The 141196-nt window shown below is 44.2% G+C and overlaps 6 protein-coding genes across 10 annotated transcripts in view; 2 read left to right on the plus strand and 4 right to left on the minus strand.

Annotated features, from left to right (window-relative positions):
- Positions 1 to 249: 249 nt before the first annotated feature.
- On the minus strand, positions 250 to 7660 carry LOC124998483. Its single transcript, XM_047572926.1, has 6 exons — positions 7320 to 7660; positions 4663 to 6659; positions 4344 to 4437; positions 4199 to 4248; positions 3539 to 3601; positions 250 to 3085 (listed from the first exon to the last, which is right to left on the minus strand). The coding sequence occupies exons 2-5, from the start codon at positions 6655 to 6657 to the stop codon at positions 3566 to 3568; spliced, it is 2175 nt and encodes a 724-aa protein (XP_047428882.1). The 5' UTR covers positions 6658 to 6659; positions 7320 to 7660; the 3' UTR covers positions 250 to 3085; positions 3539 to 3565.
- A 211-nt stretch (positions 7661 to 7871) lies between these two features.
- LOC124998241 (myosin phosphatase Rho-interacting protein-like) lies at positions 7872 to 28958 on the minus strand. Its single transcript, XM_047572495.1, has 22 exons — positions 28699 to 28958; positions 26135 to 26212; positions 25983 to 26048; positions 25478 to 25629; positions 25295 to 25379; positions 24921 to 25062; positions 23329 to 23515; positions 21666 to 21777; positions 16940 to 17038; positions 15490 to 15546; positions 15292 to 15360; positions 15076 to 15165; positions 14873 to 14982; positions 14134 to 14656; positions 13486 to 13578; positions 11228 to 13381; positions 10776 to 10923; positions 10573 to 10672; positions 10202 to 10361; positions 9476 to 9577; positions 8919 to 9005; positions 7872 to 8792 (listed from the first exon to the last, which is right to left on the minus strand). Exons 1-22 carry the CDS (start codon positions 28822 to 28824, stop codon positions 8652 to 8654), a joined length of 4881 nt encoding a protein of 1626 aa, XP_047428451.1. The 5' UTR covers positions 28825 to 28958; the 3' UTR covers positions 7872 to 8651.
- A 1194-nt stretch (positions 28959 to 30152) lies between these two features.
- Positions 30153 to 33697, plus strand: zmp:0000001048 (retinol dehydrogenase 8). Its single transcript, XM_047572496.1, has 7 exons — positions 30153 to 30368; positions 31626 to 31764; positions 31867 to 32028; positions 32112 to 32291; positions 32397 to 32490; positions 32647 to 32830; positions 32937 to 33697. The coding sequence occupies exons 2-7, from the start codon at positions 31668 to 31670 to the stop codon at positions 33144 to 33146; spliced, it is 927 nt and encodes a 308-aa protein (XP_047428452.1). The 5' UTR covers positions 30153 to 30368; positions 31626 to 31667; the 3' UTR covers positions 33147 to 33697.
- A 966-nt stretch (positions 33698 to 34663) lies between these two features.
- notch3 (notch receptor 3) lies at positions 34664 to 61037 on the minus strand. Its single transcript, XM_047572494.1, has 33 exons — positions 60765 to 61037; positions 59870 to 59942; positions 50335 to 50477; positions 49895 to 50230; positions 49141 to 49263; positions 48790 to 49023; positions 48546 to 48701; positions 48257 to 48442; positions 46991 to 47104; positions 45796 to 45909; positions 44672 to 44905; positions 44448 to 44558; positions 44147 to 44339; positions 43839 to 43984; positions 43409 to 43642; positions 43149 to 43301; positions 42801 to 43029; positions 42502 to 42703; positions 42225 to 42381; positions 41938 to 42122; positions 41710 to 41842; positions 41359 to 41616; positions 41135 to 41247; positions 40506 to 41035; positions 40088 to 40414; positions 39853 to 39995; positions 39547 to 39763; positions 39359 to 39449; positions 39104 to 39272; positions 38700 to 39004; positions 38464 to 38611; positions 38257 to 38354; positions 34664 to 38152 (listed from the first exon to the last, which is right to left on the minus strand). Exons 1-33 carry the CDS (start codon positions 60823 to 60825, stop codon positions 36647 to 36649), a joined length of 7422 nt encoding a protein of 2473 aa, XP_047428450.1. The 5' UTR covers positions 60826 to 61037; the 3' UTR covers positions 34664 to 36646.
- Positions 61038 to 90435: 29398 nt separating this feature from the next.
- On the minus strand, positions 90436 to 95625 carry rdh8a (retinol dehydrogenase 8a). 2 transcript variants are annotated; one of them, XM_047572833.1, is made up of 6 exons: positions 95313 to 95623; positions 92950 to 93111; positions 91939 to 92118; positions 91737 to 91830; positions 91454 to 91637; positions 90436 to 91375 (listed from the first exon to the last, which is right to left on the minus strand). In XM_047572833.1, exons 1-6 carry the CDS (start codon positions 95416 to 95418, stop codon positions 91148 to 91150), a joined length of 954 nt encoding a protein of 317 aa, XP_047428789.1. In that variant the 5' UTR covers positions 95419 to 95623; the 3' UTR covers positions 90436 to 91147. The 2 variants fall into 2 exon arrangements, with proteins under 2 accessions (XP_047428789.1, XP_047428791.1); XM_047572835.1 differs by lacking the exon at positions 92950 to 93111 and having other exon boundaries at positions 95313 to 95625.
- Positions 95626 to 103220: 7595 nt separating this feature from the next.
- col5a3a (collagen, type V, alpha 3a) overlaps positions 103221 to 141196 on the plus strand; it is a 43065-nt gene continuing 5089 nt past the window's right edge. Inside the window, exons 1-59 of one of the 4 annotated variants that reach the window (XM_047572501.1) lie at positions 103221 to 103471; positions 111272 to 111436; positions 111600 to 111813; positions 112284 to 112446; positions 116989 to 117111; positions 118652 to 119053; positions 119802 to 119924; positions 120029 to 120145; positions 120249 to 120302; positions 120419 to 120460; positions 121469 to 121531; positions 122519 to 122593; positions 122766 to 122849; positions 123012 to 123068; positions 123350 to 123403; positions 123546 to 123599; positions 123702 to 123755; positions 124363 to 124416; positions 124655 to 124708; positions 125219 to 125263; positions 126405 to 126458; positions 126663 to 126707; positions 126823 to 126876; positions 127372 to 127416; positions 127782 to 127835; positions 128531 to 128575; positions 128898 to 128951; positions 129576 to 129620; positions 129746 to 129799; positions 129892 to 129999; positions 130907 to 130960; positions 131302 to 131355; positions 131521 to 131565; positions 131744 to 131797; positions 132079 to 132123; positions 132234 to 132287; positions 132411 to 132464; positions 132739 to 132792; positions 132916 to 133023; positions 133337 to 133426; positions 133605 to 133658; positions 133839 to 133946; positions 134230 to 134337; positions 134431 to 134484; positions 134675 to 134728; positions 134818 to 134925; positions 135037 to 135090; positions 137833 to 137886; positions 139332 to 139385; positions 139553 to 139606; positions 139732 to 139839; positions 139935 to 139988; positions 140120 to 140173; positions 140327 to 140380; positions 140472 to 140525; positions 140623 to 140730; positions 140829 to 140882; positions 141019 to 141072; positions 141161 to 141196. The exon at positions 141161 to 141196 is cut by the window's right edge and continues 72 nt beyond it. In XM_047572501.1, the coding sequence (XP_047428457.1) occupies positions 103387 to 103471; positions 111272 to 111436; positions 111600 to 111813; positions 112284 to 112446; positions 116989 to 117111; positions 118652 to 119053; positions 119802 to 119924; positions 120029 to 120145; positions 120249 to 120302; positions 120419 to 120460; positions 121469 to 121531; positions 122519 to 122593; positions 122766 to 122849; positions 123012 to 123068; positions 123350 to 123403; positions 123546 to 123599; positions 123702 to 123755; positions 124363 to 124416; positions 124655 to 124708; positions 125219 to 125263; positions 126405 to 126458; positions 126663 to 126707; positions 126823 to 126876; positions 127372 to 127416; positions 127782 to 127835; positions 128531 to 128575; positions 128898 to 128951; positions 129576 to 129620; positions 129746 to 129799; positions 129892 to 129999; positions 130907 to 130960; positions 131302 to 131355; positions 131521 to 131565; positions 131744 to 131797; positions 132079 to 132123; positions 132234 to 132287; positions 132411 to 132464; positions 132739 to 132792; positions 132916 to 133023; positions 133337 to 133426; positions 133605 to 133658; positions 133839 to 133946; positions 134230 to 134337; positions 134431 to 134484; positions 134675 to 134728; positions 134818 to 134925; positions 135037 to 135090; positions 137833 to 137886; positions 139332 to 139385; positions 139553 to 139606; positions 139732 to 139839; positions 139935 to 139988; positions 140120 to 140173; positions 140327 to 140380; positions 140472 to 140525; positions 140623 to 140730; positions 140829 to 140882; positions 141019 to 141072; positions 141161 to 141196 (4530 nt within the window). In that variant the 5' untranslated portion in view covers positions 103221 to 103386. The remainder of the gene's footprint in view (positions 103472 to 111271; positions 111437 to 111599; positions 111814 to 112283; positions 112447 to 116988; positions 117112 to 118651; positions 119054 to 119801; positions 119925 to 120028; positions 120146 to 120248; positions 120303 to 120418; positions 120461 to 121468; positions 121532 to 122518; positions 122594 to 122765; positions 122850 to 123011; positions 123069 to 123349; positions 123404 to 123545; positions 123600 to 123701; positions 123756 to 124362; positions 124417 to 124654; positions 124709 to 125218; positions 125264 to 126404; positions 126459 to 126662; positions 126708 to 126822; positions 126877 to 127371; positions 127417 to 127781; positions 127836 to 128530; positions 128576 to 128897; positions 128952 to 129575; positions 129621 to 129745; positions 129800 to 129891; positions 130000 to 130906; positions 130961 to 131301; positions 131356 to 131520; positions 131566 to 131743; positions 131798 to 132078; positions 132124 to 132233; positions 132288 to 132410; positions 132465 to 132738; positions 132793 to 132915; positions 133024 to 133336; positions 133427 to 133604; positions 133659 to 133838; positions 133947 to 134229; positions 134338 to 134430; positions 134485 to 134674; positions 134729 to 134817; positions 134926 to 135036; positions 135091 to 137832; positions 137887 to 139331; positions 139386 to 139552; positions 139607 to 139731; positions 139840 to 139934; positions 139989 to 140119; positions 140174 to 140326; positions 140381 to 140471; positions 140526 to 140622; positions 140731 to 140828; positions 140883 to 141018; positions 141073 to 141160) is intronic. The other 3 variants (XM_047572502.1, XM_047572503.1, XM_047572504.1) reach the window with 3 other exon arrangements.

Consider the following 141196-nt stretch of genomic DNA (forward strand, 5'->3'; position numbering starts at 1 on the left):
CTAGTTTGGGTACAGTGAAAACCAGTCGGCTATGTTCTTTCATTTGGCTGGTGATTTGACAAACACGCTGCCTTCCTTGCAGCAATGATAATAATAATAAAAAAAAAAAGATTGTGTTCCTGTGTAGGAGCTGTGATGATTGTAGCACCCAATTTCTGTAACAAATAACACTTATGAGAGCGAGATAGAGAACAAGCGCTGAGAAAGGCACTCAAAATTCATGTACCCATTTTAAGAAAAGGACCAGGGTTCAGTTTTATTGACTTTTATTAAATAACATCAATCATCTTTTATATTTTTTTTAATTATTCCTCAAATAACAGAAAGTGCAGGCATGAAACCAAACTCCGAAATAGACCATTTACTCAAAACATTCTCTTCTTAAACAATTAAGTCCGGCGACAACTCATGTGAACTGAAACACAAGCGACAGACAGACGGTTAAAAAGCTGCACTAGGCGACTTCAGCTCCACACGACAGCCAGAGGGAACTTAAGATGAGCTGAAGGGCCGATTCACCCAAATCACAAAAGCACATTTTAAAAAACAAAAAAAACGTATCTGGGGCTCCTCATCTCGAGCTGCGTGTTTATTCCGCCGAGCATCATTAATGTCGGGGTTTCATTTAAATTTGGTACGGCGTAATCTTCGGTGAGATTCAGAGCAGCGAGGAGAGCGGAAGGGATCTGACGGCCTCAGAAACAAAAGGATGCTAATTGCTCTGTATTGGCTGCTTACGAACAGCTTGTTCTCACGGAGGCAGTAAAAGCAGCACTCGGCTTTCATCTCTGTATTTATGGAGACAAGTGGTTACAGCCAAGGCTGCAACAAACCATTTGTTTTTCAGTCGATCGATTCATTTTTTTTCTAATTAGTCGATAAAGCTGTTGATTTTTTTTTTCTTTTTTAAGCCCACTCTTTTTTATGACCTCCCCTGCACATCTTGTCTAATGTTCCTTTTTTTAATTTATTTTTTTAAATAAGTGCTAACACTAAACAAACAAACAATAATGACAACATATTATAATATGATATCTATTTCAAACTTTTACTTCAACTAATGACACTATTCAACTTTAAGGTTCAGATTTATTCAGTGTAAACCTATTTTGGAATTAAGTGAAGAGAGATGAAACAGCTGGTCCAGTCTCCAGGCTCTGAGGTCGACCACTGCACCTGTGACTGCATTACTGATCTACAAAAAGTAGCCTAAACCCACTACCTGCTCAGCGTAAATGCTTGTGCATATCGTTCAGTTTTAGAAGTCTATCTGCATAGCGACCGTGTTACAGTGGTGGGCGGTTTCGGTTTTAGTAGGCGTGCAACTTCCTTGGTCTCCAACATTTGACACGTTGCTTTTGTCTTTTTCGGTTATTTTGTTCGTTCCTGGCCGCAGGAACCCCCACAATTTGGGACGACGGTGCTTAACGTATTTAATGCAACTTTTAATATGAATGCAGAATATATTATGATACATAAAATGTTGGCCGACTTGGACAGACATCTAGGGCAGGAGTCTCCCACGGTTTTTACAGGCCAAGGACCCCACAATGCTTAAGTAGGGACCCCCTACCTACTATGTGTGTTCTATATTAAAATAAGCCCAGTGGCATTTATAAATATAAATATATTGAATTCATGTTAATGTGTATTTAAAAAAATTTAAATTTGTAGGAAAAATAAATAAATAAAAATAATCAATCAAAAATCCCCTTGCAGTACCCCTGCGGGCCCCCTAGGGGTCGTAGACCTCCTGTTGAAGACCTATGATTCAGGGTATTTATTTTATGCAGCAGAGAGCGATGCGGCAGTCAGTCAGTCTTGAATTGCTCTCTAACAGAAACCGCTGGTCTTTCTGCTGCCATGAATGTCAGTGTGGGCAGTTTTTAAACATATAACATGTAAACAAATTTAAGCTAAAAGTTGTAACAGTTGTGCAAATGTTTATATCAATTTAATGAATTCATTAAAAAGTAAGAAGAGTGTAAACCGAGGTAATAAACCATGTTTTTTTTTTGTTTTTTTTTATTTATCAAGAAAGATATTCCATCTAAAAAGAGAAACGAGCAAATTCCCACGTTTGAGAAGCTGCAGTCTGTAGTTTCTATGAGCATTTTACCTGGAAATTGATCCATCGCTGCAGCTCTAAAAACAAAAACCTAAAGGATTTAGATGCTTTGTGATTCGGCTGAACTGACTCTTTTGACTTTCCGTTTCCTGAAATCCTTCCCCGGATTCAACTCTTTAAAGTTTCCGCATCCTGTAAGCAGAGAAGCCTCTAAACCCGACACCAGCAATGAAAACCAACACGCCCCCAAAATGGCCGATCGGTGGTCTCGCTTAGAAAGGATGCGATGTCGTTTTGAGACGTCGACAGACATTTTTTTTTTACATGTAACTCTTGGCGTAGTGCAGCTTTATATTAAAATTTAAATAATTTTAGTAGAAAAGGAAGAATACATAAATAGTAGCGGATATAATAAAATTAGACAATAAAGTGCGTCGCAGCAAACATCGACCCTACATGCAACTTATCGATTAAATTAACTGATGTGATGACTGAAGCACTACAGGGAATAAAAAAGTAGTACAAAAACTGTAGAAAAAAGTGGCCTCATATAAAGATATCATATTCTATACAACTGATCAATAAAGCTCATTTAAATATAATAACTATGTTGAAATGATAAACTGTCTTTGTGACATGGCTAGTCAAAGAGTGGATCTTCATGAAGAAGAATAAATACACACACGCATACACACACTCACTCTCACACACACACACACACACACACACACACACTCACACACACACACACGCTCAGCTTAGTCCAATTGGTGTAACTGTCTGTTATAGACCTACAAAAGAAAAGAAACAAACCAAAAAAAAAAAAAAAAAAGACACTTCTCGTATTAAAAAAACCTACAGTGGCCCATGGTTCGATCGGTCTGCCGAGACGAGTGAAATCTTACCAGAAGGTTTTTCCTTCTGCTCCAACGCATACACACATTAATTAGTGTTGCAAAGCAGCTGAGGTGAAGTCGGGCAGCGCTCGTTGCACCCTGAGGAGATCTGAGGATCGTTCTAGACCAAAACACACACAGAGACAGAGGAGGAGCTCGTCAGCGTGGAGACTGAGGTATGAGGTTTGTCCACTAGGGGGCGGGGATTACTATAGAGCCGTCAATATTGACTGGAGCGGGTTCCAGTTTTAATAACGTACGTGAATTTTATGATTTCTTGAATGTTTAGCTACAAAAACAGAGATTCTCAACCAGATGACCAGAAATAGATATATTATATACTGTTTACTCAGCGCATTAACAATAAGGACTGAAGCAAAATTGATATTAACAATCTGAGAATGTGCTCATTGATCAGTGCTGCCTGAAGTAAAATCCGGTTCATGCTGATGTTACAGCCTAATACTGGAGGACCTTATTCTCAGTTTGGAAAAGCTGTATTCAAGGGGCTATGATCACCTGTGTGCTGTAGAGAGGAGCCATGTGTTCATTAGTCGGTGTCAACAGTACATACCTTCAGTTCCTCCACGCGTCGTCGGGGTCATCTCTTCTGTTGTTTGCTCGTGAACGTCTTGTTCTGTTGGACACAAACGCACTTTGTTGTTAACACTGGCACGCTTTGGTTAGTAGCTGCTGTAACGAAAAGTAATTTCCCCCCGGGACCAATAAAGTCATTCTGATTCCATTTCTGATCAGCCATCAGGAGACATCAAATAAGACAATTTACAGGCGGCTTAATGAGTGAGAGTCCTGACCCCCTATGGCACAAGATCTGGGCTCAGCAGTGTAGTTAGAGAGGCACCCCACAGGAAACAAATTTAAATAAAAGATTAAATGACAGACTAAAAGTTTATTTTGCACCTTGCAGAAATCAGGTGCACCTCAATTAAATCGTGAATAAATAAACACTTTTAGTATAAATAGACATAGCACCCATCTAAATAGGTAGATAGGTGCTAAATATACGACCATTTACAGGTTTGATAGTGTGCACAGGAACATTTTGATATTTCACCTTCTATTATGTAAAATGGAAATATGTATTTTATATTTTGTGCCTCACACTATCACACTGTGTCGATGCCTGTAACTAGATTCAGAAGCTGAATGCTACTCTAGTGACCCCTACAGGCCGCAAAGCACCTCCAAGTTCATGAAAAACAAGAGACCTCACCTTGTGCTCTGGACACCTCATTGAGAAGTTCTCTTCATTTAGAAGACAGTCTAAAAAAAAAAAAAAAAAGAGAGAGAACACAAGTAATGAGCTTTTGCGATTTTAATATTTTCCCTTTGAGGCTGATGTGCAATCAAGGATTTACCTGACTGAACGGCGCATTTGTAGTGATAATTTCTGGGGCATCCCTTCTGGAAACAACCCATCACTGCTCCCGTTTGATGGCAGGCTGAACAAATCTGAAAGAGAATCAATATCGTCATCAGTATCGATGTTCATCTCTTCACACGCACTCAGTGTCCACGTTATCAGGGAAACCGGTGAAGCTGAACCTCTGATCTCCCATAAAGTCGACTTTTATGGCGGCTGTAACGCGGACGTAAAAGTCTGATTTGTTATTCTTGGCTCTGAAACGTCAATTTAATCGGCATTCTGCCGCGATCCTGAACGAGGTCCCCGCTCACCGTTTCCTGAGCGAGCCGCGCCGCCTCCTCCAGCCCGTACAGCTTTCCCCTGACCAGGAAGACGCCGGCCGACCAGACGCCGCAGTCCTCGTGGATCCAGCACTCGTCCAGGCGAGGGGGCACCTTCGGAGGAGAGTGGCTGTCGCTTTTCAGATCATCGGCGCCGCGGTCGTCGTCGTCGTCCGAGGCATTTATCGAGCACCTGTTAGAGAGTCCGTTCAACCCCTCCCTCTGCTCGGGCTTGCCTTTCTGCTGGTCCGCTGACGGGCTGATGGGACGGTACGGTCCGTGGAGGTCCCCCAGGCCCATGGCGTTGGCCGACTGGCCGCACAGGCAGCACAGAAGCGAGGCCTGACACCTGCTGTCCGAGCTGAGCCGACCCAGCTGGAAACAGGACGTGTTGGGAACAAACCCGGGTAGAGACCTGGTGGCCGCCTGTTGCTGCTGCTGCTGCTGCTGCTGCTGTTGCTGCTGCTGCTGATGCTGATGCTGCTGCCATCCTGCTCTGCTGCTCCGGACCGTCGTCTCCTCCTCCTGGTAGTTGACCACGGTGCACGTCCTCCGCTCCATGTGAACGAAGGGGAAGAAGCTGTCCGACTTCTTGTCCTTCTTCCCCTCCTTAGCGTTTAAATATTTCAGCTTTATCTCTGGCTCTCTGGGGGAAAACAGAGCAGAAGGACCTGAGGTCTGGGGACGCCTTTTTCTCTTTCGCCTTGCAACGGCTCTCTTATTCGCCGCCGAGCTCCTGCAGGCCGAGGCCTTCTGGGTCTGCTGCGGTTGGATCCGGTGGTTTTGTTTCTGCTTCGTTCGCGTCAACTTTTTAGTTTTAGGAGCGGAGAGAGGCTTCTTTCGTTTAGAGCCGATGCTTTTCTCAAACGAAGCTTTGCAGCGAGGCTCCTGCTGCTGCTGCTGCTGCTGCTCCCTCTGTGGAGACCTCCCGTCCGTCCGGGCGTCCACTTCAGATTCCTCCGAATTGCTGGTCAACCTCCGCCGCGAGGCCGACTCGTCCGAGCTGGACAACCTCGCCACGTACTCCATCACGTCGTCGGAGTCGCCGCTTTCGTTGTAAATGCCCACCGCGTCGTTTTTGGCCCGTCTCCTCAAACTGTGGCGGGACCCGGTGCAGGCGAACTGAGGCAGCTCGGACGCAGACTTCCTGATTCTCGTGCTGCGCCGCACCCCCCTGGGCGGAGGTTTTTTACTTTCGCCCCGAGGAGGGCTTTTCTTGCAGCAGAGTCCTTTCTCGCCGTCGTTGGTGACCGAGACTTCGATGACATCGCTGTCGTCGCTCGAAATGTCCACAGCGGACTCGGCGAGGTTGCCGTAAACGGCGCTGAGGTCCGACAGGAGAACGACGGGCCTGGTGTGGTGCACGGGGATGTCCACCGAGCTGTCCGAGGATTCCTCCGAGTACGAGCTGTCGGGGCTGGGCGAGCTCAGGGGCTGAGGTAGGTGATAGCAACTTCTGGTTTCGTCCAGAGAGGACACGGCAGGAGACAGGGGCTCCACGATGTGCCTCACGCTGTCCTGGATGAAAGAGCCGCATATGAGCGGCTCCTTCGCCGAGGAGACGAGGAAAATGACGTCGGAGCCGCTGTCGCTCTCGTCGCCGCCACTGCTTTCGGGGACGGGGCCGCCGCTTTGGTCGGGCCCGTAGAAGCCCGGGTGCCACAGGTTGCCGTGGACGCCGTCGTGGTACAGATCCAGACCCGGAGCGAGAGGTGAGTTGACGTAGGTCCCCAAAGGCTCGGGGCCCTGCTCCATGTCCCTGCAGTGGACGGGCGCAGCCGGCTGCGCGGAGTGAGAGTTGTACGAGGACGAGGCCCTGGACCTGTAGGGGGAAGCGATGTCCGTGCCGCAGCTCTGCGGGCGTCTGTGGTACCACTCTGGCTTCTTGGCCAGGTCCATGGCTTCAGAGTGGCTGCGGGTCAGAGGGTTGTAGCTCTTCGACAGGTCCATAGCCATGAGGGTTGGATCCTGAGAGGACACTTCCATCACTGCAGACAAACGGGAGCAGTGTTAGTTAATACACGGGGTACCGTTCATATTTCAGAGTCAAAACAGTTACATTAAGGGTATTCATCCACGAGCATGATGGGATGCGTTGGACATTTTGTAAACCAAAAGTTCAGATCAGATGTCTATTTATGTCTGTACAAATCTAGTAAGCTTATATGTTTTAAAAAACACAGATACATCATTATAAATATTTATTAACTTCCTAACATCATCAGCAATACTCCTGGGATTTAATTGATTTATTGAGCTGTAGAAAATAACACAGAAAAATAACAATAACAAACAAACGCTGGATAAATGTGACTGGAAAATAACATTAAAACTTAAAAAAATAAATAAATTAATTAAAAAATCTTAAAAAGCAAAAAAAAATTTTTTTTTGCTCTACTACTCAACTAACAGGTTGGTTTTAATTAATTCGAACAGTAGGTACAATTTACAATTAAATAAGGAAGTTAAAAGAAGACGATTTTCAAACATTTTCAGTGATTAATTATCAAAAACAAATTTTCCATCCATTAACTAATGATAAGTTGTGTCAGCTCCTCTTCTAACAGGTAGGCCCGCTCAGTAACACAACCACGAGTGATGTGCAAAGTGTCAATTATTGATCGCTCATTAAAAGTTGGTGGTCTTACCCCTCAGCTGGCGGCGGTGTGGACGGACCTCCCCGGTCCCGAAGGTGCGGGCAGGCGGATGACACCCTCCCCGGAGCAGCTGTTGTAGCGGGGTTAGCTAACACACCTCTCCAGGCCCATCATCAGGACTGGATGTAAACAAAAGCAGCGGCGGCTCCACTTCATGCTAGCTGGCTAGTCAGCTACCGTTAGCCCGCTAAGCTTCAGCTAATCGCGCAAGACACTCGACGCGTTTTTTGAACATTTTTTCTTTTTTACTGAAGTCAATCTAGCAGGTTATCTCGACCTGGCTACTGCTGGTATTTTAAACTTGTCATCATGGACACCTTCTTCCTGCAGAGTCAATTTGGACCGAATAAATATGAACGGCGCCGGAAAAGAACTAGGCACCTCCAAAGTAAAAGCTGGAAAAAAACAACCAGAAACAAAGGCCTCAAGTTTTCAGGTTTTCTCCTAATGTAGGTTAAATATATTTTAAATGACTAAAAGTTTACCAATTCCCATCTTTGAATTTCTAACCCGGTGCCAAAATATACCACCAAAAACAACATATTTATTCTGAAATATGACATTTAATGAGAACTTTGTACACATGCAGCCTTACACAGTCCATTCATATTTACTGCTCATTTTATTCTTACTCTTTACATAAAACATCTGTATAATAATACATCTAAAACGATGCAAATTTAAAACAAAATTCATTATTGTCATCATGACATTTAAGAGCTTTTATTTCTAAATGGTCACTCGGGAGTTACCTTTATGTTTCAGGTACCTTTATCAAGGTTGAACGTTGCTCATCAGTCTAAACGTTGTTGCTGCCTCTGGACAAAATATAACAATAACACCTGTTTAAAAAAAAAAAAAAAAAAAAAAAGCCCTGTGTATTTTTATCCCTTGTGACTAAAACATAAATAAATAAACATATCGCTCTGTAGCACGATGAAAGCCAACAACACAGGTGGTATAACGAGTCATTTGGTAGAAATTATCAATTTCTATTAATAACACTGCAGTGTTAATGTACACATAAAGATATATTACAGTGTTGCATTTTCTGACAGGTAATTATTTAATTTAAAACATTTAAAACCAATACACACTTATTTAGAAAACAACAATACACACGGTGGCAGGTTAACAATAACAAACCATCTGTAAAATATATTACGCCACACAAAGTAGATTTTATGGAAATATTTGGTGACTACAAACACAAACTCAGTGATGGACAAGTTAGTAATACCAGAACAATATAAATAACTTTCTCCCCCCATCAGTTCAAACACGGTGTCCTGATTAATACTGATGGATGTTACAGCTGAAGCCTCACGGTGAAGTTTCTCTCAGAGCCTGATGAGCCAGCCGCAGGTTCTCGCTCAACTCGTCCGCATCTCGCTCTGCTTTCGCCCTCACGATGCTCAGCTCTGTGTACACGTCCTTGTATTTCTTTGTTGCGTTCCTCTTGTCCTGTGACAGAAATCAGGTATCAGGTTTCATTCCACATCCTCTCTTCAGTGTTTATTATTCTGCAGCTGGTTCCCCTGCTCACTGACACTTTATTATTACTGTACTGGCTGTTTGTGAGAATCTCACCCTTTGTGCCGACTGCAGTTCATCCTTCAGAGACGTGAGCTCCTGCTTCAGACTCTGGACCTCAGACTCCTTCACCCGCAGAGTAATCTGGAATAAAACCATCACATAATCATGTTCATATGAACATCCAGTGGTCCACACTAGTTGCTTTAGCCTATTGCTACCACATCTCTACTTCTGATGAGCAGACAAAAATAGCCAGATAGTTAAATGATAGATGGATGTTTTATTTTTACTTCTTCTCTCTCTCTCAACACAGCTAAACATAAAATGGCTCTGGCTTCACCTTAAAATCCATTTTCAGTGTTTGAAAGTTTTGAATAATAGAGGATATTAAAAAAAGTAGAAATGATTAAATAAAAACATTAACATGGAGGTAAAGAAATACATATTAAAGTATAACCGTGGCATTATTGTAAACTCTTGATGTGAAAAGTCACTCACTCAGATAAATGTAGTGGATAAGAAAGTATAAAAATTCCCTCTGAAATGTTGTTCAGCAGAACTCTGAAGCCACATTAATCCACTCTGTTACTTTATGCAGAGGAGAGACTCACCTCCAGTTCGTACATGTCCATCCCCTGACTGAGCGGCAGAGCGTCTTGTTTGGCCAGTGAGCACAGTCGGGTGATCTCAGCAGCCAGGTGACTACTCAGCTCCTGGACACAATCACACAAAAAATCTCAAGTCTGGCTTCAGCAATGCATCTCTGCAGGTTCAAGTCAAGCCTTTCTAAACTTTGTGTAGACACAGACCTGCTAAAGTTGTCCTCATGCTTTCTGAATGTCTAAGTATGAAGGTATTTTAAAGCCCTGGGCTCATAATGGCTTCACTTTTCATCAAAATTAATTTCCCTTCTCGAAGCTGCAACTGATATCTGCCGTCACTCAAAATGTGCATCAATAAATTAATACATAGCTACTAGCTAATTCAATAATTTGGATGGTTCTTTGTCTCAATGGCAAAATTACTACTACTTGTTATTTCCTGTTTCCAGGCAGAAATTAGTTCAAAATGCATTATTATAATTATCCCCAAATACCCAAGATGTAAAACAAACCTATTCATATAGAGGATGACTTGTGCTTTAGATGCAATAATAAAAACCAGAAAACTTAAATGCACCCGTATCCACTGGGATTGTCTCATTTTCATATAAAATATGAAAATGAAGCAAACTCAAAAAAAAATTTATATTGTGATGAAACTCGTCAAATTCAAATAAAACTAACCCGTGTACACATGGACCACACAGAGGATGGGTTAAGATGTGTGTGTCTCACCTGGTTTCGGGTCCTCAGGTCCTGGTTTTCCTGCTGGCACTGACACAAGGCCTTCCTCTCAGCGTCCAGAGCCTGAACAAGATGTCCATTCTCCAGACACTTCAGAGAGAACTGCTGGGACAAAGCCTCGAGCTCCCGCTGGAAGGAGGCCAGCTCCTCACTTGATAAACACACAGACAATAAACAAACATTTTTAGCTACTAAATTCTTCATATGCATACTGGACTTCTTCCAGACTTTTTAATGCAGATAATAAAAATATAGTGATGAACCAAACATATACGACAACTTCTGCTTAAAACCGCTCTAACAACGCCTGGACTCTTCCGACTACTGGAGGTGTTACAGAATCTGACAGTGATGAGTTGTACCTGTGTTGCCTGTGAATGTCTTCCTGGTGTGCGTTTCCCTGTCTCCTCTGGATCTCCCTCTGCAGCTCCAGATGGTGAGCATTCTGGATGGCTTTGATTGCTGTGAGACAGGGATGTATAAATCTTAAGAACTGCAGCTGAACTGGCTCGTAATAATGTTGTGATAAATCACACGTGGACCCCTCCACCCTCTGCCTCCTCACCAGTCGCAGTAGCAGCGCTCTCCTCCTCCAGCAGCCTGTCTCTCTCCACTAGGAGGCGCTCCACTTCCTGTTGCTGTCGTCGCTGTAGTTCCTCCACCACTTTCAGGTGAGACTCCTCCATGGAGGCGAACCCTCGCTCACATGTGGCCTGAACACCAGTCACAAAAGATGCTCACACGTATTCACCACAACTTTAACTTTACATTGATGCTAAAAATATCTTATTGTAAGAGAGTGAGTTTTAAACTGCCTGTTTAATCTCTCCCAAACCTTGCAAATCAATAATCAAATAAAAAATTGATTAATTATTATTAATTTAACTGTTTAATTACATGATTTTATATAAAAGAGAGTTGGAAGGCTGTACATATTAATTACAAAACAAGAGCAGCACTTCTAAACTTCTAATTTCATCCATTTCTACCTTAATGGATCAAAACATGATGACCTACCTTCAGTTTTTCCATTTCCTTCTCATGCAGCTTCTGCACACAACTCATTTTTCCATCAAACTCTTCTTTCATCTCCTCTGCTAGGACGGACAGCTGCTCCTCCAGCTCCTTCACTCTTTCCCTCAGTGCTGACATCTCCATGACCATCTCCGTGTTCAGATCCACTTCATCACTTTCCTTTTCATCTCCAGTCTTCTGGGTTCCCAAAAGTGGGATCTCCATCTCGTTGAGCGAAGGCTCGTTCTCACCCATCTCCTCTTCTAATTCACTTTGCTCCCCTCTTTCTTCTTCACTACTTTCATCTTCACTCTCTAGCTCAGTATCGTGTGGGTAAACCTCATCTGTCTGGCAGTACATGTCCATCTTAGCGCCCAGTGGGGACGCTTGTTGTTCTTCTAAGTTTGATAGTCTGGTTTTCAGCTCAGTGTTTTCCTTCGTGAGGTCAACACAGTTGCAGCAGAATGCACTCTCGTGTTTTGACTGAAGCCTGCGTAAATAACAGCAGTACAGTGCTTCAGTGGCTGCAGAGTGAATACATGAAACAAACCAGGGATGCTCTGAAAAGTGGAAGTTGTACAGTTTGTCTGCAGTCTGCTGGAGTTTGTCGTGGACAGATGTGCTGAGTGAGGAGGAAGCAGCCTGGTTCAGCAAAGAAATTTTTATCTGTGTCATGGCTTTACAATGCTCCAGCTGGTTAGTGCAATCTAACACGCTGCGATCCTCTGTATTTTCCGATGCTGTAACACTTGTACTATACCAGATATTATCCAAATCCTTTAACGTCTGGCTCTCACATGTTCCCTCCGTCTCAAGAACTAGATCATGACCTCCAAGAAGCATTTGTTTCTCTAATATCATACATTCTGTTGCCTCATGTAGAAGCTCTTCCAATGGCTCATTCAGATTTGACCGATCGTCCTTCAGTTTGTTGTGCACTGAACTCCAAAACTCTTCCTCCCATTTCAGCTGACTCGTCACTGAAGGACTCCGCTCACTTTCATTAATGAAGTCTAACCTGTCGATCACCTCTAACAGTTTCTCTAAAGCTCTCAGTCTCGTGACCATACCTTCTACCACTTGCTGGATCTTTTCTTCACCAGAAACAGTTGTGTTTCTGTCTCCTTCTTTCAGCCTCTCCTTCTCTAACTCTTCACTCAGCCTCCTGATGTCAGTCTCTGCCTCCGCCGCTCTTTGACAGTAAAGTTTCTCTGCTTCCTTCAGCTCTTTGTTCTGCTGCTGGAGCTCTCTGTGGGTTCGCTCTGATTGGTCGAGCTGCCTCTCCAGCTCCGTCAGCTTGGCCTCCGTAGCTTCGAAGCACCGAAGAAGGTATCCCTCTGCTTTCTCTGCGCTTTTCTTTTTTTCAATATCCTCTTGTTTTGTTTCTTCAGTTTCTGCCGTAGAATTCTGCTGCAGCAGGGCCTCAGCCTCCCTCACCTTTTCTTCCAAAGAGGTGACCAGCATCTGGGCGTCCAGCAGCTCCTGGTTCCTCAAGCTTAGCTCCCTCTCCAATTCTTTTAACCTCGTCTTGTCCTGTTGCTCCACCTCAGGGAGATGATGGGGCTCGGTGTACCTGCCACTGAGCTCTGCTTTCAGACGTTCTATCTCACGGTCTGCCTCCGTCAGTTGGTTAAGCATCTCCTGGTTGCGCTGATTTAGAGCCTCGTTCTGGGTGGTAAGCAACTCCACCTCTTTGGAAAGCTTCCTTACCATCGTCTGGTCTGGAGCTCTGTAGTTGAACAAGGCATCGTCTCCTCCTCCAGGCTTGTCCAGAATCAGTGAACTAAAGTCATTGTTATTTATTTGTGTTTCAGACGTGGGAAAAGGCTGATGGTCTTCTCTGTCCCGCAGAGCGTGATGGCTGGTTGTTGTGCCGATTAAGTTTAAAATTTGTCCATCAGTCTGACAGAGTCCGTCCAGGCTGTCTGATGCAGGCGATAGTAAAGGTGTGGACCCCGTCTCAGGGAGTAAATCCTCCAGTTCTTGTAAATGTCCCTCTGTGTCATGCAGCCAGATTCTGGGCAGCTGTGGTGCTGATAAAGGCAGCTCAGTGCTAAGCTGCTCCTGCATGTCCCGTGTGATAATACCGTGCTGCCTTTCATTCGTGTCTAGTGGGTAGAAATCTGCTTCAGAACAAAGTGGACCAGAGAGGCCCAGCTGAGGTAAAACAAAAAAGGTGAAAAAGAAAGATTAGCTGCTTTATGTTAAAGTACAAAGACTGTCCGGGATAATTAGAACCAGTCATGTCACATTCTGCAGACCTGTTGCTGATGAAATCCGGTTGTACTGATCTGGGCCTCTAGATCGAGTCTGCAACGCTCCGACTCTGCCAGCTGGACCTTCAGATCTTCAACCTCAAATAACAGAGAAAAGTAGTTAACATGCAGCAGAAAGGCGTCACATCCTGGACAAGACTCCAGCTGGTTATGTTCTTATTTCCACTTATCCAACGTGATTGTAAACAGATTGGGCACGTTATATACATCTTCAGTTACAAATGTAAATTTGTCAGGCAGCTTGGGTAGTTAAATGCTGCAGCTAGTGATGTTTGTGTGGGGCAAGAACAAACTGACATATAAATAAAGTTTTATTAGCATTCATTCAGAGTCATGTTTCCGTCCAATAAGTCCAACAGTCACTATTTAATGAGTTTCTAAGAGAAAAAATGTAACCGCTAATTGTTCTGTTTTCTTTATCACTAATTGTGTTTGCAGCCGAACAAAAACACAGTACCATAAGAGTAAAATAAAATGGCAGAATGAAGTTCAACTGACATTTTTTTCCATATACCACTGCGATTTCAACCCTTTAATTCCACATTTGATGTATATCTAACACCAACAGTAAGATCTAAGAATATGTAATTCAAATAATATTGTTATATATGATAATGCCGTCTCTTCACTTACTGCCTGCCTATAGCTGTGCAGCTGCTTCTCAATCTCCACAGCATCTTTGGCTTCAGTTAACAACGGGGATTTCCTCTCCACGCTGAACACAGTCGTCTCCACTTTCCTCCAGCACTCTTCTATCTGCTCCTCCATCCTTTGCTGTGATTCTGGACTCAGGGCTCGGACACCACCGTCCGCCGTCCCATCTCCCATGTCTTTCAAACCAAGAGAGAAGCCCAGCATACTTTCATACCTCCTCCTCCTCTCCTCCCGCCTCTTCCTTCTCTCTAGGTCCCCCAGTTCCAGGAAGCAGGGAGATTTTGTCCTCGGAGGCTCAGTACTCACTGCAGACTTACTCTGAGATCTAAACTCAGCCCAGTCAAAGGTTTTGTAGCGGCCTTCTCGCCGTCTTTCCATCACACTCCTGGGTTTGGAGTTAGAGTCTCTGTCTGTGGAGACATCGATGGATGGAGAGTCCTGAGTCACGTCCGGTTTGGGAAGGACTTCATGAGGACTGCAGGGAACGTGGTGGCCAAGTAAACTGAAATCAGCAAAGATTTAAGATTAAAGATGATGATTAAATAAAATAATCATCAACAATTATCAGTATTGTTTAAGACTTGTTTTTAGGAAAAAATAGCTAAACAATAGTAGTTCAGTTTTACAATTGTGAGCAGTTACTGCTGTTCTCTATTGTACTGTATTGTAAACTAAATAGCTCTGACTTCTTGAAGCTGGTTGGACAGAAGCTGATTACCTAGCCACATCAGGGGCATTGGCTGGATGAACATTCTTCATTAGTGCCTGGATCCAGTTTTTGCGTATCCCTGCAGTCATGGCGGACAGCGTGAAGATGCCTTCCTGGGTCTGCAACAAATAAATATTTAATTAAACTCCCTGTTTAATGTAGCAGATGGCACATTGACTGTTTGGTGTTGAAACTGATGGATCTGATCTTACATGGATCTGAAAGCCATAGTTTCTTTGAACCTGATACTCAGACACATTGAAACACTTGGTTAAGTCGATTTCTCCTTCAAGAGCTGAAGCCTGAGAGCAGAAAATAGAAAATATATGAATGACACACAAAGACTATTTATTACACCTAAAAAATGTAAATATGTATATATTTAAAATATAAAAATATATATATTTATATTATATATTTAAAAATACCTCCTCAGCTATTGAGTCCTTGTAGTATCTCAGGCTGTCGGCTGACAGCACAAACCAATATTTCTTCCACTAGATGGAAGCAAAGGACAATCGACAGAGATTGTTAAAAAAACAAATGCGTGGAAATACTTCAAACTGCCAAGAGACATTTTAATGGACCAGTTTTCTGGTTAATTAAAGACACTACAAAATGTTTACCTGATCGTTTACATCCAGTTTGACCATCCAGCCTTTTTTGAAGTTCAATAAATCTGGCTGTAAAGACACAAATGGGGTATTTTTATAATAATAAAGACAGTTCAATGAAACGAACAGAGGAAGATTACACTTGAGCAAATAACACTGAGGTGTATTATTGCCTTTGAAATGGATAAATAAGGAGCGTGGACAAATTTAACTGGAGGAATGCATCACAAACATTTCTAACCAATAACATGTTTTGAACGCAAAAGATGCTTTGAGTTGTGTTGACAGTAGCCAACATTTTGTTGCCGATCAGGATTCTTTGCTAGGACTAAGTTGATCTAAACATCTCATGTTGAGTGACTTTATCATGAGAGCAGTGGTGACTGACTACAGTGGATTCCTTTGGTATTTTTTTTTTTGTGTGTGTGTGTGTTAGCCACTTTCATATGAGCATTTTTAAGAAAACATTTAAGACATAAGAACCTTAAAAGACATCATATCATAAAATAATATGTGATTGTAAAATGGCTATAGTCTGTCTCTGTAATGCTGCCTTAAAAGAAGCCAAAGGTTTAGTATGCTTATGGCCATGTAACTTAATGAAGGTAATGCAAAGACTAAATGAAAGTTACATGATTGTAAATAAAACTGTATATGAGTAAATTACAACTATTTGTGAAAACATCAGCAAACACATCATGAACTCATGAACTCTGAGTTTAAAAATTTACACTGTTATGGTTGTAAATAGCACAAGAGGGCGCCCTTCATGTGACCATTTCTCATGAACAGGGTAAACATGACAACATTTGATGACAGGGTCAGTAACATGGGGGGAGGGCTCTATGGCCTCTAGCCTTTTTATCTAAAGTGTAGATAAAAAAAGCTTCTGCACCTGCTAGCTAGAGCACAAGTATGAGGATGTGTGATTAGTAGAGGGAGATTGGTATTTTGTTTCTCATAGGAACCAGACTGTATGTAAATATGGACACGCATGACCAATTCTTCTGACTAAAACTGAAACCAAAATGCGGCAGAAATGGGTTTCTGGGTGGAGTTTGCATGCTCTCCCGGTGTCTGTGTGGATTTTGGATTTGGGCTAATTGGTGATTCTAAATTGAAAAAGTGTCAGTATGTAGAGTGCGAACGATTGTTTGTCTCTGTGTTAGCCCTGCGATAGTTTGACAACCTGTCTGGCATGAAGTCCAGCACCCCCTGCGACCCTAATGAGGAAAAGTGGTAGTAGAATCTCGTAGATTGGTCATTTTATTTCCTTGATAGCCACACATGGTAGGACCACAATATCACAACTCCACCTCTATTTATAACTACACATACACTAATAGTAAGTGATGCCATTATTATATAATAGGCAATGCCCATTCTGTCCAAGGGAGCGGTCGTGTTGCCCATCATTATATACAGTCTAGTCTTTAATGAGTGAATGTGATTAATGGCTCACCGTCATGACTGTGTCTGACGTCCTGCGGTCCAGTGACTTGGATCTTCTCTGGGGAGGAGCTGCAGTGAGTCGGGCTATGTCTCCACATGACTGCAGTTTCTGCAAAGGAAACAAATTAAATAAAAAAAATATAACATTTCTATCTGGAAGCTTTGTCGAGACGTGACACGTTTTCTGAATTGGACAGTTTGTGTGTGCAGACTGCATTCCACCAGCCAGAGTAACCGATAGTCCTGCTGCTTGGCAGAGATGTCAGCTGTAAGGATTAGGCCTGCTGTAGAGCACCGCAGGGAGCCCGACAGGCTTTTCTGCAGTACCTGTTAAAGTCTTACTCACATCACCACTGAACTGCACATGGATGGCTGGATTTGGCTGTGGAATGCATGAAAAGGTTTTTAGAGACTACATAATCCCTGACACTCTGTGGCTTTTGTCTTACATTTCAAAATAATGCTCTAAAACTGAAAGTGAGATTCCTACATGCTTCTTATGATCAGGTTTCATGCCAGCGTCAACAGCATGTATCAGTCTACGTAGCATAAAATGAAACAAGGGTATGTCTTCTGTTTATTTGAGCCTCTGCTCTTCAAAAGATTCATTCTTCTCTCTTATATAACCACTTTAATGGGAAAAAGTGACCACTTTAATCGCTACAGAACTTTCTTTGTGCTTTTTTTTCTGGCATTTACATTGAAAACGATCCAAGGCCACGACACACAGAGGAACACAGCTTCAGACTGCAGAGTGAACTGATCTTTTTCTCCTTGCCAAACAATCGCTGACCGCTGCAGACAGAGCTCGTCCTCTGTTTCGTGAAGAAGCCTCCCAAAGCTGAGGGGTGGGAGGAGGAGGCCGTCTTGGGAATCCCAGCTCTGAGACCTGAATGGACTCTGCAGAGACTCTTTTGACCTTATGCTGTGTACCAAAACAAACGCGCCCAAAGACACATGAATCATCACATGGGCTCAAACGTGCCACTGGTGTATTTAAAAGGTAAATCCTCTGGAATGAGTGAGAGTGTTTAATCAAAGATTACCAGCTGCCACTGTGGCGACCATATGGGCTGTACTGCTGTGATTTTACAGTTTTCTACATCAGAAGGGTGCTTCATCACAATGGCTCTAAAAACCCGGGAGTCTGGTTTTTTAAACAGACAGAAACATTCAAGGCTCATTGAGGCAATTTAGGCTAGACTTATTTAAACCTCTTTCAAGAAAGATATGCCTCATTGAGCCTGACTGAACACCAAATCTTCCTTTATGTAACAGTCTGTGACAGTCTGTGTTTTGCTGATAATGTCACACACAGACACTTAGTAGGGTTTACTCACCTTGTTAATCACAAGGTTCTAGTCTGACAGCACACGGCGTCTATCATTCACAAACAGATGTGCACTGTAAATAAGAGGCACTCCTTGTCTCAGTAAAAAAATCATGTGACTCTGCTCATCAGAAGAGTTTTGAGTGTTGTACGGAGTCTATGACTGTCTATGACTATTATGTTGTACGGAGTCCTCGAGAGTCTCATTCCTGATATCTTGTTTGGGTTCGAGGACTCCCTGACGACGAAGTGAGTGAGAGGAATGTGGCCTGATCACCTTCCGGGCATTAAAACCAGTTCTGTTCACAAACTAAATACTGTCTTAACTCACCGCCTCTCTCCCACCTGCCAACACATGCAGCCACTCACACTTGAAGACACACATGCCTCAACACGGCCGGGTGGACTTGCCCACACGTTTCATGCCAAACTCTCATCACCTGCTTTTCCACTTGGACTGAATGACGGCTATGAAGACGCAACAGACTTAAAGAATGAATCAGTATCTTGTTTACACACTGACTCACTGATGCATTCAGAAGATTTGTCTCATTAGTTGGGAGATCCAATGTTAAGGTGACGTCTTTCATGAAGAACACCTGGCTGCGTGAGTCAAACAAGTTCAGCCCAAAACAGACTGAATACAGCTGGATACAGTGACTGATCTTAATCACTGCAAACCCACGTAAGGATTAATCAGCCTTGCTTATTCAGGATTATTACTATCATATGGTAGCACGCAAGCACAATTAGGAAGAGGGTTTTTGTGTGTTGGATGCTAGGTTTAGAACACATAAAAGCCTATCATCTTGTTCTCACATCCTGCAAGAAAATTACAATAAAAGTATTTTCGCATTTCAGCTCTGCGCTTTTATTTTGAAATGACAAAGCATCACTAATCAGATAATCACTAAAAAGATACGCCTCATGTACTGAACTAAGCCTGGCTTAACAACAATTCTTTCTTTATGTAACAGTCCTGTTTGTGTTTTGTTCCTCCTTGAACCGTCGTTATCGTGGTCGAGGAGTTTGAGTCCCCTAATGACGCTAGGGGCGAAGCTGTCTGGGGCATTTTGACCCTGGTGGGGTCTCCCAACGCAGACTGGTCCTCGGCAAAGGGTCAGACAAAGAACGGTTCAGAAGACCCTGAATGGAGACCGTATACCCCGCCCAGAGGGATCCCCGGTGCCCCACCCTGGAGCCAGGCCTGGGCTGGGGCTGGGGCTCGTGGGCGAGCACCTGGCCCAGCCCAAACCGGATACATGGGCTTGCCTCCCTGTGGGTCCACCACCTGCAGGAGGAGCAGGAAGGGTGTGGTGCAATGTGGATTGGGCAGCAGACCAAGGCGCGTGCCTTGGCGCTCTGATCCTCAGTTATGGCTCTTGGACCATGGCAGGGAAGAAGCCAGAGCTTGTGGAAGAGGTCGAGCGTTATCAACTAGATATACTCAGCCTCACCTCAAAACATAACACCGGCTCTGGAACCCAAATCCTTGAGAGGGGTTGGACCCTGTTCTTTGCTGGAGTTGCTCCAGGTGAGAGGCGGAGGGCCGAGGTGGACTTTTTGCTTGCCCCAAGACTCCCTGCCTGCATGTTGGGGTTCTCCTGGGTGGACGAAAGGGTTGGGGAATGGGTCCTGACTGTTGTTTGTGCTTATGCGGTGAACAGCTGAGTAAACTCCCTTTTTGGAGGTCATAGGACAAATGCTGGACAGTACAATGACTGGGCACTCCATTGTCCTGGTGGGGGACTTCAACGCTCACGTGGGCAATGTGACAGCGTGAAATGGAGGGGGTTGATTGGGAAGAACGGACTGCCTGATCTGAACCCGAACGGTGTCCAGCTATTGGATGCGGGTGCTTAACCGGTCTGTCATGGTGAAGATAGAGTCGAAAGCCGAAGCTCTCAGTTTATCAGTCAATCTATGTTCCAACCCTCACCTATGGTCATGAACTTTGGGTAATGACTAAAAGGCTCAAAATTGGTTTCCTTCAGGCTCAGCCTTCAAAATAGGGTAAGGAGCTCTGACACATGGGGGGAGGTCAGCATAGGACCGCTGCTCCACGTTGGGTGGGTCAGGCATCTAATAAGGATGCCTCCCGCAACCTGGATAAGATCGAAAGAACTCGGTGCTTTTGTTTTTGGTTTGAAATGACATAGCATCACCACTGATTAATACCTCTTCCTTTAAGGAAATGACAGGTTTCAGGGCTGATTTACTAGCTAAAAGAGTTAATGAATGAAAATATGATTAAAAAAATAACCAAATATAAAAATATTCTGTACATAAAATTAAATAATTTCCAGTCTTCATGCTACACTGAGCTGAGCTGGCCATAGCTTCATTAATAGTGTGCAAACACATAGAAGCGGTACTGAGCTTCTCATGTTGACAAAAGAGCAAGTGGAATTTACTCACTCTTTAATATCATTAATTTCGTTGAGTGTTTTTACAGAACACACACTTTTCACCTGTCTGCAGTCAGTTTGGAGGATTGAAGCTTGTCTGAGCACTTAAAAAATATGGGAGGGTTAAAGGCCATATTAAGGGTTTTGGCCCTGTTATCTGCAGGTTTCTGAAGCTTTCGCCTTAATGGATGGAGGTACCCAGGAAGGCCTTGAGACATGACAGAAATCTTTAGAAACCCCAAACAATACTCAGCCTTTATAGAAATGTTACTGTCTTGTTATTGTATTCTCCCCCACTATTCACCGAAGTGTAGCACTGCCCTCCCTGCCACACAATGTCACTCCACTTAATAAAGATCAACAAGGTAACTCCCAGCCACAACAATATAACTGCATCAGTCTCATATAAGGTTGACACCCTGTGGTGTTAAACTAGACAAATATTGGTAACTATCGGTAAACAAATGCAGACAAAAAAAAATAGAAATGTTATTGTCAAACGACGTTATATAAAGTCCACCAATACTACAGTATGTCCCCAAGGTGTGAGTGTTTTAACTATGGCACTCCTCTTGCCTATTTAGACTATTTTCCCTTCAAACAGGACCAGGTTAGACAATTATTCACTGTAGAGGATGTTGACAGTATCCTCCATGGCCTTGAAAAGCTTTAAATTACAAAAAAAAAATACTTTTTAAGTGTCAGTTTAAGTTTAAATAGAACTTGTACAGACATCGAATGGGTCTATAGTTGAACTGAACCACGACACTAGAAGGTGGAATGAAAAACTGGCCAAGCCTAAAAATGGAAACACTGGCTCACATTTTCAGACAGTGTTTCTGGCAAGAAAGATTCAGAGTGTACAGCGTGCATTCATTCATATGAAAGACAGATTAAAAGACAGTTGGCCACTCACAATGTGAAGTGGTTGTGAGGCAATTCAACCATGAGACAAACAGGTCAGACGTTACACACTTTAAAAAAGAAAATGTTTTTACCTCTCGTTTGTTGGTGCGAGCCTCTCTCCTGCCTTCTCTGGAGATGGCTGTGTCCCCTCCCTCTTTCCTGGTGGCCTCTACTCCCAGCGTCCTCTCTGCTGACCTGTCATGTCTGGAAAACATGAACAACTGATTAACGCTCCTATTATCTACAAATTTACACTTTTTGTCCTTGGGATCAATTTGACCCCAGCATTTTAAACTTCCAAAAAATGTGCATCAAGTTATCTGTCAGGTACTTTATATTTGTTTGTTGACTACCTAAACAGCTCTTTAAAGCACCCCCGTCCCACCCCCCGCCCTTGTGCAACAGACAGACTTGTCGAGTTACTAAAGACACATTTCGTACCCACCAGTTTCTAAGAACTGAAGAAGCTGTTTGATTACATGGTGAAACGTACGAAAGTCAACAAGTTCAGTTGCCGTTGTTTCAGCTTTTTTGATTTAAGTAAACACAATATTCATTTGCAGCGGTGCATCAGTGTGGCAGCCACACCTTCCCCCAACCCCACCCAATGCACATTTGTATGTCAGAAGCAAGGAAAATTTGTGTCTTGCTTGTTCTAGCTACCTTCTTATATAACAGTATTAATAAAAACTAAAAACAAGAATTTTAGTTTTTGTTGGAGGTTTGTTATATTTTCCAGCACATTACGAAACTTTTTAATGAAGCAGGTTTATGTTTTCTTCTAATGGATCTTGAGTGTTCATGGCCACATCATGGGAATCATGTACACAAAATACTTGGGTTTCAAGTGGTAACATCCACTGTAAGTGGTGAGACCACTGCAGCTAGGCAACTGTTGGTGTAACAGTTTCAAAAGCAATGACCGTGTAACTTAATGGAATGGGAATAAAAGGGGGAGGCCATGTGTTTCTCAGACGTATTGTAAAATTATGAAGAAAACTATAAGGCTAAATTACAACATATTTACTTACACGCAACCTCCAACGCACTACACCACTTGTGAACTTGGGCCTTATCGAACATTCCCACTTAAGAGGTTGTGAATACCGCAAGAGAGGCCACTTTTCTCATAAACACAAAAAACAAGACTCCATCTGACGGCTGCATGAGTAATCAGTAACTTCTGTGATGTTTTGCTGCCCTTTCTTCCTCTGACGGCTGCAGCCTGAGCTCCAGCTGAATTCTACTTTCTGACAGGCAGGCAGACTGTCAGCATTGAGGTCATGAGAAACAATGCTACAGATATCTAATTACAGCAGGCTTTTGGAATTTCTGGCCTTATTTGGATGGGGATAAGTATTTTGTGTTTTTGTTTCCCAAAAAGGCAACAAAAGTGAAGAGCTGACATGTATTCTCTTCACGTAACCAGTGAACATGCTGCTGGGGCACAAACTGGGAGGGTTTCTTTAAGCTAAATTTAAAAATGCTGCAGTCTGATCTCTAATGGAGGGGTAGAGCCTTTGATCTGGTGTTTAGCGGTGTGTGATGGCTGTTCGACTTTATACTGGGGGGAAGCAGGGAGTCATTGGATGTCCTTTGTGCTAATTGCTTGCACATTTACCCATTTTCCTTTGCCAATGCACTTTAAATGTTAGCCACAGACTACATGGAAACATACACAAGAAAATAAAAGCCAGAGAGCCCCCAAACAGTGGACAGAAGGGATATTTACATTTTTCAAAACTCTTGTCTTACCTTCTGTTCTGTCTCTGGTTGTTTGCTGATGTTTGGATGTTGTGTGACTCAGCCGGTTGGTTGTTAGTGCCAGTGTTGGTGCCTTCACCGACGGGCAAGTCCAAGGAGCCAACTGGGCTCCCAAAACCAGTGCCATCCAAGGTCAGCGAGTCCCTGGAGACCGGGCACAGGTAGGAGGACGTGTTGCCTGGAGATAGAAATCAACATAAAGAGGTTTCATAGCAGGAAAACTGTTTGTACTCACTGCCTCTTTAATACAAGCCCCTAGAGACGCTCTGTAAACGTCCAGCAGCCTGAATGAAATGATTAGTTTTTAAATCACACAAGACTTTCATACAAAACCATCCATCCCAACTACCGCCGCTTCCTTTCAATAACATTTAAATATTAGTATGTTATGCGTTTGTTGCTTTATACTTTTATTGCAATGTTATCTTGTCTTCAAAAAATCTTATCTTAAACCACTATTCAGTATGATATAAAAGACAGAAGTAGGGTCGAAACTTCACTTTGGGAAACACTAGTTCTTAGTATCACATACACTATTAAATCCCAGAAGTAGCTATGGTAGCATCCATAGCATAGTGACACCCTCTGTGAAATTGTATGGAGACAAATTAAACATTTTGTTTAGGCAACAGTCTGACACCAACACACAGGATGTATAATTTTGAGCCAGCAACTTGGAATCATTTCGCTGAGGAACCATTAAAGGGCATTTCTGGGTTATTTTAATCCAAAGTTGTTAAAAAAGTTAGTTAAATGTTTATATTAAACTTAAACGTTTGATTATATTCATATGTGACAAAGACAATCTTTTGGTATTTGTTTGGTAAAATGATTACCAAGACAGGTCCAGTTACTTTTCTGTCCACTGATGCTTTAGCTGTAGTTACTATATGACTGTACAATATATGTTTATTAAAGAGTAAACAACATCAATGAATCTAGTGCATGTTTGAAACATGAAAATATTTCTTCATAGAATTCCACAGCTTTCTGAGAAGAAGCACGAGTATCCTGACAGAGCATCATTCATTGGACAGAGGGACCTTTGTGTTTACCCCTGGTCTCTAATGAAGACGCCTATAGTCACAGTCAGCAGGAGTTAATCCAGGCCTTTATTACAGGACCCTTCCAGACCTCGCAATAAGTCTGATGCCAGATGGGAGCTGGTGTCCACTCTGCCGCAGCATAAAGCTCCAGTAGGGAGGAATACCCGTCATGTCCTGTGTTAATCATCCGGCCGTCCATTAGGACTTGTTTAAGAGCTCTTTTATGAATCATGTCTGCTGTTTGGTGTTTATGATGCCTGAAGGTCAGAAAGACCCTTTCCTACAAATCCCTCAGTGTGTTAATGCATCTCTTCCTGTAGGAAAAGAAACTACAGCCCATTCCCACAACTACAAGCAAGAGCTCGGTCAACGTGCCTGGCTAGAGAAGGGTTAAATTAAATGCACAAATAAAAAGCTGTCAGTGTGAGAACATCTGCAGCATGTTAGGACAGTTTGAGTGGACAGGAAATGGCGGTGAAGCTGGTGGACATGAAAGCCTGGGTCTGTATGTATGCAAGTGTTTTGCCTCTGCTGCACCTGCAGGGGTCCGCTCAGGGCCCGGGGGACGTGTGTCGGTGACGCTCCAGACAGAGGCCACATCTGGTCCAGACTCTGTACTCTCCCCTGCCGAGGATGGAAAACTGGGATCTGTTGCTGCCATCTTTGCTGGACTTGGTTCCTGAAGTTTGTTCGAGAAACAAAATACACTTTAGTCTAAATACACGTTTTGATTTGCACCTTTAAGCATATTAAAATTTAATAAAGGACACAAAAATGGCAACTTCTTTAATTCAGTCCAATATCAAAGGCTTTTCAATAAGGAGCTGAAATGATACATCAATCTGCAGCTAATCTAATAATCAACTGATTGTTTCAGTTAATCTGAAGGTAGTCTTTTTTAGGATGGTTACCTGATTTGCTACAGGTTCAACTTTGCGTTTTTTATTCTGATTCTGCTTGTTAATCCGTAGAAAGACTGTGAGCTGGTCACTCCACCTGTAGAAAACATACAGATAAAAAAAAAAAAACATTACATAGTGAAGAGGCACAATTTTCTCAATGCTCTTGTAAATCTTTTAGGGTTTTACACTGACCCATTAATGATTTCTTTATTGTCGCCACGGATGAATATTTCCTGCTCCGGGGTGATGATGCAGAGGGCGTTCTTTTGGCCCGTCCTGGGCTCGGCATCAGTGATGTCTGTGCATAGATTCATGTTCACTGTGCCCTGAGGCAAAGTGCTCGGCTGAATGGGAATCAGAACATCTAAATTACTCTTGGGCTGGTTAAAAAATTGTGTTTACTGAAACTGAATGGCAGCTGAGCAGAAAGCAGTTTGCGGTGTTAAGTGTGGAATGAAAGGATGAGAGAATGAGATTCAAGGGGATCACAGAGACGGGGAGTGGGGGTGGGGGTTTGGGGTGGATGTGTGCATTAAAGGACAGACTAAGCCCAAATCATCTGCTGTGGTTGTGTATACAACATCTGGCCTAAAGATGCCTGCTTGATCCCAACATGTGGATGGAGATGCATACACAGAACAAGGCGTACTGTGCAAATTGTGTTACATTATTCACTTATAGTTTCGCTATTCCTCACCAGTTCATCCAGAGCAAAGGTCAGACTGCCGTGTTCGTACAGGATGAAGAAGCGCCGCTGCCATTTCTGAAAGACACGAAGCAAAATCACTACAGGACCAAAGCAGAAATGAAATATCTGAAAGCTTTCTGCTCCGTTTCAACATGTCCTACCCTCGACCTCTGCATCGAGTTGTCAAAATCCGTGCCCTCAGGTGCCAAACATAGCCAGCCGCCATAGATGGGTTTTGCCTGGAAGGTAACAAAACAGTTAGTGTTTATGGAACTAATGTTTAGAACATGTATATCCTGAATCAGACAAGTAATTACTTCATTACTTAATTACTTAAAATATGATTTTCATCCAGAAAAAAATGCTTCATGCTCTACTCAAATTTGATGATGACAGTAAATACAACTTCTCAGGAATTGTCGATTGGATAAAACAATTACAGCAAGACTGGTAAATCATCTGCAGATAATAACTTCCAGCAGATGCATCAGTAGGGGCCAAAAACTAACAAGAAGCACAGGAAGGCCAAAGGCCAAAAGAGATCTGACAAGCAGATTTTGCATCTGCAAAGCGTCTTCATATCTTGGTCGGTATTTTCCTACCTATCAGTCTCAAAAACTCAGCGTTAATCAGACAATGAAAACAACACGTGTGAGGACATCATTTAACAGAGCTGCAGATTTCATTAAAAAAAAGAAAATAATCATACTCTTGCAACTTTGCTTTGCTGATGTGTTTCATCTGCTCCTATGGGCAATGTTACGTCCTGAAAATATGAATACTCAGGCAGGAGAAACCTTCATCAAAACTAATGATTTAGTAACTGATAGAGCAACGGCGGGAAGGGAAGTTAATTACAAGCAAAGTCCGCAACATCTTGCCAAGGCCCCTCAAATTAAAATACAAGCCTAGTGATTGAGTGACTTGTCTCAAAGAAGGACAAGGGAGATCTCCCGATGGTCTCTCTGTAGTTAAATCATTAACTGGCTTCGCCATATACACATGCTCCTCTCAGTTGTCTTATATTTGGCGCACTTACTGCATCATACAGCATCCAGCGCTATTCATTAAGTTCCCTAGTTGAGATGAAGTTTTTTTTTTTTTTATTAACCAATTTCCTACACACTTTTAAAGCTTCTATAACAGAACTACAAAAATATATATAAAAAAAAGCTAACTTTCCTCTTTGAGGAAGACTGTGAAAAGTAATGTAAGGTTATCTGTGATCACATTAGGGCTGAAACTGAGGATGATTTTGTCTATCAAATTTCAGTTTCTTGTAAGATTTTGTGTTAGTACAAAACATAACAGTGTTTATTTTATCATACAAGAGCAAGAAAGCCAACAGATTTGAGCAACTGGAATGAAGCAATGCTTGGTAATACTTGCCTTCAGGCAATATTCAGTCAACAAAACATTTCCACTAACTATTAGTTATTGCCTTGAAGGGAATGCAAAGCTAAACAAAACAAAACATAACAAAAAAGACACTTTGTGCTTCCCGATGTTCCCGTACAAACCAAGAAAACCATGCGACTTCTTCTATTCTGATCATTTTTAACAAATTAATATGCACACAGAGGCTTTTAAAAGATGCGCCACATATCTTTCCGGCAAAAAAAAAAAATGCTTTTCTCCACGGGCCTGGTGTCAATGTAATATAATGAGCAGCTTTCGCATGTTGAGCAACAACACGGAAATTACAGGGCACGGTGAAACCAGACAGGGGGGCGCACAGGGCGATAACATATTTTAACAATGTGAGGCATGTAGGAACTAGGAAGCTGTCAGGATCGTCCCCTTACATCACCTCCACATGACAGGAGCTGCAGCAACAAGGTCAGACTCATTTTACAGGACTGACTCAAGTCACATGTATCTGGTAAAAAGCTACGCTTTCATAATCCTAGGCTTATTCAAATAAAACGTGCATTTTTTTTTTGGATATAAACCACATGTTTGGGCTCGTTGGATAGCCGAAAACATTTATCTTGATTTTAGACATTTTGAACACAAAATTAATCACTAATAGACAAACTGGCAATGAAAAAGAATAAATACAAAAACAAAACGAAGGGTTTCAGGATTCATGTGCTGCATTTAGCCTCAAATTTGAGGCATTTTATTTTATTCTACTCTACATTTAGTTGACATTTAAAGGATTCTTCTCAGATTAAGACAGAGAGCAGAGCTAGTACTTCAATTTAAAGTATATTCCTTTCTTTTGGTGACTACTATTACTTAACAATTAAATGTGTTAAATATTAAGGGTCTGTGTAAATAATGACATTTATTAATATTGAGTCTAGAGTATAATTGACCGTTTTTGACTACTTTTTGTTGTACCTTTACATTTTACCTTAAAACAAACAAACAAACAAAAAAACCCTCACCATCAATGTCATTAGCAACACCTGTGTTTACAAGCTATTTTCTACCAAAATGGCTGCTGTAAACAAATATCTATCACCGTGTCTATCAGTTCACAGGTAAACACAAATTACACCTTAACCCCGACATTATTAGATTTCATTTCCGTGCACTGTAATTTACAAATAAACTCTTCAACCGGACAAAACTAGCAAACAGTCAGTTAATCTAAAATTATATACTAACGTCGAAAACGTGCGAAAACGTTTTCCGAGTCTAAAACACGATTAATTAAGTTTATTTTCCACGGTTTAACGGTAACTTAAGGATGAGGATGAAGTTGAACCTGCCCTACCTGCTCCATGTCGTGGTCGTTCAGCAGATGAAGCTCCCGGGACTTGAAGCAGTTTTGACATTTACTTTTATTAAAAATGTTGGCTTGGAATTTGTTGCAGGGACTCGTAGCCTTTTCTCCGGACATGTTTCAATCGGTCAGTGTACCTCTCCTCCCCGGTGGAAAAAAAAAAAGTAGTCCGAACACAGCTCGCCGTCCTTCTCCCGTAGTCAGCATTGAATGGAGAGGTCGACCCCGAACGAACATCTGTCAAACACTGATCTGTTGACGCCGTCGTCATGGTCAAGTCATTCGACGTGATGTCACCGCTGCACATCCGGTCGCCACCTACAAAATAAAACACCTTGGCGCTGCACTGGATGTCAGCGCAGGACCAAGATGTTAAACGTGCTATAGTGCCACCTCCTGGCAGATACAGTGCACTGTCTCTAGTGGTTAAAATAGTTATATAAATATCATTTAAAACTATTCGAAGATACCTCACTGTAACGAAATACCCCAACGAATCAGTCATCACTGCAAACTGTTACTTATTCAAAGTACACCAATCCAATCAGACATAACATTATTGCCACTGACAGGAGAAACAAATATCATTGACCATTTTGTAACAATACAATGTTTTGCTGAGAAACCTTTGGACCTGGCATTCATGTGGATGTTACTTAGACATGTACCACCCACCTAGACCAGACTAGATCAGGCACCCCCACCCCATGACACTCCTTGATGGCAGCAGCCATTCCTAGCAGGGAAAAACATGAACTACTACTACTTTCTACTTTGTATATACAGGATATATTTTATTTTATTTTTTATATTTTTATATATTCTCAATGTTTGCACATTTCTTGTTTACATTTGCACCATGAGGATGGTAATTTCAGTCCTGCATTGTGTTGCACACGTCAGAATTGACAAAAAGTTGACTTGACTTGACTTGACTTGACTTGAAAAACAGCACAAGACGTTTACCTGGCCCCCAAATTCACTAGATCCCAAACTGATTAAGTGCCTGTGGGATGCACTGGAACACGATTGATTCACAGAGGTTGGGCCCTCCCCTCAACCCGTAGGACCCAAAGACCTCCACTACAAACATCTGTTGACAGGCACCTGAGGAGAGGACACCCTCAGAAGGCCCATGTCTGTTCTCTGATGAGTCCCAACTCTTTTGGGTGACAGGGAGACACAATATTAGAATGGCGATCATAATGTTATGCTTGATTGTTGTGTGTATAGTGAATAAAAAAATATACTAAACAAATATATCTGTCTACACTTCAGTGTGTTTTACGTGGTCCACAAGCGAGGAAAAAACACGCGGTCCAACCATAGACTGTACGAGGTTGGCTATATCGACATTTCCGTTTTCAACTAGTCAGGCTGGCTAGCGTGGCTAGGCTAACAACAACAGTAGTGTTGTTAGGGTGTGTGTGTGTGTGTGTGTGTGTGTGTGTGTGTGTGTGAATAATATGCCGGACAGCCTCAGTATGTGCCCGGTGCAGCCTCAGTGTGGCGCACCACATATGGCTCGACAATCGATTAGCCGCTTTTCGACCTCCGCTCCTGTTTTTTTTGCATAATGTAATGTCCCGTTGCGACTCGGTCGTGTCTCTTCTCAGTGAATTCTCCAGACAGCATCGAAGAACACCCTGCCCGATCATCAGGTTGGTAGACCTCGACACGAACAAACTCATTAACTAGTCCTGTAAAGATTTACAACCTCCGTAGTAGATCTACTCACAAGTCTACTGACCTCATAGTTTATCCTGTCGCGTGACTTTAAATTATGTTTAAAGCCCCGTGCTCGACTAAAGTTTATTTAAAGCTTTTTAAAATGGTCATCATCGTTATTATGGTCAACACTACCCTATTTAAGGGGTAAATATACACATATATATTTGTTCGCTGCTTTATCTGGGATAGGTTGTCACCTCTGTGGGATCAAGCAGTCGTAAAACATTTGCTTTTGAACATGTCTAATTCAGTTTCATCTTTTCCTTAATGCCTTAGAATTTATTGCCCAGAAATATTTTACGCTGAACACTAACTTGAATTAAATATTTAACGGCTTTTGCGGAGGCAATAATAATAAAAACAATATGCTTAAATATTATCTAGCCCCCATTGTAAAACTAAGGTCGGTATGTATGATGAGTACTTTTACCTTTGATTTTGGCAACATTACTTATTACTTAAGTAAAATTTCGATCTATTTTTTTCTTTTGGATTGTTAGATCACTGGTTTAATCCCCTCTGTCGACTATAGGCTTAGGTTCTTTGATCAGACCTTGCTCACTTGGATGACTTAAATGCAGAGAACAAATTCCTTGTATGTGTGTTCATTTTTGCACGTCAAATAAACCTATAAACTTATTATGAGATTATGGCAGTGTGCTTTCTATGTATTTTATTATTCATTATCAATTAAATTATTCGTTATCACTGTTGTATAACTGCACATAAAGAACCTTAACTAAAATCCTGCTTCTCTTTACAATACCCACACTTGACCCACTGATCAGTGTGGGACTAGATTTCCAGACCTGTTACTGTGTTATTTTTATGTTATTGCTTGAAATATCTTCACTCGTGATGAGTGAGCATGTTGGTTCAAGCCTGAATAAAGGGGCACTGGGCCGTTGCAGGCAGTTTAGCATTCCGGCACGCATAAAGCCGATTAGAGAACACGTAGCGAACTGACTTTGGCCTCAGTGGTGCCTAACAGGGTCAGAGATGGCTTATCTCAGCGGGAGATTTAAACTGTCTTAAGTTTTAATTTAGTGTGTATGTTAGATCGTGCCTCCTTAGAGGTCTCACAGCAATCTTCAGAGATCATATCGGTTCAAAAAATACTGATAAATACATATTTATGGTCCACAATGGTCATCATGGTGACTTCATTTGCTTTTTTGACTAAGCAGTCAGGATCCCTTCAAGCCTCTTCGAGTCAGAGGTGGAAGAACATGGGGACCAGGAGGGTGCTGGTGACCGGGTGCTCCTCAGGAATCGGCTTGGCTGTGGCCACACGGCTGGCCAAGGATGAGCTTAGACGGTTTAAAGGTCAGCCATCCGCTCCCTTCAACCGGACCATGACGTCCGGTAGAAAACTGAAGTAAGCACAGCTCATGATAGCCAATGTTTTTCGTTGTTTATGTGAGGCAGTGGTTGCCACAATGAGGGACCTTGGAAAACGGGGGCCCTTGGAGAAGGCAGCAGGTGACTCCTTGGATAAAACTCTGGAAATCAAAGAGCTGGACGCTTGTTGTGAAGACTCCATCAAAGAGTGCATCGACAGCCTGCCGAACAGACGCGTGGATGTTCTGGGTTTGTCTCTCCTTCACGTCATCAAGTGGACCTGAGATTTTTCTGCAAGTGTACAATACCATAACACAGGTCTTCTGTTGTAGTGAACAACGCTGGCGTCGGCATGATTGGGCCGCTTGAGTGCCAGAGTATCACTGCCATGAAGGAGCTCTTTGATACAAACTTCTTTGGTCTGGCACGGCTGGTAAAAGAGGTGCTGCCTGACATGAAGAAGCGGCAGAGTGGCCATATCGTGGTGATGAGCAGCGTCATGGGAATACAGGGTGCGTTTTGTTTAGTTTTTGCCATGAAGTCTCAGAAGAAACTGTAAAAAAAAAAAAAAAAAAAAGTTTCCTAATACATTTCCTTTCCTAATATTCCCCACGCAGGACTCCTCTTCAATGACGTCTACGCTGCCTCCAAATTCGCCGTGGAGGGATTCTGCGAGAGTCTGGCAGTGCAAGCAATGAAGTTTAACATCAAGTGATTACATGAAAAATACATCAGCTTTAGAAATGCAGACAGCCTACAACTAAAATCATGAGTTATCAGTAAGCCTGCATTGGTAAGATTCTTGCAGCTTGACGCCCGTAATGGAACGCAGGTCAAAGATTTATGTTTTTCTGTCTCTGTCGCTAGGACGACTCTTGTTGAGCCCGGCCCTGTGGTGACAGAGTTTGAAAGGAAGGTGTACGAAGAGGCTGAGAAGATGGATCTGTCGGGGGCCGATGAAGAGACTGCCAAGATCTTCCGAGAGCTCTACCTGCCATACTCCAAGAAGATCTTCAACTCGTTAGGCCAGACACCAGAGGAAGTGGCTGAGGCACGTTTCTTTTACAGTTTAAATGATGTATAATGAAGGAACCTTCTCGAGTGTTAAATAACATGTTTGTTTTTTTTTTTGTTTGTTTTTTTTATTATATATATAGCAAACATTTAAAGTCATCACCGCCAAGGAGCCTCCTTTGCGCCACCAGACCAACCGCCTGTACATGCCCATGACTGCCCTGAAACATGCCGATCCGACTGGCCGGCTGCCCCTCGACGCTTTTTATAAGATGATCTTTAAACACGACAGGGTGTTCAACGCTACTCTTGGGGTCCTAAACATGCTCCAGAGGAGGGCAGGGAAGAAATGACCACATGAAATGTTTTTCCCGATGGGATGTAGTGCCTACCCTCCAGGTGAAGCTTCCTTGTGTATAGAATTGTACGGGACAGTAGTAATTTTATTCATGGAATAGTAACTCCAAAAGCAATGCTTATTCTTGATTTACTGTGAATGGACTTTCTTGCTTGTCGTACATTCATTTCTCATTTAAGTTTGCGTGATTTGCTCTTAAGAAAACAGGAACAAGATCATTAAAAAACATAAAACTAGTGATTTATACTTTTGGTAAGCAGAAGGGGAATCAATTGAAGTGGTAATACACTTTATCTCAAAACACATTCTCAATATAAGTATTTATTGTTTGAGTTTTATCTGTGCTGCAGTGGACACCCAGATGACAACACGTGGCGTCTTGTACCTCTCCTCTCGTCTTGCTGTAGCTAATTCAACGCTACCTGTCTTCCATTTCTGTCTGTCTCTCAGTTTATAGCTCTTCCTGAGTGAAAAGTTGAACATTCTCCTGACCTTGTAAAGTATATAGGATTTAATAAAGGCACTTTGTGTTCTATAACAAGATTATTCAGCGGCTTTCCCTTTTGTAGTAGTGGAGGCCAAGCAACCACAGTGGTTGTACAACATGCTACGCCATGCCAACAGTCTCGGCTCTTACCCAACCGGTGTTCTCCAGATGTGTGTCCACATCCAGTTCTTTACTGGATCTCGTTTATAAAGTGAGGATGAATCTGTTCTTTGGAACACACTTAAACATGAGAGTCATGCAACTGATCAAAAAATCTCTTTTTCTCTATTTCACCAAAACATGTAACAGTAATAGTCCAATGACACATCCTACAGTGGAAATTGAGTCTAAATAAACTCCTTAAGCTTTCAGATGTGAACTGTTATTTTAATTATAAATGAGATTCTGTTCTGACTCATCAGTGAACGGACGTGGGCCTTCTGAGGGTGTCCTGTTGGTGGGGGCTTTTGGGAGAGAGGAGGGGCCTCTGTGGTCAGGCTTGTTCCAGTGCATCCCACGTACAGCGGATCAGGGAATTTGGAGGCCAGGTCAGCAGCCTGTGCTTCCCGGTCACTGGAATAACAAGGAGTGAAATCATACAAATACAAAACACAAAAACTTTTCCCATTACCTGAAATTGTTCATTTCTATAATAGTATAAAACTAGCGTTATCTGCAAGCAAATGGTCAGAAAAGAAGTCAGGAGTTTGGTCTGGGATTGTGTAGTGACTACTATCTGTTGGGAGCTAAACCGAGTTGGATGATATTTTAACCCTCTTTTCTGTGTCATTTGTAATCTTATCGTTGAAGGTATGAATCAAATCATTAAGCACTTCTACTGAACACGATGACACAAAAGTGTAGTCCCCTACAGTTTTATTATATGCAATTTATCTTAGAAAAAGGCTGTAGAAAGGTAGTATGCACAAATATTTTGAGCTACTTTTAAACAAGTTCTGAAATGAATAATGATATATGATATCGAAGACTGTAATACGCAATAAAATATCAGTCAGAGCTTCAAATAATGCTAAATGAAGTACATTTTATTTTTGACCTTTTTAGTACACGACATCATTTTAGAAACTTCTCAAGCAATGATCTACCCAGAACAAATATATTTACAAACAGAAATCGGGAGGTTGAAATGTACAAAACACTTAGTGCGACCTGGTAGGGAAGAAAAAAATGCATGGCCAGTTATATATAAAAAAATTATAAAAAAACAAACAAACTTTTCCTTGTAAGTAAGATGTGAAACGAACGGTGAACAAAAATATGTTTCCCAGGTCTGACAGAACAATAGCTGATTCTATAGTGAACAGGATAAAACAATGAATTAAAGATAAACACTATGACACGACTAGGACAGTGTTTAAGTCACCACAAAAGTAGTAGCTAGGGGCGGCTGCCTACTCATTTCTTTTGATGCTGTCATAAGATGAAATGCAAAGTTTACTTTTTCAAATTTCTACTATTATATATTGACTTTATTTCGTAATGCCCACAAATGTTAAGGAGAGGTTAACCTCTATCATACACAATCAGGTCAGGAGGAAATAAGAGTTGGTCAGACATTACGCAGACAGCGTCATCTCAGAATTTTGTAAAAAGTCAAAGGGCGCAGCACTACATGGTAGTGTTTTTGTTCCTTCAGTCTCTTTTAACAGTCATCTCGAGATGCAACTCCGTGGCCCCCGGACTGGAAGCTACTGTAGATGCAGAGGAACTGTCCCACTGCATGCCATAAAACACCTCCCTGAGGAGTGACAGGGCACAAGCAGTCGCAGTCCAGCAGTCACATCCTCACACTGACCACGACTCCCGCCGCGGATCCTCGCGGAGGCAAGGTAAGAGCGCCCCCGAGGTCCCAGCTGCTACAGATAGTCCATTAAGTCTCAATGACAAGATATGGGTTTAGCACGTCCTGCCAGTCATTTCTGTGAAGGATCCCGCTGAAAGAGCGCAGCATCCAGACTCGACAGGACAAGCAACACGGAGGAATGTTTACAGGGAAGAGTGATACAAAATAGCAGCTGATATAAGCATAGCTTAGTACATCTGAAGTGATGTTTAAAAAGGTATTCATGGGTTTCCACAAATATACAGGGTATAAAACAAAAGAAACAAAACATAAGGGCAGTGAATTGCTGATTTTATAGGCACAAGATTTAAGATTTATCTTAAAGTGAATTAAAACAAAACGAAAACTGAAGGTATTCGAAGGTGGGGAAGCAAAACAGGCAGTCGGAATTATTGCGAGACAAATGGAGGCATGGGACCTGTTGATTAATTTTGAAAGGCTATGAAGAAAATGAACATGTGTTGCCACCCATATTATAAATATCTATTCAAATGCTCTGTTTGATCCACACTGGCCCTTATGAGGCTGGTCACTTGAAGTGCTTCTGAGACACTTATCTACATTCTTGTTCATAATACTCATACGGAAGGTAAATATTTGCCACAATTTTATCAGATACATCACTACTGCAGAGCAACTCATGAAATGTATTTGCTAGAACCGGCTCATCATCTTGGGGTGGCACTTAAGAAGCTAGGACAGGGAAAGAAACACCTAAGAAGCAGTTCAAATATAAACAATAAATAAAAAATAAATGAATTCCCTTCAACATTTCACTTTTACTTTTTACTACTTTTAAAATGTTTGTTAGTTTTCAGGAGAGCGTCCCTAAGTCTTTGAAATGAAAGACTTGGTTTTCTTCATATACTTTTTTTTTTTTTTATAATAAAAAACAAGTCCATCTGTGACAGAATTACTTCATTAAATTGTCTGCTGTTTTTCTCCAGACAACACATTTCCCTTTACTGTTTTTTTTTCTCTCTGCAGCAATCACTAGCAGACGGTCCTCGTGATAAACACAGTCAATCCAAATCCAATGAAAATCTTGGAAACAGGCTGACACATAAAAACTCTGACGGGCAGAAGAGCCAGTCCACAATTTCTTTTACCCCAGGTCCCTTTTCAAGCAGAGGCCACAGGATCTTCACGCAAACACCTGCATCTTCCCATTGGCCTCTGGCATTTGAGTAATTTGGGTCTGGGCGGGGACTGCGACTGCTGGACTGGGTGTGGAATCTGACCAGTCGGAGACGCAGTGAGGCGAGGGACTGGACCAGTGCTCGGGAGACTCTGGCGAGGGGGTCAGGTAGGGATGCTCACTGGGCAGACGGAGGTAATGCTTGGGCGTGGCATCTAGTGCGGATGAGTAGCTGTGCTGGGATGGAGGGGTTGGGTAATCTTCCTTTCCAGCAGTGCTGCCACTGGGCTGGGCGGGCAGAGCTTGAGTGGGTTGGCTCGCTGGTGTTACTGCCTGTGGGGGCTGAGCCGGAGTTTGGGGCTGAGAGGGTTGCTGAGGCATCTGCTGCTGCTGTTGCTGCTGCTGCTGCTGCTGCTGGAAGAAGGATGGGGCAGGCTGTGAAGTCTGAGGCGTTGGTGGGGTCGAAGTGCCCATGCGAGCCATGTTCTGCTGGCTGGTGATGCTGTGATTCATGAGCTGCTGCTGCTGTTGGTGCTCGGCAATGGAAGGCAACTTTACTGGGCTGATGGTGGGTGTGGAGGTAACAGGTGTGGGCTGCAGCATGGTATTGCGGTAGATCTGCTGTTGGTGCATCAGCATGCTCTGCTGCATGGCTGGACCCTGGGGGTGCATGCCCGCCTGGCTGTTGTGCGCAATATTCACGACCTGCTGACCACACTGGGAGGAGGGGGGCATCCGGCTGTGCCAGTCGAAGGGCACGCTGACAGGACTGACCATACCCATGTTGATCCCCATCTGACCTGAACTCAGCACATAGCCATGGTTGACATCTGAAGCCATAGAGACATGGCCCTGTAAGGACATTCCTCCAGCTCCCAGGTCATTCAGTTGAGCTAGAGACACAGCAAACGGGCCGCCTCCCTCCAACATGCTACTGTGTACCATTGGGGTGTTTGGGACAGACATGGAGGAGTGGAAAAGCCCTGGCGACTGCATGGCCACAGGGGAAGTGGGATTGGTGATGTAGCCAGCATTGCTAGCTCCCCCGTGCGGTGAGTCCAGCGAGTCAACTGGGGACAGAGTAACTGAGCTCTCCAGTAAAGCACTCTGCATGTCCAGAGTCAGCTTCTTATTGCGGGCCTTCACCGACTCCTTCAGACTGTTGGCGTGCTGGCTTCCCAGGTTAGAGCCCTTGGCCCCAGGCCGGCGGTTCTTCTTTCCCTGCGGGGTGGTCTTCAGGCTAGGAAGGAAGGCGCTGGGAGGACACATGAGAGGAGACAGAGTGTGTCCCCCCGTGAGGTGGTGTCCAGCCCCTCCGTGGCCCTGTGGACTCCTTACTGTGTTGTATTCATCAAGAAGCTGCACAATGTCGTGGTGCATACGCTCCTGCGCAATGTCTCTTGGCAACCTGTCCATGTGGTCTGTGATTTCTCTGTTTGCAAAGTGAGCCAGCAGCACCTTCACAGCCTCACAGCTGCCCTCACGAGCTGCAAGGAACAGAGGGGTCTCCTCCTGAAAAAAAAAAGAGGATGTGTGTTAGATACGAACGTATGGGATGCCATCAAAGCCATGCTTTTGAAAGTATGTGGATAAAACTGCATAACTGAATGAGATACCTTGAGATCCTGCATGTCTTTGTTTGCTCCATTCTTCAGCAGGGCAACGGTGGCGTCCACATTGTTAACAGCAGCAGCCCAGTGCAAGGCAGATTTGCCTAAAAACGAAACAATTGCTCAGAATGCACATCCATTGTTCTGAAAGCTGTATTATCTGTATATAAAGCTGTATATTATAAAATGGGGTACTCAATTGCACACACTTACCCAGTTCGTCAACCGCATTGACGTCGGCATGACAAGTGATTAGCTCTTCTACCATGCCCTCTACTGCCAGCCGTGCAGCGAGGATCAGCGCAGTGGAGCCATCATACATACGGGAGTCGAGATCTGTGGCTCGATTTCGGATAAGAATCTAGAATGGTGGAAAAGATTTATGATTTATACTTAATATTTATATATTTTTCTAACTGGTGTAGTCATTAAACTGATTGTTTGGTTACCTGGAAGACGCCCTGTGCATCTGCAGCCACCGCGGCATGTAGCGGTGTGCGTCCTGTGTTGTCTTGAGCATTGGCGTCAGCCCCGGCATCCAGCAGCCTCTTAGCGGCATCGGCACGGGCGTAGCGCGCGGCCAGGTGGAGCGCTGTCTCGCCGGTGCGGTCTGTTTGGGCAGCAAGGGATGCGCCCTGGTAGATAAGGTCAGAGATGATGTTGGCAGAGCACTCCTCGTTCTCCTCCTCCTCGGGTAACTCAGGCTCTAAGCCGCCTCCACAGAAAGATGCCAGCATCAGAGGTGTAAAACCATCTGGTAGGAGAGGAAAACAAAATATGAAGAAGGTTCAAAATGCACTTCATGCCTAAATCACAGCTGATCAGACCTTTCAACATTTATTCCACTACCAACCTGGGCCTCGGACATTAACATCCATGCAGTCGCTTTCAAACTCTCCTTGAGGTGGTGTGAGGGCCATGGTGGGTGGCACGCGGATGTCTGCAGCTGCAAGGTGATGCTGTGTCCACTGCCTGCAGTCCACTGTGTCTTCATTGTCTGAGAGTATACTAGGCTCTTCAACCTGAATTCAGAGAAATTAATTAGATTCTAAACGTACACTGAAACACTGGTGAAAAATGGGCATACACTCGATGTCGTGCAACTGACCTTAAGCCTTTTCGCTTCGGGGCAGTCTGAGTCCATCCACTGGTCACTGTGATCGCCGAGTAGAGATTCCTCCACGGTCTTTGGCATGTGCCTGTTTGCAGATGAATATTTGTAAGTAAATGTATATTCCCATTCAGTTTCATGAGCAATAAGCATCCCCAAAACATTTTTAAACACAAACGACTTACTTCATTCCCAGAGCATCCTGGCCCACAGGCTCCCTGCGATTCTTGTTACTGCTGGGTTCTTTCTTGAGGAAGAAGCCCTCGGGGAACCAGAGGGTGCTATGCTCTCTCTTTCTACGAGCAATTAACATGCCTATGACCAGTATGACCAACAGGAAAAGAGAAGCTGCCCCCACCACCATCAGCTTGTCCCACGGTATGGGGTCTTCAAACTTTTCACCTGATTTGAGAAAAAGAAGAATTAATGTCATATTCGTGTCACGTCAGTCTCATGGTTCCTTTTTGTGTACTGCAGGTATCCCTACTCACCGCGGACTTCTTTGAGGGGATAAGGGAAGCGGAGCATTTCTACAGCTGACAGAGCTCCCAAGTACTCTGCAGCACTGTCAGCGGTCGGGAAGCAATCCTCCTGATAGCACAAACGGTTGTCTATTTCCACGTACACCACGGATCTACGGAAAATCACAGTAGCAGGCGTTTAAAGAAATGTACAATTTATAATAAAATAGGTTTAACGGTTATGTTGTCCGAATGGTTAACTGACCCGATGACCTCCTGTTGAGGCTCCAGCTCCCGCTTCATGCGCGCTTCTTGGCGAGTGTAGCGGAGGATCATGGGTTCCCCATTACTGTCCAGCCTGAAGCGCACCGAAGTATGAAGAATGGCACTTAATTTCTGCAGAAAGGCCGTGCGGGTGCGGAGAAGCTCCTCTGGAGGCAGTAAGACCACCAGAACCAAAACACCATCGGCAAGGTCCTCCGGAACCTTCTTTGCGCAGTCCAAGCCATCCCACCCACACTCTTCTGTGTTGCAGCCTTGGTCACACAGTCCATCTGCATAGTGGTCGATGCAGTAGGTTTCATATATTGGACTGGAGAGAAGAAAAACACAAAGATGAGATCAGGTTATCCCAGGTCAGTACAAACTAAAAGGGATCTTTTTAACAGTAAAAGCAAACTCACTTGCAAACTTTCTCCTTCGTTTTGCAGTCAAAGTTGTCGTACAGACATTCAGCATTGTTACAGGACTTGTCACACTGGCTGTTGTTGAAGACACGCCAGCAACGAGGGTCTGTGCAATGAGCCCAGGGGTTCACTGCTAAAGAGCAGTCGCCACCATCCCAGCGACAAAGGAACGTGTTGCATTCCTTGTCACAAACACCATCGTTGGCCTTGCTGTGACAGTCTGCCAGAGGGCATGAAGGTGTCGCGAGCTCCGGGGGCCTGCTGCCCTGTTCACACCGTTTACCCATCCACCCACTAGGACACTGGCAGTGGAAGAACGGAAAGCTGGTCTCTTCAGTGCATAATCCTCCATTGTGGCAGGGTTGGGAGGAGCAGCCCTCGTTGCTGCGATGCTGACACTGGGGGCCACCATAGCCTGGCAGGCAGGTGCAGCGAGCCCCCCTTGTGGTAAGTGCACAGCTACCTCCGTTGTAGCAGGACAGCTCCCGACAGGACATGCTTCTTTCACAGTTTTGCCCAGTATAACCCTAGAGAGAGACACCATTGATGCATCAGAAAAGCTGTAACTCACAACACATATAAAACCAAATGTGGCGTTTAAGCCGCAGATAAGAATGCACGCTTACAAGTTGACATGTGCAGATGTATCCTTGGGCCGAGGTGCTGGTTACTGAACAGGCTCCTCCGTTCTGACAGGGCTGAGACTCACACACGCTGAACCTGCTCTGACACCTCCGACCTAAAAACAACATATTGATGTTACACCTCCATAGCTGTAGGAAAGTATTCACACAAACTGAATGCACACTGAGAGACCGGGGGCGAGGTAAACAGTTTGTAGCTGTCTAACCTGTGAAGCCGGGCTTGCAGACGCATTGGTAGTCATTCGGCAGCTGGATGCAGTCAAGACTGTTGGAATGGCTGCACGGGTTGGAGAGACATTCATTTATGTCTCCCTCGCATCTTTCTCCGGTGAAACCAGGGGGACAGTTGCAGCGATATCCGCCCACTCTGTCCACACAGGTGCCATTGTTCAGGCACTTGGGAGGAGCACTGCGTACCCTCAAGGGTGGAGCACAGTCATCTTCATTGATCTCACAGAGAACACCTTTAAAAGAAAGGAATAATATTAAGTACTGTATGTTTACGTCACATAGGGCGAAGTAATAATTAGCAATTTGCTTTATATGTGCATCCTTACCCAATGTGCCAGGGGGACAGGAGCAGATATAATGTCCCACGAGATCGATGCAAGTACCTCCGTTCTGACATGGATGAGACTGACACTCGTTGATTTCTATCTCACAGTTCTGTCCAGTATATCCTGGCATACACTGTAATGACACGCAGGTGACACATTTACAATCTGAACATCAAATTTGATGAAATCCACAAAAAAGCACGACAAAACACAAAGTATTGGACTCACGTCACACTGGTAGCCTCCCACATATCCCCTGCAGGTGGCGCCATTGCGGCAAGGTTTGTCTTCGCAGTGGTCCACTTGACTTTCGCAATAGCTTCCAGTGTAGTCGCCGGGACATTTACAGTAGTGGGCATTCCCAGTGTTGACACAGTGCCCACCATGGTGGCATAGTTCATCTGTCTGGAGTCCTAATTGAGGATGATGAGAAAGTTCAATCACTCAATCACGAAAAAAAAAAAAAAAAAAGACTGAAAGGGTCAAATATCCTTATGTGCAAAACATAAAAATACCTCTCTGGCGAGCAGCTGTCTCACAGGAAACTCTGGGGATGTCACAGTAACGCCCGGACCAGCCATTAGTACAATCACAGATGAAGGAAGCATCCTTTTGGCGACAACGTCCTCCATTTTGGCAAGGGGATGAGCGCCTGCACCAATCAACCGGTGTCTGGGTAGGTAAGAGAAAGACGAAAACTCAATTTATTTTGCCTAAATGCATACAGGTGTGATAAGTCAAGCCCGTGAAATATTATCATTATGACTAAAGAGCGACTGTGAACGTGTGTACCTGGCAGCGATTTCCGGTGTATCCCTTGGGACAAGAGCACCTGAAGGACTCCAGGGCATCTTGACAGATACCTCCATTGAGGCAGGGCTGGGAGTCACACTCATTGACTTCATATTGGCAGTGAGAGCCAGTAAAGCCAGAACGGCACTTACAGGAGTAGCCATTGATTTTATCTGTGCATGTCCCTCCATTGAAGCAAGAACTGTGTAGAAAAGCACAAAATTGGATTTAAAACTTCGAGTACTTTATTGCAGTTTTGTATGACCATGTCAAAGTACAACATGACACGCAGCACACACCTTTCAGTGCAATCGGGGATGTTGGTTTCGCAGTGGATGCCGGTAAAGCCAGGCCTGCAGGTGCAGGTGTAGGAGTTAACATAGTCTGTGCATGTGCCTCCGTTTTTGCATGGGGAACTCTGGCATTCATTGATTTCTGAAGCACAGCGTGGCCCCGTGAATCCTGGCAGGCAGTTACAGTGGAAGGAGTTCACATCATCTGTGCAGGAGCCTCCGCTGAGGCAGGGATCTGATAGCACAGCAGGAGAAGATGGCCTCGGTTAAAATAAAGTATCGGATCTGGCATTGTGTTTGACAGCAACAGACCATTTTAATAAGTCAGCACACGAAAGTTATGTGGCCACTCACTAGGAGCACAGTCGTTGATGTCCGTTTCGCAGGTCAGACCGGTGTATCCTCCTCTGCAGGCGCACACGAAGCCTCCGAGTGTGTTAGTGCAGGTCCCACGGTTTTTGCAGGGGTTTGAGACACATTCATTTACATCTATGTTGCACAGCTGGCCTGAAGAATGCAAAAGAAGGGTACGGTGAGACATGATTTATAATCAGAGTAGATTATCAACAACACACGTGTAGGCACTGAGGCGATTAAGTACAAGATGTGCTCACCTTGCCACCCTGACTGACAGTTACACTGATAGCCCAAGTAGTCGGGTGTATGAGTACAGATAGCATGATTGGCGCATGGGTTAGGGGAGCAAGGGGTGAGGACCTCAGCACAAGTGGGTCCACTGTATGGAAGCTCACAGACACAGGTGAAACTTGCCACACCGTCCACACAGGTGCCCTTGTTCAGACAGGGACTGGATGAGCACTCATTGATGTTCACTTGGCAGAGGTTACCTGAAACACCAAAGGAGACATTAGCATATGGCAGAAAACAACTCCGAGTAAGTAAGTAAGTAGGGAGCAAAATGTGACTGGTGAATGAGGCTGCATATTTTATTTCGGCACTAGGGGGAGACAGACGCTCAGTCAGGAGGACGACAACGTCGAGGGATCATTAAGATGAGCATTTCCAACTACGCCACCCTCTCACCTCTGAAGCCTTGACGACACTTGCAGGTGAAACCATTGAGCTGGTCGATACACGTGCCTGCGTTCTGGCAGGGGCTTGGCAAACAGTCGTTCCTGTCCAAATCACAGTTCTTCCCCACCCATCCGGGCTCACAGTCACAGCGGTAACTGGAAATACACGAATATAGTCAATGACACAAAAGAAACCAGTTTGTAACAAACAGGTTAAAACTTGTAGAAGTGTGCACGGTGGCCATGTCAAGTTTCTCCTTGTCTTATATGGCAGTTTGCTTCACTTGAAACTGTGACAAAGGCTGCAACTGTTCATACCCGTTGATGTCATCCCTGCATGTGCCATGGATACACGGGCTGCTGCCGCATTCATCCACCTGAGAGTAACAGTAAGGTGGCTTGAAGCCCTCTGGACACTGGCAGTGAAATCCGTTCTCTTTATCCACACACGTTCCTCCATTCCTACAGGGGCTCGATGCACACTCGTCTATTTCAACATTGCATTTGGGACCTGGCGGGAAGGAGACGCAGACATTGTCAGAAGGGTGTTTGGCAACATTTCCGGTGAGGATTCATTTGTTTGCTCAACATTGTGCTTCACACTTCTAAAGGGTCTTACCAGTGAAGCCGGGTTTGCAAACACAGTCATATCGGTTGATGCCATCTTTACAGACACCATAGTCACATGGGTTACTGGCACAGTCGTCGAAGTTTATCTCACAGTTTGTGCCTGGGTTAAAAAAAAAAAAAAAAAAGAGTGGTTAAATCAGCCTCGTAGAAATATTTGAAACAATGTGGAAAAGAAACACAGAGAGAATGTGTGCATTGAGTTCTTCCTCTTACCTGAGGTTCCATGTTGGCACTGGCAAATGTACTTATTGACCAGGTCCACGCACTTGCCACCGTTCTGGCAGGGGTTGCTGTGGCACTCGTTGAGCTGATTCTCACAGCGATAACCGGTGTAGCCGGCATCACAGTTACATGTGTAGCTGGCAATGCCATCCATGCAAGTACCATGGTGGCATGGGTCAGGCTGACAGTTGTTGATATTACTCTCGCAGAGTGTCCCTTCGTAGCCTAAACAGGAAAAAGCAGAAACAGTGATTAGTGATAAGGTCCCCTAGACACAAGACTTTTATTCTAGTAAATCTAGTATACCCCCTTCCCATGTGTTGATTAAATTTATTTCCCCCCTTTCTTTATAGATGCTTCTACAAATGTGGATTCTGACCACTGTGGTTTCCATGCCAACGGTGTCTGTGTGTCAGGCAAGCAACTGTTGGTTTGTGTGGTATGTGTGTGTAGCGCAATGCTGAGTTGGGCAAAGCAGTAAAGAAGGGCCCTACACAGGCCTCCCAGTCTTGCTTTTGTTCTCAGTGGTGGAAGGAACAATAGATTGCACCACGTCAAACAGGGCCACTTCACTCAACAGAAGGGGCCCACAAACACAGGGGATACCAAGCAGCTGGCCACTGAAACAATGAAGCAGGCTCCTCTGAAGGCATTGGTCGAAATAAACATGTTAAATATCTATGTACACAAGTAGCCAGTATATGCACACAGCCCTTGTGACAATCTTTATGAGTCACCGTGCGCAGTTTCGTCTTCAAAAGTGGAGATGACCGAATGTGAAGGAATGAAAGTAAAGATGCAGCATAAGGTGTTCTATGGGGGTTTAAGATGAACAGATGTCGGGGTGATGACCAAGGGTCCATTCTTAGCAACTGCTGGTCCTCAGTGACCCCGTGATCCTGAGAGCCAGTGAGGGAAATAGGGGGATTAGGGGCCTCAAGTCAGTCTGCTTGGCCAGCAGACTGAGAGAGCAACAGCTCACCCCCCAAAATACTGAGTGCTTAACAAAGACCAAAAACAAGTGATAAAGGCTCATCTGGTTTTCTGTCTGGGGAGGCAGCTTGGGATGTCCGACAACTAACCACTGACAACTATTAAAATACAGAAGCACTTACCTTCAGCACAGCGGCACTCAAACCCATTGGGCCGGTCGTAGCACTTTGCTCCGTTCTGGCAGGGCGTGCTGGCGCACTCATCGATGTCGATTTGACACATGGTGCCAGTAAACCCTGGGACATGCAAACACAGAGGTTAAGGGTCAGAAAGAAGGTCCAGTGGTAGGGTCCATGTTGAGGTCAGGGGGCAGTTCTGCTCTTCTTAGAAGGGCAGGGGCCTTTGGTTAGGTTAGTGACGTCTGGCTAAGGTAGCATTTGCAATTGTCTTGGCTGGTTAAGGACACGGTCATCTGTGCACTTGGGCCGGTGGTGACCACTACAAAATCAAATGGGAAGCCTGTGGCCTTTATGGTATTTTAGAGGAAGGGTTTAAAATCAGGACACATTGAATGTTGCTATCAGGAGGTAGTGAATATCTAGGCAGGACCATCAGGGTGTGGTCATTTTTGCATGTATCCTTTTCTACACTAGAAGTCCACTGAAGTACACAGAATGTAATTATTTCTAATGAGTGGAGAAAAGCTAATTTTTTTTTTTTAAAAAAACAAGCTGGAAAGGTTTGTGAAACTGAGCAGGCTTGAAATCATGGGCACTGTGCCTAGACAGGGGTGAATTGGTGCATTGGTAGCACACTGCTCAGTTGATTAACAGTGTCAGGACGGTCTGTGTGTTGGTGCTTGGGCTGCTAAAGGGGGTGGGGGGTGGGTGGGGGGGCCTTGAGGAGACTGTGGGATTGTTTTCTCTTTTGGGGACCCCCTCCTCCTCCGCAGCCTGCATCAGCTCCACCGACTCAATAGCTAGATGGGGGGTGGAGGGAGGACGTCTGTCCCAGATGTAAATTGCGGACCTGGAAAAGAATCTCATTAGCAGACTGCTGTACCCTCCACACCCTCCACCGCCACCGCCAGGGCAGGATGAGGGAGACTGCTGTCCCTTCCACATTCCACAGAGGAGGGAAGCGGGGGTCACAATAGTGCCTTTGTTCAGGCGAGAGGATAGGCAGCCTTTAGGGCCTGCCTTTTTATACGAATGGTGGCTCTAAACACCAGCAGGCAGAAGAAGCGGAGAGGCTGACCCTCCCTCCTCTGTTACTGGGGACATTTAAACTTTGGCTTTCGTTATTTACAACTCCTCTGACTGTTGTTTGTTAACGAGCCACACAGATGTTAACGCGGGGGACAAAGGTAAGACTTACCTGGCTGACAGGTGCATGTGAAGCCATTGACCATGTCCCGACAGATGCCGTCGTTCACGCACGGGTTGCTCTCACAGTCATCCACATCAATTTCGCAATAGGTCCCCATGTAGCCTGAAAGACAGGATTTCAAACTGAACTCCCACAACTAATGATTCTGATGATTCACTGGGCTCATTTCAGATAAATGGATATGTCAGCATGGTGTGCGTGTGTAGTCGCTGCTACGGGAAGAGGATCTGTGGGAAACTTTTAACATTTTGTCACTCGCCATTGCTGAACCGCAAAAGACCCCTAGCGTATTACCAGTGCTCCCACTCTACAGATCTAAAATCACCACAGCCTACTGCCATTTCCCCTCCATGGGTCAGTATCCCATTCACCAGATGCATGTTATACATTCTGCATTAGCAAACTACGGAATGCTCCTTCATTGAGGTGAAACCGAATGTGCATCAGAGCGTTGCCCCAAGGGAGAGGCTAGCGTGGAATCAGTAATAATCAGCAGCTCCACATGAGCTTTGCCAGGCTGACTGATGATGAGGAGGGTGAAGAGGAAGGGCCTGTCTCTGGAAATGAAGGGGGAAGGGGAGGAGGAGAGGCTCTGGGAAAAAGCCTCTTTCCCCCTCTGTGTGTATGAGGGGTGCAAAGTGGAGCACAGAGGGGCCCTATTGTTCTGCTCCATTCCCACCACTCTATCACTCATTAGTATTCACAGCACACTCCTCCCGCTAACTGCTCGCCCTCTCTCACATCCAGCCCTATAGACCCAACTCCCAGCTCTAATTTGTATAGCTCCCAAAACCCCAGGATGCATGTAGAACTGTGTGTGAGAGTTTCACTGTGGTTTTGTCAGTGAGTGTCCAAACTATCACTTTGTTCAAACTAATTCCCCCGTCTGGCTGTATAGTTCACCGAGAGTAGAGAGGTGCCTCCATACCCCCAATGTTACTGGGAATTCATTACATAAGAATCTACACTGGCAGTCAGTGTGGCAGCACTGTAGATAATGTTTCTTTAGAAGGCAAAGTTTTCATAATTCTTCCACTCTCTACTGGTTTATATTTGATGGACACTGTCCAGAAATATGTTCAGATTGTTTAAGATTTGTATCTGCGTGATTTGTAATAACTAGCTTGGAAGCCAACAGCAGTAGCAGACAAATTACACAATAAATATGATTCACTTCATGCACATATATCAAGAATAATGTTGCAATAGAATTTTTCTCATAACCATTCTGTGTTTTTCCACAGGCCTCCATACCTGGCATGCAGATGCAGGTGAACTCTCCAATGCGGTCCAGACAAGTGGCGTCATTCTGGCAGGGCATTGAGAGGCATTCGTTGATGTCAATCTCACATCTTGGGCCTGCATAACCTCGACCGCACTGACACTGGAAGGAGCCCTCTGTGTTCACACACTTTCCAAAATGCTCACATGGATTTGCACCTGTCGGCAGAAGACTGGGGATCAGTATTGGGACCATGCGGAAGGAAATGGGAACGTATGTGACCACAGAGTCGAAGAACATTTAAAATAATGGTAGTCTTACCAATAGAGCATTCATCCATGTCTTGGTTGCATGCGCCTCCTACAAAGCCGGCAGGGCAGGTGCAAATGGCGCGGCCATTTAGAGGGTTGGTATCGCAGACTGCGCCCTCGTTGCAGGGGTTACTCACACATGCATCTTCAAGGTGGCACAGCAAACCTGCAGGAAGAAAGGAGACGCCACTTGTTAACAGTTTAACAGCCAGGGTTAAGAGAGACACCGAAAGAGTGTGACACAACCCACTCACCAGTCTTTCCAACTGGACACTCGCAGAAGAAGGAAGCCACACGGTCATGACAGGTGGCGCCATTGAAGCAGACGGCTATTGCACAATCGTCAATGTTCTCACTGCAGTCATCCCCGGTCCAGCCGTTAACACAGACACAGGTGTGGCCACCGATGGTGTTGAAGCATGTTCCGCCATTGTGACAGGCGTTGGGTTGCATGAGACACTCATTGACATCCTCAGCACAGTATTGCCCTGGGGTGGTTACACAGAGGGATTACACAGGGTTTCATGCATAATCATACCATCATATGCACATACATAAATATTGTGTTGAATATTCAGTATATATGTTTATTTGGAGAACTGTACCTGTCCATTCTGGTGGACACTGGCAATTATAGGTATTGACTCCGTCAACACATATTCCTCCATTCATGCACTTGTGACCCGGACAGTCATCCACATTATTCTCACAGTTGTGACCCTCAAAACCTGAGACAAAGAAAAAGGAATGAGTTACGATACACACAGACATGGTAGTAGACGTGAAGGATTTTACTATATATTTAGTTCTCCTTATCCCAGACCCTTAACATGTCTACTCATCACCGTGTCATGCTTCCCACACTAAGTCGGTGTGGGGGGGCAGTAAAAGGGTTCAGAAGGTGTCTGACTGTTTACATCTTCATATGAGCGCTCCCACACGGTGCCAGCAACAGCCGTGACTCCTGCCTGCTTCAGAGGTCAGAACTCCCCTCAATGTTTGCTTGTTTTATAATCTCTCACAGTTTCAATGACTTCCTCTCTGGCAAGGGACATTTCCTGTCAGCTCCCCAGTGGGAAGCCAGAAGGCTCATAAAGTAAATTCCTTCTGTTGTGAGAAGAGCAGAGTGGAGAAGAGTGCAGGCTGAGTGCCTCGTCAACTCTCCCACCATCCCGTCTCCCATCAGTAGCTATTAATAGAAGACAGGAAGCTGACCTAAGACACGGGACAAGATCCCAGCGAAAGCACCAACAGCTATGTCATCATGCTGAGGATATCTATTAGCCCGTAACACTGCATTGAGGGCCTGGGAAAATAGTACTGTGTGTGTTCTACCATGCAAATGGAAAGAAATTCTACCTGGGAGGCAGGCACACTCGTAGGAATGGTCACTGGTCTGTCTGCAGGTTCCTCCATTAAGGCACTGAGATGGGGCACAGGGCAGGGTGGACACCTCGCACGTTCGCCCGCTGTATCCAGGCTGGCACTGACAGCGGAAGGACCCAAGGGTGTTAATGCAGAGGCCAGCATTGAGGCACACGCCAGGCTTGCGGCACTCGTCAATGTCGTTGCGGCAGTTCTTTCCTTGGAAGCCAGGTGGGCAGGAACAGTTGTAGTGGTTATTCCAATTGACACAACGGGCCCCATTGGCACATGGACTTGTAGCACAGGCATCGATTAGGGAGCAGTCTTGGCCTGGGGATTAAAATGAGAATTTCATTAATTTAAAACGCTTAAGGAATCAATCTGACATTTCAGATCTGACCACTGGAATTCTTTTTTTTTTCCTCTACACATACCTCGGAACCCTCTCTGGCACACACAGCTGAATTGCGGGATATTGTTGATCACATGGCTCTTGCAAGCAGCTCCATTGAGACACGGTGATCGATGACATGGATCCAGGTGCTGACAGAGAGGTCCAATGAATCCAGGACGGCATCTGGAAAAAATAAATAAATAAAATATCACACATACAATCGGATGTAGACAACAGGTCAAGTGGTCACAAGCTGACAGAGGCTAAGGTATTTAAGACAGAGTTGCAAAATGTTGGCAATTGAAGCCCAGTTTCCATCATGCATTGGGTTTGGCTATCAGGACCATGTGAAACCTTGCCAAGGCTGGCTGCCTGACTCATAGTACCTTGAGTAATGCTTGGGCCTGGAATGAATTAGCATTAAGATATTTTACTTTCTAAGTACGGAGATGCGGTGCATTTTTTCAGTGAATTGCATACATACATCCACAAACATAAAGAAACAGAAATTAAAACGTGAAGATGGAGGAAAGCCATCTATTCGAGTCTCATAGGCTTCATCGGGAACGCACTATTATTTCCAGCTCCACAGCCACACTTTCCCTTCGCCGTTTAACATTCCCCCACAGTGTTTCAGCACTTTAATTCTTGTTTCGGTTCCAGTATATATGAGAACGAACACACCCAGAGACAGCCGCCTGGAAACTTAACAATTGCAAAGAGAACCATGTTATATGGAGAAACGAGATCTACGCACAGCATTCATAAGCTGAATAGAAGCAGCTGTGGTGTTAAAATGAAAAACACACATCATCCTCCCAGTGACGGTATTCTGATGCAACCGTGCATGAAGTGCTCGGCCAAGTTTTTCAGTTGTTCATATGATAAATTAAATATGTTTTCATTTAAGTTGAACACACAATTTAACTGCTCCCTTATCACTCCCAGTGTGTACTTTTATGATCGAAGTGCATTTCCTTCTGTTTTATATGCTCAACTACACAGAGTATGTGTTTAAGCGTAAACTACTACATTCTGTGTAGATAGAGGAGGGCCGACGATATCCCTTCTCAGATAGAGCTCTGCGTTTACTACGCAGGGTGAGTAGACACTGTGTAAACCTGACCTGAACTGTGCACAAAGCTGAGATATAGATATATCTTCAAGGTTTACTATAGCTCTCTGCACCGGTCCTGTGGGAGTTCAGACGAAGTTTGGAAATCTGGTAACTCTACACCCACAGCGGAGTCCTTGGTTGGCGACTAGCCCCTCTACAAACAGACTTTGATGCTGATGGCAGGGCAGTGACAGCTGGGTTCTGGCCCGCCCTTGGGCTCTGTCTTTTCTTTCACTGGAGAGGAACCCCCGGGCAGGATTGAGAATGGGTTTTCATTTGTGAATTTTCTACAGGAGCATCACCACTATGTTGGCGTTTGCTCATCTTTTATCTTTTATTTTTTGATGTACACCCTTCCCTTTAAAAGTTCTATTTTTACTGAAATACGCTGTTATTTTCCGAACTGTTGCGCTCTGTCTGTAGATTAATCAATACATATAAATACAACAGTGAACAACAAACTATTCACACTCAGACTTAAGGCACTGATTTCCCTGGATAGGAAGTTAAAGGGGAAGCGGGTTGCTCGTTTTGAGCGGCAGAGTCAGTACAACAGTTATTCTTGAAGCCCCCCCCGAACGGCAGCTTTCCCAGCTTGGCTTTCCCCTAACAACTCCCTCCTCTCACGCGCTGAGAGGTCAGATGTCAGAGGTCCCCCTGTCTGATTGTGATGATAATGTCACTCAGGCTGCAGTGTGTGGGGTGGGGTTGGTCTGCAGGAGGGAATGTCTTTAGAAGGTGCAATTGGCGGAGAGGGGGGAAAAAAAAAAGAGGAGAAGAGAGGGGTCTGGTCCAGCAAGAATGTCATGTCATATTTCCTGTAATCCCCCGGTCCCTTGCTTTGAAAACATAGCACTCACTCCTATTGCACAATTCCTGTTGCCATAGCAACTTTACAGACGAACAAGCAGGCCTGACACCCAAGCAATCAGCCCCAACCCCACCCTTGGTCCCCATGGCTATTTGTCATGGCTTGGCTGGGTTTATTTAGAGGCAAATTAACTATGTCTGGAATCTAGGGTGTCACTAAAAATGAAACAAAAATGCGGCACGAAGAGGTTTTTGAACGAACACACGAACAAAGCTGCCTGGAGAGTTGAAAAATCCAACTGAATGACAGTAACATTCATCTGGAGCTACTTGAGACAAAAACCAAAAGCGGTCTGTTGTGTTCCAAAAGGCCATTATCTCTCTCTGTGGACAGAAAATAAGTTAACAGCTCATTCCAGGGAGTTCATGCGGATTTAGAGACTGAAAAATAAGGTATTTGAGATAAAGGTGTGGTCATCTATGTGTTTATATGTGTGTGCATTAGCCTACATGCGCGGCTAGGTCTGCGACAATAGCGTTAGTAGTAACGCCTGATAAATTAATTGTCCTCCCTTGTAAATGCGCAGTGGACTGAGCAACCAAAACACACATTCTTTTGTCTAGACCTGACTCATTGTCAACGTGCTGCTCCCATAACACACAAATCAGGGTGCAGAGTCTGTGAGAGACATCCACATTTGTACCGGTTCTCCTTAATGTGTCCTTATCAGTTGCTGCTTTATAACCCTGCGCATTTTACTGCCTATCTATATGGGAACGGTGGGGCAGGATCTGTGCCTTTGCCTGAGCTCAACTTCGTTCGTGGCGGATGTGAAAAGCAGGTGCAGGGCACTATTGTGCAACGGGCCCCTGAGTCATACTTAGTGAGTGTCGACTTCTGACCTTTGAGGAAGAGAGTACAGCAGATGAGTATGAGGTCTTGGAGTGCAAGTCGAAGGACAGCCAGACTGGGTAATCTCTCCGTGTCAACACGTATGAGGGATTTTGCCAGCTGCGGCCCTGACGCGGCGCATCTGTCCGCGTCCGTCAGTGCACCTCTGGGTGGCTGGCATTCACCCCTCCTGCCAGACTTTAAGCCAAAACAACTGCGCTGTTTTGCCCACGGGACTCGGCCGGTAAACGACGTACACACTCCCACACATGGACAATTTCACATAACACAAGGGATGCGGTCATCCTTCTCAAACACATGCATTAACTGCTCCTCTTCACACACACACTCGCGCTTTTAAGACCGTTACACAAAGGCGCCACAGCAACAAAGCAAACACATGCAACAATCACTACACGCCCAAACACAAAGAAAAGAAACTTACAACCGGCATCATCCTCTGATGAACCATATGCTTAAAAGAGAGGGTCCACTGAGAAGATTGTAGAAGAAAGAGAAAGGGAGATGGCAATGTTTGTCAAACATTTTACGAAAGCAATAATAGGTAGTAGTAGAAATGAGTAGTGATTTAAATGATTAGAATACATTTCGTAATTTAAAGCAGAAGCTCCGCCCATGTGCTGTCATTTTTTAAGTGTGACCCATTTGATTTATGTAAGTGAGTTCTGTCATCTATACTTGTGTAACACAATGCCAGTTTTCCTGCTTTCTGGGTCATTGAAGCAGGGTAACCTGAGCTCATCCTCTTCAGCACAATAGCAGCTACTCTGCCAGAGGTCAGAGGGCGGCTCACCTGTGAACAAAGAGGCTGTAATCTCTGACACGGTTCATACACACAGTCATGCTCCACAAAGCAACAAGTATAAAGGGGTCTTCCTATCTCATATGGCATTTCCTAGGACAAACAGAGATGAAAGGCTGCAACAAAACTACTGTATTTCACTCGGGGCAAGATTTTGACTTCTTGGAAACGGCAAATGAAAAGGTTTTATGTCCATAGTTGCTCAAAAACTGCATTGGAAAACAGTGTGTCATTTTCTCATCAGAGCCGTCCTTCCCTCCCCCCCTCTTTCCACAAGTAAGCAGGAACCAGCTCTTCTCCTACTGACACCACACTGCCAACAGGAGCCTATCCACACACACCCCCCCCCCCCTCCCTCCAGCAGCCTCTTCTGCTCTGCTCTCCTCAGCTCGGCTCTCTTTTTCAGCAAAGAGGCAGATTGGGGGTTGGGGAATGTTTTGTGGCCCAAATAAAAGAGCTAAAGTAGTCAGAACTCCTTTGTATGAAAGTGTTCGGGGGGGAGCAGTGACCCAAACAGCTAGTCTTTCAGGCATGGGCTGTAGCCTGGCAACAGTAACCTAGGGTGAGACGGAGCCAGAGTGAGAAAAAGGGGGTGATGAGAGACAGGGTTTCATAAGGACAGTTGGAGCGCTCCAGAGGACTGATCCCCCAACATATGCAGGTAGCTGTGACCGCTGGGCTGGGCCAATTCAGCCTGGTAATTAAGTACAACCACGTCCAAAATGATGCGTGTTTCGCAGATTAATTATACATTGGTTGAAACAAAAAGTACTGAAAGCTTTGCAGAGCGCCTACTGAACACGAATATTAGACATTTGATGAAATGCACATTTAACTTATAACAAAGATGAGTTATAAATCTGACAAACTTGGATATGGGCAAGAGCAATGCTGCAATGCTTCTCGATTCTAATAGCTCTCAATGCTTAACGTATAAGAATGTAAATCCTGAAGGAAATACCTGACATTTCCTTGGCAGTAGGGCCCGTGCAGATCTACTGCCAATGTACTCTTGTTACTTAGTTCTCAGTAAGGCTGCAATAAAAAGAGCCAGGCACATGCTCACAGTTTTTATTTATTTATTTATTTATTTATTTTTTATTTTTTTACCATTTTCTTTGCAGTTCGCACACTATCTGAATAAATTTGCTTCCTGTGTCAATCTGGAAGAATACACCCTCGCATTTTTCGAATAGCATTACATTTGCCCATAACCACATTGCATGAATCCCAGAGACGAGGTCTTTCAAAGCAGCCTCTACTGAAGTCGACCACAAAACCCCACCCAATCACCTAAACTGAACCAGATTTTTGTAAAACTTTGAAAGACCCCATCCCCAACCGAGCATGGAAGATCCAGAGTTTTGTCTCAAGTTAACAAGAAAAAAAAAGAAACAACCCACAACATGATAAAATAATCAGAGCATAATTATGTTAAACCTACTAATGGGCTGTATTGCAATTCATTCCTTGGCAAACCATCTTGCAAAATGAATGTTAATTAAACCGCCTACGTCATCTGATAAACTACTCCCCACGCTTTAAATTGTTGAAACAAACTGTCCCCTCTCACATGTGTACAATCCTGAAAGAATAAGATTTCAGGATAGTGGCAAATATTTGCAGCGAAAAGCTAAGGAGAACGATAGGAAACAGGCTGTGTTTATTATCTCAACTTCTGCCAACTGCAAATGGTATGAGCCAGCGATGCCTAATGAGACATTTCATAAAACAGAAACAAATTATGATACAGAAGCAAGTCTGATTCCTTTCCTTGGGAAAGTGTTAAGGATCCAAAACCTGTTGGGAATAGGTAAACATTGCCAAAATGCTTGCTTTCCTTGGTGGAAAAGTGAATGCCTTTTCCTGAATCATTTAATGGTGGACCCATCCCTTCCTCTTCTGAAAGGGGAGGGAGAGACTAGGGACATTTGGCTGGCGGGCTGACTTCAGCTATTCCAATCAGATGTGCATGATGGTCTCCTCAGAAGTTATTGTCTACTGGGTAGGAACAAACAGCCAGGGGATGAGACTTCAGAGGCAGGCTTATCCCCATATAAGCATGGGGTTCAGACATACATCGACTCCTAAAAAGGAAAATACACAAATTCCAAAAGGATCATCCCGTGGCAGCTCATACCAATGGCAAAACTGATTTTCTTTGTATATTCATGACACACAAGGACGTGCACTTGCCGATTTTAGGACGTTTGCACGGTTCACCGTGTAGCCATACGGTAAGAAATAAAATGAAATAAAAGAGGTGCACGGTTTCCAACATGGAGGCCTGGGTGCACCGAGCAAGCTGATAAGACAGGATGTGCGTAGAGGGGAGGTCAGAAGGCACCACTTCCTTTTGACGGGGCCTGGGAACCACAGCTCCCAGTCTCCAGTCCAGACCCGGAGAAAAAAAAAAGAAAAAAAAAAAGACAACAAACCCAACTCTTCCTCCCTGTGGCGGTGTAACCTCTTTGTCGGATAATGCTCGTCTCCTAATGGATATGAACGCTGTCGTTTGAATCTACTGGGCCTGCAGTGCATCAATTTTCCTGGATAATGACATGATAATGGCTCCCTCCACCCGTCAGGCCAGAATGAATGATATGGGCTGTATGTTGCGCACAAAGAATAAACAGTTGCAAAGAAACTAATTGCAAATCAAACAAGTCATTCCGAACCTCCAATGGCCGGGCTGACAGTTGTGTTAAAGGCATTCCTGGAGGGGCTAACAGGGTGAATGGATGGGAGGTAGAGACAATAACCTGAAAGCACTAGAGGGAGACGAGGAATCTTACTAAGCATTCCTTTCTAATCCACCATAAAGATTCCAAAGAAAACATTAGCCCTGAGGTGCCCTGAACTAAGCCAACAATATAATCTCTCCCTTTACTATTGTCCGTTAGTAAAAACACCTTATCAAGTGCGGAAAAAACATATTTTGAAGCTGCATTTGATAAAAGTATATGGTCTTTTCCCAAGCTCGGTCTTTTACTGGAGAAACTGCACCCCACACCCTCCAAAAAGCCTGCTATCTATCAAAGTCAAAGATGTCCTCTTTCATCATGTTTTAAGGGGATGGGAGTTGCTACAGGGTCAAAACAAAACACTTACAATTTACATGCTAACTCAGCTACTGGGGTGAAGGGCTAAGCATTTATAACCCAAAGAGCACCACTGTATCCAGAAGGTCCGCCGTTTATTTCCATTCAGCTGAGAGGAGAGTGCTGGTTGCGACCTGTGATTTCACTCTGTGTCAAAAGACAGAGGATGAGCTTTGGGAGCTGTGAGAAAGAGTTGGACATGCTTTCCGCCGCACTGTGAGAGAGGCAACATGTGCTAGAGGGACTGTGGGCTACCGGCTTCATTCCTCCACAAGCTTGTCTCTCACAGTATGGGGGCGACTGACTGCTCAATGGCAGCACCTGGCCCTATGCTTTCCCTTTGTCAAGATCTGACTTCACTGGATTACCATCACAACATCCACCAGCTGTCCTATACGCAGCCCCCCCTCCACACACACACACACGCACACTCCCTCCCTCCCTCCCTCCTACCCAACCTCCCTCTACCCATTCCCTACCCCCCAGTCCAATTCCTCCAGCTGGATCCTCTCTGAATGACACCCTCTCAATCTGCCTAATTATCTCTCCTCTGGCCGTGGCACTGTGGCCCTCGCCACGCTGCACATTCTGCCGGCAGGGCGGAGCCGAGGGGCCACAGGCTCTTCAGCTGGACTTCCTGGCTGCTCACCTAGAAGGACACCCTCTCCGTGACACTCACTGTCAAGTTCAAAACTCTCAGCCGCGTCGTACGTAGGGTACTTCTAACATATTTGAAAAGCGTGTCAAAACGCCTCCAGCGATTCCCATCACATGCAGCAGGTTCGTCATCTTAGGCAGCGTTTCTAGGAACTTTATCAACGCTGCCTGAACAATCATAAAGAAGGTGGCCTGAAATCTTCACCGAACAGGAAGCCACCTCACTGAGAACTGAGAACTGATGTGGTTTGGACCAACAGGACAAAGGATACTTAGGTATCTGGGACATTAACAATGGCACAAACCAAATACACACTATTTCTGTCACCTGAGAAGCTCCTTCCTGAAAGAAAAATGAAATAACAGAGCGGCCGGACAACAGGCAGGGACAGATGAAACTGTTCTGCACCCATTTCCATAAAACAACGTGCTTGGAGCAGTTATGTTTTCTAACGAGGCCGATATCCACCGGTTTTCCCAAATTCTTTTCCAGTGCCAAAACACGGATCTGTGTGCCCTTTGTTTCTCGTCCATATTGCATTCACTTTGGCGTGGCCTTTCTTCTCTCCTGTCCCCACAACCTGTTGTGCGGTGCCAGGTTACAGCCAGGTATCTGGTGGAAGAAAGGATCTTTTCTGCTGTTTTGGATCTCCCGTTTCTGTCGGCTCCCAGGGGGAGGGGTGGGGTGGCTCCGCCAGTCATAGGACTGGTCTGACCACTCTAATGTGGCCACACTCCGTTCCACTGCTCTGCCCTGCCACGGGACGCTTCCCACACTGTGTGGCATGACATTTGATGTCCCCCTCTGTTAAAAGTCCTTCCCGTTTGCACTCTGACTGCTTCTTTTCCTTGGCGCCGCTCCAAGCGTAGTGATTGCACATGACTGACCTCCAACAACCCAAACATATGCGCACATACATGTACGCAATGCAAAGAGGAACTACAGGAAGAAAAGTGACAACACGTTCCCTGTGAAATAAATGTGGAAAGGAAACTGCACACTAGATCAAACACTGAGAGAGCTATGTTAATTATCAAGTGGAGCTAGCTCTGTAGCAAGTTGAAAATAAGTAATTTGCTCATGAAACGCCTTAAGATTCAATGTGGCGTCAAATTATACATTTACCCACTTAATGACAAGTATCTTAGCCGCAGATAATGATTGAAAAAATGTGGGTGGTGGTTACTTGCTTGACGTGCAGTCAAGTTACACATTGGCTAGCGTGTGGTGGCTACTACTGGCAGCTTCACATCCTTACAGAACTCCAGGCAAATACACATCAACACACACAGATTCTGTTTATGTGTGGCACTGGCTCCACACTGACCTGTGCACTGGGGTAAACTGCCTTCACCAATAAAATAACAAATGTATTGTCTTAGAGAGGAGCAGCTTGCAGCCGCAGGGTTTTGTTCCGTCTGTGTTCTCCATCGGAGACACTCAGGCATGTTTCCTAAACCAAAGAGTTTTGAAAAAGGGCAAATGACCCCCGGGCAAGACACTGTAGGCTATTTCACGTGGCTATTGTAATAGGTTCCCACACAACCCCCCCCTCCTCCTCACCAATTTGAAAAACAAAAGCCTTATCATTGTCAAAAGATGCAAGAGCTCAAAAATGCAGGCACAGGCGGGAAACAGAGTTTTTTAAAAAAAAAAAAAAAAAAAAAAACTTGAAATAAACTCACTGTTCATGAAAGGTACACCACACAGTGAAAAAAAAATGTACACGCTGAAAATAACAAACAAAAAAAAAAATGTAGAAGGAAAAAAAAAAAAGAAAGCTGTGATTTATGTGTGACTAAGCTCTTCAGCAGGTGCAAGGGATGAGTGTGGCGGCCAAACATTTCGAGGCATCTGTGTGGGCCTAATCAATTTGTCCTATCTTTCACCGCCTCAGAGTGGATGTTAAAAATTAACAGGCAATCGGATATAACGAGGGCACATACGGCCCATTGTCTCAGTATCGGAGCAGAAACCAGACTTTTCCCCTGAAGCTCAGAAGAACCACCTGACGGAGAACATGTTTGTGCAAATCACATTCACACACAAAGCCTGCACGCTGAATGCATTTCGGAAGCACAGTTTTGAAAGTGTGAAGCGAGAAGGAAACCTGGAGGATTTGCTGGAACGCTGCCCCCCCACCCCACATTTGTCTTTACATGTGTTGCACTTACATGCACTGAGATGATGAATCTAAGCAAGTCCCTCCATTTTCACAGGGTCTGTGTTTATCCAGGCACCGGAACCCTGCGGGGGAATTGGAGAAATAAGGGAAGAGGACCACACAGTTCACACAACTTTCGTGTCACGCAGCAACATGGAAAATGAGGAAGCATGTCTTTATTAACTCTGTGCAAAAAAATATCATGGAGATCTGCCAATCTGACACAACTCCTCTAAATTCACTGATAGCGAAGTCTGGATTGCCACTTGTGGCATATCTACAGACACACCCGCATGTTTGGTGTTTACTCTGTTGAAAGCAGATAAACTTTTGTGTTTCTCTGACAGAGACGCAGATGTTGATTTAGTGTGATTATCTCTGGTGAGAAAGGTGTTTTCCTAGACAATAATTCATATCCTATACTCAACTGCTCCACAGTTTAGACCATTTAAAAAGTTACTAAAACGATCTTTAAAGACTCCTCTGCACTTATGTCAAGTTAGAGATGCAAACGGTAGGGAAGGAAGGGAATTAAGCTTATACAGCAGAGGAAGAATTACTCCTAAAAGACAATGTGTGTGAGATTTTGACACGTGATGCGCAGACTCGAATCTGTCCCCATTAGACTAACTGTTGCTGTCTAATTACTACAAAGGGCTGCGGAAAGTAGTTACCCGTTTATGTCTGCAGCTTGAACTGCAACATACTTTGAGCGAGTGAAAGGAAAGCAGATCAAAAGGTTTGCAGACAATAGTAGTCAGCGGTAGCCTTGATAGTAAATGAGTCTTAATTAAGTTTTTTTTTTCTTTTTTCTTTTTGGAACCGGACAGTCGCCTGTCCGGACAAGTCTCGGATGTGAGGCAGACTTCTACACAAACGACTGTCAATAAATCACGCAGACTCACCTTCGCAAATGTGCATAAACAATAAAAACGACAAAATAATCCATGGAATATTCCCTTCCATTTCGGTGGAAAAGTTTCCAGCGTATCAATTTGGGGTTTTTAGTAAAAATACATCCTTTGATAAGTTCACACAAAAATAAAGCCTCCGAAGTCGATGGGTAAGCCGGAGAGCGTAGCGTTAGGTCCCAAATCCCGTATTATCCTCCGCAGCACGGCCACGGCTGCTGTGATTCTCCTCTCACCTCCAGAAACTTTTGAAAAACTTTTCCTTCCCCGATCTGTTCCAGCGTCTGGTGTTACTCCGCCTCCCCGTGCCCCCCTCCCACCCGCAGCCTCTCTCTCTCTCTCTCTCTCTCTCACTCTCTCTCTCTCTCTCTCTCTCACACACACACACACACACACACACACACACACTGACTGACAACACTGAATGAAAGCAGGGAAACGCTCAGTTCTTGACCTGTTCTACAAAATGTAATGAGAACTTCGCTGAGACACAAATTAAAAAAAAGTTGCCTATCGTGACACAACTTCAATAGCACAATAACACAACAATCCCAATAATAGGCCAACAAGTCTAAAAATGAGTCCAGAGAATGAAAACGAAAATTCAAGCCAATTGTATTTTGTGGGAAAAGTGTTAACTTCTAAATCTTGGACCCTTCTGGAAACTTACATTTCCTGCAATCAGCCCGAGGAAGATACACTGTGGAATTGGTGTTAATGGTCTGAGGCTCTCAATCAGCCATTTACTCTGAATCCTGTCTAAACAACAACAGCCAAAATCTTTCGGGGTTGTGTATTACGGTGGCAGACTGGAATGCGTCCAGTCCTGTGCACGCTTAATTGCTTGTTTGTGTGCTTACAGTTGATGAATTGCCGATAAGAGAGTGACTTGTGTCTGCACGGTAGCAGAGTGGCAGACAGTAGGCATCCCTGTCCCCCACCCTCCACCCGCGGCCCGTGCGCTGAACTGGAGCCTCAATTCAGCCTAACAACTACCTCAGCCTATCGCGGCCGACTCATTTTCTACGGCCTCCGTATAGTGCCTCGGTTGTTCTGTGGCACAGAGCGGAGCCGGTCGCTTACAGAGACAATAGCCTTGATTTGAATCATAAAAGCGGGCCAGCATTATGACACAGTTTCTCTCCGCAGGGGAGGGCAGCGCACTAATATTCAAGGACACTGCCCCTGCACCAACGTCTCCCCCCACCCCCCACCTCTCCCTCTCCATCACACTATCCCTGGTCCTGGCCTTGAATAAATTACAGGCGTGGGGTAGGGCCATGAATGTAGCGGGCTGGTTTGGAGTGAGGTTCGTTAGCGCGCGTGACGTCATCTATAGGGGTCAGTGAAAAGAGCTTGTTAGGCCTCGCAGACACCTGCTTCATTTGGCAGCCACCGTGCGACGAAAGTTTGGCAGTGTAAAGTTTTCAAAAGCCTGGATTCGGCTTTTTGTGCATAATAGCTACTCAGCCCTGTATCCGTTGTCAGCAATCACGTATTACTGCGACCGATTGCAAATTCACCCGTTCGTTCGTGCGGTTTTGGTAACTGCGAACTGGATGGCAAATTAGAGAAAGGTGTAATGGAGGGTGTAAATTACATGTTAAAAGGCATGCCATCGTGTTTCATCTGGTTATGATATACGCCTTTCACTCCTAGAGTTGTAGTAGACACACTCCCATCTCACGGTAGCAGGTGTTGGCAGTGTTTTGACTGGCTTCTAGTTGGACAGGATCCCAGGGAGAGATTCCTCATTGTGTTCAGGGTCAGACGGTTGTATTTACAGCGTGCTGCTATTTGCTATCTAAGTCTACAAATGCCTCAGATTGTTTCATTCCTTCGAAGGAGTGAAGGCCTCCACGTCTGTTTCTCCTGGGGGAGAGACATAGCTGCTGGCTTCCCCTTATCAATGCTCTTTTGGTACAAAATACATTGCGAGCACGTATTGGTATAACATAGCATCGCAATATGTGCCAAAACTTTGCTTTCTGAAGAATTTTATTGCATGTTTTAAGAAAAAGTGTCTTCTCCCTCCGATCTAATTGGTGGAAGTGGGAAGAATTCGTGAAATATGACCTCCGCTTGATTATTTCAGAAATGAAAGACAATGATTTAAGTCTCATCTGAACATCTGCAGCTTGTCAGGCTTCGGTTTCTGCGCGTCGCTCTACAGTCGGCAATTTGAATGAATGCTCAGTAACGCTGTGCCTTTGTCTCGTTATCTCTTTTCCGTCTCACACTCTCTCTCTCTCTCCCTCTCTTCTCTCTCCCTGTGTATACAAACACACACAGAACAAACAAGTTGGTGTTGTGTTTGCGCTGGAGGGAAACTGTGAGAGTGGAAGGCCTGGCGACAAAGTTCTCGCGCAGGACTCGGGGGGATTCTCCAATCACACAAACAAAGATCTGACGGGTCAGGATTTACAAGCCCCGTTCTCTGCTGGAAAGAGAGCGGCACTCTCTTTGAACCGTGTTGCTCATGGCTGACGGAGGTACATTGGAATAAATTAGCGATATACTGGATTAATGTACACATTTATAGTAGAAATCTGCCTTTAGCGGGACCTTTCTACTCGTGTGTACCCAGCTGCACAAAGCACTTTGTAGTTAGTCCTCACTTTGAGCGTCTAACAGCTTGGGTAATCATGCACTATTGTGAAACAGCCGCATTGCTAACAGAGAAGCTTTTATTCAGAAATGCATGTGAATGATACTGTACGTTTGCAGTATCAAGAGTGAAAGCTGTCCAAAGCCTGGTAACTGAAGACCACCCATGTGTAAAAAAAAAAAAAGTAAAACTGCCTTCGCCTATTTAACAAATACAAAAAGTTTTCTCTAAAGCGACAAAGACTGTGGTGCCTTTTAACTTGTTTTAGAACAATAGTTTGATGTGGACTGGACAGTAAGACCCTGCATTAATGGCGGCAGCTCTTAAAATGCGTCCACATTTTCGTCAGAGTCATACAGATGGACAGCCACATGTCCGTACTGAATACGCCATTCAAACCTGTCAAAAGTTAACTCGGCTCAAGACTCCACTCGATGACGTAAAGAGGAATTCCTTTATTGTCACTGCAAACCCTTATAATGACAAAGAAATATGATAATTGTCCAACATTTGCAATTCAAAAAGACAGTACAAGACGGAGTGTAAATATGGTAACTGCAGCTGTTCAAAAGATGTGTAATATTATGCAGTTGTTTATGCAAACTTTCAATAATAGCGGTTACTGTAGATGTCGGTTGGAGCTCTAAAACATTGTATTTCTTTTTCCCATCTCTCTCCTGAACAAACTCTCCCAGACCCCTACACCCCACCATTCCCTAAGACACTTAGAACATTAGCACACACCAATCCATTTCTGGGTGCACCATCAACAACAACAGCCATTTCTTGCCTTAACTACTCCGGTCATTGCATCACAAGTATATTTCCATTTTTTTTTATCTTTCTATATTGTATATATTGTTTTTTCTTCTTTCTTGCCAAGGTAACTTATTAAATGTATGTGGCGCTGATAGGGAAAATTCCTGTGTACATCGTACATTTGGCCAGTAAAGAAATTCTGATTCTGAATACTTGGATATGTTGGTGGAAAGGCTGAGGTCGTAATCTGAACTCAATACATGCTCCACAGCAAATGATTTAGCGTTGTGGCTACTCTTTCTTAACCTCTATATTCATCACCGTATGAAACTCAATCTTGGTGCATAATTTTAAAGAGCATAGTGTTCATGGTAAACGCCCCAAGCGGGACACTGCTGCTTTCTAACGATAACTTGTACCTGAAATGAGCCCAGGAGCGGCCTTACTCCATAACCCTGCTGCAAAATTGCTTTGTGAAATGATGAATGATGAATTCCATTCGATTTAGTCTTGTATGACTTAAAAAAAAAAAAAAATGGCGTGCAAACCAGCATAAAATCATCATATCCAAAAATATCAGTGGAGAGTTAGCGCTATTATTTGGGGCTGCTGTGAGGCAGCTCTGCTTAAGCTCCCCCTCACTGAGGAGGAAATTAATTTTAAGATTTGATATTTTAAGGCATCTCAGAACGGCTTCAAACTAAGTAACTTCACCTGCGGTTTAGCCACAGCCTAAACAATAACCAGAAAGAAGTATTGTGAAATTACTTCAAAAGAGACACTCACACATATGTGACCAAAGGCTGTGCTGAGTTCTGTTGAGTTATTGAAACCAAAGTAGGTTTGGCCAGTTATTAAATTCTCGGGTTACCTCCACTACAGTGAATGTTAAGTGGATTTATTCATTAAAGACACAAATGCGTTGTGTCCGTACTCAAGGCTTGCTCTGGGCACGGTGCGCTGTGGTCAGCCGGCACCCTCCTTTCATGCTCGGTGGCTTTTCAGAGCTAGCACGCTCCGTGTGATAGGGGTGCTAACAGGCAGTGTGTGTGGACACAGTGGACGTGATGACTTTACCACCCAGGCCAGACTGATTTATGTGGGAAAAGCCCGAAGAGCACCGACGGAGAGTGTGGAGAGGATTAGAAGTTTCTCTACAAAACCGGTCACGGCCAATCAGCAGCAGAGACCCCCTATGGACAGACGTCGGGGCCAATTGTGGTGCAGGGTTTAGGCTGTTGATCTATGTATTTATTTATTTTTTAATTTTGACACTGTCATAATTGCATGATCTCTTTTATCATTTAGGGTTTGCAACACTCCGCCTTGAAGCTTCTAGGGGCTTGAAGAGATAGTTAGTACACTCCTGGTGTTTCTCTCTCTGTGTGACAAAGGCACAGGCAGCCCCCACGAGCAATGTGGCCCATCGTGATAAGATAAGAGCTCTTTGTTTCTGCTCTGCTCAGGGGAAGAAACACCTCTGCTATTCCCAGGTTTTTTTTTCAATTGTGGGATTTCACAGCAAATAAATAGCATGAAGTTTTTTTTTTTTTTTTTTTTTTTTTTTTTTTTTATCTTTTACATTTTCCGGACTGATTAAATGCACCAAGGGCGTACACTATTTGGATTTATGTCCTCTATGATAAGTGTGAAATGTACAGTATTTATGCAGAATCATCTGATATCCCTCCTGGCTGTGTTTACTGAGACGTCGTATCAAAGCGTTTTGAGTAAACCGTACAACAACACCTCTCCGCTTTAACGTAACCTTGTTTTAAACAGCTTCACATCCACGCGGTTTTCTTTTCGGAGCTTGCTTAATGTACACGACGTGCTGCTTGCTTACACCAAACTTTCCTCCACGATTAAATCATTTGTCATCAGGCACTATGAAAAAATAAAGAGGGAGGGGGGGTTCAGGGGCCGTGTTTGTATTCATACTTTCTGTATTCTCATTCGCTGTGATTCTTTTCTTCTTTTTCCTTCCACCCACTCTCTGACATATACACAGAGAGTGACTGAAGCTTTTTGCCCAAAGTAAACACGTGGATGATGGATCTTTCTTTGGGTTGTGGGAAAAAGTGTTTGACTTTCACACAAGCTCTCTAAACGGCTATTAAATCCTGTATGTGTACACATGTCCCGTTTCGGCGGAGAACTAGGCCAGACCTGAAGGAATGAGAGTACTCTGAATCCCGTGTTTCTTGCTAAATTCGTTGTCCCAGAAGGTAGAGGGGCAAGATCTTATGGGATTTATCCGCGTAATATCCTCCTCCCCAACATCAGGATCCTCTGATACTAATCACGGCCTCGCTTCCCTTTGAGATACAAATCTGCAGAGCGGTGGACAGAGGATCGAGACTCGGTGGAAGGTCCGCACGGTAGTGAGAGCGCAACAGATATCTGTGTGCAGGAATGTATTTCAGACAACGCTGGAGACTGGCCAGCTGGAGGAATTCAGAGAGCTATGACTTTGTTTCCGTGCAAAATAGCTACTTAAGATCCACTGTGAACAGCTGCCGGACAGTGCCCCCCCCCCCCCCACTCTCTCTCCCCACCCCCTCTTCCAGCTCCTCTATCCCTCCATGAGGCTGTAAATCTTAAAGGAGAACGGAGGTGTTAGCGACTTGCTGAAAGGGATCCAGGGAGGATACTGGGGTTTAGTGCAAAAGGTCAGGTCTGTGTTGGCGGGCCCTGGTGCCGAGACTCTGGGCTGATACCCACTCGTGACCTGACACACACGCTTAAGACAAGGATGCCGTCCACCCTGGAGTCACCATGAATCAGGATTAATTGAACTGGTCGAAAAGCGGAGGAAAGGCAGCGGGTCATATATAGGGTCATATATATATATATATATATAAAAATATATATGTGTGTGTGTAATCTTTATGTCCATGTAATCTGGCATGGCAGAAAATAACTAGCGTTGGTCCGCGGAATAACGTCAGTAGCGGCTTTGAAAAATGTTTCGAGTGGCATATGCTGCACTAATGCTGCACTAAAACGTCAAATAAAAGACATATTGAGAAAAATGACTGAATTATAACTGCGATTGATCCCACATTTGCCTCTGAAAACCGGAGGAGAAAGACGAGGAGGGGTCCCCTGCTCTCTGTTCATCCTCTACCCCTCCTGAGTCAATTGTTAGGGAAGCATGGTGTCAACCCTGCGCCATCAATCACCCCCTTTCAGAGGAGGGCAGACAAGGCGGGGACCCGCCCCCCAGGACAGGGGGGTGGAAGTTCTCATGCCCTCCCCGCCTCCTGAAGCCCCGCGCCCCTACAGACAGAACTACGACAGCTGGTCTGGCCATTAGGGGTAGGCCGAGACCTGAGGGCCCCTGCACAGCAGCAACAGCTGCCAGCCCACTGCCCCCAACCACCCCTCCGACGCAGCTCTATAAAATCTGTATTAGAACAGAAATTTATTGTCATTCCTCCACATTCCGGCCCAAAGATAAGTCACAATGTACATCGCGATCACTTCTTTTCACTTACGCCTTGGTTAACATTTCGTATGTAATTTTCTCTGGAACATGGTTTTGCAAATGTTATTCATTTAGGGAATCATCAACCATTTTTCTCAAGGCCCTGAACTACCAATTATGCATTTCTGCTTTAAGAGTGTGGCTGTTTTTTTTTAGTAGTTTTGATGTTATGTTGCAGTACTCCAGAGCTGCTAGAGCCAGCCTCTCTGGATGAAATCAAAGCTTGTTTTTTAATTTATTTATTTTTATTTTTTTACATGCATTTCCTTCAACTCTGGTAAATCAAATGCGTGTGTGATCATTTATTCATGCGCAGTCATCAAGTGTTATAATGTTTCCATCTACGCGTACTGCTATACATACTGCTACTGCACTTCTGGTTGGATGCTAACTGCATTTTATTGCATTGCACTTGAATATGTGTGACAACAACAAAGTTGAATCTAATCTAAAAATTATTATTTTTTTTTTATCATATGCTGTTCTTCTTTTGCAGGCAGTGCGTGCAACATGTAGTTGCGTTTTCAACTTTTTACTTTACCTCAACGTGGCGCGGCAGCGAAACAAGGCATCAGATTTAAATCACACATGTATTTAACCAGTTAATCACATGAGGTGATGCCGCTCAGAAAGGTTCACTCATTTCCTTCCAACAATGGAATCCATGCAAGGTAATATTTACCCTGTTGAAACGCTATTTACAATACAAATATGTCTGTGTATGGGTGATTTCAGAATGGGCTTTCATTTGAAGATTGCTGTTTGCCAATGTGTGCACGCCGTGATAAAATGCGCGAGTGCACTCCCGACTGAATGTGTGTGTCCCAGTGTGTGGGAGAGGGCAAGAGACGAGAGTGTTAGGTGAGATTACGCCACACTCCCTCAGGATCCTTGTTACTCATGCACTACTGGAAGCTGAGTGGTTCCCACACTCGCACAGTGAGGTGAGAGAGGCTGCACCCACAGCCCCACCTGTGCCTCTTCATGTTCCAGCAGAGCCTTCCTGAGCCAGGATCTGTCTTAAGAAAAGAACAGGGAGAAAACACTAAACCTGTCTAGTGTGCAATCAAAACAGCCAGTGAGTAACAATGCTAGTTTACCACTAAGGTATAATTACTACCAAAGCGACCACGAATGGGATAATTAGCCTGTACCCAACTTGCCCACCCAGCGCACCCCCCTCAACCCTCAAAACTACCATATACACACAAAAACACATTGTTTGAAACAAGAGTTTTTTACCACAAACGCAAAAACATCATATATGTCTGAAAAGATGGCACATCTGCTAGTGCTTTACTCTAAGAAAACAAGAAATGGATTTATTGCTAGTTCTTCTCCGACACTATGGCATTGTAGATGGACGGCAGCTATTTGTTGATGCCATGCTTGAATCTGTGATTCACTGACTCCTTGCCAAAATCAGCAGGCCTGCTAGCTTTTTCAGCCATGCAATCTCCAATCGCAAGGTCCGTTACGGAGGATCTTTTTGTGTAATCCCGCTGAAGCTGTGTGAGATTACACGTGTGGTTATTGCTACACTCCCCATTATCCTCAACTCAATCAGAGATGCCGTTCCACACACACAGAGCAGCTGATGGCTGCTTCTGTTCGACTGTCCTGGGCAGTGAAAGGAAGGGCCGAGTCGAGAAAAAGGGCTGAAGGTGGGAAATGGCGAGTTTACTGGATGGTTTTAAAGGTGCGCGCACATTCCTTCCTACTCTGCGGCTGGCCTAGGGACACACTTGAACGATAAGGAAGGCCTGACTGAAATAAGATGGGGTGGGACTAGAGTTAAGTGTTTGGGGTCGATGCGGCTTGAGTGCTCTGCGCCTGAGGGCTAACGGCCCTGCTTTAAGGAGGAATCTCTCTGAGGATTGTTCCTTCGCCGTAGTTTATTCAAAGCATGCCCATTCAGGCAGAAGCTGTCGTGATAGATCATCCATCAGGAACATTGTTGTGACAGGGCCTCTTATCCTCTGTGCGGATTAAAATTAAAATACAACTGCAAATCTGTTTGCATGTGCAGACATGAAACACTGGGATGGATTTTTAAGTCCGGCTTACTGTTATCCCGTTACTGTTATTATTTGGCTCCTTGGACAGGGGTCACTCGGGTCAAGTGTGTGAGGCAACAAGGAGCCATTTTCAGAAAAGCTCGGCTGTGGCTCGGAGTGGGTGGAAGGAGCGGCTGATAGCAGCAGACATTCCACACCACACCACCCAGGGGCAGAGGGGAGAGGAGGGCTTGCGCTAAGTCCACTTTTATTAAAACATATCGAAGAAAAACAACGCGCCGGTCTACGGCAGGAGGAGGAGAAAATCAGCGTGACGCCCGGATCCAGCCTCTTCTCACTATCTGGGAGCATGTGCCTCTAAGCTCCCATGAACGTTTCATCTTTTCCTCCTGCCGCTGTCATTCCCGTTCCTGTTTTTCATCCCTTCTTCTCATCCTCCTCCGTCTACTGTGTTTCAAACAGCTGTCCTTCCAACACTAATCAGCCGTCTCCTTTAATCTCTCTTCCTCCACTCGTCCTAACACACCCATCCTTTATCACCAACTCTGCCTCTCTCATTTCTTCCATCTATATTTCCTTTCTCATAGACTTACTATCTACACTCAAGCACGCCTTGCGAGTCCCTCACAAGTCTGGGTCACACATATATTTTGCGATGTGGAAAACCTCCGCCCCTCCGTTTTTTTTTTTTTTCTTTTTCGCTTTGTGTCCTGCAGCTTTAGGTAAAGGTTGTGTTCCTGGGTGGATCCAAGCTGTGTAGTGCTAATCTCCGCTGAATGGCCACTACACCATCATTGAGGCTGACTTTATTGTCTGGGCAATTTAACAACTATGCCCCTGGCCGCACTAACCCCGGTGACCTGGTCACTGTCTCCCCAGCAACTAATGAAGGAAGTGTGATAATGCATGAGAGAGGAGGTTTCACCTCCGGATGGCCTGACTAATGGAGCCAGGGCAGACACCATCAGCTCGTCACAATAACTGACACGATCAATTCCTCTGTCCCCGCTGTTCATTTATATTAATCTTCGAAGTGGTCATCGCCTTCATACGTGCCTCCTGACGTTTCTCGGCCAGCTGGCATTTCCAGAGGAATGTAATGAGGTCAGGAATGCGCCATGCATTGATATGATGCGCTAGATAATCCAGCGCTCCGACAAAACTTAGACATAGTTGCAGCCAGCTTCCCAGGACTCTGCGGAAGAGAAAGGCAATCCAGACATTCCTGGGTCCTGTTGTGTCCTCTCATACTCTCTAATTTAAGAGCAGCTGTCAGGCCCTGCAAACCCACCACCATCAAAGCTGGGTGAAGAGGTGGGGGTGGGGTGGGAGGAGCGCTGATGCCCCCTATCACACTTTCTTAGGCTGTGGCATTGACTAAGGTTGACTCTAGATTACAGTATAGGGGATAGTCACTGCAGGCCCCACTAGTGAAAACAGAAGTTATTTAACTGATGCTATTTAAAAGGGAAATGCAACTGCAGTATATCTTTTAGACACCGCCTTTTTTAATATGCGTGCAGGATTTATCAACAAGAAAACAAGTATATCTCTTGTCCAAATTCCAAGATTTCGACCAGTTTTTCACATTTGGTTCAGAAACAACAACATATTTTTTTTACAGAAATTACAGTATAGTCATGGCATAAATAACATCTGTGTAAAACGTATCCGTAAGAGGATTAGGGGAACTCGTTAACGCAACATTAATGCCTTAACTGCTAATCTAAGAAAAAATAATAACTGACTGGTAATGAAAACAAAACAGACAGCATGCAAAAAAAAAACTAAACAAATAACCAAACAATATACGCAACCAGGGCTACAGCAGGCTCCTCCTGGGACGTTTGGAGGAACTTGCTGCTCTTTTACAGGGAGAACTTGGTTTGGAATCTGTTGATTAAATTTGCTCGTCCTTTCCTTTAGTCAAAGCAAAGAGTGATGACTGCACCGTGTGCCAAGAATTCTCACATCTTAGAGGCTTCTCACACTGCCATGGCATCCAGACACAGTCTAACTTAACAGAAAAAAAAAAGAAAGTTCTTTCAGAGATTTTTTTTTTATTGGATAGGAGAGAAAATTAGATTAAAGATTTAAACCAAAAAAAAAACATTTGTTGTAGATCTAATGTCATGTTACGTCATGATGCAGTCCTGTATTTGCAGCAACGCTGTGTGTTTAGGTGTGCTCATGGGCTGAGGTTCTCACACTCTGGTGAACATGCTGAGACACGAAGTCCCTGGGGCATCCCAGATGTGGTCCACACTCTGCTCTGTACTAACCCCTAATTACACTATTGGCTCCTTTACGGGACATAATTACTAGGAATATGTCTGTGATACCAGCTTGTGGATGCCAGCTGATTTATTTTCCTTATCCTTCTTCCCAATGGGCATGCATTAACTCCTACATATTCATGCATTCCAACTTGCTACTGCGAAAAAGAAAACGGGCATAGTGTAAACAGCACAGATTGTTTCACTCGTTCAATCATTTATTTTGCCTTTCCTTTTTAGAATCCGAATAGATGGGACACAGACTCCTTCCTGCTTACCAGTCGGCTTTGGAGGTGGATTTCCCACACATATGAGAAGGGCCATCTTGGGTTTTTTTTTTTGTTTTTTTTTGACCTGCACTCCCATGGAAGTGCTGTTTCAACAGCTTGTTCTAATTCCCCTGTCTCCTGCAGGACTAGTAGGGAGGAAGCACTGAAGCCCTGCATCGCTACAATAAGAACAGCCTCAGGGGCACGAGGAGGAAGAGGGTCAACGGAATCACAGTGGGCTGGAGGCACAGGAGTAAGGGGGTCGCAAATGTGGGAAGTGGGTAGCCCACGCCCTCATATAGTGAATTTCACCCCCTTCACATGGGGTCTGCTCTTTATGTGGTTTTACACAAACTGGCCTCCGGGCCGAGGCCATTTGAAGTTCCTCTGAAACATGAATCCATGTTCCTTCAGAACATAGTAGTGTTAGCCACAATTTTAGTCTCCATGTGTAATACCAATCCTAGTGACACTGTGTCGTGATCTTGATGAATCAGTTAAATGTCAGACTCAGTAACACAATGAGGAATAATGTACATGTGAGCCGATCTCAGTTTCCGGATCTGGTAAAATCCCCCAACAAAACCAATCACTTTCCACTTACCACAATCAGGCACCACCACACTGTGGTCGACAAAATCAAGACTAATTGAACGAATGTAAAGCAGTGTTTAAATGATGGTCACAGCTGACACTCGGTAAAGAGACATCAGAGGATGGTAAAATGTGGCACATGTGGCTTCCTGCGACAGCACCGGAGAAGCCTGAGTGATTAATACCTGGATTTCCTTTTGGGAGCAAATGCATTTTCCATGATCTCATGGCTCAAGCGAAGCAAAGCAAGGTTGGTTGAATGGTAAAACATCAAGCCTCACTTTTGAATGTTCGCAAGAATTACTATCAGCTTTCTCATTTTAATAACGGTGCTATTAGGGAGGAATATATTTGACTTTGACCAAGTAAGCTGAAGCCTTGGGACAGGTGAGTGGTTTCATTGTTACACACTGTGGACTTTGAGTTATTTGGATGTTTGCTCTTTTCTGCGCACATGTGCACGCCCCTGCTTTAACAAGGCTAAACCTTGTTTCATCTTTCTGTTCTGATGAGGGTTGTAGCTTAAACGCTGCCATGTTCAAAGAAACGAGAACTCCTAAAGTGACAGGCACGCCGGACACACAATCCCCCTGATGACAGAAACACATGCTCTGCGGGACCAGTGACTGGCTTTATAGTTGAGTCGAGTCAGCCCGGTACCCACCGCATTCTAATATTTTCCACCATCCAGTCACGTCCAACTCTCTCCATCTTCCCCCGGCTACTACTTACTTTCCTTACGGGGCGTGCGGTTTCACGGCTACGCCAGTGTACGCTGGCTCCAGTAGTTCAGATGTTTCAGTGACTGACCTCTCAGTGTGTGACATCTTAGCTTTGCTGTTGCACTTGCAGATGGCGGGCTGTGTGTGTTTGTTTAGGCTGCAGGGTGCAGAGACTCCGTGTGGGAAAAACTGCTTTCCATGGTCGGATCGATGAGGCCGAGATAAGAGCGCTCAGTGGCCCTGAGTGAACGTGCATGAAAATAGTTTTCTTACACCGGTGTGACTATATTTGATGATAGCAAATCATTAAGGGTGTTCATACTGTTGACACACGTTTTCGTTCGTTAAAAGCAAATTTACAACTTGTTCTCGGCGTATATCAACGCTGTGGAGGTGCCGTGTCAGATTTTACCCTCTGAAAATAAATCAAGGAAAGTATTTGAGACAGAAAAATTAGCAGTTGCAGTTTGTAATTCTGACCAACTTTCTTTTCCTTTTAAAAGCTATGGCAGATGGGTGCACACCACAAGAATTCTGTTTTTTCAGGGCTTTCCCACAATCGCTGGTGCTCAGCGTGGGAATCAAGGGCAGAGATAGGAGGATGTGGGAGAATAAGAACTCTCTGCGAGTCATACGCACAACATGCATAGGAAAGGGGCTCAGATAGGGAAGACATCCCAATGTCTCCTTCTTCTTCTTCTTCTTCTGTCACTTCTCCAGGGTTATAACTCTAATCATAAATCATGTGTACTGTACATGTGTATGCCTTGAGTGCCAATCAGTCTCTGGGAACCCAACGGTCGATTTGAAGATAAGGTAGCAACCTGTCCATACATGATCTTGTATTCACATCTCACACTTAAACTTATCACGCTGATAATTATCTCTCACTTTCACAAAGATCCCAAAACCCTCTCCTGCTTACTACCCACTGTACGCTGGCGGTTTGTTGTTATAAGATTTACCACTATGAATCCTAACCGCCTGAATCTCAGATATCATCCATGCGCTCAGAGCACAGCCCCGTTGAATAATGACTCTGGGAACAGGTTTTTAACCTTGGCTTTCCTCGTCAATCTGTGGAACGCAGTGGGCTAATGAAGGTCTTCTCTCCTCTGCCGAATAGCAAATATATATCACCTTTAACAGGAGCGCATTCCAGCCCTAGCGCCATGGGAAAGCTCAGAGCAGGATCAGTGCATTGTTCTCGGAGTGAGCATATTAACCGAAAGAAGGAATGGGAGAAAAAAAAATACTGAGCCTAGGCTAAAAGTAATGAACATGTCAAAAGTGAAAAAAAAAAGAAAATGCGATTTTAAATCAATACAGATACAAACTGAGCGACTTGGAAAAAAAAAAAAAGTCACAATAAGAGCATAAGCACAGTGAGTGTGTCAGCCTCTGTTCTGATCCCCCTTTGTGGTGGTTGAAGAGGCCCTGTGTGTGGTCTGAGTGGTTCCCGTCTTCGAGGAGTGAACCGATCCCTCAGACACTTCAGACTACACTCAGCCACTGATGAGCGCAAAGAGGGAGAGGTCCAATAAACAAGGCCCGTTTGATCCAGCCGCAGCCCAGCAGCCTGCCAAGTTGCTTTTGTCTTAGAGAGGACACCACAGCCGTCACACAGACTGCTGTCTACCCGCTGCTCCTAGCTGCGGTAAGAGCCATCGTTCACATGCTGCCGTGCCAGACTCAGAGAGGGAGAAAGAATTGAGAAAGGAGTAAGTGAAGAAAACAATCCGCATGCACAGGGTTTTCATTGTACAACCAACTGTTAATGTCTGTGGTTGTTTCCATCAGCCAGGGTTCTCCAAACAGCTGCATGAGGATGTTGTGCAACATTTAGGTGATTCTGTGGGTGCTTTTCCAGATTGCACATGGCCCTCACCACTGATGTGATTGACTAAGCCTGTTGCTGTGGGGGAGACACTGGGGAAACTGAGTTTGCAAAGCCTTGCAAAATACAGAAAAAGGGGAGAAAAAAAAAGCCAAGTCCAGTAAACTTACATGGGACATGCAAGCGGAACCAGAATTATTGTGCCATTGTTCTTTTGGTCGGGCTTCACGAACACACGCCCAGACAAAAAAAAAAAAAAAAAACATTTGCACAATCATGGTCAGCTTGCTTTTTCAGATTCACAAAGGAATAGGCAAACTATTGTGTTTGGCTTTTCTTTGCACACTGAAGATGCTCTAGTTGAAGGTCAGAACTCTACTTTTCTTGATGAATTTTTTTTTTTTGGGTACAGTTTTCTACACTAAGTTGGGTTTTGTGTTTAGATCCTTTTATCGCTCTTTGGACAGGAGGAAACTCTAAACTGGGCCCTGGATCAGGTGTAACCAACATGCCCATTTCCCACAGTTGCGGCCCAGGCTGCAAAAGCCAGATATCTGACACTAATCATCCATTAAAAGTATAATGCTGCCCTACGCCAGCTAGATGGAGCGACACTGGCAGCTGCTGCTACTACACCCGACCGAGGGATTCTAGGAACATGGTAAACATCCTCCAGAAGACTGGGCAGCTGTACTTTGTTCTTTTTCTCATTTCAAAACTGCAGTGATCCTCGGTTGATTGGCGATTGGAATGAATCAGACTGTGAACAATTGTAGAGGCAAATCAGAATTGGGCATAAAACAGAATATTTGGATAAAATAAAATGCTGAATGGCTCTTCTTCAGATGGTTTCTATGGTATTAGCTTCTTTTCAATTTATCGCTTTTCTCCTTCAGCAGTATAATCTTCTTTCCTTTAGTGGCCCACTGGAGACCTGATCTTTCGCTGGCCTCTGCTTTGGTCACAGATGAGCATTGAGTTTTAACAACATGCCGAAGAAAGTGCCATTCCTTGGGCGTCTGCAAGAGTGGATCAACGCTAAGCTAGGGGCTTCAGGGCGGTTTTAACGCAGCACCTGTCGGGGCTCAGCTTCGGCCCAGGATTCTGCTGGACCCTGTCTACGCAGCTGCGGGTCCAGTCTGAATCTTGGCCAGTGAAAGAGGCCAGAACCCTCTCTTTCCCCTCCGACTGGCTTCTGATGTAACACCGCGCGTAACAATGAAACTACTCTGTGGGTGCTTTGACCTCGGCAGGCCTGTAATCTAATGATATGGAATATGTCTGTGGTGATCTAGTAGGCCCCAGAATGCAACTTGCACAAGAGCGCTCGGTTTCGAAAAAGGTCTCCTGGAGTTGCAGATTGAGACTGTGCAACAGTCTTCCAAGCAGGATATGTGTCAAAACACTGACTGTTTTGATAGGTTTCTATCACAACCTTCCCTTTCTTCATGTACCGGACATAAAAATGGAGACAGACCATCATGAAGGTGACACAATTCTAACCATGTCTCTGGGGACTTGGGACTGAGTTTCAGACAGTCAGACTGAATTATTATTGTAAACAGCTCAAGTTAAAAACCACTCAAAACATACCAGTGGATTTGTTTCCATTCTCTTGAATGGAAAAATCTGTGACCCACAGCACCCCTTTCTCAGAACTGTGGTCCCTTGAGATAGGGAATATTTAAAAGTGGCTAATGTGGCTATAAGGCTCTGGGCCGTCCTTCTAGTGCTGCCTGCTTGTGAATGTCCATTTATAACAAGATTGGTCCAAATAAGCAGTGGGAAGCAAGAGCTGCACTTTCCCACAGTAGAGCAGGGGGACAACACGACTTCTCCTTTATAGTTCATGACTGCATGGAAACTGCACTCCCACTAAGAGCTCACAGAATGGGCGGACTGGTGGACCGTAGCAGCCCAGATAACACAACTCCACCAATGCTGAATCTGATTAGCCAACTTGAAACCAGCCATGCACGCTGATAGTGGCACTGCTGGACAGAATCATGCAAAGACTCAAGGCATCGGGTTAAAATTAGATAATGACGCACAGAAAAAATGGTTTGCTTACTTGCTACATAACAAAGGGCAATGCAAAAAGTTACACAATCTTTTATTTGACTTCCCACTACGGCCTTATCTCGTGATTCCTGATCTGCATTTTTTTTTCTTCACATAAATTTGTTTTTATGTTTCTTTTTACCACCAGACAGAAAATCGTATGTTATTACAAGGCAAGCCTCGTGGATTTAACAGTTTGTTTGTAAGGGAGAACTCTTTTCATTGTTTGGCGAGGCTACGACCCCGCTGCACTTTGAAATCATGACCGCTTTCTGCAGCAGGTAACAGAATCTACTAGCCACCTGCTACAGGCCAGCTGTGCCCACGTCTGCTCTCTAAGACAAGGCCCGTCTAACCTCCACATCAGCATATCTTAGGTTCCCTGCTCTCCTCTCTGTCTCCTCATCTGCATGACTTTGTCTTTGAACCCCTCTTTTTTTTATTTTTTGTTTTTTTTTACTTTTTTTTTCACTGCAACAGGTTTTGTGGGTATCTTATTTCTTGTGCTGCAGCCAGAGGCCCGTGGCTGAACTGTGATTTTTTTTTCATTCTGTTTTTTTTTTTTTTTAAACTTCTGTAGCCATACATCTGGAGGTCATGACCTCCGTGTGCACGTGAGTGACAGGAAGGAACAGAGTCTTTTAAGAGGATTTACTTTGAATTAGCACGCTGATTTGATGCTCTTTTTTCACCGTGCCGTGTTCCAGCGGGGACAGGCCGCTCGGCCCCCCCTGTGCAGACGGGCAGATTGCATTTCAACCACTTTTTAAAAAGCCATGCGCAATAACGGATACGTTTCAGCACCGCCATTGGTCAGCTGTCACATCTGTCCGCGACCATTGTTTGAAGTTTTTTTTTTCTTTTTTTTCGGTAAAGAATGCAACTGTTTAAAAACCTATCTTTTGGAATTATTTTGAACATTGCTTCTCTCTGTTTACTAAAGTTCAGTGGCTCACACATGTGTCAAGGGCAGGGTGTCTGGGCCACATCGGATATCCTCAGGTTACAACGGAGAGTGGAAAACAACACCGAAGTAATCTGTCTTGTGTTTTCATTTTTTTCTTTGAGTTCAGATTGGATAAAAGAGCACAATGGCCGCTGGTGAAGTGCGCCAGCTCTCTCTAATCAGTTTGGAGGGCAGCTGTGTAGCAAAGGCTTGACAGCTTCCATCCAGCTGGCTCAGACTCTGGGAACCAGCAAGAAACGCTAAGTTACACTTTACACCATTACCACTGAGCGAGCGTGGTCTCTGTCCTCGTCTCTGGATTTTCTTTTTAATGTCCACTCTTCCCTTCAACTCTTTTCTCTGACACGGACAAAAAACAGCATGATCACACCGAAGTTTTTTGACTTTTACCCCCTGGTTAAACTATAATCTGTGGTTCTGTTCCAGGCCTCCTTCCAGCATTTACAGCGTCATGTGGTTTGAGATTCCCACATTACAGAGAACTGCATGTGGTGTGGGCTGCATGTTCCGTTTCCTGTAGATTAACTTTGTATGGGTCCCTCTTTACTGTGACATACTGAATCAATCTCATGTAAATAAACATTCCTAACTTTCAACAAACCTATGGCCCCCCGAAAACCCAAAAGCCCCACTTGGTTGAAAGTGAGAGAATTCCTCCAGGAGTTCTATGCTTCCCTCTCTCCCAGATCTCGAGCTTGCCTTCCCACAGACGCCCCGGGCTCAGTGACTTTGACTTCCCACATTTAAGGGTGCCTAAAAAAAGCATCTTCAAATTGCAACCATAAGCTGTCTCTCGTTTCCTCCTCCCACACACATGTTCTTAACATCCTGATGAGGGTCCCAAACGCAGGGGAAATTCACTTCTCCCGTGTAAAAAAAATTAGCTGCGCTTCCCATTTCGCCGTCGTTCTCTCCACCGGCAACATTGTAATGATTAAAACTAACAGTGGGTTTTCTGTGGGATGCATCCTGAGTTTGAGCTTCCGGTGAGAAAACAAAGTGTCTGTTCCTTGAGGATATTGCAGTTTGACTCCTGCACAAAATCAGATACAGCAGAGCTACTTAGTGAAATCAGTTCTTGACAGTTTATAGGGTGGTAAAAACTCAACTAACATGGCACAGCAGGAGAGAGATTCCATGTATGTGGCTTGTGATTCAAAGATTGAATAAACATTTTGCAAAGACTGGCTGTTATTTCCACAGCAGTAAATCTCAGTGCGTCAATGCACTTTGCACAAATATTATGGACTCGCTTTTATTGCCTTTTTGTAAACGTATCCACGGCGCAAGCTTTATCTTGCTAAGAGGGTTTCTTTTTAGGCTGGATGGCGAGGTATGGAACATGATCTCTGTGAGATAGTCTGACAGTTTATCCTTCACACTCATCCCGGCAGAGAAAGAGGGGGGAACGGAGTGTCGAACGCTGTGTTATTGTTGCACTTTCAGCAAAGCCATGCTGGCGCATTCACAGGGCTTCTCTGATAAAGCTGCCATCGGGAGGACTGCGGCACAGCGAAAGTCTCTTCATGTGCACCGTGCAGCGGGCCCACATCAGGGTTCATGGAAGTGTGTGCAAGCTTTCATGCGAGAAAGGCAGGGTTGGGAGAGAGATGGGGGGGGGACCAATACTCACCGGTGGTATAGACACTACATAGCTGAGGAGGATTTCATGGTTAACAGCAAGGTCAGCGTGCATCGGGGTAATTGTTGTAGTCAGCTCCAGGAAAGAATGCACACATACTCAAGCACTTTTTGGCTATTTCTACTTCACAGTACTGAAATATTCTTCTATTATAATTTGCATGGAAATGGGTTAATGCAAGATTTCACGTATAATCAATCATAGTAAATGATGGATTGCGGCTCTGGTACAGATTCATACATTCTTCACCACTGAAGCAATTCCATGTTTTCTTAAATGTCGCCAGGTGCTCCAAAATGCACTGGTGTAACTGGTTCTCGTGTTTTATATAATATAAAGAGGACAAAAGAGGTACAAAAACAACAAGTAACAGGCAAGGTAGCTTCATAAATGATCTTATTGTACCCTCTGGGAATCTATTAAGGTGACGGGGCATTTAAGTTCGCCAGTCAGTTTAACAAGATATTCTAGGATATGGGATTCTGTACTTTCTGTCGAACTGTCACCAGCACTTGTTGTATATATAAGCTGTACATGACACAGCACTGCTGCGGAAACCCCCTGATTTCATCGCGCTGACTGTTGACTCCACGTGGCCAAACTGAAATATTTAATAAAGTCTGTTATGGTTCACGAAGTCACAATTCAAATGGCCCTCACCGACGATGTCTTCTTTTTACCTCACGCACAAGTGCACTGCTACACTAACGGGCCGAAACTGTCCGCAGCTGCCAAGCAACGTGATGACAGCCAACGCATTTTAAAAGAAGAGTTGCGTGACCGTGTTTGAATAATAACAGTGCGCTCGTCGCGTCTGGAAGTAGACTAATGTCCGCGATAAGTCTAAAGATTTACACAAGCAAAACAGCTTTTGTTTTTATGGTCCATTCCTTTCAGGCTCTACTTGTGTCTGCATACGTGTGTGTGTGTGTGTAACACACCCAGATTCAGATAAGAAGAAAAAAAAAGAGGTCTGAACAGAAATTCAGGTTATAACCCCATTCTTGGCCCTGCGCGGTGGGGTTGTGAGAGCGAAGTTTCTTTCCCCAGGGTCTCTCCCACGCCATCTCCCCCATTCCCCCTCTTCCTCCTCTGTATATGAGCATAACCATAAATCACAGCATTGACCGGCGTGGCGTTAGCCTCATTCCGTGTCTGGCAGGGCTAATCTCAACCGTATTGCAGAGGAGACACACCTTTTGCAATAGGTTGTAGATATGAAAGTTGAGTCACGGCCACAGCGATGGTCTGGAGTTCGGCTCGAAAAATGCAGCGGTTGCTCACACACACTCAGGCATGCAGACACGCTCACAACCCTCCTCCTCTTCTCCCTGACTTAAAGGCCAAAAACAACTATACAGGGCAGTCTCTTGGGCTTCATTAGATGGAAAAACATAAAAGATAAATAAATGAACTAACCCCAAAATTGTTGTGCTTGCGTGGGAGACTCCAAAATGCCCCAAAATAGCCTCCTGTAATGCCAGAGGAATGAGGGTCTGCAAGTTGTTTTTTTTTTTTTTTTTTACCATAGATGGGCCTGTTCTCTGTTCCCAATTCCCCACCGAAACCCTGCACCACACACTCGCCACGGTAACCAGGCCACCGCCGCTTCAGACTGCAGCGGCTTCTGCACGTTCTCTTTGTGCCTTTGTTCCTTTGCATTCTCCTTTGTTTGTGGGGACACTTAATGCGCTCGCAGCCGCATTTAAGGCGCAGTCAGATGTTTGTGCCGCGTATCTGTGTTCAACGTGGGCTGCACACTCCTGGTTTGAAGTGGCTCCTGGTGGACTGGTTGTGACGAGGGATGCGCCTGTTTCCACACGCACGCAGACACAGAGAAAAAAACAACAACAAGTGGCGAGAGGTTGCGCACGACATTAGTTTCCTGTTAACAGGAGTCAGGGATTAAGGAGTAACTTGAGGAGTCGTTCAACAGGGAAAAAGCAGAAGTGAAAGAGCGCTGCACATTGGTGGCTCCCCCAATCTAGACCTTTGAGACAGCAGACTGACTCATAGTCACACAAACACCGATCATGTTCAGACGTCCTTGCTTTCATCACTTCAGTCCTGCTGTGGTGTTATTTCACCCACCCATATTATCACCTGTTTGACTTTGTGTGCATACAGCGTGTGCGTGTGCATGCATGTCCGTGCGGCACTGTGTGAGTCGCTCAGTATTTCTATTAGCGCAGCGCTTACGCAAACATCACCACCCAACCACGACTGCCACGTTCATCTGTCAGTGGCGCACAGAGAGATCCAAGAGACACAAAAATATGTGTAGCTACGGAGCCAACTGAAATACTCATCTGGCTCAAGAGAGTCAGCGGGGATCCTCTGTTTCTAGACCCCCTGACCTCCAGACGTTTAGCAGTGTTGGCACGTAGCTGGAACTGTCAGCCCAACATCTATGGGAGATCTGTGTTTAATTTTCAAAAGAGGGCCTTGCCAGAACACAGGGAGAGAATGAAGGAGAGGGAAGTGAGGGAAACGGAGCCAGAACTTTTGTCTGTGTGCTTGAGCGTTGGAGGGACGTCTGTGTGTTTCCGAATGTGTTTCTGAACTTTTGATGAAGCCGGGCCCCGGACGCCTCTCCGATGTAGATCCCTCTCAGGCTTTCGGAGGCACGGTTGAAAGAGTTGTGCGAGTGGTTGTATGTTTCTGTTTGTGGGCGTGGTGGTGGGAGTTATGGCAAAACTGAGTGGTTAATAGTATGTGTTTGTCTGCAGATTACGCTGGCATGGGTCTGTGCCCACAACCCTGGGAGAATCCACTGCTCTCCAAGATTACCCAACTGTGGGCACAACCCATTAGGAGCGACCGTAGTACCCAATAATTTGGAGCTACTTGTCAAAAGACTTCACCTAGTGCACATGACAGAAAAACAAATCCTCAAGGAAGTTTTCGATACAGAACGATCGGTCGGAGTTTGTGTGTCCAGGCTTGTGCAAGGGGGTGTGTAGAGCCGGTAAACTGGGGGATGACAGTGACAGATAACGGTGAATTCTGTCAGGTTTTTCAGGTTCTCCTTAATGACTACCGTAGTCAAGCCGAGGCCTGCCCTCTTTCCTCCAGCCTGGGAACCGGAGCTGTGATGCCTGCTTGCCTAAGTGCCTGGCTGCTCTGGGAACTGTTCCCATCCTACTCATCTGTTTATTATTTTCCTGTGAGGGCTTGTGTTGTAAGAGGAGAAAGGCGGGGTGGACGGTGGAGGTCAAGTTGGAGGGAAAGTTCTGCCATTTTTCATTGACAATACCTCTAGAGAGTGAGATGATGTGATTTTTTTTGAATGTGGACAAGTCAGGGAGTTGGGAAACATACAGTACTTTCTCTGTAACAAATTTTGCTCAGGTCTCTTGCAATACAGCGCTTTTTTAATTTTTTAACAAGTGTGGACCTTGGCCGCCAGTGCACCAGTTGTCTGAACACCTAGTTTCATGCGGTTGACATACATTGTTGATTGTGGAACTATCACATTACAGTCAAAATTATTATATAATACCCACACTAATGTTCCCCGCGATAGCCTCAAACAGACGTGCATTTATGTTTTTATAGACTCAGTGTGAGAAGAATTGTTCGGCCAAAGCTGTGTGGTCACTTGTTTCCACTGCTGCCCCGAGGGTTTCAACATGGAGCCGCACAATCAGCCGTGGGTTTTGTGTACCGCAGAGAGTGGGCACAGGGTACATCCGACCTCTGACCTTCCCACAGCCTCAGGAGGAGAGGCCTTTTCACTGAGAAAGGGGAAGACCTTCTCGTCGGTCCCACACAGTCCCCTCAAAGTCACATACCAAGGGATGCTTTTCCCACCCCGAACCAAACGCATCACTCTGTTCTTTCCTGGCGAACAGCCAAGGAAGTGGGCGATCACATGAGTGGGGACCCGCCCTGTGCTCATGGCAGACCTGACCTTCAGCAGACACCACAGTCGGGCAATTCTCCACAGGTCAGGGGAAATATGGAGAGGGTCTCCATTTGGGGGAAAGGTCTGGTCCCACTGACATGGCACAGAAACTATTAGTTCACATTCCATCAATAATATTTTCATTTTCATATTTTCATTCTTCTGAACGCTGGCATGTGTGTTATTTGGGGTTTCAGGACCAATGCATATGTTCTTTGCTACATTTTGTACAAATAAAATATGATAAATTATATATATAATGTAATAAAAACATCGCTCATGACGCTATACTTTGTCAATGTCTATGGCTGTGTTCGCCCTCTGCATTGGATCTATCCCATTTCGCCTATTATAAAGTGCCCAGGGACCACTTTCTATTCTGTTGCCAGTGGCAGTGGTGTTCATATTACCTAACACACATCTTTTGAGGGTGGTGGGAAACCGGAGCACCCGGAGGAAAAAAAAAAAAAAAGAGGAGAAACATGAATACCCCACACAGAAAGACCCCAATTGTGTCTGGATGGGTCTCAACTCAGGACCTGCAAACAATGCACTGTATGGTCTATTTGTACTGCATGTGCAGCATAAATAGGTTATGGAGGATTGCTTTCAACACATATACAATAAAGTGCAGATAATACAGCTCCTAATTTGGAGATAATTTGTCTTCAGTTCCACCCTGAACCCTCACAGATAAGTAGGAGAAGCATTCAGCGCTCTGTTTCTGACCTTCTGAATGCAAATCATAAACTTAAAATTTATTATTTTAGCCCCCCCATTAAATCTGGGTGGACCAGTCTGTTTGCATAAATAGTTCTAAATCTTATGGACCAGTGGCTAGAGAGGCAGCTTTAGGGCCGGATTATGTTCACTGGTTTGACTGAGGTACCTCGAGCAAGCACCTAAACTGCTCCACAGGCGCCGCACGTTTGGCTTCGTGCTGCTCGGAGTTCACGCTGCAAACACACTCTCCCACAATGGGCTAACAAGTGATAACAAACGACAACAACTAAAAACACCTGTTGCCCTGCTCAAACAATAAGAGCTGCCGGCATGTTTTGTGCTGTGATTCACCAAAATGACTCACACCTTCACTGTTAAGTGTCAGGGAAACAGAAAATTAGTTATGTGTGTCATGAGAAACCCGTATCAAACTGTAAGATCAGTGTTTTATCAGTCTTTCCCCAGAATAAATGATGTTATCTGATATGTGATTTCTTTTGCATTTTCATTTTCAGTCGTAGAGTTGGCACAGTTACCTGCCGCAGGAGCTGCTACACAAAAGCACAGTAATGCGTCAGTGCAAGGTTGAGATTTAAAAGACAAACATTCGGTTTTAGTTACATATATTGTGCATAACATTACAAAACAGCTTCAGAAATCCAGCAACACGCGGTATCTCATGAGCAAAAAATCTGAAAACAATCAGAGCAGACCTAGAGTCACACGTTGACCGTGCTTTCCAAAAACGTTAGCTGTCCCAGTGTGTTGCCATCTCGTCTCATCTCGTCTTCTACTATCAATTATATCCTCACCAGAGGTGTACCATTTGCACTAGAACCTAGGATCAATTTAGAATCACTAATCAACCTAACAAGCATGTCTTTTGAGGTGGGAGGAACCCAGAGTACCCACTGTGTTGTGAGATTTAAAGGCAACAACTCCCGATCAATTCCTATTGCTGAAGAGATTTGATTGATGTCTCTCCACCTTTCTCTGAGCTGCGTCTTAATCTTGTAGTCGTGTTGGAGATGGTGCCGTAAGCTTGAACATATTCAGGATACGACGCCCGTGTGCGCTTTGGGAATACAGCACAGGTCCTCTCCCTCAGGGACTCGCTTTATATTGCATCACTTCCCCTGGAGGGACCGAAACCCGGCTGTGCACAGACAAGCAAAGTCAATGCATGTCAGGCTTCAGTGTCAGCGCCTCAGGGAGAGACACGCACCACCAAGATGAGCAGATTAGATAGAACAGAGATGAAAGAAAGAAAACCAATCAGCCGCTATGCTGGGAGGAAGAGGCCAGAGAGAGAGAGCAAGAGGTTTTTTTTTATTGCAGGCGCACAAAGTCTCATAAGCAAGAGGATGAGAGGCGGTCGAAACTAAAAAAAAAAAAAAAAAAAGATAAGTGAAAATGAAAATCGAGGAGGCAGAAAATAGAATCTAATTTGTAGTGCTAGTTAATAAAAGACTGAGAGAGAGAAAGGGGGGGATAAGGGACGGCGGCCAAATGACAGAGGCGTGTTTGTGTTCTGATTAGGCTGAGCCAAATGGAGGCGGCTCACCAATGGAGATAACCAACAAAGACATCTCTTCACTGGGGGACAAATCTGCGAGCATCTTTTCACGGTCAATAGACGGAGGCATTCTTTTGTTTTGATTAAAAAAAAAAAAAAAAAAAAAAGTCAAAGACAGAAATCTTTGGTGGATGAAAAGTTCTCGGCCCTTGAATAAATACTTGGCCCTTGGTGTATGAATATGAAACAAAGATTGCTATTCATCCGCACTTAAATCAAGTAGATGTCATTATTATTTCATTATTACTTGAAGCCATGTTACGGCTGTGTTCTTATGAACTGTCATTTTGAGAGTCTATTCACTGTCCCAGCCGAGCTGCCAAGACGTGGTGCGTTCAAGCTGAATAAACAGCCACGGTGGCTCCTTGGACTAAGACGGGCTTCCTGGCGAGGGTGTGCCGGCACCCTGTCTGGATTCTCATCTTTATTTTTGGCAACAGTGAATAGATCATATCCATGGCAGGGCTGATCGGGACCTGAGCAGGGGTTTCTCTTTGGCTGGAGAATGGGGCTGGGATCGGGCCACGGTTGCTAGGCAAGAGCAAACTTCAATACTCTTCAATACCGATAGACCCTCTGATGAGGTCACCGTGTATCATACAAAGACAGTCTCAGCCTCCGTCTGTCCGTCCGTCTGTCTGTCTGTCTCGGTGTCTTCTCGCTTTCCCATCAACACTCTCACGCTGGCAAAGGTCGAATAACAGAAAAGCACAGCCACCCTTGGGAAACAAATTAAAAGGGCAAACCAGGCGCCCTCCTGGTTGGAAATATTCCCTCCTCCGTGTTGGTCCAACCAGAAAGCAAAGCATGTTGTTATTTTCTGCAAATTAAAAATGTAAATGTAAATCTCCTCCGCATCGGGATTCCCAGACGTCTAATTACAACACTGAGAGAGTGACAACAAGTGATCCGTGGCGGAGGAGGCTGAGAAGCCGAAGGGGAGATGATACGTTTGGGAAATAAGCGTTTGCGCCCAATGGTGAGAGTAGGGGAATCATTTTGCGTGCGCGCAAAACTCGAGAGTTCGCCCCGTGTTGTTTTCCGTCCCGTCTGTTTGCCTGGTTTTTGTCTTTTGCCTATGTGCAATCACGCTCCCTGACGTCAGGCTCCTTGCCTTGTCTTGCCCACGAACAGGAGTATCAGGTTTTGAGTAAGACTTGTGCTGTGACACCGTCAGACTCATCTTGTGGAATATTACACCGGACTGACCTCACTGTCCAAAGCAAACAAAATTAAACAAAACCTACACAAAACAAGGCGATCACGTTACGTGAGATCTGATTACATCACCTATAAGCTCAGCGCAATTAAGCCATCCCTATGTTGGAGATTTATAATGCTTTGAGCCCTCTAATCACAGGGTTTCACAGTCACTGAAACTGGTCGTTTCGCAGAGCGTATAGAGCGGAACAAAACAAAACGGTTGTCTGGAAATTCCTGTTGGATTGTTTATAATCTGGAGGAGCTATTGGGAAAGGGGACAAGGCTAATGTAGGAATGACTGCGACAATAGTCGTCCTGTGTCTGCAAAGAATTGTGTATGACCGGCCAAGCCTGAGCCAAGATTCTTAGGAATCTTTATCTTTATTTATGCCCCAAACGTTCCCGAATGGCCCTACAAACAAGCAGCTCTACTCAGAGTGAGGGACGACGAGACCCTCTTCACGCGGGGAAAAACCGTCCCGCGACGGGTCTGAGAGAGGTCACTCAAAAGTGGAGTTATTTAAAAGGACAGACAAACAGACAGTGGGCGTCAGAGAAAGAGAGTGAGACAGACAGAGGGAAAGAGAAGAGGAACAGGCCGAGGGAAGAGATGAGTGTGTTTGTTCCTCCCTGTGAGCTTTGCTGCCATGATGGACCCACACTGCCACAGGCCAGCCACAGGGCATCCTGGGATTCTCCTGTTTTGACTTTATAAAGATTGATAGCTCCCCTCAGACCTCGGCTCTGCCCTGTGGACGGTCATATGTCCCCATGTGGCTACGTCTCCAGTGACATGCAACAATATAAATAGTGATTGAACTTGCATTTAAGCGCTCATCTGTCTGGTTATCGCTGTGTTTTTGTTCCTGGAGACACAGTTTTTTTATTCTGTGGCAATTATTCAAAATGGATCCTTGATAGCAAAGGAAGTAATAGCAGAAACAGATAAGTGAGGCCTGATTCAGATCCATGCCGGCCTGGGAGCAGACTGAAGCGCCCTGTCTAGACATCTGCTCCGCTTAATAGCAGCAGCTCACTTTTCGCTCGGCCTTTTGCTTCCTCTGTTTTTATCTTTTCCCTTCTTTTTGTCCTCCCCCAGATCACTTCTCACAATTTTCTGACCTGGGCAGCTCCCTTTTCTTCAGATCTGTAATTCCTCCCATCCATCTCACCACTCTGACTCAGGCCTCGGTGCAGCGGTTCTTTGGTGATGATGTTATTGAAAGAAATGCAGATTCTGTCAATTTGCCAAAAGAATCAGTGCGCATTTCTTTTGGCCATTCTCCTCATTTGACACAACTCAAAGATCAGTAGGCAGGTTGCATGCAGGCAAAGCCAGTCAATGTTTACTAGCTTAAAAATTATGACAGGGTTACAATTAAGAGAAGACCTAACCACGTCACACTGTCCTCATTATATTGCAATTGCATTGTTGACTGGGAAACAAACATACACAACAATGGTTTGATAAAAAAATCTCGTCTTGAAAGGAGACTTTGCTGTAACTCCTGTGTTTATTCAATTAGTAAATAGGTCTTCCATTCAGGTCTAGGCACCCGAATTCTCATTTTCCCAAGTGCGACAGACCCCACCCTTTGCTGCCCCAAACCCTCTACCCACCCCCTGCCATTAGCCTTCAGTGTCCCACATTGGGTCTTGGCATCCCCCTGAACATTCAGGATGTACAGACTCCTCCCCCAACCTCCTCGGATCCCCTATCCCCCTTCCCCTCCAACCCCCGCACACACACCCATTTGATTGTGATTGACAGTGTCTTTGTTCCATTGTGCAGAGCTGTCGCCTCTGATGAAGACACATACACAGAGCCGAGGCACTGCACTTGTTGTACACTGAGCAGAAACTACAGGTCTGCAACCAGTTGCAAAGTCCTGTTTTGTGGAGCTCCACGCATTCATTCTGAATGAGAGTGGCCAGTCTGGGTATGAAAGGGCATAGCGGCACGGGATCAGGCAGGGTGTGTGCCACAAAACTGGCACTAGGCTACCTAGGCCCAACCCTAAGGCCTCTCCCAGTGTGGACCAGGACCAGGGGGTCCTGATGGGCTAAGAGGGCCAGCTGGAGAGGGAGGCTCAAGGCTGCGCAATGTGTCTGAGGTTGTCATTAGTTTTCACCCCTCCTCAGGGATGGGAACCAGGTCACATTCTCTCACACGGCACAAAGCCGGGTGTGTGTGCGAGAGGGTTGGGGGTTCAAGGGAGGGGTTTTGATGGGGAGCAGGCCATGACCTCTTTATATCCATCAACAGATCACTAACTTGGCCAATAGACGTGCTCGTATAACACATTCACACACACACACACACACACACACACACACACACACATACACACACACACACACACACACACATTCCCATGCATGCAAACACATGCTAATGTGTGCACATGTGCACAGACAGGCACACTCACAAAAATGCATATGCAAAATCGTGCTCCGCAAGAGGCCTTGTGTGTGTTTTCACCCAAACATTGGCCCAGAAGTAGTAGTTTGCTGAAACAACAATTTTTCTGATTAAACTACTATTAATTAATTGACATTAGTGCTAAAGATTTTAAGTAAGTTTTCTTGTATTTGTCTATCTCAGGCAAGGACAGATTCCTATACACCTCCATTTCAGTTTCACAGCAGACAATTGATCCTGTGAATCATAAGACGTAATTACCAGCAAGCCGCGACAGTAAGGCTTAGGGTTAAATTACCAGGATCCGAAAACCAGTTTATCTGGACTAAACCTCGCAGGCTTCTGAGTTCTTATTTGTTCTGCTTATTTGGTGTCACGTCAAAATGGCTGGTGTGAGAAAGGACCGTCCTGTTAAAGCCACAGGTCGACTACAAAAAGAGCAGAGACACACTGCCCCCTCTTGGTGTTAAAGAGGCCTGCAGACGGAGTGAAAGACCATGCAGAGCTTTTACCGTTGCAGTTTTTAGTAATAACGTTATCATAAAACATGATTTACGTTATCACTGACCATAAAAGAACTAAAAAGGCATATAAATCAGGATATTTTTTATTTTAAATCAAATTGCTAGATTAAAAATACCTGAACCACCCTTTCGGCAAACCCTTAAAAACCAAAAACATTCAATTTATCCAAAGATTAAAAGTACGATTCAACAGCAGTTATGACTACAGGAATACTACATTAAGGCAAACATGTAATGTAGGGCACAACAAAAGAAAAAGCATGTTATATTGTGTGAGCCTGAGTGTAAAATTATCTAGGCTACAAATTGTAGTATTATTGTTTCCGTATTCCTCTACAACGTTACTGCTCCTCTTGTTTACTGAGTTCATTTGTGCTTTCAGACCGTATCTCATACTCTGTCTGTGTGTTCTCCTTAAACAATATATATAAATATATATAATCCACTTGCATTGATGCCTTTCAGTTCCTCCCATAGCAACACACGGCGTCCTCTTTTTAATCTATATAATAAGTCAATGTGTGTGCTGCTTTTTCTGTGTTGTGGGGTATGCATGTTACTGGGTCAGTACATGAGGTCACCCTGCATACAACATCTCTCTAGACAAATGTGTGCAATTATGCATGTTGTCTGGCAAAGCTTATTATGGCAGTGTCTTTGAACTAAAAGGCTCCTCCTCTCTCCGGGTTACTGCTTCTAGTCTACCTGCTCTGCCCAAGACCTTCGGGAAAAGGTGCAGAGGACCTGGCCGGGGGTTGAACATACTGGGATGGCCCTCTTCAGTTGGGTGAAATGGTGCGTCTGCGGAGGCAGCTGCAGGTCAGGCACTTGAGGATGCTCATGGTGATGTGCATGAGAGGGCCGAAATTGAAGAGTAAGTTGTAGAAGGTGTTCACTGACAGGCCGCCAGTCTCGTCCGCGTATTTTAAGGCCACAATTGGTGTGTAGAGGCTGTTGGTCAGATTCCTGAAGCGAGGACTGCTTGACTCGATAACCTTTTTAGTGCACTGGAGAGAAACAGAAGACAGGTGTTGAATCCTGAGACAGATGTGGTCAAATGTAAGTCAGCAAACCCCTCCTCTTACTTTGGCTATGTCCTCTGGCGTCTGGCCCATGGCCTCGAATATATCTATCGACGACGGCAGGTAAACGTCTTTAAAATAACGAACTGTGTCAGCATCCGCTCCTGGATACTCCATCTTCGCCACGTCCTCCATCATCTTCGTCTCAAACTCGGTGTGAACTGGGCCGGGCTCAATCATGGACAACCTGAGATGAGTCAGACATGGAAAGTTCCCTGAGGGAGCATGTATATCACAAAGTAAAGACAGATGTGAAAGTGAGGACAGAGGGAGACGGGTAATCTACCGGATATTGAACTTCATCAGTTGCACGGCCATACTCTCACAGAACCCTTCCATCGCAAACTTAGATGCGGTGTAAACGTCATTGAACACCACTCCTGATGCAAGAACAGAAACAGGGACACGTCGCTGCATTGTGTTATCAAATGAAACAGAGGCAGATTACAACACATCTCAGTGATTTCGTAGATACACTGTTAACGTACCCTGAAGACCCATAACACTGCTCATGACTATGATGTGCCCTGAACGCCTCTTCTTCATGTCTGGCATCACTTCCTTAATCATGCGAACGACGCCGAAGAAATTGGTCTCGAATACTCTCTTCATCTCCTCGATGCTGATGCTCTCCACGGGTCCAAGCAAGCCCACGCCTGCGTTGTTAACTGATGAGAAAAAATGCACACACACAGATGACACAGATGCTTGGAAGTCCAACGCTGGTGGTATTAAATGATAAGACGTTGATTTAATGGGAGCTTTATTACCCTACAGTGAACGCTATTACTTGACATTGCCGCTAGGTGTCAGCGTAGGACAACAACAGAGCGGTGTGATGTAACGCCAGTCTATGTTGAAAGGCCTGTGGGTCTTGAGTAATGAGGTGAAGGGGGATGCAATGTTGGATTTAGGATAACGTGGTTTTTAAAGGTTTATAAATAGACACTCTATGCAGACTAAAGGTTTAAACCCAAGATTTAAACGTACCGCTTATCTGGGAATATGCAACTGAATGCAAAATCCAATCCCCTGTCACTTAACCCAAAGAACCTGCTGACATTCTAAATCTACATTAGCTGTGAGGACCCCCTTTCAGGATATGATTGTGTCATGGGAACAGCTGTGTGTTTGGTTTCAGCTACTTTATCTTTCACTCACTCAGGGTATTGGTATAGTTTTATGATTTTATGACGCCCACAATCTCATCTGCAAAACTATTGAGAGTGCAGCCACTGTCTCAAAACCTGCAAAACCATGTACTTTTTATCAAATATAAGCCACTCTGAATGTTTTTGTTAAGTATGCATTTGGTTATTATTTCTAAGCAAAGATAAGAAATCCACACGCTAAAACTACTTACAAACTATTTAAAAGTATTAAAACAATATGTTGAATGCATGACACACAGGTCTGTGGCACTGTGGAGCAGACTGAGAAGACGTGCAATTCAAAGCTGAGGAAGGGGCGAAGCAAACCTTATCTTTAGTCCCACTCACTCAAGATATCAATATGGCGGTCCTTAACATTGTTGATGCACTGTCTGACAGACTCGTCACTGCACACGTCTAATGGAAGCAACATCAAGGTCTTTCCATATGCGTCTCCAGCTGCCTCAACTAGCTTGTCCTTTTTCTTCAGGTCCCGCATGGTGGCGATGACTGATAGGGAGAGATAGAGAAGTGTCTTCAGACAAAAAGAACTTTTATAGAAAGTAGAAAATTGCTCTGCAACACAACCTGGAACTGCATATTGTTTAGGAATGCATGGGGCACTTTAGATCATTGCTGTTGGCATGGCACATTCAAGTGATCATAAATCAGGTCATAAATCAATTTTTTATTTTATTTTACTGCAATTAAAAATAAGTATTGGCCTATTGTAAAACTGACCACTTATCGGAACTCAATGCATACACAGGCAAATGCGCGCACACGCACGTCATGTTGAGACAGAGTCAGACGTGTGGGTCAGAGATCCTAGAAAACACCACGCCTCTCAGTTTACAGAGCACAGAATTGATCTCCTCTGAACTTTACACGCTGGGCGACATTAACCTACATACAGCACGGGAATCTATCACAGGCACTGACAGCAGCTATCACCTCAGGGTTGACTTAGTTTCCATGGCGTCCATCGTCTTTCATTATCTAACATGCAAAAAGACACGCAGTGTTGCACAATGGCAATAAGCCAGAGTAAACAACATCCTGTTCCCACATTTATCGAAACCTGCCTGTTCTCCCTTGCCAGATAATGTCAAAGCCTCACCTGATTCTTGTCCGAGCAGAGACGGGGTTTAGATTAGATTTAGATTTCTAAGCTGTGCAGTATTACTGCTGCAATATTTCATGACGCATTAGTAGCAGTGAATACATTTTTGTGAATGTTACTGTCTCATTGTCCTATTTGTCTTTCTAAGCACTCAGATTGACACACACTTAATTAGACTCAATGAGATGCCTTTAATGCACAATCGAATGATTTGAGAACTGCTGTTCAAGAAGCTACAGAAAGATTTACGTGCTGGTGGAGACACGAACAAGAGAACCATTGTTCTTCTGGGCCCTGAAGGAATTACTCTTGGGCAGCTTAAACATTCTTGAAAGAACCACATTGCACTGGGGTATTTTGGGGCTTTCGCTGTGTTTTGTTCACGTTACTGCAACTAACCATTACTTTATGCACAATGCAATATGTAATCTGCAGGATTTCCTAAAGAAAGGAGCAGATCAGCTTTATTGTTCACATGTGGCCTTACTGAAAGCAGGTCACACTGCAGAAACAAAAATCTGCTCAAACCATTGTCGGGAGGGAGGGGGCACGCAGTCGCTTTTGTTTTGCTCATCTATTTCGGTCATAAATCCCATCAGATCGCAGTGTCTCACAGGAGAGAAAAAGAAACCTTTAACAAGTCCTTGCACAGTTATGCCTGCACAGTTATGCCTGGAGTGGATAACCAGGAAGAGTATTCTTTGATTTTAATTACAGGTTACATAAAACGATAACAGTAATCAAGAGGCTCACAGCTAAACTCACTGACTGTACAGCCAGATATGCAGTTGAGAATACATACATGCTAAAAAAGCTCTTGTCACAGGGGTCTCCTACCAACAGGGATGGGGGTTATAAGGTGGTCTAAGATAATTCTGTCAGGGGCTCCACAACGTGGAAAGGTTTTGAAATTAAATTACAATTCCTGGAGTGACATTAATGGTGACTGGGAAGCAGTGGATGGGACACACAGACCAACAATGTCAAAGTGGGACTCCGCAGCTCCACTGTGTGCCAATGAAGACTTCAAATAGGGCTCTTGCTTTAGAGTGAACCCTCGCTTGTACAGGTCTCAAACTTTGTCCCCCTTTCAACGCTCGCTCCAGTGAGGGGACTATAGGCACATTAGACACGGCACTAAACCGGAGCAGGCGGTCTACAATTCACTGCAATAAAAGCGGGCTTTGTGCTGGAGAAGTCAGTTGAAAGAGAACTGACAAGTCCCCTTTTATGAATCCAGCCAGGCAAGAGGCATCCACGCAGAGCCCTTCCCTGGAAACTGCGCTTTCAAATGATAATAGTTGAGCCAAAGGGGCGACGAAATCCCAGTCCTTACAAAAGGATATGGATCCGATATTACCAGGGTTAGGCTATTTAAATGGACACTACACTAAATCACGAATGAGCGTTAAGACGGAGCATTGCGCATGAAACTCAGTCGAACTTCGTGCGTAAAGGAGGCTTGGTGCGATTGCAGAGTTTAGTTGAGAAAGTAAACACGGAATAGTCCTTCAAGCGATCCACAGCATTACAGGCTTGCTACTAATAGTTCAGATCAAAGAAACAATATAGAAGAAAGCGCATTTACCATGGTAACGCTTCTTTTCATCTTTGGCCAGCGTGACGGCAATTCGTAACCCGATGCCGGAGGAGCAGCCGGTGATCAGGACAACTTTCTGCCCGCTGTTCGCCATGATTTGTCAGGGTAGGCGCTGTGTTTTTCAGCGGTCCTCTGCTCCGGATGGTCGCTGCCGAGGGAGCTACCGATCACCGGACTTTAAAAAACATAAGCGGATCATGCAGCCACGGCAGCCATGTGAGCGCCTAATTCGGTCACATGTTCAATAAAATCAGTAACCAAAAAAAGAGAGACGACAACGCTAACACCCCTGATAGTTTAAAAAAAAAAAAAAAAAAAAACTTGATAGGTGCCGCCTGCACAGAAAATCTACTTAATTCCTTAAAAATGCGTGGACGTGTGTGCTCGTACGGGCATGTGGTGGAGGGGGCAGTGCTTGATTTCTGGGCTGGTGACCCCAACAATAAAGAACTGTAATGTGCACAGAAGTGAAATATTTAGCCAAGCCATTCGCTGTGACACCACATGCAATACTCCCGACAACACGTATAGTTTTACCACCAGGTATTTTAGTCACATTTTCAGCTTTTTTGAATGTTTTTATTCAGTCTTATAAGTCACTCCCCTTTAAGCAATAAATCAAATTAACGCAAAAATAAAGGAATTCTCGAAATAGTATTTTTGATGCATGTATTATTATTGTTGCTGTTGTTGTTGTTGTTAGGATTAGTTCGTAGTATTAGCAGTATTAGGTTTCTTTTACTATTTCCTAGACTTCTAGACCAAATTAAGTTTAATTCGACTCTTATCTGTTTTGGATACAATCTCTCACTGTTCTCTGACCTCAAGTTTGGAAGGTAACGTTAGATTTAATCAACTTAATTCTTTGTATTGTACCGCCATCTAGTGGTAGTATGAGGTGCGGCACACTTTTGTAGCACTTGAATGCCTGATCAGCAGTTGTTGCGATTCACATAGTTTAGTTTTGTTTATTTGGAAGATTGATTGTATTTGGTTTATCAGCAAAGGTCTGTCTTGTTGACAAGTGGACTCTGTTCTTGAGGGATGTCATAACGGGCCAAAGTTGCCTTGATAAGATCTGAGATAAGGCTCTTTTTCTGTAATGACAGAGTCTGTCATGTCGGGGCCTGTTGCTAAATGTGAAGCAACCGCATGCAAAGTGTTGTTTCACACAGCGTTTTTATTTATTTATTTTTATGATACAGTGGTGTTTTCTAACAGTGATTCTAATGAGTCCCAAGCATGAATGAGCAAATTGTCTAATAATAACCTATATATTAGACCCCCTCTCCAGCTTTGCATTTACAACTAATATGAACTCAGCGTGCCTGTTTGTTCATTCTCTAATGGAATCATTTATTTTTGTATTCAGATGAATCTGCACATTAAATTGCTGGATCTTCTCATTTCTCATTTGGAAAGAGTCCAGGCTTAGTAGTAGCTCCACACAATTAATACCGGTTGGTTGTATCCTTTCTTTATTGTCACCTCAGCCTGAAGAAGTGTGTTTACGTATTCCTCTTACTCAACAGATTTTCAGCTACACTATCTGACACAAAGCATCTCCGCCCTTAAAAGCAAATTCCATACAATGATGAATCATCCATCGGTTACGACATTTTATCCAATTGCGGTTTGCCTGCTCCAGGGGTGAATTAAGGTTACTTATGGGCAGGTTTCTATCACCAAGAGCAGCCATTTATGTTTACCTCATCTTTGAGCGAGAAATTCTCCTGTGGGGAAGGCTCATTTTAACCGTAGAACCACATTTGGCAGCTGTTTCGGCACATTTTGAGGATTAGTGACGCAAGGGCAATGCATTTGTGCATACGCTATTCATGGCATTGCAAGTTTTCCTGACCTCGTTGACATGACCCCTTATTTGTGCATGGATAAACCAGCACAGGCGTTAAATTGTGACATAAAACTCCAGCAGAGCAGAGACCAAACTTAAAGCCAGAGAAGTCTTTATCGCTCTCAGATAAGATAACCCCCATCTCATCTCCTACTACCGCTTATCCTCGCCAGGGTCGCGGGGGTTGCTGGAGCCTGTCCCAGTTGTCATCAGGCGAGAGGCGGGGTGCACCCTGGACAGGTCGCCAGCCTATCGCAGGGCTAACACAAACAACCGTCCCAACAGGGAGAACGTGTAAACTCCACCCAGACCCAGACCTTTTGCTGGGAGGCATTATGCCCAAGATAAGAGGTTAATTTTTCAAAACACTTGGCTTCACACTTGTGTCCATATAATGTCTCCATTGACAGTTGGCGATAGCTTTTTATTTTACACACACAGACAGTGGCAGCCCTACAGGAAAACTGAGGGTACTTCACCAGAGGACATGGCGCTAGAAAAGCTGACGTAAGCTGGTGGACTATAGTCTGGAGCGTTCCAACTGTGCTTCCTCTTATGCCTCCGGATAAAGCGGACAGGTGTGGATGGAGCCAGCGACTCCTGTCAGCCTCCAGCTATAGCTGCGGAATTTCAGAAGACTGAGGCACTGAGACGCAGAGGGAGAGGGGGTTAAAAGAGACAAAAGAACGGGAATAACACAGGCCCCTACACGCTCCTCTACGCCACGTGCCTTCTCCTCCTTTAAAGTCTTGTAAATGCGGCTTGTCTTTGCACCTCGAACCTTTGCCTCTCCACTGTTACACTTTAATATCACTATCCCTCAGAGCTCTCTCAGACACATACTCCAGCTGAGCCCTAGGCTCATCTCTAACCAAAGTCCATTGCCAAAGTCCGAGTCATAGAATACGACACTCCCATCCCTGCTAAACCTCCTTTTTTTTATAGCTTAATAGTCAATTTCCTGTGTACTGACTTTAAGGACACATGGACAGATGCTCCTGGAACTTCCTGCAAAGTCTGTTTTCAATAATCATAATGAAACATGAAATGTGTGATTGGAGACACTCCTCAGCTCAGGAACGTAAATCAAAATATTTCTCCTACATGATGAACATAGTCACGACATTTCCAACATTTCCACTCAAAAGTGTCCTACTTCAAATTATATTATTTGTGCTTAAATTTTGCAGTAATATTCCACCACAACGGCACAAGCCGGTTGTCGTTTGTTTCGGCCCCACCGATGCATCATCTCCACGCAATAGCGCTGGACAAGGCAGACGCTGGCTGACGCTGCTGAAGGAAAAGGGACTCTAGCTGTGTGAAAAGAGGACTGGAGGACTGGAATGTTTGCCACAGGTCAGGAGTGGTGCTTTCTCCTCTTTTGTGTGCAGTCTGCAGAGGAGGTGTGGAATGCAAACTTCATGAGAACAGAGTCGGAGAAGAGACCAGGGGAAAGGCTAGCTGGGGGTTGGTGCATGGGAGGGGAGAGAAGAAGAATGGACGCTATGAAAAGGAGTGAAAGTGTTTTTTGGGGGTCCTGGGGCAGACAGAGAACCCCTTTAATTGAGAGAGAGAGAGCACTCAAAGGGAAGCCTGCGAACTGCACCGAAAGAAGGGAGCTAAAATTGCTCCTGCAGCTGCAGACCACACATCATGAACACAAGTGTGCCCTGACAGTGCCAATAACACCCCGAAGACCAATGAGGCATTTCTAAGTACCACCGTAATAACATTCTCATGGCTTCTCATGACTGTACATTATTTGGACATTCTCAAGAACAAACCAGTGCAGTGTCATGTAGATCAACATCAAATTAAAATCTCTTTTTTTGTGTGTGGGACTACATTTCATGGTGGAAACAACAGAAAAACTACCGGAAAAAGAAAAGAAAGTAAACGGAAACAACAGTGTGGTCCCTGCATGATCTTAAAAGAAAGCACCCAAATGGATTCCAGAGGGTGGTGTCTGCTTCTTTGCAGCAGCGCCGTGTTTCAAATTTTGACACATTCATTTTCAAAGTCCTGCTGTACTGTGAAAGATGGCAGCTTTCCAAGTATGCGTGGAAGATGTCCCGAATCATATTTCGCGCGTTGGTTTTCACCTCTTCAGCCTGAGTGCAAAAATGCAATCGCAGTGCCCGGTGCAGTGAGCTAACAGCAAACAGGGGGGTACACAGCCGGGGGAGTGCGGTCACTGAATGGGTTTACTTACTCTAGTTGTTTGAGCAGTTTATTTAACAGACATGGTCCTTAGATGTTAATTAGTTTAGTCTCCGCTCTTCCCTAATGATTATAATTATCACCAGACTGGCAGTTCCCCCTTGCTTACCGGCCCAGTGCTAAGGGAAAATTTCCACATAGTACTTTCCCATGGTTGCAACCTTGATTTGGAAACGTCATCGCCGCAAGATTTAACAACTGACTGAGCCCCATGTTCTGATTGGGATCTTGCTCCTTTAAGGGAAGGTTGACAGCTGAAATACTTTAAGTTGAGTGCTGATGAAATAGCAAGCAGTCAGTCTTATCCCGTCTCATGTTCTCTCTCTGCCCTTTTGAACTGCACGCAGTTAGAAGCCGTGGTACCTGTTGCAGGAGGGTTTCGTACAAGAAGGCGCGGTGAAAGGTCTCATGTCAGACATGCCGCCAGATTTATAGAGATACTATCGTGAGCAGTCAGTGGGTGGCACAATCACATTTCTCTGGGGGCGCTTTCACGGACGAGGGGGTTTTACAGCCTCTGACAGATTAGCCCGCAGTTTACCCCGCAGGAAAGCACGGAGTTGTTCAGCTCCATGCCCATGCCATTGTGGCCCGCGTTTTTACAGTTTTCCGCATAAAAGGGTAGAGTCTTTTCATAGGTTCTCTTTCATGCAATATGCAGTCGCAGAGCGTCAGTGTGCAACAAAAAAAAAAAAAAAATGTAGCCCTTATGCTCATGACTAGTTTTGCTTTATGTGGTGAAACTGGCAGTGGATTTGTTGTCAGGCTCCACCACACACACAAACCACAAAGTTAGATATAGATCATTTTTAATTCCTCAATATATCACTCTGACAGAGGGTAATAACAAGGTTTACCTCGGAATATGTGAAATGACATCACAAGCCCATGAGGAAGCAGTGGTGTAACATCTGAGACGACTTGCAGGGAGCTATTTCAGAATGACTGCGTACTAAAAAATAAAAGGGGGAAAAAAAGAACATTGAACGTATTTGTATCTTTAATCTTACATAAATCATTTTTTTTTGGCAAGTTGACAGTCACCTCTTCCTTCTGGAACATCAGATACATACATTTTTTCTCAATACGTGGACTGCCGTCCTGTCCTGACATGTTATCCGACACAGGGAGAAGACCGCAGCCCATCTCGGGCTATCTAATCCTAAGTGCTTCTTTTAGGATTACGAAGGTGTTGCAGTGGCGGAAAAACATAAGGGGATGACAGATCACTCCACTTCATCCTTCTCAGTGATTAAATAATAATAATAATAAAAAAGGCCCGTAGCCATTCATCAGCACCAAATGACCTGCAGAGGGAGAGAGAGAGATGCTTCCAGCTTGTAAGAAGCCTCGGGTGAGCGTCGACGTCTAGCTCTGTGAGCGTAACTAAATCATTCAGATGAATCAAAGAATAAGTCAATAAATATGATATGTGACAAAAACTGGAACGGAAACACATCATTGCATTTTTTTTTCTTTTTGAACGTCTGTGATGGATTAATTTCCTGACAGATTTTTTTTTTCTTTTTTTCCCACTGATCCATAAATACATGTCAAAGCACATACTGAACATTATTTAGTCATCGGGTATTCCCCCGCGAGTTGTAATGTGAGCAATGTGTGTGTTCAAATTGACTGTGAGGATGGAGGCAGCACCAGCAAGATCATCCCACATGTGTAACCTCCTTTTCTTTTTTTTTTTTCTTAACAGGATATTCAGAAAGTTTCTGTCTGTTTTCTGCAGCTATCACACAGTCTTTGTTTATGGAAAGCTGACAAACTAATGGCATGACTCAAACGAATTTACTCTGCACATCACGGACATGTCACGTGTAATTACTTAAATGTATAGCTCAATTCTTGCTGAAAACAAAGTCTGGATGCAAGGCAGTGTCAGGTTTTGTTCAGTATTGTATTTTACAAAATCAAGCTTGATATTGTGCCTTAAAGAATGGTTATCTCTTGGTTTTACAGCTGTGGTAGTTGGACAACAGTGCATAGCACATACTCTGGAAATATTTCTCACCCAGAGCTCAGACTACCCACAGGACTCTTAGTAAGTATCTGCTAAAAGCTGCTAGGAATGCGGTCCTGACTCTGGAGGCCTGTAAGCTTGTTCTCAAAAGGGAGACGATGGGAGGTCAGGGCCTTCATTGTTTACCTATCAGATCAGCCTCAATCTGTCTGGATCTTTCTGTCAAACGCCCCTGCTTTTAGTCACTATTTTGTTGAGTCGCTTCCAATCAGGCCTCCACGCAAAGGAAACGTTTTGTGTATCGTTTGCATTCTTAGAGCTTTTCCTATTAGACGAGTTATTAAATGCCGTCGAAGCCTATTTGCATTACATTATTTTTCACCGTAAAGATATATTAACATATTTTGGATTCACAGCATAACGGTCTGTGGGTAAATCACGTCTCGGGACTATTAATTTGAGCTTGAGAGTTTGGTTTGGCTTCAGTTAAACATGGAAAAAAAAGACGATAAAAAGAGAGAGACCGAGTTGTGGTCTTCTTCCTCCCTCTGCGGTTTGAACTCTTCTCCCCGGAGACATTATAATTTGGCTCCTTTCTCCGAATGGTCCCTGGGATTTCATCTGCCAGTTACTTTACAAGGGCCTGCTGTAACTTGGACTTCAGAAACGTTATCTTTGGTAATTTTCCAGTTAGACAAGGTCTTCACAAGTCTAATCTTGGAGCATGCCTCGACTGAATATAGTCGTCTTTGACTTAATTAGATTTCTGGCAGGACTTTGTTCAGATTCCACAGGAGATCGGCACAATATAGTTTCAAACTTTTGGCAGATGACTGAGGCTGATATCACCTGCACTGTTAAACTACAGGTGAGACCTGCAGTCAATTATATTTCACATGCCTGTCAGCAGTTTAACTGAAATTAGGAAAAAAAAAAAAAAAAAACAATATTAAACACTACTTAACACCTTGTCGAGGATAAAGTGGATGTTTCTGTTTGGTGGAAACTGAGACTGCCCATTCACTGGTCGATTAGACACTTTTACAAGGGCAGCATGCTCCAGTAAAATTAAAGTTAGGGCGTTTGCAGTTATACAGTTTATTGTTTGGAGTGATGTTTTTTTAACCAGGTGTGCCTGACCCTGAACTAATCAGACTGACTCTCATCCGTCAGCAACCTCTAACCTGAGAAAATTCAGCCTCCAGCCTTAACACTCATTACAGCTGATGCTGGGGTGAGAGTATAGTGACGGTGGAGATAATCTGCCCTGCTCTGGAGCCTTAACCTGAACCGGTGGGGAGTGTTGTTAGGTCAGGAGGTTTATTTGACCCTTGCTGTTGCTGTTGAAGTCCAAAGCTTGGATTCATCCTCGAGTTTGAAATTATACAGAAAAGGGCATAACAAGAATTAAATATGAAAAATAATAGAATAAAATGAGAGCGTCTTTTTTTTTTCGTTCTTGCATCATCATTTTTATTTTCATTGTTATTATTATTATTCGAATTATGGCTGACATCTTGTATCGTGGGTATCGCTTTGTTTCAGTTTCGGTGCATAATACACTTCAGCTGTCCCCATCTTCAAATAATCAGCGAGTAGTCGAGCTGTGCAAAAACACAGTGAACTGACAGGTGACCAGGTAACATCTGCGGCAAATGACAATCTCTACGAAGTGAGACTTAGCAAATCACCGCGAGCAATAAACGTGATTTACGGAGGAGCCCCTCTGTGCGCGCACCGCTCACCCGTGCGTCCCAGGACGCCGTCCTGTGGGAGGGAAGAGGCGGAGGAGGGGAACAGAGGGAGGGAGGGAGTGATGTTGAGAGGGAGAAATTGAATGAGAGGGACAGAGCAAAACTGAGGGGAGCCACCACAACAAAACATCTCCAATAATCAGGCGGCAGACCGGGTTCTCTGCTTTCCTCCCCGCATGGCTGCCTAGTTCCAGCAAAAAGAACTTCTACAGCATAAAGTTGTGAGGAAGCAGACGGGGGTCCCCGCTTTGAAAGATGGACCATTTAATAAGGAGCAGGTCGAGCAGGAGGATAGATCTGTTTCTTTTTATCCTACTTCACGTGACTGCAACACAAGCTGGTAAAGTATATTTATTTGAGCACTGGCAGTTTAATAATGATGATGCCCTGGAGGTTTAGATGCTCAGATATGTCAGCAAAAGTTGCGGCAGTGCCTTCTGCAGTCTAGATGGTGCACTTTCCTCTTTATCTAAGTTTTCTTGACTTTTTCCATGCACCCTGGGCAGCCAGCCAACAGAAGTTGTTGACGTAAAAGCATAAAGCAGTTTGGATGATGGCGCGTAAGGCTGTTATCTGTAATTTGAATCTGCGTGAATGTTTTAGTGATGCTCCTACTTGTCCTAATGAGTCGCTCCAGGCTGGGTTTATAATTACTTTTGCAAGTTGCTGGAACGTCTCAGAACTGTGCAAATGAGTATGCACAATCAATCCTTTGCATATGCATACATGTTGGTTAACAGCGTCATGGCGCAATGAGTCAAACGCGATTGTTTCAGCTTTTCATGCTCCGGTTGCATTTTGATTGGAGATATTTCAGAGGTCTGGGTGTGAATCTAACCTTCCTGAGTCAGATGCGCTTCAAGACACCGACCTCGGAAGATGCGGGCTATGATGTCAATGTTAGAGTTTGCTTGTGACCGGCGTCGGTTTACTGTGAAAGGGTTTAACGTTGGCTTGAGAAAGAGGTGAATGGCGGAACACTGAAAGAACTGAGTAGATTAAAATTCCTGTCATGGATCTGTTTAATGTGCCGTCAGCTCACATAGTTCTGAAGCGAAGGCGCTTAGCACTAAGGCACTCACTGCCTTAGTCATCATGATTACTCTGGCATACTTGTATATTTGTCATGTTTTATTGCAGGCAGCTGGTTCAGGTACTACTTTACACAGTAACTGAGAGATCCAGTACTAAGAGTAGTGGAGTGCAAGAAGAAGACTTCTGGTCCTTGTCAAGCAGCTGCATCTGTTCCCTCACTATGTTCTGGCATCCACATTTGATGGACTTTCAAAGTTGTTAAGCAAGTGCTGAATCCATTTGCTGAATCCATTCCTAACTGCCAAGATGGCCAGCAGGCTAACAGTCAGTTCATGTGTACATATTGCCTGTCATTTGGCCCACTGCTATCTGTGCCCCCCTTCCCAGGTCTCTTTGCCCCGTGGCCACCACGTCAGAGTATCTTCACTTCCTTGCAGGTGCTGAGACCCCCTCGTGGGGTGACATCAACCTCGACAGCAGGGGTTAACCCCTGCGGTCATCAGAAGTGCTTAAAGATTCATTTTCACTCGTGGCTTTCCACATGCACCCACTTTAAGTCTGGCAGGATGTGATGGAGTTCATTGGCTGAAATGAAATGATGGCAGGAGGAAGTGAGCCAACCGATTTAATCCCATTCAAGTGGCACAGTGGCTGTGGTGTCTGCTGCTCTTTAATGAGGGCCTGTGAAGTGAGAGGCTGAGGCGACTTGAAAGCGCACGGGACATATGCTGATGCAGATACGGCATTCTTCGATATGTGCATGTGGCTGATAAGGCGTCTGTGTTTCCGAGTCTGTGAATGTTTGCCTCCTTGAGTGTGTGTTACAGTCAAAGAATGTTTTCCCATATGCTTTCTGTGTGTGTTCGAGAGATGAGAGAGTACTTTGTAGTCATATTTGCTGACAGGAAGTGAGACATTCCTGCACACGTGCACAATTACTTTAATTTAGAACCCTCTGTGCTTTTCCCTCAACGCTTTTTCTTTGTTAAGGTTTCTTTTCCTTCCTTTTCTTTTTGGTGTCATTTAAAATCTGGGAATAGGGAGGGTTTGTTTTTATTTTGTATGCCTTATCTTTTCATTTACATCATCTCTCTCCTGCTGCATGGACCCTTCCTTATCCTTAACTTGTTCTGAGATAGTGGGAAATTGTGCATACAGCCCCCCACCGCGTCCCGTTTGATCCTGTCATCTTGCCAATCCCTGCACTAGACTCCCCAAGGATGGCAGCCAGCTTTGTTTGTCTTTGATCGAGCAACAGCATTAGAGGCAAATGAAAGTAACGAAACAAAGCAACTGTATTTTGCAGCGGAGAGAACAGGAACAGAAACCTTTAATAGATGCAACAATGTCTCCTTATTTGACTTTGTGATATTCAAATGGAAACATTAAACACCAGGAGTCTCAAATATGCTGATGCCTGCCCATAGATGCTGATACTGCAATTGTCACATCAATCTGCATCTCAGGCTTTCTTTCTTTCTTCAGATTGTTTGGAACTCCTCCAAGTCTTTAATATGTAGAAAGGATGCTTAAACACTTTGTGGCGCTGAAGTGCAATCTATAGTGTTCAACGCACATCTGGCTTCCAGGAACTCCCTTCCCCTCAGGCATCCATGGCCCTGTGTTTCTGATCACTGGGCGCTCTGAGCGGCTTTCTGCAGGACTAGATGGAGATGCTTCCTGTGGAATGGCAATGAGCAGACATCAGAGGCTTACTTGTAGCGTCCCCATACATGTCATCTCCCACTTTATCTCCGCACGAGCCTCAGAAAAGTTTTGCCATAATCCCCATCCATCACATGCACAGCGGTAAGAGAGCGTGTGTGCAGACTCTTGAAAACGATATGCTCGCTTGTTCTTGTGACCTGCCTCCTTTTTAAAGCGTCCTTTCTCAGAAAGACAAATGAAACAATGATGTGTATATATGTGCATCACACATGCTGTGTGGATGTGTTACTTAAATTGCCGTGCTTTGATTTTGGTGACTCTGGTTATACTCCATAATAGCTGCCTCAGTGTTATGTCTGAGAGACTAAATGGCAGCTTGGGTTTGAAACCTGAGTGGGCTTGGTCTTGTGTTTGTTTATATCTAGATAATCCTCTCTGCCTTTTGTGTGTATGTTCTGTATATGCTCTCCGCTTTCATATTTCTTACTGAGGGCCTCCCATCCCTCTTAGCTCTTTAAGAAAGTTTAGTGATTAGGAATTGGGTCAGACTAGGTTAAGGGCTAATGTTAGGCATGCAGCAGAGATTATTGTTAGGGAATGGATTTGCTGCAGTCAAAGAAAGTCCTCACAAGTGTGTTCCTGTACGTGTTATGCGGACTGCGTGTCCAGTCAGGGGCCTTGAGGGGCAGGTGTTTTCTCTGTGGGCCCAGCAGCTTTTGGCCTGTTGGCCCTGCATGCTGAGAGCAAACACGGACTGAACAAACTGCGGAGATTGAAGAATGTGACGCCGTTGTGAAGCGGAAGGAAATGACTAACCAGGTCGCACCAGATTCCTGTTGTTTCAGCACCAAAAAATTTAAACGAGGCTAGCCTCAATAGCAGGGCCGCATCCCTCTGAACAAGCCAAATCATTTAATAATTGTTTTTATCGTAACAGTGGATGAAAGAATTTAGTTTTCAGCTCCCTTTGGTGAGTTTCATCATTGCTTTCATAGTTTCCTATGAATATTCATAGAACTTCCAAACACATTACTCCTCAGAATATGCTTAAAAAATATGCAAGAGCACTGACCTGACTTGCACCTAAAGTAAAGCACAAACAAACGATACAAACAGCATCTCTGTCCGTCTTTTATTTACAGCGTTTTTTTTTCAAACTAACAAATGCTTTGTCTCAATGATACAACACATTTGCATGTGTCACTGATGTTTGCCGTGTGCTTTGACGTGTTTAATTTACCCCTGTTGATAAGCAAAGGATCAAAGTATCTGACACACAAACTTGAGAGAAACTTTTGATAAGGGCAGACATCCAAAATGGCTTTTCCCCCTTCTGTGAAGTCCATTACTGAGCTATATACAAACAGTGTGCGCGGATAGTTTGTTCACTTGGGTGTGATTGTGTGTACAATCGCAGTATTAATCACATTTCTCTGAGTGTGTGTTTAAATTTTGATCTTCCCAACGTATATTAGCTCTTCTCACCTCATATGATGCACTTGTCTGGACACAGTCCTGACCCAGACAAAAGGTCACACCCAGTCCTAATTAGATTATAGCCCACTCCTCTCAGAGCCTGGGAGAACATCAGTTTCCATTTATTCAACCTCTTCCTCTGGTCATTGGTTTGTCATTATTAGTCACCACGTTCTACGGCTCGTCACTTTTTCTTATTTTAGGTTTTCCGAAGGATGGTCTCAAGGAAGTCAGTCCTCCACAGATATTTCTCCTGGATGTGTAAATATTCAGCATATCATCACGTATTGTTTATAAGTTATTAGACTGGAGCACATTTCCAGATAGTAATTCAAAGATCAAATGTCAGCTTTTTCCTCTACTCATCTCAGGGTGTGGCCCAAGACACCATGGGAAGTTCTCGCTGCCCGGATTTGTCTTTGGCTTCATTTCTTCCTTAAATTCCCCCCATCTCCCAGACTCTGACAGTGCAGTACTGTGTGTGAGAGAGGGGTATGTTCGGGCAGGGCTCGGAGTGTAGGTGGTGTGAGTCATGCAGAATGTCTGTTGGGAGATTCGCTGCGGAAATACAGAGAACACATTATGTCCATGTATGACTGAAATTGTGGTGAGCCTCATGGCCACGGGGCATGGACAGACTGTGTCAAGTGTCACACAGACACAGATATAAACACATATAAACTGTGTGGTGGCATTTCCAGAGAGATAGAGCTCACTCTGTAAGCTGAGCTCTGTTCTGTCTATCGCTGTTGCATGCTTGTCTCTTAGATAAGAGAACAATTAGAAGAAAACAAGGAAATGTCTAAGAAACTCTTTATGTTTGCGTATTACTGTGCACCTGCCAACTAATCACATGCTGTTTGCTCTGGTTGTTCTGCCTGTGAAATCACTGGATGTTTTAGCCCCTTTCCAAATCCTCTGACCCTTTGGTGTGATCGGAAACCACTCTGAGTCATCAGCCTATAGAGATTCTGCGATATATTCAAAGATGTTGACTCATATTTCTTTTTTATATATAAATGGAGGAAACAGTTTTGTATATCTGAGTTCATCTAGAAGCAGTGTAATTTGACAGGAGTAAAGACATGATCACTTCAAGGTCTAATGAGATGCAAAAAAAGACCTGTTCAGACAGTCAGCGCTGCGGGACAGGTTAAGAAGCTGCAGCAATTATTTGCATATATTGAGGTGATATAAATGGATCCAAAGCCAATAGATAACATTTTATGATGGATTGCAGAATGGCTCCAGACATAACATGGCGATCTTCCAGTACGCTGGGCCTTTCTTCTTCACATCAGGTTGGGTGTGGTGTAATTGTGAAAGAAGGAACACTCCACAGAAACATTACAAGCCCATTGTTGCATCTAACTTGCTTTTAATGTGGTTAGAGCAACTGTTAAATCTACTTCCTGTGCAGGGTTCCTCTGAATCGGCTTACCAAACCTTCGTAGATTATTTTGCATATCCGGGTGTAAGATGCCTATTATTCCCTGTGTGTTGTGTTTTGAAGGAATTTCTGTTGCTTGTTTCAGTTTTCTCCCCGTGGCATTGTTGTGCACTGAGGCTACTCTCTGCCGTCTGGTGAGTGTCAGAGGTCAAGAGTCCCCTGTCAGCCCCGAATGCTTGAACATGTTAGGGTTGGGCAATAGTTAACTTCAGAGCTCAAAGGCAGAGATCTTCATTATGTGGATCAAGGGGTGCATTGACCAATCATGTCTGGGCGGCTCGAATGAAATAATTCTTCTCAAAAGTTAATTCAGTTAGCTTGTACTAAGGTCATTTTGTCAGGTGCTGTTCTGGATGGGCTTGTGGAAACGCAAGAATCCGGTATAATTAAACTCATGTTGCTTTAGTTTAGAACATTATTTGGACCGTTCCAAGCATCAAGGCCTTGTGACCTCTCTTCTTTTCTGCGCAAGAGCATGTGAAAGAACAGAATAGAGGCAGAGAGAGAGTGAAAGTCAGGGAGAGAGCGAGAGAGGGGGAGACTGTGTATTGGATAGTGACCTTTGACTAAAAAACAAACTTTAAACTTTGCTATTCTAAAGGAAATTGATTTAGAGTCAGGAATCAGACACGGCCAAAGCTGAGCTATAAAGAACTCACTTGGGAACAAGCAAAGACAGAGGCGCTCCTAACAGTACAGGGAAATACAAACAACAGGGATTAGATCCTGGACATCATGCAAAGCACAAAGTTAACTTTTGTCAGCAATAAAGTCCTCGCACAGAAGATTACATTACAACATGCAAGACCGAACCTTTAGCTGAAAGAAGACTTGTTTGCTAAATGGCTGAGTAGAAGCAGTCTAGTAACGGCCGTGAACTTTCAAGAATTTCAGTGAAACCCATGAAAACAGACAAAATCAGTTCAAAATTGTGTAAATGAAAATAATGCCAGGGCCCTGTTGTCCTTGTGTTGTTGTAACCTGTTACATCGTATCCCATTACATTTAATTCTAGGTTTGCCGTCATGGTGAATAGAGCATCCAGTAACTTTGTGTGGCTCACTTGTACTATGATGCCAAGGTTTCTGTTGTTAGAAAATCTGTAGCTATTTCTTATACATGGCTGCTTTCTGTATAAATTCAAAGTTTAGGCACTGAGGTCTTAAATCCCTTTAAACCTGCGCTTTGTTTTATTTTTCCATTATTAGAGCAAATTTTACCCTGTTTCCATGCCAGGGGAAGAGGAGGGCGAACTCTCAATGCTGCTTTGAACAAACAACATCTGCCGTGCTACTAACTAATAATGCCATAAAATGTAAGTCAGTGTTCCTTTCTGCCAGCACTGTCTCTCCGCATGTTTAATTAACAAGGAGACTAAAAGGCAAGCTCTGTCAGAGGGGTGAGGGCTACAGGAGGCAATTTGGGTTTAGGATCCTCATTTCGGTGTCCTGAGTGCCTAAGTGCTGAGCGGCTCTCTCTAGCAGCTGGTGGGAGACTGGATGCAGACAAAGCTCCGGTCCTGGCTAATGCTCACGGCAGCACTTTATCAGCAGAACATCTAATAACATGAACAGTGGACTGCAAATGAAGCACAGGCTCATTGTAATGAGAGAAACCTCGCATCCTCGGGGGCAACAGTTGCTGTGCAAATGCGCATAATTTGGCAATGAATATATTAAAAATCTGTCTTGACGAGTGGAGACACTGGTATTCCTGCTTGCATTCAAGTAAGGATCAATAAATCAATGTTTCAAGAATTTTTCTTTGAATCGGATCTGGTGATTTCTGGCGAACTGCCTCATTCTGTCTCATGTTATGTTCTTTCGGAAAGCATACCTCAGATAAGGGAGTTTGCACAGGCACATAAAATGCTGCTACTATCTTTAGAAGTGTATTTTTTGATATCTAATACTAAACCTGCAGACAGAATACACGAATCCCCGATGAACGTGAAGTGGCCGTATTGTTGCTGCGCGCTGCAGGTTGAGCAGTGTGCAGGTGTCAGCTGTCAGGTGTGCTGCAGCAGGATTATGGGTTGGGTAATGCACCACCCCTATCCTATAATAACTGTCGCAGAAGCCTGGCCACCTGCCGCCACATCTCCGAGGGACCCGTCTCTTCCGACTGCTAGGAAACAGGAAGGGACTGCACTTTAAAACCAGCTTCCAGCCACACTAAACCCCGCTCTTCAGCTCAATAACAACCACCACTTAACTGAGCTAGACAGGGAAGTGCCATCACATTAGCAGACTAACACACAAGTGTTGAGGCTGACGGGACTAAAAGCGCTGTGCTGCCATCAGCCGCAAGCTCCACCCTGTTAGAAGTTACTTTTGTGGTTCTTCATATATTGGTGCAAATGGAAATAAACAGGATACAGGAAATCAACTTATTTGAAAGTATGTAAACAACGCCTTGGTTAGAGAGTCTGTCTCTGAGCACGTCTGTCTGCTATGTAACAATGAGCCTCATTTATTTATTTATTAATTTATTTTTTTACCCCATTCCCAGCTGATCCCATTGATGTACTGCGAGGGCTGGAGCTGTCAGAGAACATGGAAGGGGTGTCACTGGAGGCTGGTCTTTGCAGCAGCAGGAGGGGCGTCGAGGAGACGGACTTGGCCTACAAGATCAAAAAGATTCAGCTCAGTGCTCCCACCAAGCAGCTCTTCTCTGGTATTGAACTAACTTTTTAATGGATGACGCACAGGACAGCATCCCAGACGGGACCATCCTTGATAATACTTGAGCGAGTGGTGTCTGCGTGTTATAAAAATATCTACTCCCTGTTGTGCTCTCTCTCGTACAACTCCTCTCCTCTCCTCCAATCTCCCCTCAGATTCAAAATTTCCTGAGAATTTCTCGCTGATGACAACCATACGAGCCAAAAAGGGCTCACAGTTCTTCCTGCTGTCGGTGTACGATGACCAGGGCGTGCAGCAGCTGGGGCTCGAAGTGGGCCGGTCGCCTGTCTTCCTGTACGAAGACCAGCATGGGCAGCCCATCCCACCCTTGTACCCTATCTTCAAGAGGATAAACCTGGCTGATGGAAAGTGGGTAGTTTGATGGCCTATCCATTAAAACGAGACAATAATAAAACATCTGTCCTGTGGATTAGACAGCACAGTGTAGCAGATGTGTTTGTTTAAAAGATCCGCCCGCGCTGTGTAATTGATATTACAGTCACAGTGCATGGCTTAATTTTCCCAAACCCTGACATCTTGTTTCTGCAGTCTACTTCCTGCAGCTCGTTCAGTCGGTGTATCCTTAACCGCCCTTAAAGGGAATAAGACGACTGTGGATGCAATAATTTGACCCGGTCTGAGTTAAGGAAATCAATTTTTCACACTTTCTCGCACTCAAAGGCTCTTCTGGTCCGCTTTGACTTGAACGAGGTGTGAAAACGCACTTTGCAATGCTGATTGTGCTGACCTCAGAATTCACTGCTGAGTTTTTAATGATACCCCACCTCTCCCCCACCGAAGGCTGGACTCTCACTAACTCTCACTGTCTGTTCTCTCAGATGGCACAGGATAGCATATAGTGTGCAGGGCAAAACGGTGACCCTTTACTTGGACTGTCAGAGGGTAGAGACTCTGGATCTGCTGCGAGGGGACAACGCTGTCGTCAGCACAGAAGGGGTCACGGTGTTCGGGACTCGGCTGCTGGATGAAGAGGTGTTCGAGGTAGGGCATTCTCAGAGTCTTCAAAGAATTCATCAGTTGCTTTATTTGGGTGTACAAAGCTTATAAGAATGCAGGCAATCACCAGCGAGTGTCTGTATCTTTTGTTGTATCCTCCCTTTTATGTTAAGACCTCAACAGAGTAATATAGAAGGCTCATTATTTGAATCATCCGACATGGCCCAGTGGGAGAATGTTATTTTCTTTTTGTCAACCTTTTCTGCTCACTTGAATGTTTCTGTAGCTAAATATGTTTAGATCCCTTGCCAGCCAGTTGTCAATCAGTGCTCGTATCGGATGGTTACATTGTAACCCAGGTTCTCTGAGTGAAGAGACTATCCCCCCCACACGATAGAGAACAACGTGTTATTAGACTACTAAATTACCAAATATGCCATTCTTAATTCTGCATGTATATAACATATACATGCACATTATTACGACCTTACATTACAAACATAATTCATTTGTGTCAGTGCTTTGGAATCTGAATCTGTGTCTTTAAAGCTGCTTTTAAGAACGTTTAAAATTACAGAGACCACAGGGTGATGACCCCCCCCCCACCCCTCCCTTCATGTCAATCATGTGCTGCAGGAAAAAAGCACTGGGGGGAAAAGACGTGAGCAGGAGGGGACTTTAAAGGAGGGGATGTGCTGTTCAGACAAGCGTAGTTTACTTTGCAAAAACAAGAAATGACACAATATTTTTTCCTCAGTTGGTTAAATTTGCCAGTATAGATTTGTTGGTTGAAAGTATTTTGAGATTAAATGGCCAAGTGAGCATTTAAGGACAATTCTAGAAGCATGCTTGACTACGTAATTAGTTTGGTCAAGGCTTGTGATGGCCGTGACTCATACTGTGTATCTCAGATAATTATGGCTTAAGCAGTTTCAGCACATCACGGAATTTAATCTTTTTTTTTTTTTTTTTTTTGGAAGTGCACTTTCTCAATCCTGGTAATATAATTTGGACAAACACACTGTGCATTAACATGCATGGAAAAATGATATGCATGGAGCGATTCCAGTGTCTCTTTATCAGGGGCATAACCTTTACAGTCAAAAGTCGTTCTCTGTGCTTCCCATGACAATATTCAACAAATGCTCCATTGTCATTCCCAGTGAGGCTCCACTCTAAATCTCTCACCCACGGCATGAAATAGAGCTCAGCTCAAAATCCCCCTCCCCCTTGCTATGTCCCCGGGGGCTTGTGTCTGCTCAGCAATGGAGCAAGAAAGAAATTAGACTGAAGATATTCAGTTTTCTATAGAGGTAAGAGGTATACAGTCAAGTTCAGAGACATTAGCCTGTTGTGAACCAGCTGTCCCTTGGTGTCCCAAGAATAGCCCGTGGTTCATAAGAAGGAACAGACTGCTGGCTATTTAAACTTTAAGAAAGAAGAAGGAAGGTCCCTGTTGACCTGACAGACAGAAAACACACACATATCTTCACTTTCACCAAGAAAATCACTACCTCACCAACTCGGTCGACACAGTATACCTTCACCTTCATCTATGTCATATTTTAATATTATCTGCCATGCTGTAAGTCACTTACTGTTCCATCACTACCCTTTCCTCTCAAGATACTGACAGGCTTTCCAGTTTCTAAATCAATTTATATCCCACTTCAGCTAAGAAATGTGTCTCCTTGTGGGCTCCATAAATTTTCCGTTTCAGCACCAGTGGCGAACCTTTAATCCTTGGCTTTGCTCCCAAAACACTCCCATGCCCTTATTTATCTTCTTAACTCAAGCGGTGTGATGATGATTCTCAATTTGTGGCGGTGACTAACACCCCTCAGACGGCCTGTTTATCAAGACGGACGCTTTAGTCCGACCCATGCGCTTTTCATGCGTGACTCGAAGTCATTCAGTCACATCTGAATGAGTCATTAATGAAACCAATGATAGAATTTGCATCAATATAGTCATAGTCACAGGTATTTACACACAGCCTTTTTACGCTATATTTAAACATCAGTGCCGTGACCCTTGGGTGATGTCATGGGCAGAGAAATTACACATGCTGACCTCTGGGCATCTGTTCCCAGGCCCTGGTTCTGGGGAGGAGGCAAGTGTTCCGGTCCAGTTCTCAAAACATGGGAGCTGAGCGTGGGAGCACGAGGACTGTGTGGTCAGCCACAAATGTCTCTATTGCTTCCAGATTGCCTACAAATGAAATTTGGTGTTCAAACTCAACACTCTGCTTACAGTCGCAGCAAAGCAAACACAAAGTTTAGCCATGAGCTTTCGTGGCTGCTGTGTGCCCTGTGTATGGGACCCCAACATGCTGACTGCTCAGATAAGATCCAGCCCAGAATTTGTTTGTGAGGAAATTCAGATCTCCGTTAGACCAGGACATTTTGACTCAGTGGCTAGTTAAGCATATCATTAAAGGGCAGCTTTATTGTGAGCGCTTAGCACCACGTCACTTTATCACAAAAACAGGGGAATCGCATTACGCCGGTCAAGGTCTGATGACGGTTGATATGTGTTTGATCAGCTGTGAGCATCTGTTGCACTTTAAGCAAATGAGGAGCGTCAAGACGCTGTTTCGCCACAGTGAACTTGACTGGTTAAAAAAAAATTTGAGTTGCTCCTTTTCCCACATCAGGTTGCGAAACACAAAGGAAAGTTACTTAACTCGAAGGCCGAGATATTCTTAGAGTGTGGCAAATGAGTGGACGACTCCTCAGAGGTACTTGCGGTTTTGCAAAGTGGTGTGACTGTTTGACTGGTTGGCTGAAACACTGCGGAGGAAAATATTTTTTGTGACTCATCAGAAAGTTGTATATTCAAGTGAGGTTCTTTTTTTTTTCTTCACATGTCCTCTGTGGATGCCGTTGCCTCATCCTAAATGGGTAATTGTGACAGACATACATTTCTAGAGGAAAGAGTACACAGAGTCCCCACTGGCTAGAAAACAGAAAATTATTAAAGTATCTCCTTTGATCTCAAATTGGGACAGAATTATTTTTGCCGCTGCTCTCTCGCTCTGTCTCAATCACTTCCTTTTGATTTTTTGGCCAAAACAAGAAGGAAGTGGATAAGTGGATAATACTTCTTTCATGTTTGATGCATTAAACAATAAACTGCTGCTTGAACAGTCACTTCGAACAGTTGACAATTTTTGTGCACAGATATTTTGCACAGAGACATTTAACAGCTGTTTAAGCGATGATTTGAGCTGCATTAGAGGACAAACAGTGTTACATATGGGGTGGTCGACAGTGAGTAGGAACGAGGACTCATCAAAAAGTGTGGATTTCTTCTGTTTTATTTTAGACCGACCACAGGAAAACAAATATTCAGACAAAAGTCAATTGTCTGCTGCAGCATGGCAGCCTCCATGCTACAGAAAGAAAAGCCAAAACCCTCAAGTGAGACGTAACCTCCCCCTTTTAAACCTTTGCAATCATTTTCAACTCAATTCAGGTGGTATCAATACAAGCCAAAAAAAAAAAAAAAATCCTCTAAAGAACTTCCCTCCTTCTTAAAGGGAACAGGTCAGGACTAGCAGTTCCCATACAGAAACCTGAGTGATAATCAAATACAATTACAACATTCATAATGTTTGTTGTGATACACATATATACATACGCGTATCCGTACACAAAAATTTTTGACAGGCTAACAGTGAGAGGAGTATATGCTCACCTCTCAGCTTACACACCCAAACACGGAGGCCGTGCTTGGTGGAGTACAGTATGGGCTGGGGGCCGGGCAACGGAGAAGCAATATGTTTTTATTTATTTTTTTCACCTCTGGCTGCTAAAACCTAATTAAAGAGATTACATTGCGACTTTAATTACCACAACATCAAGCAGTTAATCTAACTTAATTCATCACAAATGGCTGCCCAGCTGTCCCCAGATAACATTTCATCTACCCGTGTGTTTGTGACAGTATATTGTTAATTTAAAACCTTGTCAAACACTGTGATGTGGGGATGCTTGCATTTTCCTTGCAATAAACCATCTTCCTTTTGGTATTCAGTTTTTATCCAACATCCATAAGATGTGTAAGTTGACTTTCTTTTTAATGAAGACTTAGTTAACCTTCTAGTCTATTCTGCACTACAAAGAAGGACATATTATTATGGTGTGGACAGAAGACAAGAGTGATGTTGCATTTAAAGCCGCTGCAGACACGTTTGGCCTCGGGCTCAGTGCTGAAAGGTCCAGCACTGTTGTCTCTGTGCATGTTGTATATACACTCAAGCTATGCCTCCAGGGGCTGGATGGGAAGTGAGAGTTCCTGACAGTCGGGCTATTTGACTGTTTCATGCGCCCAGCAGAGCCCCTCCTGCAGTAATGGGAGCACGGAGGAGCAACAGTCGGTAGTCAGTAGTCGGCTAGTTGCTTAATGCCATGCTACACAGACAGGTTTATTGCCCTCATGCTATTTATGATGCTATTATGTTTGGTTACAAGTTCAGACTTCAGGTTCTTTTCCGAAATGTGTTTTCACCGTGCAAGAGCAGCTTCCTCATGCTTTTGTCATTGCTGCAATCAGGTGATTCATTTCTGTCTGCCTGTATTGCAGGGAGACATCCAGCAGCTACTGTTCCTGGAGGACCCCCAGGCCGCTGCTAACTACTGCATAAACTACATACCAGACTGTGACGAAGCTTTGCCCTACAGCAGCCAACCTCTGGGTCTGCAGGAGGTCAGTATTGTCTCTAAGCAGAGACAGTGCCTACTGGAAAAATGTGTGCAAACCTTTATACATTTCTTCTATAGTTTTAGGTTATGCTATTTAACTGCAGAGGCAGGGTTTGTTTTTTGTTTCAGCACAAAGGTCAGGGAACTTAAATGATCTTTTATGTATTGTGTTCCTTTAGTTTATGACCTGTCTTCCACAATAAGATTTAAGAAATATGATGAGCTTCCACTTTTTGGACGCGCACCAGGTCTCTCTCGCCGGTAAAGGAGGTATGCCGAACTCCTTCATGCACCGCCAATCAATAAAAGGAAAACAACCTTTCCTATCAATAGAGTTCCTGTTCCAAAGGGCCTCGGTGTTTGCAAATACAGACTTGAGGGATGAAGACAGAATAGGCCATCAGTCAAAGTAGAAGTATCTACTTTCAAATGCAGCCAGCATTTCTAAGGTCAGGCGTTCTTTTGGCAAGACACACACAGGCACACAGAGCCAGGAGCCAATAATTCATATATGATATAAAAGCTCTTCCTTTCCTCAAGGCGTGTATGATAAATGGATCTCTTATAGATCTGGATTACTGTATATACCTTCAGTTGAGTGTGAAAGATAGAGACAAGGAGAAACGAGGCGGCTATGTGTGTGAGAGTGGCTGAGTTTCAAGAACTTTCTTTGTTTTAACCAAGGATTTATTTTTGGCATGTATGCCACATAGATAACCTCATATCTGTGCCTGTGAGTGCATGCGTGTCAGCCGCAACTTGGTATGTCAGATTAGGGGTCAAATGATGGTTCACTAATGGCAGAGAGAGGACATTTCGATAGTTCTCAACTTGGCTTTTATAGAAACACAGCTGAGCATTGAGCTCTGAGTCTAGAATACACTATGTCAACATCTGTCACCCCACTGACCTACTTCCCATCGTTCAGCCTTGCACAACGACCTTGTTTACAAGTGGATCAAAATCCCAGCACTGATGGCTTTTACAGACTGGGCCTTCAAAACTTTCAGGCCATGCAATGAGGTTATCAATGCACTTATTTTTTTGCTTTGGAGTGCACACTAAAAGTTATCACCAGGGGCGTCACTAGGTTTTGAGGACAGGGGAGGCTTAGCCCCCAAGGCCATGCACCGGATATAATTATTTATGTAATTATTTATTTAAACTCATATTCTGGCCATTTTATATTGGATGTGTCGGCACTTTTTTGTAAATAAGCAAATAAAACAACACCACGTTAATTGGGGAGGCTTGAGAATATTTTAGGGAGGCGTCAGCCCCTCTAAAATGGGCCCAATGACGCCAGTGGTTAGCATGTTTACAGGATCGCAGACAGGGTGATGATGCATTTGCTTGTCACTTCCCATCTTGTGTTTGCTTTAGGTTTTTACTAGCTCAGTGGGGATCAGAGTGGGTGTCTGAAGCCATGAGTGTCACAGAGCCTGTATGCATTGTTTGACTTTGCTGTTGCAGGTTATTTCCTTTGCTGTGTTTTCATTCACAACAGTGTTTGTTCTTGTTTTCATCCATGAAATTCATGAAAGAATTCCCAGCTGCTTGGGTTTGATACCTTGATGCAAAGTGACGAGCCAGCTGAAACAAAGAAGGTCTCCAAAAAGGACAGAAAGGGCAAAAAGAAGAGAGACAAGGGCTCTAAAGGCAAACGCAAAGGAAAGGGCAAGAAGGGATCCAGGAAGAAAAAACATGAAGACAATGGTCTTGAGGACGGCTACCTCAGAGTGTCCACGACGATTCCGGAGTATCAATCGCAAGAACCTTTTCGGCCCACAGAAAGCCCAAACATCAACAGCAACCTAGACACTCCCACTCCCACTGAAGTCTTCTCCAAGATGCTTATGGAGATGACCACACATGAACCCGACTTCACAACAGAGGCCCCCACTGTGGTACCTAGCACACTGCCTGTGTCAAAGGTTACCGAGGAGGTAGACAAATTTACCTGTAGATACCATCCACCCCGACCTCCTCCCACGATTTACAGTTCTAACCAATCACTCCCCTAATTCATCCTAACCATAAAGAGCACCTGCTTCTCACGTCACCTCTCCGGTTGCTTATCACCACTAACTGACACCATCCTAATCAATACCTCATCTGCATTTTTGCCAGTGTACTTTGAAGGAGAACATTTTGATGGTTATATGTTTCCTGGGTGTGTGTGTAATTTTTGGAGAACATACATGCATAAATATGTACTTGACTATTGGAATTACAGTTTATGAACAGATGAATATTACGCTCCGATCCTCAGTTAAATCCTTTAATCCTCATATGCTAGTATGTATTCACGGCAACACCTGTACCAGCAATAAACAGCGAATACTTTCGTATGTCTCCTTCATGGCTCTTTGTTAATTTCCCATGTGAAACTAATTTTTCAAGCTCACACTGTTTCTGTTGCTGTTGCAATCTCTGCCATGCTGTCACATGAATCCGACAGAGTCCATCGACTAATTACACACCAGCATTGTAATTAACCGCACACCTGTCAGCCTGTATCCTGGATAACCAACACTTTCCTGTATATCTGTTGTTTTTTTCTCTAACATTCATGTTAGAATTCATGTTCACGTTAGAAAATGGTGCTTAATGTGGGGACACCTGTGTGTATCAGAGAAGCGCTCAGTGCCCCATCGTTTATCTTTGACTCATTTAAGTATGTGTGTTAACTAGCAGGAGGAAACGCCAGTGAAGAAGCCAGTGGTGGAGGAGTATGGAGATGGCTTTTACGGAGACCTCTACGAGGACCTCTCGGTTTCCACAGTAACAGCGGGCCCGAATGTGACTGAATATGAGGTGGGTTAATGCAAGTACAAGAAATGTCTTCATCTCACAACAAAAGGAAAAAACAGACTGTTTTACCACTCATGTCACTAATGGAGTTTCTAATTCGCTAACAGATGCTTGAATATGAAGATTTCAAGAATGACACAGAGCCAGAGTATGAAGAGTACGAAACATACGAGGACGGGTTCGGCTTTGCGGAGAGAGAGAGAGCTGAGACGTGGGATGCGGAGGTAAATCTCAAAGTGAAATCAGGTGGGCGATTGCGTTTTCAGTTGCCCGTGTCAAGTGATTGCTGACAATCTATCTGTCTGTTCATCGGCCTCCCCTTCTCAGGCTGCCCTCAGAGCAGAGAAAGGCCAAAAGGGAGAACCAGCGATTATTGAACCGGTGAGCTGCTGGAGGCATTTAATGAATAGTAGACTAGCTGCTTTCGTTATTGGCTATTGGGCGATGCCTTGATCCTCTCCTAATGTACATTACACTCTGTCTGTGCTCACTTCTAGGGTACATTAGTGGAAGGACCCCCAGGCCCGCCAGGTCCACAGGTAAGCTGGGTCTGCTTGAATTGTCTGGATGTAGGGAAAAATGTTGAAAATTGGATATGAAGACGAAACCGTGATAAAAAGAAAAAAGATCTTTGTGTACACCTGGAGGTATCTGTTGGCACATTGGACACACAAAGGAACTTTTTGAAAACTATTTCTTTACTTCTATCTGGATTACACAATCATAGCTAACAAAGGCTGGTTAGGTATATCAGGTACACAGTGGACAGGTCGCAGGTCCATCGCAGGGCTAACACAGACCACCACACTCACACCGGCCAGTTTAGAATCACATGTCTTAATGGTGGGAGGAGACAACCCACGCAGACACAGAAAGGCCCCTCTCACCAAACCCAGAAACGTTGTTGCCGTGAGGCATCAGTGCTAACTACCACACCAGTGTGCCGCCCAAAAATGCACATAAACTTCAAAATATTCTGCACATTCATACCACACTATTGTAGCAGGCTCCGTGCACATTTTAAATTTTTTGTGTGGGGGAATGTTGATCTGGAAACTCTTTGTTGGGAGCAGATTATGCTCTGGAAGAGTTCTGCTAGACCAGTCTATTCGTTTGGCTTCATGTGGTGATGGACAGAAGAGTAGCAGTGATGTTGTCGTACATATAATCTGAACGCTGCGGACTAAATGGCTCTGACTTGTTGTTGGATTTGCACACAGAGGCATTTGGTTCTCTGAATCCACTGAAACACGTCTCAAAATTAAATCCAAATGGCGTGTTACCAGAGAGAAAATCCAAATCCATATATATATCAAGTTTCAATAAGCAGCATAATAAATCAAATTAAAATTATTGGGAAATGGGGTGGTTTACACATTACTGTTGGGATATTACCTCTGAATCTTTAGAATTTGGGAAATAAAAGGATTTCAAATGGACTTGAAGAGAATGTGAATCATTTGGCGAATAAGAATTTGATTATCATTTCACTGGAAATTACAACATGGAAATATTTAGTTTCAGTTCTGTGAATATTTCTTCCACAGGGGCTCTCTGGCCCAGCAGGACCAACAGGACCTCCAGGACCCAGAGGAGATCCCGGTGATCTGGTGAGTATGGTTCAGGACCTGGACTCACTACCCTGAGTGACTTAGTCTGACCTTGGCCCCCTTTACCTGAGGAGCGGAACTGGATGTCGGCTCACACGTGTGTGACCCGTTTTTCTTCTTTTGTGCATGTCTGCGATTGCTCCAATAAGTGCTTTTGTCCACAATTCGTGACAAAGGGACACACTCCAACTTGAACGATTCTTGATCATTTCCCAGTAGCTGACGGCTTTTTTATCACACCGCTTGCAAGAACGTGCAGTGGAAGTTTATTAGCATACAGGTCACAGTGGCTTCCGATTCATCACATTCAGGTACTTTATACACTTTGAGCAGTTATTGAAGGTTCTGATCCAACATGCATAACAAAAATGCAAACCTATTTTATTTCCTAAGATGAAAATCCAAAGTGAACCAGCAGAGTTCGGTGAATATTGATTATTTCAATGAAGACAGAGTGAACAAATGCAAAATAATCTTTCTATCCATTGCATTTATTTTTATCCTGAAACAGTTTAGAAAGGGCTGGGGTTATTGGTTATACTACTAGAATGATTTGTACTTGTATAGAGATAGAATATTTACAGGAGTTTACCGTCTAGTAGACATATGACACAAAGTAAATTTTCGTCAAACACACAGGAGCTAGAAAGAGTCAAAGGTATAAGTCAGTCAACCAGTGATTGACACATTAATTAGCTCATATTCAATATTTCATCTAATCATAATTCAAACACGCTGTAGAAATTCATGCACTTTATTCAATAAAAATAACTGTCAGTTCCAACTCTGAAATCTTGTTTACTAAAGTTTCTTTCCCTCTGACTTATATGACTACTATTCTATTCTAGGTTATTCTAACCTTGATCTTAATTATTTGCATTTTTGATGTCGTCCACAAAGATAGGTGCAAAAATGAGGAGTGCTAGTTTATACAAACATACAGACCATGTAGTCCATGCTCATGTCTTTTCTGTCTTTTCTTTTTAGGGTCCCCCTGGGCGTCCTGGTCTTGCTGGGGTTGATGGGGTCCCAGGTCCTCCAGGAACCCTGTTGATGCTACCAGTAAGACCTTAAAACACACCAAAACATGCTCATGCTTCCAAAAAGACAAAGAGACAGAGCTCTTGTTTCCTAGTGTGGTGTGGCACCATGACCACAAGGGGGGGCTGTGTGATTGAGCTTCATTCACATTTGGGTAATGCTGCGGTGGAAACTGACTCCTCCTTTTCACCAGTTCCAGTATGGAGGTGATTCCCAGAAGGGGCCAGTGGTGTCTCCCCAGGAGGCGCAAGCACAGGCTATCCTGCAACAGGCTCAGGTGCACTTCACTGAAACTCACGCTTTGTCATAGTGTTAACTTAATATTTATCAGTGATGGTCAGAGCATCTTTTTATGCAGTAGGAAGATTACTGCATGTTAAATGTCAAAGGGTACCTTGTAGCAGTTTACACAAACCACACCACTTTGTTTTTCTTTCAGCTGTCACTCAAGGGACCTCCGGGTCCAATGGGTTTGACAGGACGACCAGGCCCTCTGGTAAGACACTCTTGACCTTGACCAAATTTGCATATTTTCCAACCTCTAACCTTGGCTTTGCATTCTATACGCTCTCCTTCTCTCCCTTTCCCACCTTAACCTCATCGTTATGCATGATTAGTATTCAGATCGCTCGTGATATCTGCTTTCATTTGTGAAAGAAAACTGTAAAGTAAACTGAGAATTATTCCCACTCATTCGTTGGGTGCTATATTCGAGTCAACATTTGCATCGGCGTTCTATCACGTCCTTCATAAGCATCTTTTGCCTTTATTTTGCAGGGTCTTACAGGTCCTACCGGGCTCAAAGGAGACAGTGGAAACAACGGTCCCTCCGTACGTCCAGACATCAGTTCTGCCTCACTGCTAGCCTGCACCATACCAGTCTTTTTTGTCACAATATTGATTCCCTTTTGTCCTCTTGCCTTCCTTTTTACACCTTTTCCCATCTGTCTTGCTTTCTTCGTTTCTCGCGTAGGGGCCACGCGGGTTGCCGGGTCCTCCCGGAATTAATGGAAAGGCAGGCAAAAGGGTGAGATATCTTGAGTATTGCTTGCTTCCTCGTTGAAAACGTTTTCTATGTATTTCTATGTGCATCCTATGCTAAAAGCAAACCGGATTTTGTATTTCGTAGGGGCGTGCAGGAGCAGACGGAGGTCGTGGCGCTCCAGGTGAAACTGGCTCAAAGGTAACCTCTTCGAATCTCGCTGCACTGCTCTCGGTGACAATAACCCCATCTAAATGAGCTACGCAACAAACCCACAGATTTTATGTTAATGCAAAACATTTAAGTTAAGTTGTTCTGAATTTGTGTGAATGCTATGTTGCCAGTTTCTAGACTGTGCAACTCCTGTTGGACTTAACTTTGGATCGGATTGAGTTTCCTGTTTCTGTGGACACAGCAACATCACAGATGTTTAGGCAGTAAGGCCTTATACAATAACAAACTATCTCCATACGCGAGCATAAGCCTTTAGGTGTCAGGCAGCCCCTGGCTTATTATATGTTATTGACAATAAGGCAACTCAATACATAACAGCTGCAGGAAGGGCTTAGCAAATAAATCAGTCTCCCCTGATGCTGGGCCTGACAGAACAGCAGAGTCTTTATCAGTCAAAGCAGCATTTTAACAGACTTACAGCCAATCTGAAAGCTCGCTCTCCCTGACACACTCAGAGCAGATGGAAAGCTCTGCCAGGGGAGACTTTCAGTACAATTCTGCTAATGTTTACACATTACCGTATGTGTGTGTGTGTTTCACAGTTTAATGGTCTTGCTTCTCTATTACTTCTCAGGGTGACAGGGGGTTTGACGGCCTGCCAGGTCTCCCAGGAAACAAGGGACACAGAGTGAGTTGGATCTGGCTAACTTGACATTGCTGTTGTACCTACGCATTTAGACACTAACCTGTTAACACGGCATGCATGGATACCCCGCGCATCATATGGCAGATGTTTATTTACATACCACAATTATGATGATCGGTGCGTTTTCCGTAATGACGGTGTTGCACCAGTCAAGCAGCTGCTTGACGCAGAAGCGGTTGAACGTGTCTTAAGGGTCGCAGTTAATGCTTTTATCTTGCAGGGGGACCGAGGAAGGCCCGGTCCTCATGGGCCCGTCGGAGAGCAAGGAGAGAAGGCGAGTGCACAATCCTTTTCAAAATTTACGACTTAAACAGGGCCCAGAAACCCCATCCTGCTGCTGCGCTAATTTTTCTATTACACAGAGTTACACAAAGCGAACTCCTTTCAAGATCAGTTAATCAACTCCATAAACCATCCAGACGATAAAGCAACATAGATCTGAGCAAGCTTTATTGAAATCAAATCACTCCTGCATATTTAATTCTGCTATACTGGCATGAGTTCATTCAGTATCGAGGATTGCAAAAGACATGAAAGCTGAAAAGTTAGAAACTCAGGATTATATCAATATATGGAGGAGGGCAAGTGAAGTTTGAGAGGGAGGTCTATTAGTCTTTACACAGAGTTGCAGCAGTTGAGCTTTATCTGTCAGGCGGTGAATTTCTTTAATGAGCAATTTTCACAGATTATGTCTGTGGGGATGTGAACGTGTCCATGCCTGAGGTTGAATCCGAGGGTGCATGAGATATCTGTGTTGAATCCGGTTCCTTCTGATCTATTTTAGGGATCCGACGGACCTGTGGGACCGAGGGGGCAACCAGGCGAACCTGTGAGTATCGACGTCTGGACTGCGCACGTGTGAACACCTACATCACAACACTTACCGCGATGCTGTATTTATCTAGCGTGCTCTTGGACATATGGTCGCGAGAAACTATTTTCTTTGTGAACAATAATAGAAATTGAGTTCCACGGCAAACCCTGAAGGTGCTGTAGGAGGTCGCGTTTTAGCTCCAGGTGAAATTTTGCCGAAGCAGAACAAAAACACAAAATCGGCTGTTAATGTACAAACACTGAGCAATTTCCAACAATTCAAAAGTCCTATGAAAATAGAGCAGTCACACCTTATTAAAGCAATGCTGCATCAGTGTTCAGCCTAGCATTAACAGAGAAAAGGTCACTGTAAAAAAAAGGCACACATCTTTGAAGCTGGTGGTATATAGCATTGTAATATATTCAAATTCTATCATGGAGAGTCTACCTGAAAAGTGAAAAGTGAAAACTGAAAAGTTTAGACGGCAGAGAGACCCATTGTTTATATGTTCAGTGAACACTGGTTAACTGGTTATGACTCACACTTTATCTTTCTCCCAGTAGGTGATGTTAGGGCGCAGCGGGGTTATGTTTTTCCAAATGGATCACCCAGTGCAGGACGAAACGGAGATGCCATAAGACACGCCAGGAAAATTGACGCAGGAAAGGAGAGGAGTTAGCTGTTGTGATGAGAGAGGAAGCGATGGGAGAGCTGAGGCAGTAAGAGAAAAACACAAGACAGAAATTCGGTTGGTGGCGAGCGAGATAAGAGAGATGGAGCGAGGAAAGAGGAAAGACCAAGTCAGAGAGGGGAGAGATAAAAATCCAGGCCTGAATGATTATATTTCCATATCAATCACTTCCCAGGAGATCACAGATGTGGCTTTGGAACAGGTGGCTTGGCCAGCCTACAAAGAGGGAAGCTGACAAAAACAGAGCACACAAACACGCTCTCTCAAACAGGCTAGCGCACGCAGTCTCCGCAGTTAGGGAATGAACACACACACACAAGCACACACGCTAAAATATATGATCTGCCTCTCACTGTTTTTCACTCTCCGTCTCTTTTGCTTTTGATTTATGATTCAGTATTCCTCTCTCATCCAGTCTCATCATAAATGCAGGTTAGCTCCTGATTTGCTATGTTTTCTCTGCAGGGTTCTCGAGGTCTTGTTGGGCCAAGGGGGCCACCTGGCCCACCTGGCCAACCGGTAAGTCAACATTGCCTTGATTAGAGGATCAGAGTTGTTCAGTCTCTTCATCTCTACAAAAGGCTCTCTGCCGCATGGAATCATCAATACGCTTCTGAAGATAAACAATAAAGCTACTACAGAGTCTTTGTGTTTTATTTTTTTCTTTAGTGATCTTTGCATCCATTATTTTCTGACATTTTATCTGTGTATATTTTCTGCCAGGGAATCAGCGGAATTGATGGGGTGCAGGGGTCAAAGGGCAACCTGGTAAGTCCTGCTACCTCCATCATCACATCGTCTCACAATTACGAAGCAATCATCAGCAAATAAGATGTGCAGTCTCTTTACATACAGAAATGTCAGAGTGAGTTCTTGTTCTCAGGGTCCATCTGGAGAGATCGGGCCCCCGGGTCAACAGGGAAATCCAGGAGAACAGGTATTGCAGCATGAGTTAATCAGCTCATTAAATATAAATGTCTGGATTCCATATACGCGGTCATTCCCAGAATACATTTGTTTGTTGCAGAAAAGGTTGTTTTTTTTTCTTTATATTTTTACTTCAACTGAAGGTTAACTTTCTATTTTCTTGGCTTAGAACTTTCTGTGGCATTTGGGGAATATAAAACAGCAACAATCCATTTGCATGACATGGAAATGTATTTAAACTTGAAGGCTTATTTCCTTATGAAAGAACTGTTCTTGAAGATACAATGTTTTCACCTCACTGCAACAGAATGTAATTTTAAAATGATGGCGGAGACATTACAGTCTTAAAAAAAAAAAACATTTTCTTGCAAGCCAAATGATTCTTACCTACAATACGCGCATTCCTTATTCACACACACATCGAGAGCCGAGGGCTGAAAAGAAATGTCGTCTCCCAGCCGTCTCCTGTGACACTTAACCTGATTGATGCTTTGTTGTGGTCCAGGGCTTGCCTGGTCCTCAGGGGGCCATCGGATTGCCAGGAGAGAAGGTAGGTAGCATGTCTCTCACTTAATTTTAGAATTAAATCTCTGACCTTGTGACCCCTGTCATCACATACCCACAGGAGAAAGGCTGAGCTGGGCAGTATGACCCAGGCACTTCAGGCTCCCATTTAGAGAAGACGGGGCTAGACAGGAAATCAATACTCGAGAGGAACACGCAGGCATGACAGCCACTAGGGATAGCTGTGGCTGGTGCATAACACGGGGCCAGACTGATAAAATAAATAAAAAAATGTACTTAGTAATAAATACAATATGTCGCAGCAAAATAGGAAAAGTTATCTCCTAGGGCTGAGTTGGGTGTTATCTGATGTTTAGCTCTGTTATTCATACATCTTTATGTCCTATACAGGGTCCCCAGGGGAAACAAGGCATACACGGTCTACCAGGCATTGATGGCCCTCCCGTAAGTAAGCCCATACTTGAATACATAACAAAAAAGCATTAGCATAAACATAGATAAACATGCACGTGTCTGTGCATACCTTTAGCGTCCGGCATTTGTGCACATTTACGTAGAATTTACCACTGATACTTCATCAATGACAAGACAACTGAAAGAGCGCGTTTTATCCAAGCAATGCATTTTGGCACAGGTCATTCATCAGTAATCCAAAAACAAATAGATCCAATACAATAAGGGATCTGCACCTCCAGTACAGAAAATAGACTCATAATTAATGCAACCAAACTGCAGGTCTGCACATGTTCATATGTGCACATATATAGTACAAACCAAGTGTTAATCTTAAGTAGCTAAGAAAATAGACTTTGAAACTATTCTTTCTGTGGTTTGCCAGTAGGTGGACACAGGGGGCATTTCCAAAGCAGCATGGCATTTGAACGAAGAATAGAAATCTTCTTCCAGTGCGGCTTTTCTTATCTCCAAGAATTCATTTTAGATTGCAGTCAAACACATTTGAATGAGTTTCACACAGCACTTCACGTATTGTTCTGTAAAGCTTTGTTATACACAATAATATTGCACCGTGCTTCACTTCCTTTGCCACTGGGGATTCTGCTTTTTCAATGGCTGGCTGCGTTGAGAAATTTCAATCAAGAAGTGGAAGTCAATTTAAATATTTGTTTTTCCTGCTTCAGGGTCACCCAGGGAGAGAGGGTCCCCCCGGAGAAAAAGGCATCCAAGTGAGTCCGTGTGTCCAGACGTCGTCTGCGACAGTGTTATAGATCACCAGCGTCACGTTGTTTCTTGCAGTCTACTGCAGCCGTGCATTCACTCCTGTTAAGGCTCATCATTATGATCATTGTGTTCCAACAATCATCTTTATTGTATTAGACCATTATCCCATTAGACTAAGCATCATGTCCTTTCTCTTTCTTTTCTTCTGGAAATATAGGATAGGACAGTGACTAAGTGCAGTGTCCATTCATGTCTAGTCAGAGAGATGCATTTTCGCTGGCTGCAGTGTTGTCATAGTGATACTTTTTTTTTTCTTTCTTCATGTAGGGTTTGCCAGGTGCTCAGGGGCCTGTTGGGTACCCAGGGACTCGTGGAGTTAAGGTGAGACAAAAATTCATCATGATGCCCGGTGTATAGTCTTCTGATATATTTACTCCCTTGCACATTTAGCTCTTCTCGTATGTCGACCTGTGATGGACAAGCTGTTTCAGTCTATGACTGACAGGTGACAGGTGGAAGGGAAAGCTTGTCAGTTCTCGAGGGGACGACTAACAGCAGAGTGAGGAACATTTGATGCATAGGAGAAATGTCAGATGGAGCGGAGCTGTGTGCGTAGGAGTGGAGTAGTCCATTTTGGGCCGAGTGTGCTTTTTGAAATGAGGAATAAAAAGGCAAGCTATGAAGAAAGGGCATTTTGGTCAGTGTTTGTTTTGGCTACATCCTCAGGTTTCATATTTATCTGCTAGTTTGGTCCACCATCCTACAGGGGAAGCTTGACCTTGTTGGCTATCATTAATATGAAATGCATGTAAGGTCAATAACTGCTTAATAACTGAGCAATGTTATGTCAAGAGGAAATCAATACACGGTTACAAATGATTTCAGTGTTTCAAGATGAGTTATTTTTAACTCAAGTACAAGTGAAATACAGAATATTCTTAGAACAGGTCTGTCTGAGATGTTTTGTACTTGTTAATTGAAGTGTTTTTACTTGCTTTTCCACAGGGAGCAGACGGAGTTAGGGGTCTAAAGGGGAGCAAGGGGGAAAAGGTGAGTGAAACTGTTGTTTTTTTTGGGTGTTTTTTTGCATTTGGTTCATTGTTGTTAAATTGTTGAAAATGTTGCAATGAAGATCTTTAAAAGCAGTTATCAGAACTGTTCTCAATGCATTACAGGGAGAAGACGGCTTTCCTGGGGCCAAGGGTGACATGGGCCTCAAGGGAGACAGGGTGAGCGTCAATATCATCTTTTTTTTTCAGTTGTAGTCATTCAGAAGGGGGGGGGGGATCACTTCCATTCAACTCTCGTTCTTGACTTTTAGGGTGACAATGGAGTTCTTGGCCCTCGTGGAGAAGATGGACCAGAAGGGCTAAAGGGTCAAGCGGGAGCGTTGGGAGATTCAGGAGGTGCAGGCACAGCTGGCGAGAAGGTACATTTATCAGAAAAGAAAAGAAAAGAAAAACCTCAAAAGAAGATGATAAGAATATTAAACAGCGTGCCGAATTAAGACAATATTAGCTACACTCATATAGGAGGATAATGGAATCATCATCTTGTCGGGGCCCATGGCCTGAAGCTATGTATTTCTGATCTGGAGCTGCATACTACTCATCTGTGGTCTTGGCCTCATCAACCTGGCCTGAAGTTATTCATTCCTACCTGAATGCATAATTCTCCAACCTGCTTATGACACCGCTTATATTCATACATTATTCCAGTTAACTCACCACTAACAGAACTATTATCATCACTGGTCGTATCATGCTCCTTCTGCGCTCTTGTTTATCTACATAACAGTGACTGAGCATGAGCAGTCTAAACCTCACATGTGACAAAAATCACCTACTATATGTCTTCTACTTCAGTTTGTATCATGTTTAAACACTGCATGTATAACAGATGTATGTATCATCGTGTTCCTCCTGCTGCTCTCTTTTCTCTGTGTGCTTGTCTGACCTCAGGCAGATGCGCCGGGTCTGTTCAAGGTTTCTCCCCGTTAAAAGGAAGTTTTTCTTCATGCTAAACGTGAAGCCAATGCAACTGCCACTTGTTTGCACTCAGTTTACATTTGTAAAATCATTTGCATAAAGAAATGCTGAACATACTGATTTTAATGCCCTCGTATTTATTACATTTCAACCACCTAAAGCAAAAGTATGCGTTTAATCTTTATGCCATCACTATACGCATTAATCCAGAAAAATCTTGTTGCATTGGCACTTGCATAGTGTGCAGTATGCCACAAATAAAAGCATAAATGGATGGTTATGCACTTTTCTTTTTAATATTTATGTATTATATCTTCTTTCCTTCTTATTCTGCTTTTCTCTCTGCAGGGTAAACTTGGAGTGCCTGGTTTGCCAGGATACCCAGGAAGACAAGGTCCTAAGGTGACTTAGCCGGGATGGGCTATTATGATCAGTTAACGTGTCCTCCGGTTCCTTTATCAGATTTTTAAGCAGCGAGATGTGTGTCACTGGCTGGACTGTTTCCTGTCTGATTAAAAATAAAGCAAGATAAATGGCATATAAAAAGGGGCTATTTTATTTATAGTTCATTAGTGACATCAATTCATTACATGTTGATGAATGGTATATTTAAGGCTGTGTTGGGCTCTGGATTAGATTTGCTTTAATTTGATAGAGTAATTAATTCTAAGTTAATGAGACATTGGGACTGATGTGTGATAAATGGGAGGCTGAAGCCGATTAACCTCTACTTGTGTCCCCAGGGATCAGTCGGCTTCCCTGGTATGGCTGGGGTCCTGGGAGAGAAAGGACGAAGGGTGAGGACTTAACTGACTTTTTAATCCGCGTCACATTCTGACTTCTACAAGCGGTTGTAGAAGATGAGAACGAGAAATTCTGACTTCTTCAGAATGTGCATGTGAACATTTCCTCGGAGGATACATTGCAGAGTGATGCATACATTGTTAACCTTTACAATGCAGGGTCCAGCTGGTCAGCCAGGTCCTGGGGGGCAAAGAGGTCCTAACGTGAGTATAACTATTCATGTCATGATTTCTCAGTCTATAAAGCTATAATGACTCTAATTAAATACCATCAGTTCACCACCGCGGCTGTTGGCGCTGCTGCAGTGTTTTCATATTATCACAACATTTTCCACTTCCAGTTATGCATGTGCTAATCAGACTACTGTTTGTTTTCCAACAGGGAGTCCGGGGAGGAAGAGGAGCAAAGGGGCCCACTGGAAAGCCTGGAGATAAGGTGAATTTAGCAGCATAAGCAAAGACACATCCAGACAAAGTTATATATACAGTACATAAACACACACCTGGCACACCTCATAAATTATGAATGCATGCTCTGATTGAGTTGGACCTGCTTGTTGCTGTTCACTTGAAAATGACAGGCCATCTGGTGCAGTGAGGAGCTGCTATCTGGCAGGGGTTGCCTCTCAAGGAGCAACTTGGGACCAACTTGAAAATGTTGAAATGGCTGATGTTTAACCGTGCTTTCATTTGTGTTTTGCCTCATCTACCTGGTAGGGTTCTGCCGGACAAGATGGTCCACCAGGATCCCCAGGAGACCAGGTAATATTTTGACTAGGGTCTAACACAGACAACCCACATCTTATATGTACCCAGTAAACTAATCTTAGCATGACAGATGGGTTTTGACAATCTATGTTATTGTGTTCTAGGGTCCCCAAGGACCACAGGGAAGAAATGGTGAACCAGGACCTAAAGGGCCCAATGTGAGTGAGCTATGTTTGCCCTGTGATGTAATGTCACAAACTTTGATGTCATCCCACAATCTATACCCACATTCAGCCATGTCCAATTCATTACAATGATGTCATAAAATGCTTCCTTTTCAGGGTCCGCCCGGAAAAGATGGATTACCGGGCCATCCAGGTCAGAGAGGAGAACCAGTGAGTCACTTTCAATTTAAAAACTGCTACATATTTCTTAAAGTATTTTTTCCCTTCATGAGGCACCCTTCACAAAGAAATTTAGTCGCTATGATCTACTGTATGTGTGAGTCAACAGAGCAAACAAGTCAATAGCCAGGGCATCAGCACTGAATTATGGAAGCTGAGACGCTTATATTAAATGTAGTAAAACACTTTGCCCTTTTTCTGCAGTCCAGCGATATCAGGAACTGTGTTCTCCAGTTCACTTTTTAACCAGCAGTATTTTTCTTAGGGTTTCCAAGGAAAAAATGGACCACCCGGCCCCCCAGGTGTTGTTGGACCACAGGTAAAATTATTAGCCCATATTTTAGTAACTTTTCGAGCAAGCATCCGTGTATTTCAAATGCAGGTTTTTTTTTTTTTAAATATCTGTTATGTGTTGTGTACTGTGCACTGTGGGTGTTTGTAGGGTAAATCAGGTGAGACAGGGCCAACTGGAGACAGAGGCCATCCAGGTTCGCCAGGACCTCCAGGCGAACATGGTTTACCAGGAGCTGCCGGAAAAGAGGGTGCCAAGGTGAGTGCTTTTCATCATAATGTCAGGATCATCACCAGCCAGCAGAACCTTATTATTGTTATATAGTACCCAAGGACTTTCTCAGCCCTGCCTGAATATCATTTCTCCTGAGTCTCATCCTACCCTCTAATTTGCTAATAAATAACAGAGGAAACCTCAATGTGCAGTTGGGCACATTATGGCTCATAAAAGATAAATGTTCTTTCTTGGTGTGACTTGCTGGTTGGTGTGATTTATGACTTCATAAGGAATAGCTTAGTGCCTGCCTGGCACTTACCTTTTATCTAATCACCTGTGTGTATGTTGTTTCTAGGGAGATCCAGGTCCACCAGGAAACTCAGGGAAGAATGGCCCAAGTGGGCTCCAAGGCTTCAGAGGGAGCAGAGGGACCCCTGGTGCAATGGTAACACAAAATTTCATACATCTCTCACCAGTTCTCATTGACAAGAGCAGTTTCTCTTGAAATGTAGGGCTTGCAGCTGCGCGAAGGTTTTATCAATTAAGACTGCATTGTGAGGACTTAACCAGAAATCAATGTACTTGTCACTTTGTGAAAGGTGTTTTTGTCTGTGCCCCCTCAGGGTCCTGCAGGTCTGAAGGGAGGAGAGGGTCTACTGGGAGTTGCAGGGCCTATTGTAAGTCTGATTGAGTAAAACTTTTTTCTAACCCCGTTCCCTGCTTCACGGCATATAGAACAGTAGTATGAGGGTGTTTCCATGGTGACCGGTGAATGTGACCACTGCATTAAATAAACAAAAGGAGTGAATTCTGTCACACACTCGCCTCGCCTCACCTCTGTCTCGTCTTATTTCTAGGGTGCCACTGGAGAAAGAGGCCCTGCTGGACCTGCTGGTGCTATCGGCCAACCAGGGCGACCCGGCGGCGCGGGTCCTGCTGGGCCATCGGGAGAGAAAGGCGAGCCAGTAAGATTTGCAACACTGCTAATTTTGTTTCTCACGCAGTAATGTTCCCTAACGCACGCTGCACCATCACCTCCCACCACTTGGTAATAAACAGCATGCGATGTCGCTTTGGAATGTGTCATTATGAGACACAGAGAGAAAATATGAATGTAATCAAGCATGCTTTCCTGGGTGTGAGTTTTCCTTCCTGGTGTGACATTAATCAATGTGTCATGCTGCTATATGAGGATATTAAGTACTGTACAGTTACTAGATGTACGCTGCTTTCCCATCTGTTCCCCAGGGAGAAAAGGGTCCCGTGGGACCAGCTGGGCATGATGGGGAACCAGGACCTGTAGGGCTGCCAGGAGCTGCAGGACCTCCTGGGCCTCCAGGGGAGGACGGAGACAAGGTATTTGCAATGAACAGCATTACTGTAAGTTTCAAGCTGATGTTTGCACTTAGTTGTTCACAATTGATTATGTGAGTGCATTTTTTGTCATAGGGAGAAACAGGAGGACCAGGCCAGAAGGGCAGCAAAGGAGATAAAGGAGAATCTGTGAGTAGGAATTAACCTCATTACTTTGCATCATCAGGGGGTAGAGGACAAACTGGTTTATAATAGCTTTGGGTCCATTTATTGTAATAACTTGTTATTTAGAACCTGCATCCTCTAGTGTAATGGGCACAAGGCTTTAATCATGGTCCTACCTTGTAAATGTAAATGTGTGAACTGTTCTTCTTTTTAGGGACCTCCAGGGCCTGTTGGAATTCAAGGACCTGTGGGTCAGCCGGGACTGACCGTATGTGCCATAACTATGATTTAAAAACATATTATCACACGATACATTGGTGTGGTTTGTATAGTGTTAACTTGTCATCTTGTCATCAGGGTGCGGATGGTGAACCAGGTCCACGTGGGCAGCAGGGCATGAACGGGGCGAAAGGAGATGAAGGACTGAGGGGCTTTAAGGGGGCATCTGGACCTTCTGGATTACAAGTAAAAATCACTCTCAATTCCAAGTCTGACCATGACTGCCTCTCATGCCTGAATTCACATTTATACATTTCCTTTTAAGGGTCATGCCTCTTATTATATCTTAATGTGTAGGGAATGCCAGGACCACCAGGGGAGAAAGGAGAGAGTGGGCATGTCGGCTCAATGGTGAGTGCTACTCGGTAATCTCTGCACACACACCAGCTTCTTCAACACATTGTTTCAAGTCTATCTTTATCACCACTCTTCTGACATCATTCATTTTTGGGAATCCGACTCTTACCTTAGTGATGAATACTGCCTTAACCATATTCATCTAAAAATCTTTCAATATATTTTCCCTTGTTCCTCGTTTCTTCATTTTCTCCTCATTATTAAAAGCCGTTCCAAAGAACATGTCATGCCTTCTGTTTGAGCAAAATAATATGGTAATATTTAGTCTTTATTTTTAGTCTCCTATTATGGAACACCACGAATCAGTCACAGCATTAAAACCACTTAGCTAAGAAGTAACATTGCTCGCCTCGTAGCAATTTAATGTTCTGCTGGGAGACCTTTGGACCTGGATTGGTGTGGATGTTACTTAGACATGTACCACCAACCCAGACACTCCCACCCCATAGCAATGACACTCTACACACAGGCACACATACACAAAAATGGTTAAGGAACAACTCAAAAAGAATGAAAGGATCACAAGGCCTCCAAATTCACTAGATGCCAAACTGATAAAGTATCTGTGGGATGATCCACAGAGGCCCCTCCCCTCAACCCATAGGACCCAAAGGCCTTCACTAACAACAGTCATTTGCCAGACACCACAGGACACCCTCAGAAGGTCCATGTCCATTATCTGATGAGTCACAACAGTTTTGGAGGCACAAGAGAGACCTACACATTATTAGGAAGGTGGACATAATGTTATGCCTGATCGGCATAGATTAGAGCATTAGACAATGCTTTGCGCTGTGTCCTCACATCAGAGTAATACACTGAAATAACGCATGGTTAATTGTGATTTCTTATGATGAAGATTGAACTTTTGAATTGCATATTGAGTAAACTAATTGAGTCAACTGGGTAGAAAAATAATAGGAAGTGACTTGTTTTGAAGAGTCTGTCTGACAAGGTATTGCAAAGATTCAAGGTATCAGCAATGTGAATTACAGCTGGGACACACACAACAAGCTCGACCTTATTAAACTTTAATTAGTACCACCTATTTAGTTCATTAGTGCCAGCTGTGCTGACTTTGCTGCTGTGTGTCAAACTTGTGAGGCAACCTTTTCCTCTGCCGATAATAATTAACATTTACTGCCGCCACACTACAGGATGTGGTCTCGAGCTCCGGTCAGTGATTAGTCTTAATGTTGTTTAGACCAACGGTGCTAAGAGGTGTTGTTGGACCAGTTTTCCAACAAATCAGGCATTTTGAGCTTAGAACTGTGTTTTTCTCGTTACAATGGAAACAGACATTCTGACGTGTCATGACAGGAAGAGCACAGGGGTAATGGTATTAATTATGGTTCTGCTCCAGGTAGCGATCCTAGTAAGACAGCAAGTCAGCACACACGAGGTTAGAAAGAAAGATTATAGTGCAGACATATCACAATCATGATATGAATGTGATATGACTGCACTATGACATATGACATATCATGATAGTTCTTAGTAATGACCTTTATGCTAACTAGTCAGCCATATTAATATACCTCATGTGGTACTCCTATCTCTCTGGACTGGCTACATTTAAAAAAAAAAAATGTCCACAACAATGATGGTGAGATAAAATAAAGCCATTCAAACACTGAAACCTGTAACAATGACAGTTTCTCCTTTTCAATGTGTTCAAGGTTGAATAGCAGTAGTATTCGAAATAAATTGGCCATGACTTTATGTGCAAGAGAAATGAATGCAGACAATGAATAGGTGGTCCTGTATGTAAAAAGAAGCAAAAGATAAAAAAGAAGCGGATTGACAGAAAGGAGGCAGTGGAGCAATGGAGTAGAAGGAAGAGGCAGGGCAGTCATTGTGCGCAGGAAGACGGTGTGACAGCTGCTAATCAGATTAGCCCCAGCCTTGGCTGTCTAATGAGCATCCTCCTTTGTGACTGTCATCTCACAACGCTGTCAGCCATGAACACACGCTCAACAAGATTCTCTATAGCCTCTTCACCAGAGCCAGATTAGGGAGGGAATGCATTAAAACGGAACCAAAACAAGGGAGAGGGGGAGAGGGGAGGAGGGGGGTGGGATGCTGAGGACTCAGTGGGGAAGTTTCATTCATGTGTGAGTGTTGCGGATCACAGAATTCTCCCCTCTAATGCTGAAGTATCTCTCTGCCAGAAGGATATGCGTTTCCTCTAGTCCCACACAGTCTCTCTCTGGGCAGACTGTCTGTCTTTCTGTTCCACTGTCTTTACAACACACGGCTCACTCCAAGACCTCACAGTCATTCACAGCACAACACCACATCTACCCGACTGAAACTGAAGCCGAGCACTGCTAGGATTAATTGCCTGCCGCACTCTTGAGCTGCACAGAAGAGTCAAATCACATGCCGTCACTGGCAGACAGAATATGGTCTTGCACATCACAGGCTAGAGGTTTCTTATTAGCACGAGAGAATAAGACAGAGAGAGTGTGTGGGAAAAGTGAGGAAGAATCAGAGACTGTGTCATATCGAGGGTAATGACCTGTCTGGACGTCTTCCTCATGCCACCATAGTCATAATGATAGACACTTGGGCCATTGCATAGGTAATCCACCGTAGACTGATGTCTAACTCTTATGTAATTTAGGAGGTGCTAGCTTCCCATATTCCTTTTTCATTTCTGTGTGTTTTTCCCTGGGGACGTATCGTTGTCTGCTCTTCGATTCTAATGAAAACATTTCATTTCTTTCTTCACAGGGACCTCCAGGACAGCATGGCCCACGAGGCCCACAGGGGGCCATTGGTGGAGAGGTAGAGTGTCTCTGTTTTATTAAAATAATTTTTAATCACATATTTAGTTTACATTAAGTACATTACCCAACTACATTAAGTATATTACAGAGGCAGTTTCACTGAGGGAGAAATTACGAAAACACATACAGGTACTCAAGAGTACCAGCTAAAAGGAGCCAGCGGCGGATACACATTTACATAACACAATTATAAATATCATGTCCTGCCCAAAATGATATGAACAGCAAAATATTTTAATGGAACATACACAGATTGCAAAAGTAGACTAATAAATAGTATTAAATTAGTATAAACAATAAATGTAGCAGCACAGTCCATTTAATTCTGCAATGCTAATCAGCAACATTACCAAATTTGCTTCCTGGTAATGAATAATTGTGCATGATTTGTGTCCGTTTGTTTTTGCATTTTAATTGTGTTTCATTTTTTCTTTGTTTCTGGTTTGCTGTTTTTGAAAAAAGTATTAAGTAATACATTTGTCATTTAAAAAATAAACCGTCAGATCAGCTTTGGAATTAGACACCCTGTACATGGTGGTGACACGCTTTTGGTGGATCATAAAGAAAACACGATGGTACTGAAAGAGGAGGCACCGTACAATGGCTTATTATTCTTCTTGCACACTACATATTCTTCATACAGTATATCCAGCCTACATACGCCGTCTCTTTTGAACGCACTTTCTGCCACAGACCCTCGACTGCTTTTGAAATGTGAATTATTAAAAAGTATTACGATATAATCCCAGGGAGAGAGTTATATTTTCTGCTCTATGAATCATTAAGAAGTATTAGACTATTATCCCTGAGAGGCAGTTATATTTACTTCTAGTAATGGCCTCTACAGCCTCTCATAGCAGTCAATTATTCAGCAGTGAGCTGCAGAAAGCTGTGTGAGCCATGCAAGTGCTTCATCACAGGAAGCATGGAAGTACAGTGGTGCATAGATGGTTGGATCCATAAATGGACTGATACAGGAATAGTGGAAAAGAGCGAAATGTGGTGAGATAGCATGTGAGGAAAAGCAGCTGACAGCAGGAGTTCAGTGGTAGTGAGTGGTTGTGTTTAGCTCTAATGTTTGTGCACTCTACCGACAACGTGCCTTTACTGCGTTTGTCTCAAGACGCAAAGCACAAGACACTGACATGTACTGTATGTGTACACTCTAACTCGGGTGCACCAACACTTAACTGATGGATGGAAACCAAAATCCACCCTGCTGTGATTTAGACACATCAAAAATAGCACTGATGCTATTTTTTTCCCTGTGCTGTGATAAGTCTGTTCCAGTTTTGACGTGCTGTGAACAGAACTGCTGACAAACGGATAAAAACTACTGCGGAATACTGCAGAATTTCATTTTCAAGAATCAAATGAATATTTCAAACTTGCCCTTGTTTTATAATCTTTTGGTTCAAGCTGTTCTCTCTCCACTTGCTACAGGGTCCATCTGGGATGCCTGGTGGAGTTGGTCAGCCTGGACTTGTTGGGGAGAAGGTCAGCATTTCCCATTAGCAACTTCGCTGTGTGTGCTTGTATTTACAGTACATTAGAATTTAGGTGGTTTGTACATGTAGTTTCAGTGTGTGTGTGTGTGTGTGTGTGTGTGTGTGTGTGTGCGTGTGTGTGTGTGTGTGTGTTACACAATGTTCCCTGTCTATCAGGGTGAAGACGGAGAGGCTGGAGACCCTGGCTCAGCTGGAGAGACAGGAATTGTTGTGAGTCACATTGCTCTCAACTCATCTCATCTCATCTCACTTGCTTGTTTTGTTCAATCTTATCCTTTGTTCACTTACTGTCTCTGGCCTTTCCAATGCTGCTATTTCATTAACTTGCGTCTCAGGGTGCTAAAGGCGATGTGGGGGAAAAGGGTGATTCTGGTCCTCCTGGTGCAGCTGGGCCCGCTGGACCCAGAGGAACTCCAGGAGAAGATGGACCCAAAGGCAACCTCGTAAGTCTCTTTGGATCAGTGACATTTTCGTGCTCTAGTTGTCAGGGCAGTCATGGTGTTTTTTTTTTTTTTTGACTCACACTTTTTGTCCATAGGGTCCTATTGGATTTCCCGGAGATTCAGGGCCTCCTGGAGAACCAGGTGTTAACGTGAGTACAATAGTTACACACTTTTATCACTATCCAATAGTGCCCCGTAATAGAATCCAATCTGTCTCTGTCAAGGTACATCAGATCTATAGTTTTTGTTCATTTTGCTGAGATGCCATTTCTTAATTCAGGGAATAGACGGTGGTCCGGGGCCTAAAGGAGACAATGGAGAACCAGGCAAAGCAGTAAGCTGTGATTTTTTTTTTAAAACAAAAACACAATTCACTTACTTTAAAATTATATTGGCAACCCCAGTTCTCATCTAAGCTCAACAGACGTTTGAAGGGCCTAGTTTACAGCGTCTTTCTGACTGTTTGCACCTTTTCATTTATCTGCAGGGACCCCCAGGAGCCTCTGGGGAGCCTGGCCCTTCGGGACCTCCTGGACGTAGGGTGAGTATTTGTCACGGTGTGCATGCATGTGTTTGTAGCTATACCATTCGTTTATGTGCATTCTCAAATTGTTGTCTACTGTCTCTACCAGGGTCATGTTGGTGCAGCAGGAAAAGAAGGGAAACAAGGGATGAAGGGAGCCAAAGTATGTATAAAAACATCAAGCTTAGTGCCCATATAATGTATGGTAGCTTCCAAAATGAGCTTTTTGGATATCTTTTGTTTCTTCCTTGGATATATAGGGGACAATGGGAACCCAGGGTCCAGTGGGGAAAACAGGCCCAGTGGGACCGCAAGGGCAGCCAGGAAGGTCTGGTCCTGAAGGGCTTCGAGGCATTCCAGGCCCAGCGGTCAGTATGACGGTCACAGTTTAATTCAATTCATATTTACCATAGCCACTACAGCCGGTGTAAGTCCTGTATCTGTAATTTATGTGTTTCTTTTCCAGGGTGAACAAGGCTTAAATGGACCCCCGGGACAGAATGGACCACCAGGACCAATAGTAAGACCCATTCATGTGACCCATATGGAGACAGTGATAACACTGAAGCAAATTTAGACACACAAAAACATGTTTTATTTATAGTGTAGAATACAGCACTAATGTGAGTGACTAATACATCTGGCAATGTTAATAGGGGCCACCTGGACTTCCTGGATTAAAAGGAGACCCTGGAAACAAGGGAGATAAAGTGAGTGTTTGCCTCTTAAAAGGAAGAACACTGTGCACCTATCTAAACCCAGAGACACACTGGTGACGAACCATGTCTCACTCCCCAGGGTCATGGTGGCTTGATTGGTCTAATTGGCCCTCCA

This window comes from Mugil cephalus, chromosome 20 (genome assembly GCF_022458985.1).
Source record: "Mugil cephalus isolate CIBA_MC_2020 chromosome 20, CIBA_Mcephalus_1.1, whole genome shotgun sequence".
Taxonomy (NCBI): Eukaryota; Metazoa; Chordata; class Actinopteri; order Mugiliformes; family Mugilidae; genus Mugil; species Mugil cephalus.

Coding starts and splice junctions, on each gene's coding strand:
- LOC124998483 (XM_047572926.1), bottom strand. CDS start 6,657: ATGGAAGTGTCCTCTCAGGATCCAACCCTCATGGCTATGGACCTGTCG. Junction 4,249..4,343: donor CAAATGCGCCGTTCAGTCAG/GTAAATCCTTGA, acceptor TTTTTTTTTTAG/ACTGTCTTCTAAATGAAGAG. Junction 3,602..4,198: donor TGAGGTGTCCAGAGCACAAG/GTGAGGTCTCTT, acceptor TGTGTCCAACAG/AACAAGACGTTCACGAGCAA.
- LOC124998241 (XM_047572495.1), bottom strand. CDS start 28,824: ATGTCCGGAGAAAAGGCTACGAGTCCCTGCAACAAATTCCAAGCCAAC. Junction 25,063..25,294: donor TTGAACCTGTAGCAAATCAG/GTAACCATCCTA, acceptor AACAAACTTCAG/GAACCAAGTCCAGCAAAGAT. Junction 13,579..14,133: donor TGCACAGCTATAGGCAGGCA/GTAAGTGAAGAG, acceptor CTGTTATTTGAG/GTTGAAGATCTGAAGGTCCA.
- zmp:0000001048 (XM_047572496.1), top strand. CDS start 31,668: ATGGGGACCAGGAGGGTGCTGGTGACCGGGTGCTCCTCAGGAATCGGC. Junction 32,029..32,111: donor CAGACGCGTGGATGTTCTGG/GTTTGTCTCTCC, acceptor CTTCTGTTGTAG/TGAACAACGCTGGCGTCGGC. Junction 32,292..32,396: donor CAGCGTCATGGGAATACAGG/GTGCGTTTTGTT, acceptor TTCCCCACGCAG/GACTCCTCTTCAATGACGTC.
- notch3 (XM_047572494.1), bottom strand. CDS start 60,825: ATGGAAGGGAATATTCCATGGATTATTTTGTCGTTTTTATTGTTTATG. Junction 39,005..39,103: donor TGTTAATGTCCGAGGCCCAG/GTTGGTAGTGGA, acceptor CTCTCCTACCAG/ATGGTTTTACACCTCTGATG. Junction 38,153..38,256: donor AAGACATGCAGGATCTCAAG/GTATCTCATTCA, acceptor TTTTTTTTTCAG/GAGGAGACCCCTCTGTTCCT.
- rdh8a (XM_047572833.1), bottom strand. CDS start 95,418: ATGGCGAACAGCGGGCAGAAAGTTGTCCTGATCACCGGCTGCTCCTCC. Junction 93,112..95,312: donor TGAAAAGAAGCGTTACCATG/GTAAATGCGCTT, acceptor TCTCCCTATCAG/TCATCGCCACCATGCGGGAC. Junction 91,831..91,938: donor CAGTGTTATGGGTCTTCAGG/GTACGTTAACAG, acceptor TTCTTGCATCAG/GAGTGGTGTTCAATGACGTT.